The following is a 144,179-nucleotide window of genomic DNA, read 5'->3' as shown; positions in this document are numbered from 1 at the left end:
TGTCTAGTTACTCGGGATTCTCCATTGCCGGTAGTGTTGCAGGAGACCATCCAGCGTTGTCGAAGTCCACAGGGCTCTGCACTCAGATAGTAGAAGGGAGTTCGAAGAACCTAGATACAGTCCTGACCTTTTCATCAGAACACGGTCTTTCGTTGCCACACCCACTCCAGTGGAGCCTGTGTGACATGAAACTCTTGTGCTTCGTTTCTATCCAGACAGAGCCGTGTGCCTGGAATGGCTTGGCCTCCTGGAGGTCCCTGGCCGTCTCCCTACAAAAAGAGATGACCAGGGTCTATGCTTGCGGTGGAGGTGCCTTCTGTGTTCTAGCCTTGGTGGTCTTAGCAACTTTAAGCCTGTCAACAATATCTGATTTTAAGAATATAGCAGTGTGGGAAGATGGTCATGTACCTTTAGATGTCTCAGGAACTGAAAGTTCAGAGACGGAAACTTCTCACACCATCATGATCCTGATAAACTAAATGGCTGCGATGAATTCAACTGCTGCACCCATTAGTTCCCAGCAAATAGGAGAGAAATTAATTGCAGCTATTAAGAACATGACTGTTCCGGAAAAGTCTTTTCCCCCTTTTGGGAAAGTTTTGTTTAGCTTGATTCAGAATAGTAGTGACTCTTAGAAAGATCATGGATAAGTTCCAACAAGTTGAGCAAACTTATCAAGAGTTAACTAGAAGGAAAAGAGAAACTAACATTGAGCAAGAAATGAAAGAAATTAGAGAATGGTTACAAAAGTTTCCATATTATTCTGAGGGGCCATAAACATAGAGTTTAAACTTTATTAAAATAAAGGTAAATCTTGAATGCATATCTGGTGCCCACAAGTCTGGCAGTATAACTGCAGTTTTTTAAACTATTGTTTGAGGCTGAGAACGGTTTCCTAGACTGTACGCTCAGCTTTCCTCCTTGCAAGGGACATTGGTGGGGTAATGATAAGAGCTGGATGACTGCCAGTTATGATGGACCTGTTCTAACTGCTTAAGTCTATGCCAAGAAGTAAAGCTTTCCGCAGCAGCGCACACCTGGAGTTTGTGTCTGTCTGTCGCGCCGAATCCGTTCTCTACCTGAAATCCAAGCCTTGGTCCCTCTGCTGACACACTCCCCTGGGTGGTCTGCGGCATTTCATAATTTCTTTCTGTTAATGTGGTGAATGAGATAGTCTTTGTAGACAAATTATTTGATAAATGAGGCAGTGTTCGTGCTATGCTGTGGCCACTGCCTGAGATGCACAGCCAACCTTGCAAATCAGTCCGTATTCATGCCCACGGGCCCTTCGGCAGCAATAAAGGAAATAGGCTCATCTCTTAGGAGTCACAAAGACATTGTTTTTGTGACAGAGCTCACTGTGTAGCCCTGGCTGATCTGGAATCTATTGTAAAGACCTGGCTGATCTTTAACTCAGAGATCTGCTTGCCTCTGCCTCTTGAGCTCTGGCACTAAGAGATGTGTTCCACCAGGCCTGGCCACAACCAACTAAAAAGAAACCTAATATAGTATTTGATATACAGAAACTATTGTTTCTCTTTGGAGAGCCCACTTTGAACTCACTTTGCCTCCTGGGCTTCTGTCTTTGGTTTTACAAGACGTTGATTATAAAGAGAGTACCCAAATCCGATGTGCCCAAATCATGTCCGCCTCCCTGTCCGCCTCTCATGTTCATAAGGAGTCATAGTGAGGCAGAAGGACTACTGAAGGCTCTGAGGACTCCGCAGAGCCAAGTAACTCTCAAACAGAATAAACCAGAGTAAATTCATGTCAAAGACAAACAAAAACAATGAAAGGGCTCATGACACATTAGCTGTAGGAGGGAAATAATTTAAATGTGTTCTGTGCACAAAAACACAGAAGGGCACATTGAGACTCTCGACGATGTCAGAATTTATTCAGTGACGATTCATTCACAAGCTGCGTTGGTTTTGCTGGCTGCAGTTTACCCAGGTGTCCTAATTTCCCTGACAGCATGCTGTCGGCAAACACATTGCTTTATGCTGATCTCAATCACTGACATTAACTCTCAGATCTCACACGTCAGACTCACAAGCGTGCACGCATGTGTGCGTCTGTCTGCGTGTAGATTACAGGATGGCTACTGAAGGGTTAATGTGGTGCTATGGTTCAAAGAGGGCTTTACAAAGAACTGATAGAGATGTGGGTGGTGCAGAGTTTTAAAATCCAGTTGGAGAGGCACTGGTGGAGCAGAGCTGAGCCATGGGACCGCAAGGTAAAGCAGAAATACAGGACTACCATGGTGAAGACCTAGTCCATAGGTATAGACAGACAGACCAACAGATGACAACTCATAAGGGAGCGAGGACCCTCCTGAGCTGAAGCCCTGGGGACACTCAAGATCTCTCTGCCTGCATACCAGATAAATGGATGCCAGTTGCCCGGACTGTCATCATCATGGTATTAAGTGTCTTTTAATGGGGTCTAGGTAAGGAGACCCTTCCTTGGCCTTTGTATTTGAGAGGTTCTTGGGTCTGGATTTTCTGGAATGGTTTTGAAGAGCCATTGGTTTTTCTGGTGTGGTTTTGATGAACCCATGTATTCATGTGTTTCTAATCTACTTTGATGAGTTTATAATCGGTACCTTTTTGGATTTAAGACTAAGTTTCCTAGCAGCCTGTGCTTTGCGTGGTGATGGTCAGTTGGTGGTGTCCACGGGTACAAACAAAATTCAGAGTCATACTGCCTCTGAATTTGTGCCCAGAATGGAGTCACTTGCTCCTTTGTAAAATGGAGTCAGACACAAAGGGCACAGCTTTTACACAACCGAGGAGAGCACAGCCCGATCCTCAAAGGACAGCAAGGGATTTGAAGGAATCCACGTGAGTACAGTGCCATCAGAGGCCAGAAGAGGGAGTCATAGTCCCAGGAGCTGGGTAGAATTACAGGTATCAGACATGAATGCTAGAAACTGAACTCGAGTTTTCTGGAAGAACAGGAAGGTTCTCGTAACTCCTGAGCCATCTCTGCAGCCCTTGCTTTCCCGCTTTCATTGATGGACTTAAGTTAGGCAAGACTTTGTTCACTATGTGTGTCTTTCCCTGTGATGCATCTGCTGTTAATCGTGTGCATGCCCCATCATGTATAGGCATATGATGGTAAGAAGTAGTTCTTCCTACAAGTGCACTCACAGGGCACATTGCCTCACTGTGAATCATCTGAGACCAGCAGGTTCAATCCCCTGTTCCCGGATGTGCCTACTGTCTTTTGAGCCCTTGCCTTTCTCTCTACCCTTATGCTTACATTTATACTGAGATACACTCGATCACCAACTCTACTTCATAAATTGGCAAATCTTAAAGTTCTTCAGAGACTGAGTTAAGGTCCACAAAAGTCCCGAGGTTGCTAAGGGTGACAGTGTGGCCTGTGTCTTTGCTGTCTCACCGGTGATGTCATCGCTAGGACTCCTGTGAATAGCCTACACCTGTACTTCCAGCTGTGTCTTACTTTCATCAGAGCAACGCTTTCTTTCAGGCCTCTGTCTGCGTAAACCTGTATCAAAATGGTTAACGAAATCTCCATTCTGATAGTCCTGAAACTCTTGCCATTAAAACAGCAAGTCCCATTTCAGCCTTAACTGAGGTCCTTAAACATCTGGGGTAGCTGTTCAGGCTAGGACGGTAGTGCAGAGCTTTGTCTCTGACCCCTCACTGCTGGCGCCTTGGTAGGAAGAGACACAAAGAGTTTTTTTTTTTTTTTATTAACTTGAATATTTCTTATATACATTTCAGTGTTATTCCTTTTCCCGGTTTCCGGGCAAACATCCCTTCCCCCTCCCTTCCTTATGGGTGTTCCTCCCCACCCTCCCCCATTGCCGCCCTCCCCGACAGTCTAGTTCACTGGGGGTTCAGTCTTAGCAGGACCCAGGGCTTCCCTTCCACTGGTGCTCTTACTAGGATATTCATTGCTACCTATGAGGTCAGGGTCCAGGGTCAGTCCATGTATAGTCTTTAGGTAGTGGCTTAGTCCCTGGAGACACAAAGAGATTTGCTGATACCCTCCAGCCTGTCTTTGAGATGTGCTACCATGAGCTAACTGTTAGTAAAAGACCTGGGAAATGCGTTAATGGCCCTGGTCAAGGTAGGGTCCTGCAAATCACTGACCCATCGCTGTCTCCTGCAAGGTGGTCTGACAAGGTGCAAGGTGGTTTATGGAGACAAGGACCCCTCTGGTTAGCTACAGGTTTGGGCCCTTTTTTTCTGGTAGTATGAGGGGGTTCTCTGTCAGTAGTTTGATAGCCAAAGTAAGAAAAACAAGAATCTTTTAGATTTGCATTTGTCAGTCCACTTACAAGATTCCCAAAATTTGTCACTTTGGCATAAGTGTAATTTTGAGTGAAAGGTGTTTGAAAGGGAAGGAATCTTCTCCCCCTTCTCCTTGGAAACAGGCAAATTTAAAAAACCCCATACTGAAAACTAGGGGGAAAAAAGAACACTCCTCAACGGGGAGGCATCACATACGAAATCTGTACAAATGAACCCTGTTAAAATAGTCCCTATTTCCCTTTAGCCTCCTACAGAATTTATTTTTCTGTTGTTGTGTCTCTTTGTTCAATTTAATATAAAAACATTCAAATGCTACCCCTTCTCTGAATTTTCAGTTCTTAATCGAAGCTCCCAAGATTGAATACTTATGTTCTTCTGTTATTTTTATCATGTGACAAATTAGATCTTGGGCCCAGCGGGCAAGCATGATAAGATAGTAATAAAATTCTGCTTTTCCTACTCAAAAAGTTATTTTAATTAATTCCATTATGTGTTGCCTCGAAGACATACAATAAAAAACCAAATTGAAACACTGAGATTAAAGGCTGATCTATTTCATTTTAAGATTTATTTTTAATAATGCATATGTGGGTACGCCAGTGCTAGCATCAGACCTTCCTGGGGCTAGACTTACAGACGGTGTGGGTCCTGGGAACCGAATCCATACCCTCTACAACAACAGTATACGGTAGCTGAGCCCTCGATCCGGTGGCATATAGGCTGGTTTCTGATTAAGCAACTAAATGAACCACATACTTCTCTTTCCTTCTTATTTAGATCCTGCTAATACCACAAAATGAAGAAAAATGAATACCTATAAGAATGAAAAATGAGTATTTCCATCCCCCCGTGGTGAGATTCACCCAGTTTTTTGTTGCTATAACAGGAGCACTGGATCCAAACTCAGGTCCTCATATTTGTGGAGAAAGCACTGTATCCCAGGCCATCTCCCTATTATTTCTTGCATTTCCTGATTGTAATATATTTATATTTTCACTATGACTGCTTATTTATCTGCAGTATAAAAGGGGGTGGGGCGGGGGAGGTGGTCAGCCTGGATAAAAAATACAGACTTCTGATGTAAGAATGTAGGCTGATCAAGGATTGTTTCTGTGATCTGAGGAAGCAGGTGTCTGTGGAGCTGTGAGTTGTGACATTGTGACACGAATAAAAACAACTTCTTGATTTTTCTTTCCTGCTGGGAAAGATGATAGAGAATCTCATGAAAAGGAAATGGAGACCTTGATTATTTACATCTGTTTGATTAAATCTCTGTGATTGATGAACTGGAGCGTAGAGCTAGGAGCTTTCCAGTAAACAGAAGGGCCCTTGCCATTTCTCAACATTACCTAATATATTTGTATCCTTGATATGTGCTCTTGACATATGTCGCTACATGAAATTCTCCACGTTGGATTCGTAACATGCAGTTGTCTGTGAAGACATTTACTGAAGTGATCCACACAGCTATTGCATAATGGCTCCATAGATGGCGTCTCTCTGTCAGCAAGGATGACCAGAAGGCCTGAATGGCTCTCCTTCCACTGTATCGCTCCATTGTCTGGCTTCAGCAGCACCATAGGCTGGAATTATTTTTAAAAAATCCCACATTCTAGATGCTTACAATAAGTTTTTAAACAAAAATCATTTTTTCCTCCTTGACATTTGACCGTCAGAGTTAACACTTGATTAGTATACTCATGCTAATTTGTAGAAAGAGTAAAAACATCTAAGGGCAAAAAAAAATGTATGCAGGTCATTGAGATTAAAAGTTATGTTGGAATATCATTCATTGAACTTAATGTGGATTTGAAGGAATATTTTTTAAAAAAACATTTAAATTGGAAAAGCCAAAATAGAAAAGTTTAAAAAAAAAAAAATTTCGAGTTTCCAAAAAAAAAAAAAAAAAAAAAAGAATGAAAAATGAGCTGAGAAGGTGGCTTTAGATGGTAAAGTACTGGGAAAGAGAATCTAAGTCCAAGCTCCCAGAAGCCACTTGAAAAAGTCCCAGAAGGCAGCGCGCACTGTAACCCAGTTGGGGATGTAGTGACAGAAGGAATCCTGGCTTGCAGGCCAGCTAGTCTATACAAATCAAAAGGCGTCAGGTCAGTGAGGAACCCTATGTCAAAAATAAGACGGTACTGGGCATGGTCATACATACCTTGGATTAAAGGTATGTATTAAAGAATTTCATTAAAGATTTTGATTAAAGATTAAAGAATTTGAGAATTTGAGAAACTGAGGCAGGAGAATCTCTGAAGTTCAGGCCATCGTGGTCTATATAGAAAGACCCTGTCTTAAATAATAAGTTAGGTGGAAAAAAAAAAAACTGAGAAAGACAGTGAAAAGAAGGAAAAAGAAGGGGAGGAAGAGAAAGAAAAGGAAGGGGAAAAAGAATAACAGACTAGAAAGTATCAGTAGCTGCAACAAGCGGACTATCTTGTCCAAGGGAAAGGAGCTGAGGAAGGTCTCCCTGACAGAAGGAACCTAACTTGACCCGGTGAACCGATGAGAAAGTTAGAACTTGTAAGCACCGAGAGCCACGGAGGGCGGAGATGCTATCTATGAATATATTAAGGCAGTGAACTAATTGAAAAACCTGCATGGGGCGTGGACCGCTACCCAGATGTGGCTGCTCGGAACAGAAGCTCCTGTTCTGAGTTTTGTTTTCATATATGTTCATTAAAAACACCGAGCAGGTAGAGCCCGGCGGGGCATGTAGCCTCTGTAAAGTTTTGGTTCAGTCTCTAGCAGGAAACAAAGTAAACCAAACCCCAGAGGGGCTCCCTGAGGAAACTGACTCAGTATCGTCTCTCAACACTGCCAACCACATCTGCCCCAAGGAGATGAGAAAGGGGAACACGCCTCCACTCTGAAACAGCATCTTGGCTGGGGAAATACATGACCCAGTAAATTATTTCAAACATTGTGAGACTTTTTTTTTTTGTCACACAGTTGTGCAACGCTTGAGCATGGACTTTGCAGGTGACAAGGTGGTTTTGCAGAGCCAAAAGGGTGGATATGCCTGTGAATGGCACCTGTTCCTTTGCTCTTGCAGCCTCCAGAACATTCCTTACACTATCTTTCTTGGTCCCTCCTTGAAATCAGGATCGCCCTTGGCCTATGTGAGCTCTTGCCCTCCTCTGTATCGTATCTCTTTCTCTCTTCCTTTAGGAAGATGTGGATTGCATTTGGGGCTTATGGGGTTCTCCAAGATAATATTCCCATCTCACAAATTTTTTTTAACACAGTAATGTCTATGGAAACAGTTTTGAACTATGGAAGATAATATTCCCAGGTTCCAGAAATTGAATCCAAATCCTCTTGGGGCCATATGCAGCTTATTACAAATTTCACCTGCCGATTATGTGGGGTAGAAAGGGACAATGCAGGGCTTTTTTGTAACGGGACACTCTGGTCCTTGTCCTATTTCACAATACTTATTACCTACCACTGGGGACAGATCTCAATCTTGATTGTGATAAGCCGGGAGGAAGTTTGCAGATCATCCAATCCCTGTGAAGCAGGCTCTTCAGCTTTTCAAAGCTGCTCTGCCAAAAGCATCGCCTCAATTGACCCTCTTTTGGCTCTCAGAAAATCACCATTTTATGCTTATGAAGTCAGCTGTTTTAGCAGGACTCAGGACTTGGGAGCTTGAGGCTGACATCTGAAGAGCAGATACAAAAAGCTTGCATTCTCCACCTCTCAGATGAATAGAGTCATGAAAAAGAAAACTCTCCCAGGCCCAGATTAAGGGAGAACTGTATGACTCACAAACCTGATTGTTTATTTTCTCTATTAAAACAAGATATCTTTGAGACTTCATTTTCCTCTACCTACATTTAATTTTTTTAAAGTGTCTTCAAAAACACCCAGCAACATCATGGGGCTCAGACCTTCTTTGCACCTTCTAAGGACTATTAGCCTGTCTCACAGTTAAATTTGCATATGTCCTTACTGTTTTCTATAAATTGTAAGGTATCTATAGGCGTGGAAGGCAGGGATTAGCCCAAATCCCCACACCTAGCTCCACCTTAACCAAACTGTAAATCAATTTATTTTCAACTTCTCTCCTACATACAACTTCTTTCTCTATACATATAAACCGTGTGACAGATTTAACAAATCTAAATGTCCAGTGACAATAACAATTGAGGCAGCCCTGTAGGCAAAGGAGAAAGAGGCAAACAGCATATGCTTGAGATTGCCCCTACGGGAGATAGTTAGACAAGACACCAGTGACTGACAAGATACCATGTGACTGCATAGAAATTCAAAATGAAACAGTGTTAGTCAACACTAGCCATGGTTAGTTTCCTTACAACAACATGACCAGCCTTCTTAAGCAGTAAGTTCCTGTCAGGGAGCTCTTGTCATAACACCCCAAACTCACGTAAGGGGGGAATAATCCCTATTGCTAGGGGGAAATTTCCATCCATTCTCAGGATTCCATCATTCCTTAACTCAGAATGAGTCACCCTTCCATTAAAGTTTGCAAACAAACAAACAAAAAAAAAACAAACCAAACAAACAAAAAAATTATTAAAAATCCTAAGAGTCTTGAGTATATATTAAGAAGCCAGCTCTCTTGAGTGATACTTTAAGTCTGCAATAAAATTCTTTCTGTTCCCTCTCTTTGTCTCATTTTGAAGTTCTTTCACTAAGGGTTACAAGGATTTGGAAATACTGGCTAGAGGTTTCAGTCAGCTCTATTTCTGAGAACTCAACTTTCCTGGGTGTTCTAGTTAAAAAAAAACAAAAAACCATCGGCAGATACATTTGTATTCATCTGCAACATCAGAATTCATTGAATAACAAAAACTTCACAAGCCACAGCTTTTGACCTGCAGTTTCCAAGTATCTCAATTCCCTCAAGAGTGTGGCCATTGGCAATCACAGGTTATGTTTTAATCTTGATTACATGTACTCACATGTGTGTGCAGGCTACAGAGTGACTGCAAAAGATTAGAGGGGTTCCGAAGTTCAAAGAAACAGAGAGCTGACATGAATGAAAGACCCACTGCAAGTGGCTAGGTTATATGTTAAGGAACCCAGCAGGAGAGTAGCTGGAAGCAACCAAAACTAAGGCAGCAATGGTTCAAGATAAGTGAAAGGGAGACCAAATTAAAGGTTTTGGATGCACTGAGAAACAGGTCATTTGAGCATGTGGGTCCATTCCAGTAGATGGTCCATGTTAAGTGTATAAAGTCTCTTATAACTGTTAGGCATTCTCAGACTAGATCTTGTCTTGTATACATTGTGTAGCAACTTCCTCTGAGAGAAAACATTTCATCTTTGAAGGGTGCCTATTATGAAACAGGATACTGAAAAGGGAGGTGAAATAGTAGGACATTCTAAGGAGAGGTGAAACACCACATCCTGCAGGGAAGCGCCTTAAGCTCAGTAAGAAAACAACTCAGTGGCTTCAGGAAGTTCCTGAAACTGAAAGGCTAGCTGGTAAGAAAGGCTCAGACCAACTGAGAAACCTGGAAAAGACACTCTCCAATATGCACCTTGTACAGTGTACTCCAGGTTTCCGGTATCCATGAGTTCACCCATACTGGGGTGATACAGCTGTATTTGAGTCATGTCTGCTCCCATAAATCACCTCTCACCTATATTCTTAAAAGAAATCCCAATAAAGCCCTTTGGTTTATGTCTTAATTAAAGTTTCCATTGCTTAGAAGAGACACCATGACCAAGTCAACTCATAATGGATAACATTTAATTGGGGCTGGCTTACAGGTTCAGAGGTTCAGTCCATCATCATCATGGCAGGAAGCATGGCAGCATCCAAGCAGACATAGTGCTGGAAGAGCCAAGATGTCTACATCTTGATCCAAAGGCAGATAGAGAAGACTGGCATCAGCTAGGAGAAAGTGAAGAAATAAAGTTGCACAGATGTGAAAAACGAAGCTGTAAAAACAAGGCTTTGAGAAACACATCTGGTGGACAGGATGCCTATGACAAACTTGTGACCTTTCTGAGAGATACATCTGATGTCAGGATGCCCAGTGATATGATAAAGTTTTGGTGATCAAGATTCTGACTAAGCTAATTAAGCAATAACAACTGTTCTCAGAAAGACCCCCTACCCCTCCCTGTGGTAAATTCCACAAGATGTCATCCTGTCCCTGCCCAACCACCCAATTCACACACACACACACCCCAAGGGACATGCTAACTTAGCCCTTTCCCGGTGATTCTCCAAGGCCAGGTGTAGGGCTGGATGAGGAAAGTGACTAATTGAGCCAAGAACAGCCCCTTGAGCAGGCCAGCCAATACCTGACCAGATCCTTTGTCCTGTGTACCATCAATGAGAATGGGCCAGCTAACCCTGTTGCTGAAGTCTGCCCTCTGTAAGGAATAAAAGTTGTGTGCTTTTTTGGGTTCGGGGTTGCCTCTCCCTGCGTGGATGAGCAACCCCACGTACGTGGATTAAAAACCTTATACCCTCATGCTATCACGGTCACTTTGCAGCGGTCACTTTGTCAATCTGTGCTCTGTGGGTGGCGCTCCTGAGGTAAGGTCACTATGGGGTCTTACAACAAAAACTCTCTTTGCCCATCCCCACAGTGACGCACTTCCTCCAACAAGGCCACATGTACTCTAACAGGCCATACCTCCTAATAGTGCCTCTTCCTGGGCCAAGCATATTCAAACCACCACAGTTTATCAAGCTGGACTTTGGTGATTTTCCAACTTTGGTCTGCCATCAGTTCCTTCTCTGTCACATCTCTCCAGGAATAATGTCACACAGCAATATAATATGTGACAGATTTGGTTAGATGACAAGTCATTGTGGGTCATCACTACCTCATTTCTAGGTGCCTCTCCTTTTATGTAATCCAAGGAAGAGGGCTGTGTCCTTCATCAGTCTGGAATAAGCTCACGTGGCTCTGGTTGTTCTTATATACCTCTCATACACCTACGTGCCCATGTGCTCCTAATTACTTCATTATATTCGTGGTGGTACTTCTGTATCTGTGTGAAAGGTTTGTCTGTGTTGGTAATGGTATGTGTGGGCACAAACGATAGGCAGTCATTCTGTCTCTGCACATTTACTACCTTGTTAAATGGAGTCACTTAGCACAGGGCACAGCCTAAAAGCTACTATCACATATACTGTAGAATAACTTAGAACAGTGACTTAAAACCGGGTACAGCCTGGTGTCCACACCAGCATTTATCATCAACAACACACTGGTCTTCATGGAACCTGGGAAAGAAGCCACTGTTGGCAAAATAGAGCCTCCATCACTGGTGCTCTCTTACCTGTTGCCTGACTGCCAGTGTGAGCAAGCTGGTGACAGAACTCTAACAGAAAGGAGCCATACAGGGTTTCTTCCCTTGAGAGAAATCCAGGGAAGACTAGCACCAGAGATGGGCCAACATATCCATGGCTAACGTGGAGCATTAAGCCCTGTGAGCAAGAGCGTCTTTGCAGCAGTACCATCTGGCATGGTTCCCTTTCATAATCGACTACACTTTTTGTTTTTAATTGAACAAGTATGAGGGCTTTAATGACAATGGCCCCTATAAGGAATACTTGGATCCCAGTTGGTGGAACTGTTTGGGAAGGATTAGGAGATGTAGCCATGTTGGAGAAGGTGTGCCAGTAGGTGAACTTTGACATTTTAAAAGCCCATGCATTCTAAGCCCTCTTTCTCCCTACTTGCCATACTCCCAGCTACTGCCCCAGACCAGTCTCGTTCTCTGTGCCTCCTGCCTGTGAATCAGTACATAAAGCTCTCAGCTACTGATCTAGTCCCTTGCCGCCTTCCCTGCTGACACTCTCCCTGCCATGGTCATGGACTAACTCTGAACTATAAGCAAGCCCCAATTAAATGCTTTCGTCAATAGGCTGCCTTGGTCATGGTGTCTCTTTATAGTAACAGAACAGTAGCTAAAACACTATGCAACTGTCATGTATTTTTCTTGGTCATATATTACAATCTGACTACATTCTGGATAGATAAAGGGAGGTCTACAAGCAAGAGAGAGCAGGGCAGCAAAGGAAGCATCACTTGGTCAGTGAAGGGCTGTTGTTATAGCCATGTTACTTCATGGGTGTTGCAACTTTGTTACTTCATTTTGTCTTAAAACAAAGATACCATAATCATACAAAGTGAGGCTTATCCAGGTTACTCTTATTAAATCACAAATTTAATAAGAGGCAGTTTGGAGTCCTAAGCCAACATGTTCCTGCTATTAACCTCTTTACTTCAGGGCAGGTTGGAAAGCAGGTGACTCTGATCACTTTGAGGTAGTTTACATTTGAATTTTTTTAACTGTCAGATGAAGATTATTTCTTCCTTAATGTCTCATACTTCTTTTTTAAAAGATTTATTTATTATATATAAGTACACTGTAGCATCTTCAGACACACCAGAAGAAGACATCAGATCTCATTACAGATGGTTGTGAGCCACAATGTGGTTGCTGGGATTTGAACTCAGGACCTCTGGAAGAGCAGTCAGTGCTCTTAACCGCTGAGCCATCTCTCCAGCCCTCTAACTACCAAATTAACGGTCTATCACAAGTAGACATACATTTGAGAGACTGCTAAGCGTTGTGTACCAAGGTTTATTCTGCTTTGCATGGCAGATTATCCTCCGGACCAGTGGCCCCAGCACACATCTGCAATAAACATGTGGGCCCTTTTTTTTTTTTTTTTTAATAAAGTGTACGCAGGCACTGGCAATAGAAAAAAATCAAAACAAATATTTATAACATGGTATTTGAATAGAAGCCCCAATGTCTGGGTCTGGAGAGATAGCTTAGATGCTACGAGAACTTGCTACTCAAGCTTGAGGATCAGAGGTCAGATCCCAATATCCATGTAAGAAGCTGGACGTGTGCCTGCATAGCCTGTAACTCCAACATTGAGATGGACAGAGACGGAAGAGTCACTGGGACTTGCTGTCTCCCAGCCCAGCCAGAGGGGAAAAGCAAAAGAAAAGAAACAGGAGCACTGTGTTCAATAAAAGACCCTGTCTCAAAAGGAATGTGGCAGGGAGTGAGAGAGTAGGACACCAAATGCCTTTCTCTGACCTCTGTTTGCACATTCATACAAATACATATGCACCCACATACACATGCATATATCACACAGACATACATACATGCACAAAACATATTCACAAATACATATACACTCACACACATATATACATATGTAAGCATGGATACACACAAATCACATACATGCACATATACATACATGTATATGCATGCACATGTATGTATTCACACACACAAATGAATGAGGGCAGTGTTTTCTTTCTACATTTGAATGGACCAAATCGACTGGCGCTCTGCCCTGAATGAAGAGACCCCCAGGAAGATCCTTATATGTAACCAAGACTCATTTGTCAGCATCTAAGAAACCTTGGCAATGGTTACCAATGTCTGTAATGATAAATGACTACTTCCTCCATTCAAGATATCCAGCAGCCCTAGGGCACACTCCACACACTGAGGATCAGAACCCTCCCAGGTCTTTTCATAGCCGGTGTGGCTCCAGAGTGTGGGGCACACTCTTACTCTCCCTTGTCTGACTCTCAGTAATGTATTCAAAAGTGCCTCTGAACTGAAGGGCATGTTACAGAAACCCAGGCTTCTGTTTATCCTGGCCATAAAGACCTTGTCCTAAATTAAGGGTGAAAAGAAGAATGAACGCTATTTAGCCACAAAAACACAAACAAAAACAAAAAAACCCCACCCTTTCTCCACCTCTTGACATCTTGTCTCTGTTTTTGGTCAGGACTTCACCCTCCTGTGTTTATCCTCAAAGTAAATAGCACGCTACTCAGTAAGCAGCCTCAGCGTCTTTCCAAGCTGTACTTTTCTCTGTGTCTTGTCTGAGCAGAGAGACAAGGCTGTTTAAACTGTGGGCCCATTGGTAGGGTTCTCTCTGGAACAGTGAGAAGTCAGCATTAGCGGGGAGAGTTGGACATGGTAGCCCATGGGTGTGTGTGTTTCAGGGGATGAAGGGATGGTGACTGAAGTTCAGGGAAGAAAGTCAGCACCACATACTACAAATCAAAGTTCAAAGCCAGACCTGGGAATTCCAGCAAAGCCCTGAACCAGGAGCGTCACCTGGGCACAGATAAGAGGTTGCTGTCTCCCCCACCCCCACCCCTGTGCTGACTTTTATATGCTCAAAATACAGGACAGAAAAGAGACTCCAAAGTTAGATGCCTTGGGGGTCAGCTTTGGAACCTTGTTAAAAATAAGGTTCTAATTAGTAGACTTCAGAGCAAAGCTGGGGACAAAAATTATGAAACTGGATTATTTTTAACAGGTACATCAAGGGACTCTGATGAAGACATTCCATGGCCACATCTAAAAAAATAAATAATAATAAAAAAAAGAATTGTAATGCTTAAGTTACTGCGATTACCATCAGAAAAGTGCTCTCCACAATTTAAAGTGTGTGTGTGTGTGTGTGTCTGTGTGTGTGTGTGTGTGTGTGTCTGTGTGTCTGTGTGTGTGTCTGTATGTGTGTCCCCTATGTGATTTAACCCCTTAGACTGGTTAATGTGCAATTTATTATTTCCCACTACAGACTATCTGTAACAGTCATGCCCCAGCAAACTAAGTACTATCGATAAGAACCCAGCCCTGGAAGGCAAGGAGTGTGGTGAATGATAGCATGGCTTCCTAAGTACAGGGTGCAACAGCATAAAGCAGCCTTTAGGGCTATCAGGTAATAATGGTACCATAGGTCAATGGTATCACAAACTCTCGGGCAGAACTTATAAATTAGCACTGCTATGATCCTAAAGTGAGGCTTGTTCTGTTCTGAGGAGGACATGAGAGTTTGGGTTTTTTGTTTGTTGGTGTGTGTGTGTGTGTGTGTAACTTAGTGGGGGAGCACACATCTGGCATGCACAAGACCTCATGTTGACTCTCTCCCTCACATACAGTCACATGACAATCATTTTAGTGTTTTACAACTGAGGAGGAAAAAAAAAACCCTTCATTAAGCAGTCAAGGTTATTCAGATTTTATAATGACAACAGAAGGCATAAAGTCCCAAAGAAACAAAGAGATAAGAAATGAGTTCACGGTGAACACACACAACTGCTACAGAGCAAAAGACAGTGCTGAGATCAGCTCTAATTGCAGACACTCTCAGAAGGAAAGATGTCCTCAAGGGCAGTGGTGGCCAGGGACAGAGACATCTATCAGGATTCAGCAGTGATGGCCGTTTCCAAAGTTCTGAGGAGATAAATCTCTGTGGTACTCTCGTCTTCGGTGCACTGTTGTGGAAACAAGGATTCATTGTAAAGCCCGCTTCCAAGTCCTTTGGAAGAGCAGCCAGTGCTCTTAACTGCTAAGCCAATCTCTCTAGCCTCATTGTGGTCATTTTTGTTTATATATTTACTCTGTCCATACTGACTATGCAGAATTCATTTCAGTGGATTTTGTCTTTGGGGGAAGAGTACAGAAATTGAACTCGTGACTAAACACATATTTTACCACTAAACTAAACTCCCAGACACACTGGCTCAGTTTTTTCTATAACTCATTGTATTTGATAAACTGTCCATTTGTTTGCTTCAGTAGCACAACGTGTGCTGCAAATGGTAGCCAGTGAAAGGAATCGAGTGGCCCAGGAGACAATGGCAGGACCACACAAGCTCCGCCTGTCTGTGAAATCCCATCTGCTCCAAGGGGACACCCTCTGGGAATCAAGGCAGGATCAGATATTCCCATGCCTTTCGAGGTCAGCAGTGAACAGAAAGAGCTAAGACAGTAGAGTTACAGTTTGGGTGAAGGATGAGGCCCTCAGTCCTGACTCCACCCTTTTTCTTCTTTCTATAGATCCAAAAAGGAGTACTTCCAGGAACAGGAGAGGCGGAGAAAGAACAAGTTACAGGACTTTGCAGAGCAATGACTGATAAGCGGGAGGCAGAAACCTTGGGTGGGGCTGTCATCCACCAATACCGGTAGTGACTAGTTTTTCCAGGACAAAAGTCACTGCCTTAAAGGATAATTGTGGAGAGGGAGAGGCTGAAGAGCCTCAGTCAGGAGGCTAGCGCCTTCTCAAACAGGTTTCTCCAGTTCCGCTTCTGAAAAGTTGGATCCGATAGTGAGTTTTAAGGTTAGACTTCCTCCTGCCGTTTCTCTGACTCAAAACAGGTCTTTCTTCTTGTTGAGATGAATTTGTTACTCAGAGAAGTAAACCACACCTACCAAACTTGACAATTGGCTTCTCTGGGGGATCCTCCCTGAGACTAGAGTGCACTTCTCACAGCGCGTTGTGAAATTTACTGCACCCTCATTTAAGTCTGTACTTCGACTCTATGTACGTGATGCTTGTTGTACTGTATATGTCACCTGTGATGCAACTGCCTTCTGCTCTTCTTGTCATCAGTAGTCACCATATTTTCACTAAAGGTTACATGACTAAGGCATGTAGCAGACTGTATCCTTTTCTTTCTCTGTTTCTTTCTTCTTCGTTTCATTGTTTCTTTGTTTCTTTGTTCCCTCCTTCCTTCCTTCCTTCCTTCCTTCCTTCCTTCCCTCCCTCCCTCCCTCCCTACAAACATCAGTTTACAGCAATGCAGTCTCCTGTGTGACCTCATGGGGGAGAAAAGCAGTTTGGATGTCCAACAGTAATATGATTCCCAGAGTTGGGTAAATGGAGTAGATGTCCTGCCAGGCCACCACCTAACTGTGCTGAAAACATCACCAGCCCCTTGGGTCCTCTCCAGGCTCCCCACATCCGTGCCTTTTCTTTCTCATTCTCGGCCTGGCTCAGACTGAAGACCCTGCCACCCTCTCCTTCTGCGTTCTCCACCCTGCCGGTCTTGTCTGCTTCCTTATTCCACGGAACCAACACAAACCTCTCTCCTTTGTCTACCTTCTCAAACCCAGAAATAAATCAGAAGGCCTAGGCTAAGCTGTTCCATTAACATTTTACCCAGCTTCTTGTTGGTCTCCACCCACGGCTTCTTCCTCTACGTCACCTTTACCTCAAAGGGAACTGCTTCCTCTTGCAGATGGCAGGCCTGCAGAGTGCACTGGAAGACAACCACTGTCTTATGGCTGTCTTTACCCTAGTGGCCCTCCTATTGGAAAGGTTCTCTATCCTTCAATTCCAAGGGATATTTCTCATCAAATTTCTACCTGCTTCCGTTGGTCCTCACCCTTTTCCTCTCCATATCCACTTCGAGGTAAATGCCACCTACGTCTGAGTCTTCCAGCTGCTTGACTGCAGCTAACAGCTCACTAATTCACTGGCCCATTCCAATCTGATCACTTGACTGCCTGAGCCACTAAGGGTTCAGACTAGACTTCTAGCAGAGGCCCGTTTTTTTTTTTTTTTTTTTGGTTTTGTTTTGTTTTTGTTTCCTTTTGTTTTGTTTTTGTTTTTGTTAGTTTTGTTTTCTCCTTACTCTGTTGCTCTAAATGGTCCTGCAATTCTGTTGAACAACTGAGCACACACTCTTTGATTGACACTTTTACCCATTTTGGTTACACATTTACACATCAAAACTTGGATCCTGGATTCCCTACTGGGCTTTTATTCTACATTGAATTACCTCCCAGTACTTCCATTTGACTTTCCTGGTATCATCTCAAACTCTCACCCCTATAAGAATATTCACCTTCTTTAAGTTTACATATATATATATATATGCATATATTAATAGCATATATATTATTATGAAATTCATATAATAAATTGCATTATATTTTATAAGTACATATTATATGTTTTAATCATATTTACTCCCATTGCCTCCTCTTGTCCCTCTCCCAATACTTCTGCTTCTGCTCTTCTACTTCCCAACATGTGTGTGTGTGTATCTGCATGTGACCAGAGTTGCTTACATGAGCATATGTTATGGGTTATTCTCAGTAGCACAGGCATCAGTGGGTACAGCACTAGAAAGTTAGAAAGTACATCACACCCTACCCAACGAAGGTGTGGCCCCTTAAGCTCCTCCCCCAGATTCACTGTTAATTACATGGCACTTTTTCTCAATCACCAATTGTCATCACTGTCCCTATCACTCACCCAGTGACTGTTGTTTCTTCTCCCTGTTCTACCTACTAATATTCCCCCTCTTATTTAAGATCTGAGACAGAGTTTGCTTTGCTGCCCATATTGACTCCAAACTCCTGACCTCAGGGAATCCTCCTGCTTGAGCCTCCCAAGCATGAAGGATTGTCTCATATGTCACTGGTCCCCACTACCAAGATCTCTTTCTCTTTCCAACATTCTCTCTTCTTTTCCTTCCTTTCTATTTCCATGGTCAACATGGAAATAGTTTTCTGCACTCCATTTGCCATTGTATTTATCTTCATAAAACCCTGCTCACAAACATGCACTGACCGTGCTGATCAGACATTTAATTACACAGGTTCAGACGTAGATCAATGGTAGACTGTTCGCCTAGCATGTGCAAGGCCCTGGGTTCAAGTCCTAGTACTGAAAAAAATTCAAATGGAAAAGAAAAGGGAAATGAATTGATGCACACACAAGTGTCGAGGATGAGTACCTGCAGGAGGAGTGGAATCTGGACAGGCAATGGTAGTGAGAACCTGACTCCTTCCATCTTCAGACAGGTGCCTCCTAAGCCACCATCTGCACAGTGACACAGCAGAGGAGCGGCATCATTCACAGGAGCACTCTCTCAGTGTCCAGCAGAATTCCCAGTACTGACTGACTTACAAGACCCACACGATGGGAGTACTGAGGAGTCAGGGGGTGCTACTGGAGAGCACAGAGTAAAAATAGGCGAGCATGGTTGCCAGAGAACAGACGGGTGCTGTTCCAGAATAGAGCATCTATTCTGAGGAGGAAAAGCAACAGATGCCCAAAGCACTCTTCCGTGACTCAGGTGAAGTTAAATTCTCCCAGTCTGACACTCCAGCCTTCCACCCAAGGGAGCCTAAAATGGTCTTTCTTTCTCAACATAAGACCTGTTGCCTGATTCACTCTTGACTGTTTTCTGTCCTTACATTTCTCCAGGTCTCCCCATCCTCTGAGTCTTTGTTAATGTCACTGCCTACATCACTTAACTTTACCCATGCATCAAACTCAAGATTAGTCCACCTCACCATCCCGGACTGTAACGTTTCTGTGGTTCATTACTTAGGTCAGACAGACAGACAAAGTAGAGAGAAGCTGCCATCAGACTGTGCGCACAACCAAGGTTTGGAAAAGATGGAAAAAGTACTGAAATTATTATTTATAATCAGAAAATAAATGAAAACTGATGACAATTTTTGAAAGTAGAAACATCATAAACATTACAAGATCCAAAGAACAATAATGTGTTTAAGAATTAACTGCCTCTCTCATAGTGTATTGTGTGTCTGCTGCATGCTTGAATCCATTCATTTATATGCACGGTATATTCTTTAATTCACTCATTAGAAAGGCATTTCTTAGTTCTTTCTATTAATAGAAGAACTATTGGATTTCTTCCTTTTTGTAGGAGGCTCTTTTAAGATTATTGGCTCATAATCGATGCTTTGGACTGGAGGCCTAGTTTTGTAGTAGAACAGGTAGGCTTTCGTTCTAAACATAGAGCCCTAGGTGTGAGCGCTGGTGCAGAAGGAGAGAGGGCACCGAGAATGCTCACTGGGTAAAGGTGCTTGCGGACAAGCACGATCGTCTCAGTTCCATCCCTAGAACCCATGAAGAAAACCAACCCTCTCAGGTTGTCCTTTGCCCTCTGTACATGCATGTACATGCACACTCCTCTCTCTCTGTGTCTCTCTGTCTCTCTGTCTCTCTGTCTCTCTCTCTCTCTCTCTCTGTGTCTCTCTGTCTCTCTGTCTCTCTACACACACACACAGACACACACACACACACACACACACACACACACACACGGGTGGAGAGGGTGTAAAATAAATAAATAAATTAAAAGGTTGAATTCCAGGTAGTGTGGGGATGCTTGAAGAAACCTATAGCCTTGAACACTCAGTAACACTTTTATAATTGGTGGGAAATGTAGATACTTAATTGTAGATAGAATGAATTTTCTTTCTATGGCCCTAAAGTAGAAATGAAATCAGTAGGTAATATCTGCACTGGGAAGGCAAAGACAGGCAGACCCCTGGGGCTTAGTGGACAGGAAGCTGAGCCAAATCAGTGAGCCCCAAGCCAATGGAGACCCAGTCTCAAACCCCAAGGTGGCAGCTGGAGATATGGCTCGGCAGTTACGAGCATTTCCTGCTCTGGCAGAGGACCTGTGTTCAGCTCCCAGTAGCCATTTGGGTAACTCACAACACCTCTCCTCCAGCTTTAGGATATCTGACTTGTTTCTGCTGACCTCCAAGGGCAATCGCACATGTACACACAAGTGTGCGCACTCACGCGCTCACACACACACACACACACACACACACACGTACAAAATCGCACATACATGTATAAGTAACACACACATGTATACAATCACACGTGCATAGAAATAAATAATAAAAAAACAAAGTGGAACAATACTGAGTGTGAACCCAACCGTGGCTACAGAGTGAGACTTTGGCTAAAAAGACCAAACAAAGCAGCATACAAAAACAATGAAGTGGACAGAAGCGTGATTAATAAAGAGGAAAATTGGGCAGCATTTTAAAAGAAAGTCACACATGCCTAGAAATGCTGGCGAAACAGATACAGACACAGACACAGACACATCCTTTCTTTTTCCCAGACAGGATTTCTCTATGTAGCCCTGGATGTCCTGGAACTGTAGACCAGGCTGGACTCAAACTCACAGAGATCTGGTCGCCTCTGCCTCCTGAGCTCTGGGATCAAAGGCCTAACTGCCACCACCACCTGGCTACAGCCTCCTTTTAAAACCTTTATCCTGAAAGTAACTCTGAAAAGTAAGTTTTCTTTCCCATGAAGTGTGAGGTGAGATTGAGAACCGGGTGCTCTAGCTCCTAAGGAAATCCCAAAGCTGACACTGAATGTAGACATCGAGAGTCTACACAGTAACTGAATCTTACCCGGAGGAGAAGCATCTGGTAAGCTTTAGAACAAACGATGTATAAAGAAGTAGAGCTGAGCCTACTCCACAGGCTGCTCTGTTTCTGAGAGAAAGACAACCGTAAGCAGGCAGAGAGATAAGAACTTGACAGCTTGTGTGGTTGAGCCCTCTGAAGATTCAGCCAAGGAGGAAGTGGAGAAAGCAGTTTGTGGTCAGAACTGCGAAGCTCTAAACTGGGGGAGGGGAGGGGGGATTTGGGGGATTTACTTTATGTACCATTGCAGCTTCCCCCTCCCTCCACTCCTCCCAGTCCCTCCCTTTCCCCTCCCCTCCCCCACCCACCCCTCCTCCCCTTCTCCTCAGAAAAAGAGAGGCCTTCCTGGTTATCAGCCAGCTTTGGTGTATCAAGTTGCAGTAAGACTATGCACTTGTTCTGTTGAGGAGAAACAAGGCAGCCCAGTTAGGGGAAAGGGATCCAAAGGCAGGCACTGTAGTCACGGACAGCCCCTGCTCCAGCTTTAGGAGTCCTGCAGGAAGACCCAGATGCACAACTGTTACACATGTGCAGAGGACCTAGGTCCGTCCCATGCATGCTCTGGCTGGCAGTTTAGTCTCTAGAGTACCTATGGGTCCAGGTTAGTTGATTCCGAGGGTTTTTTTGTGATGTCCTTGACCCCTCTGGCTCCTTCAGTCCTTCCCCATCTTCCACAGGATTTCCCAAGCTCCGCCTAATGTTTGGCTGTGGGTCTCTGCATCAGCTTCCATCGGTTCCCGGTTGAAGCCTCTCTGATGACAGTTACGCTAGGCTCCTGTCAGCAAGCGTAGCAGAATATCATCATTCTGGGTGGTGGGCTCCCTCTCACGTCATGGGTCTCAAGCTAGGCTGGTTATAGGTTGGCCTGTTCCCCAGATTCTGCTCTTTCTTTTACCCCTGCACATCTAGTAGGCAGGGCAAATTGTGGTTTTGTGGCTCAGTTGGTGGCAAGGATGTGGAGCAAGGGGAACACTCCTCCCTTGCTGGTGGGAGTGCAAACTGGCACAACCATTTTGGAAATTATTTTGGTAGTTCCTCAGAAAATTGAGAATAGATTGACCCAGCTATACTACTCCTGGTCATATACCCAAAAGATGCCCCACCATACCACAAGGACACTCGTTCAACTATGTTCATAGCAGTTTTATTTGTAATATCCAGAAACTGGAAATAACCCAGATGTTCCTCAACCAAAGAATGTATAAAGAAAATGTGGTATATTTACATAATGGAGTATTACTCTGCCATTAAAAACAGTGATATCATGAAATTTGCAGGCAAATTGATGGAACTGGAAAAGATCATCCTGAGTGAGGTAACCCAATCACAGAAAAACACACATGGTATGCACTCACTTGTAAGTGAACGTTAGTCATAAAGATAGGATAGGTATGCTACAAAACAGACACAGAGAAGATAACTAACAAGGAGGGTCTGGGGGGGGATGCTTGACTCTCACTGAGATTAGACACAGGAGTGGATAGACAGAGCAGGAGGGGATGGGAGCAGGAGTGGTGAGGTTGGAGGATAGAGGCCATGTCTGATAATCAAGAACCAGAGACCGAGAAATGAGGCCCAATGGATGACCACTTATGAGAGAAGTTGTTAGTATGTTCTATAACCCCATGCAATGGTTCCACTGGTTTCTTGTCCAGAATTCAACCACATAGCCACAACCATCTTTAATAAAGGAAGAATAATACTACTAAAAGACCCCTGGAGCGGGGAGACCCTCACTCAAGACTCAGGATGACGGGACCCCCCAAGAACTCACGAGAGATTGATCTTGATGCAATCAACAAGAGGTTTATTGATAGGGACGACAGAAACCAGTGCACTGGGGTTGATTCGTATCCCATGCAGGGGTAGAGGAGTTCAACCTCGAATGGCTGGGAGAAGGAGTATTGAAAGGAAAAACCATACTGAATCACAAGGAAGAACCTCCTGATTCTCATGATTGTTACCAAATCACAAGGAAGAACCTCCTGTTTCTCATGATTGTTCTTTAAGATTTTAATCTAACTTTATGGTTAACCAGTTCCTGCTACTAAGGTCAGCTGCTGTTATGGTCAGCTGCTGTTATGGTCAGCTGCTGTTATGGTTAGCTAGTTTCTGGAACAAAGTGGCTGAACCAGCTGGTGCAATTACTCTTTCTGTGATCAGCTAGTTTCTGGAACAGGCAGTTCCAGGGCCCACTTTTGGCTTCAACTTTTGTCTAGGTGGCAATTTTAAGCTTTTTCCTTTCACTACTAGGTAAGAATAGAAGTTCAGGGGATGGAGAGATGGCTGCCAAGGATGGAGGGATAGAGTACTGGGAGAGACAACTAGATTGGGGGCCATCTGTGGGACAAGCTAGAAACCTAAGACAATGACAAGTCCTAGGAATATATGAGAGTGACCTGAAGTAGACACTTAAGGGTTCTTTGGAAAGTCGGTTGGATGTTGCTTTGCTGAGGCAAACACATGAAGGAACGTTTGCTGACCTGGACACAGGTGAAAGGCTAAGGCAGACATTGAAGGAATGTTTCGATGAAGCAGACACAGGAGAAAAGGATGTTCTGCTAAAGCAAACATGTGAAAGGACACAAGATGAAGGATTCTTCGCTAATGACAGGCATGTGTTGGTCCACCTTACATTGCATAGTTAAGCTCCATTTGTCAGGACTCCATAGAGAGAAACACATAAAAAAAAAAAAAAAAAACTTCTGATGGTGTGCTGCAGTTTCTTGCCACTTCTGTGGACTCAGGCTGATTGGCTGATGGATAGTGACAGAGGCTGAGCTGGGCTTGCTTATAGAGCTAGCTGTGCAATGCTTGTCGGTCTTGAATCTTCACTGAGAGTAGCACAGCCGAGAAGTTCTCCTGGCATTCCTCCAGGTCTCCCCTGCTGACTTGTGCTAAAACTGAGACCTGGCTATTTCTGCTAAGTCATGCCACCTCTGCTGCTATCCCAACACTACCAAACTGGACTGCTGGTATATCCATAGAGTGTCTCTGAGCAGATGGGGCTGCTGCTGCTGCTACTGCTGACATGTAAAATGAATTTCTGATTTGCTGAGAACACAGATTGGATTTGCTCCAAAGAAACATTTCTAAATGGGTCCACTTCTCCTGTATCCTGTCTTTTCCACTACCTGTGGAGAGTGGTAGGCTAAAAGGGTTAAAGTATTTAAGAACCATTATTAAACCATCATTAGGTTTTGAAAAAGTTAAAGTTACTGTGACCGTCACTAAGACTCTTAGCAAGGCAGGATATGGAGCCTGAACTAGCCATCTCCTGTAACCAAGCAAGACTACCAGTGGACGGATAGAGACACCAACCTAGCAGGGTTTTTAAGGCCGTGTTCTTACAAAGAATATGGTTATTTTGAGAGACAGTATTAGCTGTCCCTGAATGACATCTTCTCTCTCTTTCTTAGAATAACTTGTATTCAAAAATGTAAAAAAAAAAAATAGCGTTCAATTCAGCAGCACATATACTGAAATTGGAACAATACAGAGATGATTAGAATGGCCCCTGCAAGAAAGACATGAAAATTCATGAAGTGTTCCACATTTTTTCTAAAACATATAAAGAACTGAAAAAGAAACAAAACCCAAACCAAAACTAGACATCAAGAAAACAAATAACTCAAATTAAAAGTCGGGTATAGATCCAAACAGAGTATTCTCACTAGAGGAAGCACAAATGTCTGAGAAGCACTTAAAGACATGCTCTACATCCTCAGCCATCAGGGGAAAGCAAACATGACTCTGAGATTCCATCTTACCCTCGGCAGCCGTCTCTCCAGCCCCTGAACTTCTACTCTTATCTGGTAGTATTATGCTTCCTTTCTTGAAGATGGCTGTGGCTATGTGGTTGAATTCTGGACAACCAACCAGTGGAACCATTGCCTGGGGATATAGAGCATACTAACAACTTCTCTCATAAGTGGTCATCCATTGGGCCTCATTGCTCTGTCTCTGGTTCTCGATTGTCAGACATGGCGTTTAGTTGTGAAGAATATCACAATTGGCTGGGAGCTTTGCTCTCTTCCAGCTAGGGCTTACTTACTTCTTTGGGGGGTTCCTCTAAGCACTCTGATGAAAAGCAAGCCTGGATGCCACAGTAGTCAGCAAGGGACACTAGTCTATTGAATGTCATTGAAATCAACTGGGTCCATAGCCTACCCTGGCTACCTGATCACATTTGTGTAAGAATCTAAGTGAGATTGGAATCTCGCTGAGAACTTTAGAAGCCAATGGGCCTCATCGTCTCTTGGCTTTCTTTACAGGGTCTGAATATGATATGTTTCCCTTCACAACACAATATGGTCCCTCAAATACCCACAACTAGGAGCTGTACACTCTGTCCCTTCAAATCAGATCTCCCTTTCCTACTGACCCCCAAATAAAACAGTCTGAGTTTTGTTGAATGTCAGATTGGAGAATCCTAAAGAATCCATCAAGCTGTTATGCATTCTAAATAGCAAGATACCACATTACACCGTTGTCAGTGCAGCTCTGGCCATATCTGTCTTGGCTCAAAATGTCTGCTTTCCTAGTAATGCCACCCAGAAAGTCATTCTGAGATGGAAGAAAAAAAGAATGAGGGACGGAAAGCCTCTTAAGAAAATGAGAATTTGCCTTGGGGTCCAGTTTGAGAGCTCTACGTTCTTGTACACACTCAAGTCATTAAACTTGATTTTAATTAAGCAAATAGACACGGAGGGCCATATAATGTCAACTAATTTCATCAGCCTCAGTGAAGCACACGTTTTAAATGTGACTTCTCAGGGATGGCTCACAAGGAAAACCAATCCAGTGAAGAGGAAAGTGGGAGTTAGTTATGTTAACCAATCTCATACTCATACAAGACTGCATTTGTGCTTAGAAATCCAGGGTGGAAATGAATTACGCTTTGTCTGCACGTTTGCTACTGGAGTTAAAGACACATCAGTCACCTGGAGTTTGTAAGAGTAAAGGGTGTGTGTAACTGCATTTGGGCCACCCATGCTGTCACCTGACAACTCTTCCAGTACTGGGCAAAAGAGACAGAAGGGAAACATGAAAATGCCTAGGAACACCTAACTTTCCTGTGGGTATTAATGTAAAATCATTAATAATTCTGAAGCCATATAGAGATGAGTAAACAGCAAAGACAAGAGAAAGGGAGGACTGAAACCTTCTGTGCCTACGAATGTGCACTCTGCCTTCCATGGCGACCTCCTTTTTCCTTATGCTTCTGTAGATTTAGACAGCAATGTCTTGTGCCTTTTAAATTTGGGGCATGCCTTGAATACACCAGGCAATGATTTTAACTTGTCTGGCTCCCATCAAACTTTCGTAGAGTCAGGGTCTAGGAACAATACCTCCCAGGGGACATTCCAATGTGCTTTGAATAAACAATTAATTTTCTCTCATAAATGAGTGCAAGAGCAGTCTACGTTTCTAATGGAACAAGAAAGAAACCAGTTATGGCAATGCTAAAACCAAATGTTTCTTTTGATCTTTTCTACAAGATAAAAATATAGCAGGTCGAATCATCTGTCCATGATTTTTAGAAGCACATTATTTTAAGAATATGATTCATGGGGGAAAAAAAGACCACACTCATGTAAAATGTCTGTCAGTGTTGTAAAGTTCAGTGGTATTTTGAATATTCTTTCTCTCTGCTGGAAATCTGTTTCTTGAAATCGATTCATGGAGTCAGGATTCTCCAGAGAACAATTAAGGGGATGCACTCATCATGTCTCTATCACCTATCAATTATTGTTTATTATCGATCATCTGTGTATCTACTTATGCTCTACTATCTGTCTATCTATCATTTAGCCAAAGACATTCGTTATAAGGAACTGACTTATGTGATTGTTGAGACTAACAAGTAGATGTCTATGTGATAAACCAGTCAGGGAGAAAGCTGATTAACATAAAATCCAAAGACAGTCTACTGAAGAACTTCTTCCTACGAGATCTTTCTCCTCTCTTTTCTTTTTTTTTTTTTTTTTTTTTTTTTTTGGTTTTTTTTTTTGGTGCTGGGGGCCGAACCCCGGGCCTTGCGCTTCCTTGGCAAGCGCTCTACCACTGAGCTAAATCCCCAACCCCCTCTCTTTTCTTTTATTCAAGCCTCACACTGATTGGACGGGAGTAACAACTATTCCCAGTTGTCAACTTGACTACCTGGAATGAACTACAATCTAGAAGTGAAGAACTTACCTGTGATCCAGATCTTGAGGCTGGAAGATATAAGCTTTTGATCCGGATCTTGATGTAGACGACACATGATTTTGATCCAGATCTTGAGGCATAGTAGACATGAAAAGCTTGGACCCAGGTAAGGTGGTATACACCTTTAATTCCAGGAGACAGAGGCAAGCAGACCTCTGAGTTCAAGGCCAGCCTGGGGCAGAGCAAGTTCCAAGTAAAGAACAGGTTAGGTCCAGGTGGTACATGCCTTTAATCTGGGCCATACCTTCTGCTGGAGGCCTATACAAGGACAACGGAAGAAGGAAGGCTACCTTCTTCTTTCTTTGCCTGCTTGGGCTTACTTACTGTTGGAACCTACTTCTTCAGGATTCCGGCTCACACAGAAGGCCAGCTGAAACACCTAGCCTCGTGGAACTGAGCAACCACTAGACTCTTGGACTTCCTCCCACTCAGAGCTGCCCATTGTTGGACTGTGGTCTGTAAGTCATTCCAATAATTTCCCTTAATATAGAGAGACATTCCATAAGGTCTGTGACTCTAGAGAACCCTGACTAATACTACAGGCATCCCCTTAGTGTAAGGTGGAACCTGCTTTATTTTAACTTAAAATGTTGACCTTACCCGCTAACACCATAGAAGCAACACGTAGGTTTTTGTTTGGCAAGTTACACAAAATTAATTGTGACAGCATTCATGTAGCGATGCCTATGAAAATTGTTGTCTACGACTCTGCTTAATGACGTCTGAAGGACAACAGAGGAATGGATACAGAAAATGTGGTACATCTACACAATGGAATATTACTCAGCTATCAAAAACAACGAGTTTATGAAATTTGTAGGCAAATGGTTGGAACTGGAAAATATCATCCTGAGTGAGCTAACCCAATCACAGAAAGACATACATGGTATGCACTCATTGATAAGTGGCTTAGCCCAAATGCCTGAATTACCCTAGATGCCTAGAACAAATGAAACTCAAGACGGATGATCAAAATGTGAATGCTTCCTCCTTCTTTAAAAGGGAACAAGAATACCCTTGGCAGGGAAGAGAGAGCAAAAGATTAAAACAGAGACTGAAGGAACATCCATTCAGAGCCTGCCCCACATGTGGCCCATATATATACAGCCACCCAATTAGACAAGATGGATGAAGCAAAGAAGTGCAGAAGTGTAGATCGCTCCTGAGAGACACAGCCAGAATACAGCAAATACAGAGGCGAATGTCAGCAGCAAACCTCTGAACTGAGAATAGGACCCCCGTTGAAGGAATCAGAGAAAGAACTGGAAGAGCTTGAAGGGGCTCGAGACCCTATATGTACAACAATGCCAAGCCACCAGAGCTTCCAGGGACTAAGCCACTACCTAAAGACTATACATGGACTGACCCTGGACTCTGACCTCATAGGTAGCAATGAATATCCTAGTAAGAGCACCAGTGGAAGGGGAAGCCCTGGGTCCTGCTAAGAATGAACCCCAGTGAACTAGACTGTCGGGGGAGGGGCAGCAATGGGGGGGGGTGGGAGGAACACCATAAGGAAGGGGAGGGAAGGATGTTTGCCCGGAAACCGGGAAAGGGAATAACACTCGAAATGTATATAAGAAATATTCAAGTTAATAAAAAAAAAAAAAAAAAAAAAAAAAAAAAAAAAAACTCTGGAACGTAAATAAAAGCTTTTTAAAAAAAATAGCCTAACAAAATTCTACATGCCCTTGAATAAAGGACTGAAGGATGAAAAAAAAAAAAAAAATGACGTCTGAAGGAAATGGTCACCTTGGATGCGGCTAGTTTCGTGTATGCGCCCGGCATGGACTTCTACTGCAGAGATCTGGATTCCGAGCTCCGCTACGGCAGACTAGTTATCTCCGTGACATTGAACAAGTTATCAAAAGTGTGTGTTCTGGCTTCTTCATTTGTATTTTAGGAATTATAGAGCCTCCTTATAAAAACATTGAGGATTAAATACATACACGGTGTTTGGCACACAGGGAGATTTTACAATTTTCCTTTAATGCTAAAAATGGCAGCACAAAGGGGCTATGCTTTAGTAGCAGAAATATACACGTGTGTGTGTGTGTGTGTGTGTGTGTGTGTGTGTGTGTTATGTGTGTTTTAAGGAAAAATATGTGAGAAGTAATTCATAATTTACTGAAGAGTTGAGGAGTCGGACAGATTCCATGAAGCAGAAACTACACTCGGGGTAGAGAGAAAAAAAGGAGCTATTAAATATTTTTAAAGTTGTTTTTCAAAAGTATAATTCTCTTCCCCAACTCTGAAATTTTATTATTGAAGGAAAACTGTGTATTATTTAGTTTTCTGAGGCTGTGATAAAGCATCACTGTAGCTTAGTACCCACTCATGTTGACCTGTAAGCCTCTTGAAAGCAAGGCTAGTGGGACGGGCTGTTCACCTGGGAACCTCGAGCAGTGCCTAGCTTTTGCTAAGGGCTCCACATTTGTTTATAGAAAGATCAAAAGGTGGGAAAAGAAATGAGCCTGGAAAGAGAGGATAGAGTTTGAGTACCACAACAGACCAGAATAGAGTTTTAAAATGAGTCTCATAAACTGTCACTTTTACACTGATCATAATGACAGTTTTACATTGTATTTTACTAGTAAATGTCTAAAGATAAACCAATTAATCTCACCAGAGGCATAATATTAGGTGATTGGTAGGGCTGGTGAGATGGCCCAGCTGGTAAAAGTGATTACTGTCAATCCTGAGGCTCTCGATTCAGTCCCTAGATCCTACTGTGCAAGTGGAGAACTGACTCCCTCCAGGTGTCCTCTGACTGCCATTTCTGGACATGTGCAAGCATATGTACACACACACACACACACACACACACACACACAGACACAGAGAGAGAGAGAGAGAGAGAGAGAGAGAGAGAGAGAGAGAGTAAATAAATGTGTAATAAAATTTCAAGAACAAAGACACCTTCTAAGTCTGATTAAAGGATTATTTTACAGGAAGATGCCGCTTGTCTTATTTACTCTTCTCTAGTCAGTCCTTTTACCCTCCTTCGGGGCATGCAGTTTATCACCTCGAAGATTTCTTGACTTCTCCACTCATCACCTCAAAGTTGTTCATCAGGTCACTCACTAAGCAGCCAGGTATTTGAGTCACTGAGGAAAGTCACACAATCCCTGCTCCGTAGAGTCATTTCTCAGAGGAAGACAATGCTGAGGTCACAGTACACAGGCACATGATTACCAGTGTGCAAAGTCCAGGATGTGCACAGAGAACCATGGAGATGCTTAATGAGAGGCAGCACACAACAACCAGGTTGGAAATCTTAGTACTTGCCTGGGGCATCCTGCAAAAAGACTCAGAAAAGGAGATTCAGAAAGAAAAACTAAAGACATCTTACATTAGCAAGCTAGGGAGAACATTTGAATCAGAGGAGAATCTAGAATGAAGAGGATGTGAATAAATGTGCCTCTTGAATATTTGTTCAAGAAATAAACAGTGGTTTTGTATTCTTTTCTACTAGGTTGGGCAGGGGCAGCTCTTAAGTACAGAATCTTTTAAGTCCTCGGAGCTTATGAATGCTTTAATCCAGCATTGTAAAGAATCCCGACCTTCTCTGAAGCGGTAACTGAAGCCAGACTTAGCTGAGTAAGAAGGGAGGGGATAACAGACCAGATTTCCAGAGGTTATATGCAGCACAAGAAGCAGCTGAAGGTGCTGGAGTCAAGAGAGGAGAGCCACGGCGCCAGCTAGCTCTCTCCCTGTTCTATGAGGAGACAGCTCTAAGGGGGATCTCATCCGGTTTAAGGAAGATCTTTCCTGAAGTGAGAGTCACATCAGGACACAGGCACACAGGCTGGCGGGCAGCTGCACTAACAGAGACTGTCAGGCTGATTTCAGGCAAGTGCTTGTATCTGCCAGAGTCTCTCCTGCTCTGGGTCCTTGTCCACTGCTGTGTGTCAGTGTTCCTTATAGAGATATTTCTCTCTCTGGCTCTTTGAGCAGTGATGGCTTCTCCTCCTGGCTACATTTTTCTTGCTGCAGCATCCATCCAAACCCCTCATCTCAAACCATCTCAGCACAGTCCATAGGTCCCACCTTCTTCTCATCCTCCCTGAGCAGTGATGAATCAACCTGTTATCTGCTTGTCATCCAGGGCCACAGAGGATCCAGGCACCACACTCTTATTTTAAAGATGCCAACACACACACACACACACACACACACACACACACACACACACACACACAGACCCATATACAATACTCACAGATGCATACCCTCACAGACACACTCCACACACACACACACACAGACACACACACACACACACACACACACACACACACACACACACACACACACACACACACACACACACCACCTCACTGATTAAACTATTGCCAAAGCCAGATACTCAGCCTAAGCCCTTTAACAAATAATTGTTCTTCCTGTTTCCCAGACAAAAGTTCCTTTAAATTAGTGTTTCATAATTCAGGACATTCCACTCGTTCTTCTCACAATCATGGTGATGCAATCTTCAGCTGACCTTTCCTTCTTCCTCACATTTTCTCCCTTCACGGCCTTTCTTTCCTCCTTACAGTTTGCTCAGTATTTTGTTTTCTTTTTGTCAAGTCTTCTCAACATTGTTCCTATAGATTAACACTGAGAGTCACTGTGAAGAAGGAAAGCTTATGTCATACGGCAGAAGTAGAGGGAATCGTATGATCTTTAGACTTGATCATGGGGGGCTCCCTCTAGTCTCCAAGACCAGTCTTTATGACACGAGTGTTGTATGTTCTCCTTTATTCTGTCTATTCGGAAAGACTGAAGGTTACTTACAGAGTGTGAACAGTGCAAGGGAACATATAGGAAGTAATCAGTCAAAGGTTAACCACGAGGAGACAAAATAATTAAATGTCCTTGAAAAACTTACAAATGTACAGTCTGGTATCTGAGTGGGAGCTGTCATCACAAATCACCAAAACAGCAGTGACAGGAAGCACACACCGACTTACAAAATTCAAAATACCCACAGGATGGTGAAGCAAACCGGTTGCTTGAGGAGTGTGATAGTTACTCATGTACTTCGGGTACCTGGAATGAGGGCACAGTTGATAAGAAAGTGTTTTCATGCTCCTCCCTTAATGGACACAGTTATCAGATCCTTGGGTCACTTTTCTTCCAGTCCCTGAACTTACGACTGTGCACTGCATGTCTGTGACAGTTAAAGGAAGAGCCACGAGAGTAGCAGAGAGTGCTCTTTGATAGCGTTCCTAAAACGTAAAAGTAAAATCTAGATCTTGGAAAAATGGCACCACGTTTAGGAACTTTTCCATTAACATCTCTTCTTTCAGTTTAGTGTTTAAACTGGGCAGCTAGAGCTGTGCTGGCAACTCAAGTGCACTAGTGGACAGACTGCAGGCAGAGTAACACTTTGTAAAAGCTTAAAAAAAAACCCGGAAAATATTTGTGGATGCATTCGATACTTCTTTCCCTTAGAAAACAATTTTAGCTCAGAAAAATCTGTGCAGCAATTACTAGGAAACTCCTACCCAATGCGGTCAATTTGATTGGGAAAAAAAAAAAGAAAGAAAAGAAAAAGAAAACAAAATATACAAATCTTGAAACTATGTGACTTGAAGCGATGAAAGTGCCAGTGGTGGTTATAAAATGCAGTGTTGCAAAAGCAGCAAAAGCAATGTCTGGAAACTGTTTAGTTTGCTCCACTGTGAAGTGCTGAAAGTTGGTTCAATGTTGCAGGCAGCCTTAACAGTAGCAGCAGTGTTACAAATGTCAGTATTATTGCAATGATTGATTTCAGCCCACAGATACTGTCCTTAGAAATTCATCATAGTTCCCTTTTTAAGCAAGTATGCGTAAGTGAAGGTCATTAGGGCTGTTTTCACTCTGGGTTTTTTTGTTTGTTTTAATAAATCATAGAGTGCATCCAAAAGTAGTGTCAGGTTATGAAAGGGCAACTTAAAGTCTGGAGGAATTGAGGTGCAAATAAATTTGTGTTTTTCCTAATTTTTTTTTTTTGCCTCCCTAGAGGTATTTTTATGAATTCCAATTCTCACAGTGGTTTTGAATTTCAGTTAGGTATTTATACAAACAGCTAGAAAAGTTGAAACTGAGTTTGTATCACATAACTCACTGCAGATATCTATCTGAGGACTTTTCAGGGTGTTGTATGACAAGACTTTTCCTGGAGAGTGCAACACACACATCTACACAGCCCAGGTTGGGAGACCACTACAGACCAAAGTATGACTCCACCGAAGTCCAATCTGGTGAAACAATTAATTTTCCTAGGACTAGTTACAGAAGGAGAAATGACTCAAAGACAGCCGCATTACCAAAGCCCACTCCGGTACTGACGACAGCTTACACAGTTGAGAAGCTAAAGCACACTGCACAGCCTGCAGGCAGCTCAGCAGGCTGGAGAATGTCCTTTCTAAGTGACTCTGTTGACCTAAACCTCTTCCAAGGAGTTGTGCTAGTTTCTGCTTCTTCCAGGGGGTTTGTCTAGTGTCTGTTTCCTTTGCAGCTTGTCTGAGAGTGACTCTCAGAAGTCTTTCTTGCTAACTCCTGGAGGAAGGGGCCTAGTGAGTCCTGTTAGTTTTAGGGACTTCCTGAAGCTATTTTGACTTGTTTACCCTCTGCTTTAAGGAATTTCCTTATGAGATGCAGTGCTTCAATCTCAGGGGAACTGCTACATACACAAAGAAGGATACAACTAAGTAGCACACTGCTGTTCTGTAGCAGGTCTCCACAAGGTCCTATGTCTAACCCTATGCAGGTCTAGAAAAGCTTCCCTCATTTCTTTTTTCCCCTGTGTCTTGTCTAGTCTAGAACTCTTGGAATAGTAATTATTCAGAAGGATTTTTCCCTAGGATTACTCTTTTGTAATCTATCCTATTTGTGATTTAAATTTTATTTCTTTGTGTGCATGCATGATACAGTGTATGTACGGAGGTCAGAGGGCAGTTTGCAGCAGTCAGTTTTCTTTCTCCATTATGTGGGTGTCATCTCAGGATTGGAAGTCAGGTCATCATGTTTGGCCACAAGAACCTTTACCCTCAGAAGCATCTTATCAAACCCAGATTTGTGATTTTGAGGAAGTAAGTTGGCATTTTCAAAAATGAGATTTGAAAAGATTTTCCTAGCACGTCAGTCTGTTGCTATAAAAACAGTTGAGGCAACATACTGGGTAAGCTCAGTGTACTTCACAGAGACCGACCCTGGAAGAGTCAGGGAGGCACACTATTGAGATTCCTTTTACCCTAAAGCAGCAGTTTTCAACCTGTTGCGACCTTTTGAGGGGTTGAGCCATCCTTCACAGGAGTTGCCTATGAATATTGGAAAACACAGATATTTACAATATGATTCATAACAGTAGCAAAATTACAGTTATGAAGTAGAAATGAAATGATCTTATGGTTGGGGTCACCACAACATGAGGGTCACCATAGCATGAGTATTAAAAGATTGTAGCTTTAGGATAGTTGAGAACCACTGAACTAAAAAACGGGCACCACTGATCTCCCATAGCTTAGAATCTCCTTATGCCATTCACTATGCATTGCTCTGTATTGCTTTGACATTATGAATCTAGATATTTCATTTCTTTCCTCAGTTACTCATTCCTTGGTCTCTCTAGTCCACTAAACATTTACTGAATACTCTTTAGACACCATGAGAACCAAAAGGAATGAGCTGTGAGTTTCAACCTGGACAAGTTCAAAGCCTGCGCTTTCTCAAACATGGCCTTAGATACAAGAAAAATGTCTTTGTCTGCAATACCTAAGATAGCCTGTTATACCAAGTTAGAAAATATCTGGTATTTTCCCCTGAGAATGCACACAGCTCATAAGCATAACTGGCATAGAATTATGCTAACACGAATACAGAAGAGCCACATCTATCATTAATGTAGCAGCTGTTAAATGATGCTGATAATCCCTGTCTTGGGAATGTCTGCCACCTCATTGGAATGGCTCGAGTTTCAGGTTTCCAGAGTACCCTGGCACAGAAGCCTGTGACATGCTTTACTTCTGACCTTTTGTCAGGCCAGCACTTTCTACTCAACGCTTTCTTCTTACCAGTATGTAGTTTTCTATCAGGCCTCCCTTTCCCTCTCAGCCTACCACACAAGGTATTCGTGGATGAACACCTTAGAGAAAACTCCTACTGTTTTCTTATTTAGAAAACTCCAGGAAATCTCCACTGAGCGAATTTTGTCTTAGCCAAGCAACTACCATCTTGGGATGCTCAACTTTGCCTACTTGCAAACGATCATCTCGGCTGGGCTTGTGGACTGTTTACACCTCAAAAGAAGGGCTGAAGAGGATTGAAAGATCTTATCCTGAGTCTTCAGGTACTTCCTTCTGTTTGTTGTGTACAACTCTGCCTCAATTGGGTTTGGGCTCTGGGAGGGGCTGGAGTAAATAGACAGGGCCAGACTACAGAGGGAGCACCCTCTGTATGGCTACCTGGGAAGCTCTCCTCCCTGCTAGAGAATGGCTTTTTAGGTGTGTCTTGTGATAGGAGCACTCACAGCCCTGTAAGTCACCCTTCATTGGTGCTCTGTAAGGAAGGAAGGTCAACAAGCTCACTGTTGCCCAGAGTGAAGTCTGAGGCAATCATGGTAACTAGGTTCTGAGGAGAAGGGTTAGACATTGCTTGTTTCTCTTGGGAAGGAACTCGGACAACAACCACTTAAAAAAAAAAAAAAAAAAAAAAGCAAACACTTGTAATTAGTCAAAAATGTGGCATCCTGAGTTTCACTTTACCCACTCTGCCCCACTTCTTTCCCTGAATTAGTCGCACCATGTTACACATCTGAAGCTTTCTTCACCCAAAAACATTTGCTCTTACAGTCCATCGGGTTGCACAGTCTATCCCCTCTTCATCCTCTCATTTCAAACTCAGCTTAAATTCAGACGTGGTCCAGTGTTTGCCTATAATCAGAGATAAATCAAAATGACTTTAATAGCTTTTTCCCCTGACATCTCCAATGCTTGATGGCTTGCATCAAGTTTCTGAAATTATCGACTATCATCACTGTAATATGTTAGCGTTTAACTGTCACTCAGCTGACTCACGTCCCCTCTGTGACTGCTCTTTCCAACTAGATTATAAGGTGCACTCAAGACAGAGGAGGTCCACTAAAGTGGGCTGTGTGCCCTTTCCTAAATTTAGGTGATCTTCACACAGCCATTCAATGCTGAAACACTGAAGAAATAGTTGTGGAATAGATGAATTGCTAATAACTCCAAAAATTTTCTTTTTATACCTGGTAACCTACCTTTTTTTTTTTTTTTTTTGGAGCTGGGGACTGAACCCAGGGCCTTGCCCTTGCTAGGCAAGCGCTCTACCACTGAGCTAAATCCCCAACCCAGGTAACCTACCTTCTTAAGTGATGTGTTTTCCCTTCTCTTTCTAAGCCTTCCTCATCACATACAACAGGATATAATTCCTTTTATATTGTGTGAAGCTGGTTTTATGGAGTCCACTTAAATCCATCTGCAACAACGAGCCAGAATATCTCAGAATATTTGAGCTTGTTACTCCACAAAACTGCTGTGTCAAGTAATTGTTACATTTTTCATCAATCTGGATAGGAGTTGGTTTCCCGGGGCCTGGGTACATGAACTTAGTTTAACTCTGCCAGCAAGATGGAGAAGTTGTCCTTGAGATGTCTGGTCTCAGACAACTGTCTCTTTACAACAGAAGCTGTTTAACTACTGGGAAGTCCTCAGCTTCCCTAGGGCCTGGGACCTTGAACTTACTTTCCCCCTATGATTAAATGGAGTCTGAAAACAAAATGGCAGTATTTAGAATACGTTTCTTTTGATGTTCCCAATAACATATGTGTCTGTGCACATATACAACTGAAATCAAGATTTCAGAGAACTGATCCCTAAAACTTTCCCTCTGATCTCTACACAACCACGTGGCATGCACTCCTACCTCCAATGAATATTTAATAATAAAAAAAAAAAACCAACCCAGTGCTCATTATACATGTAGAGGATTTTCCCACCAGTCAAGAATTATAACTAAAGTTTAGAAATACTCTCCATGCTGTGGTCCCGGTAGAAAATGTTTGCAGCCAAACATTGCTAATTTTCGTTCCTGACGGTTTGAACTTTCATTATGATCTTCACGCACTTGAGTTGCTTTACGTCACATGGCCTCAAATCACCTAGAATCAACTCCTTCCTAATTCCCTACCCACTGCCCACTTCCATCTTTAGAAATTCAGAACCCCGTTCAATGACATACAAAACATCCTCTGGATTGCTGTTTCACAGGTTACCTTGACAAATTTTGGTGGCCTAAAAATACAAATTCTCCAGGTCTACTTTGTAACCGAGTCATTTAGAAATGAAATGTGAGAAAGAAGCCTGTTTAGGAATATAGTTTAAGAATCCATGTTCTACTGCCTCACAATCCATAATCCAAATTACAGTTTTGCCAAATTGTTTAACTTGAGCTTCCATTTCCCCACCCACACAATCCAGATAACATGGATCTCAAAGAACTAACCTATGGCTAAAGTAGAGTATCAGGTAGAGCTTGATGCAGTAGTTTCTGGGACACTTAGGAATGGAACTAACATTCTATCCTTTCTAAAAACATACCTGTAACTTCTTGCTGGTGTTATAAAGTAAGATTCAGTCATAAGAGCAAAAATAAGATTTTTTTCTTTTTAAACATCTGTTCTAAAGTTGGGTAACTTATTTTTTTTTTTAAAGATTTATTTATTATATTTAAGTACACTGTAGCTGTCTTCAGACACACCAGAAGAGGGCATCGGATCTCATTACAGATGGTTGTGAGCCACCATGTGGTTGCTGGGAATTGAACTCAGGACCTCTGGAAGAGCAGTCAGTGCTTTTAACCGCTGAGCCATCTCTCCAGCCCAAGTTGGGTAACTTATAATGTAAAAAAATACATTGCTGGTTTTATAGGCCATAGATATCTGAAAGAAAGATTCTAATTGCTGTGCTGGATTATATAAAAAATGCCTACTGAAACCAAAAGACTGATTTGTTTAATCATGGTAGCTTACATTTAGGTTTTTGCTCAATGTTAGTTTTCAAATCACATCTAATGGTAAAGTGTTTTAATTCAGGAAAAAGAGAGTAGGACTGTATACATATTAACAGAGGACATATAGGTGGCTGCTTTTAGATAGTACAAACTTGTTTTACTTGCTTGTATGGTCCTTCTTAACAGTTATCCACACCCTTGTTAGGGAGGTCAAACTACTTCCAGGATAGTTTTCGTTGCATGCTTAGCAATTAGATCTCCATAGAAAGCCTTTCTCCTTAACCTTTCCAGTTTAATTCAGCAGGATAGGATCTCAGCAATAACCCCAGAAACTGAGATGCAGGCTGGACTTTCACAGAGAAATCTCAAACTTTCCCCAATATTAGCCCACGTTGGTCACTCGCTGAGTTAGGTGTGAAGCAATTAAATGCCGTTGACAATTAAAAGAATATCTTCACTAATTCTATGAGAATTTCATACAATTTGTTTTGATCATAATCATCTCCCCCTTGAAAGCCTTTGATAATTTAATGGTAGCACGCGCGCGCGCGTGTGTGTGTGTGTGTGTATGTGTGTGTGTGTGTGTGTGTGTGTGTGTGTGTGTGTGTGTCTCAAAGAGGGGAGGAGATCTGCAACAGGGCAGAGTCTGAGAACTGTCCGCTCAACTCCCCCTCAAGGAGCTGGCCAGGGGACAAAAACTCGGAAAAGACCCGCAGAGCGGGCGAGCGTGACAGCGCTCACGCTTTCGTGACACACCGCCCCGGAAAGGGGCAGGCAAGCTCTCGCGGACTCATGGAAGGGCGGGCCTCGGAGAGTTAGCGTAGCGGGCTGGTCCAGAGCAGGTGAGGGAGGGGCACAGGGCTTAGGGGCGGGGCCATGGCGGACGAGGGAGGGGCGCGGGGCTTAGGGGCGGGGCCATGGCGGACGAGGGCGGGGCGGCGCCGTGGGGGCGGCGGTGCTTCGGGTGACAACGGTCAGAGATGAAGGTGGCCGCGGCGCAGCGGGGAATTGAGCTGCGCCGGGCGCGGTTGGCAGCCAGGCCGCGCCTGTAGGACCTCGGGACCGGGGTGGCGGGATGGGGACCCGACTCGGGTAGAAAGGCGGCAGCGGCAGAGAGCGGAACTTAAGTCCGAGGGGCTCGCCTGCTCTGGTCACACTCGCAGTCCTCTTCCACCTGCTGCCGCTCGGCCCCGCGTCCCGCGGGCCACGACGGCGTCGGCGACGGAGGGGGCATGTGGCGCTGGGTCCGGCAGCAGCTGGTGAGTGAGGGCTGGGTGGCGCGGCGGGGCGGCGCGGGCTAGGCCGCGGCGGGGGCGCGCGTCTCTCTCTCGGCCCCGGCTCCGCACAGCGCGGGGATGCGCTGCAGCTTGCGGCCACTGCGGGTCGCGAGCGGCGCGGGCCCCGAGGTGACGGAGGCAGCGGCGCGGGGCGAGGGTCAGGCGGCTCCCCGGACTCCGAACTAGGCTCGTGGGGGCTCCGGAGGAGGTCTGGGTCCTCCTCGGCCTCCCAGCGGAAGCTCACCCTGGGCCTAGGAGGAAGGCGCGCCGGAAAGGTCCTCACCGCAGACCGGTGCAACTTCTCTGTGAATCTGTCACCCACCCCTCAAGGCGGTTAGAACGCAGGCGTTTGGAACCAGTGGTTAACTTTCGAACATTACTGTGTTACCTGGAGAAAGAGAAAACCTCCGAGTGGCTTTAAGTGTCTAAATAGCGTCACCTTTCTCAGAAATTATTCACAGACGAAAATCTCATGTCTCTTGGCACCTGCAGCCCAGAAAATAACGCCGAGGCGACAGTGACAGTTAGGGCAGACATCACTTCAGTTCTAGGAATGCTAACCTATGTGCTGTTTAATTTCGAAATTATACCAGTTGCCGTATTTTTGTTTACGAGGTTTCAAGGCAGTAATAAATCTTACTGAAGCAGAAACGTACTGTTTTGCGACCAGATCTTCATTATTCTTTTTCCCTGCGGTAGAACAGCTTTTCAGGTAAAAATTAAAAATTATATATTTCACTCAGTCTCCTGTATTTTACAGTAAGCATCATTTTAAATAAAGAAATCTTCTAATTAAAACTAGAACTGCCTGCCACTCCCTCATACAAATGGTGGATCTTTATTTTTAGCTAACTGTTGCAAATTGAAGTATTCCAGCTTTATTGGGAATCCAAGCTAATGATGTCATTTAATCCACTCTGTTAGACTCTTGGATTTCTTGTGGCAAGCCGGTACAGTAAGGAAGTTAATTATTACATATCTGATCTGTTTTTGATTTCCCAGATATCATGTAAAGGAGGCCTGATTTAACACCTTTTATCTGATGATGTTTTGTGTGAGAAGATCATTTCTAAGTCTGTTTTTTTTTTTTCTCAAGCTTTTCCCAGTATGTTAAGACAGAGTCTCAGTATGAGGTACTTTTTTGTTAGCTCGAGTAAAATCCTACCATATGATCATTCCTATGTTCCAGAGAGAAATCTGATAATGTTGGGAAAATGGCTTTAATGCTTATAGCTGAAAGGGAAGAACCAGAATCGAAGTGGTCATGTATAAGTCAGCTGTCTTATGGGACTAACAAGTTGAACAAGTTGCCTTACATTAAAAAAAAATGCTATCTTGCTATCTAGTTGCCTGTCACTGGTTTTACTTTTAAGATAATCAAGGCTTTAAGACCTTGTGTCAAAGCAGGATTTTGTATTGCTAAGTTTGTGTAATCACTTAAATTACAAATTAAGGGCAGTGTATACAGAGTGATGAAAGTATGTTGTCCTTGCTCAGTGATACACAGCCATTCTAGTTCAAAACATTTGACGTAGATTATTCAAATTATACACATTTTATATACAAATAATGTAAATATATTCCATATGTGTCCGTTGGGTTTAGTCACCAGCATTTTGTTGAACGTAAAATTCATTAAAGGGAAAATTTGGGTAGATCAATAAATCATAAGGACAGGTTGTTTTGGAGCTAGAGAACACTTTATATGAATCCTGGCTTTCAATTAATACTCTAACCAATAAAAAGATACTTTTTGTTTTTAATTTTTTTATTAATGTGTGTGTGTGTGTGTGTGTGTGTGTGTGTGTGTGTGTGTGTGTGTGTATCTAAGGCAGGACACCCTGTGTGAGTCAGTTCTTTCCTACCCTGTAGGCTCCAGGAATCAAACTCGGGTTCTGAGACTTGGTGGCAATCTCATCTGTCTCCTGAGACATCTCACTTAATTTGCTGTCTTTTTATGACAGAGACAATTGTATCTTTTACTTATTTATTTGCAATTCTTAAAAATTAATTTCTGTAAAATATTTAACTGCCTAATGATGAGAAAACATGATTAAAAACTGACATTTTCGATTTATGAAAATAGTGAAAACGTGGAATTTTTTTTCTTTTTTCTTTTTTTGTTTTTCTTTCACATATAATGTTCAAATTATTTTATGTTAAATGATGTTATGCATTCTGGTGTATTTTTTTTTTCTTTTCTTTTTTTCGGAGCTGGGGACCGAACCCAGGGCCTTGCGCTTCCTAGGCAAGCGCTCTACCACTGAGCTAAATCCCCAACCCCCATTCTGGTGTATTTTATAGTCATAGTGTATCCCTTTTCAGTAACATGCTGTACTAACTCGTTCTAGTACATCATTAACAAGCATCCCAGTTATAGCTGCATAGGACCATTATATGCCTGGTGTAGTACTATCATTATTATTAGTTTTTTATTATTAGTTTTACCTTGCCGATGCTGGCAGTCAAACACACAGCATTATACATGCTAGTGGTAGCTGTTGACCACATGCAGCTGCTAAAATTTATGTTAAGAATATTTTCAACAGCATTTTTTTTGCATAATGCTGGTGTCTGCCTTTAAGAAAAAATTCTTGTAAATAAATATAGTTAGATGACGTATAAGGTTTCGTTACAGAACAACATAACACCATGTTTTAATAGAACTTTCTTGTATGTAGGTATATGCTAAATCCTGTTTTATGTGAATGTGATAAGGCTCATGACTGCTCTCAGTCAGCCCCCTGTACTGGGCGTAGAGTTAGTCTTGAGAATGTTTTCTGGATAGTGAATAGATTAGGAAATAATGACTATTATTTCCGTTTAGCAGTATAGTGATAGAATTTAAGACTAGCTAGCCCGGAAGAATGTGGAAAATAACTGTAGCTGCACACAAGCACCACCTAGCAGGCGTGTTTATTTAGCTGGTGGCCCAGGTCTGTACTCCCAGCATCTGGGAGTTAGAAGACGGAAGATCATGAGCCGGGGTACAGGGCGGTGCAGTTCTTAAACTGTTCATAATGTCCCTTCAGACTGGCACTGGTGGTTGTGAAAAGAGGCTGACGACTGTTTCCTGATTCACTGAGGAAATTGGCAAGTTCTTAGCCACAACTCCCTGGGTGCTGTTATCAAATGCATGAGCACACCTGTCTGTGTCTGCGCCCCCCTTCCCTGTTTGTGCTGTGACCGCAGCTCATTGTGGTCAGGATGCTGCTTTCATGATTCTCTAGCCTCTGTCAGTTAGCAGAGCCTTTGCTCTTTCTTGTTTCCTTTAGCCTCGTTATCCTAATTGCCCTGTACTGTACCTTCCTGCTAAATGATCTTTAATATAATAATAATTTTAAAAAGGTTTATCCTGCATCACAGTTCTGTGTAATATATTTGAAATGTGGCTGGCTCACGTTGAAATTTTCTTAAATATAAAACATAATGGATTTTTAAAACAAGAAAAACGTGGCATTTCAGTTATATTTCTTTCTGTAAGAGTAAGATGGCTTAGCAGGAAAAGGCGCTTGTCACCCATTACTGTAATAAGTACACAGTACATGTGCTCAGTCTGACCCCAGAGGTTCACTTGGCAGGAAGAGAGATTATCTCCTGTAAGTCATCCTCTGTCTTTTACATTTGTGTAGTGACATGTACCCACTCCCCAACAATAAATAAATATATTTAAAATTTTTAATTGTTTATTTTTAAAATGTGGCTGTTAGAAATGTAAAAATAATGTATATGGCCTTGCGTCTTTGGCCTGTGTTTTATTTTTACTAGTATGGCTATATAACATTAAAAGTAAGCTTTGGTTTCTTTGGAGCACATAAAATCTGGATATCTTTCTTTATATCCTATCTTTCTTCATATCTATATATATCTACTGAAAGGGTTTTTTAAATGTATCACAGGCTGGTTTTAACTCGTGATCTTCCTGTTCAGTCTCCTGAGTGTTGGGATTTTGGAAGTGTATTTTTAAATATGACATTTTTCTTTTGGTCAAGGTGAAATGTTAGAGGTGTCTAGGTATTCCCAAGAGCACTCAGGGACCTTGCTTCAGAGCCTGGGTGTTTGCCTTTCCCCAGAGTGAGGTCAGTATACCAGGTGTCACCATTGAAAGCAAACTTATTTTCCTCCCCTGGCAGCAATTAAATGCCAACAGCTCTTCAGCTAAGGGTGTGATTTCATGCCTGCTTCACTTCCTCCGCGCTCAGAGTTTGTTTTCTCTAGCTTGAGCTTGGGCAGGCCTTGTGTATATTGTTACAAATGCTATGAATTTGTATATCTGCCTTGTTGTGACTGGAAAAGTTGATTTGAACTCATTTACCATCTCTGCATCTTAATCTTTTCAACTCTTTGACTTAGATCCCTGAGTCTTGGCCGGAGGGGTGTTATATAGACGTCCAATCAGGGCTAAGCGCTTTGACATCTCTTATTTGTTACATGTTGACCAGGTGTGGGTCTCTGTGCTAATTGCTATATATTGCAAGAAGAAGCTTCTCTAATGAATTTGGGCAGTGCAGGGATGCATGGGTAGAGCAGTAAGTCACTAAGTCGTTTATTGGCATGCCCATTTAGCAGGTAAGTAGTAGGTTTTTCCCTAGAGCTAGTGATCTATCTAGCCACGGGTTCTTGGTGTCATGGATGGTGTCCCATATCTCAAGGAACAGGCTTTAGAGCTAATTCAGTCTATTACTCCCCACACACTCGAGCTGCTCAGTGCTATCGGTGGGCGTATCTTGCCAGCAGGTTGTGACTGTCGCTCTCAGTGCTCACAGCTGGGTGAGGCTGATGATTACTTTTCTTGTAGTGGGCAGCACTGCGAACTCTAGGCAGTAGAGATGAGGTTACCAGTCCAGAGCCACCTGGGTATCTGTATGTTCTGTAACTCAAAAGTGTGGTGCTTTCAGCATTGGGGTTTTACTGTCAGGTTCTGGAGGTAATCAATCAGTAGCATAGCCTGTACTTGTGGAGAGGGCTTATTGATGCTTTTGGCAAATAACTCAAAAAGAAGTAACCCATTCCTGGTCCTGGGAGCTTCATTTAGCAGTGGACATCTAGTTGGGATATTGCCCTCTCACTACAGAGTAACTCCATTCAAACTGGAAGCTTCCACAATAGTAGGCCTCTGCGACTTTTCAAAAGGCCTTCAGTCCTTGTCATCCTTCCTCAAATTCCCTCCTCTACCCTGTCCTTCCATTCTCAAACCAGTTAATCTTTCCTGTACCAGTTCCTCCTTGGTAGCACTCTTTTTTTCCATGAAAGACCCCTTTCCTCTCCCGTTCCCCTTTACTAGTTACCTACGCTGTCTGTGTATTCCAATGAGATGCACAGACCTAAAGCTGAAAAAGCATCAACAGACGAGAAGAAATGCAGTGCCTGTATTTCTGGGTTTTGGTTGCCTTACACAGGATGATTGTGTTTGTCATCCATATATTTACCTGAAATTCTCATAATTTTGTTGTCTAACAGCTGAATAATGCTCTATTGTATAATGCATACATTTTCATTATTCATTTATCAGTTGATGGACATCTAAGCTGTTTCCCTTTCCTGAGTCTTGTGAATAGAGCAGCAGGGAACATGGACAAGCAAGTATCTGAGGTAGAATAGACAGTCTTTTAGTTATAAGCCTAAGAATGGTGTAGCTGGATCCTGTGTAGATCTGTTTCCAGCATTGTGAGGAATGCCTTCCCAGCAGCGGTGAATACATGTTCCACTTTTCTAGCATTTGTGCCTTCCCCCCCACCCCCCGCCCGCCCCCAGACAAGTGGCTCTGACTAGAATTTGTTATGTAGACTAAGCTATTCTGGAACTCCAGAGAATTACCTGCCTTAGTCGGCCTCCTAAGTACTGAGATTAAAGGCATGTGCTATTCATATGTAATCTTTAGAGAATTATGTTCAGTTTCATGTTTCATTTTTAAGTTACGTTGTTCCTTGATATTTAGTTTTTTTAAACTGTATATATTCTAAATACCAACCCTCTGTTAGATGTATACTTGCTAAAGATCTCCCCGTTTCTTTTCTTTTTTAAAGATTTATTTATTTATTATATATAAGTACACTGTAACTGTCTTCAGACACACCAGAAGAGGGCATTGGATCTCATTACAGATGGTTGTGAGCCACCATGTGGTTGCTGGGATTTGAACTCAGGACCTCTTGAAGAGCAGTCAGTGCTCTTAACTGCTGAGCCATCTCTCCAGCCCTCCCCATTTCTTCAAGCTACCTCCTCACTCAAATCCTGATCGATATCCTTTGCTGTTCAGAAGCTTTTTAGTTTCATGAAGTCTCATTTGCCAACTATTGGTCTCAGTGCCTGTGCTATTGGGGTTCTTTCAGAATGTCCTTTCCCGTTCCTATGAGTTTAAGCAGATTTCCCACATTCTCCTCTATTAGATTTGAGATATCAAGTTCTGAGATCAATTAGTGGTTGAGTTTTGTGCAGGATGAGGGATGTGGCTCTAATCTCATCCTTCTACATTGTGTTATTCAGTTTGACCAGAACCATTTGTTGAAGGTGTTCTTTGTTCTCCAGGTGTATGTATTGACCTCTTTGTCAAAACTCAGTTCTCTAAACTACTGTACGTGAGGATTGCAGAAGGGGTATGGGAAGACTAAAGGCCAGAGAACAGAGAGTTTCAATGAAATGTCTGAAGTCACACCCAGTCAGTCTCACCAACCTGGCTGCCTAAACCTGAACTGAACAAGGAGGACACAGTAGGTGTGTTAACATGGAAGGGGGAAAGCCCACGGAGAGTCAACGCTAGAGAAAGCTATAGGCAACTAAGGAATGCTGACAGAAGAGAATAGTAGTCTTCCCAGGGGAGAACACAGAAGTTGACAGTTATGCAGTAATACATGGTCAGCCTTGAAACATGGACATACGAGTACTGTGTATTTAGGAATACACACACACACACACACACACACACACACACACACCAACGAAAACAATTTAAGACAAAGAGGCCATGAGTTTTATAGTAACTTGTCAGATTTAAAAAACTTGCTTTTTAAAGACATTGATAAATTCTTTTCTTTGTGTGATATCTTTTACCAGAACACTTCAGATGTGATATTAGATATAACTGATCTTTTAACAAATCCTATTAGGTTTGTATCAACTGGTTACATGTTCTATTCATAGTCTTTTCTGAATCGTTGCCTTTTGTTTTTAAAGATGGGCCTATTTTGAGCCTTTGTATAGGTACATTCCTGTTTTTGTAACAAAAGAAAAACTTTAAGCTGTCTCCACAGGAAAATAGTGACTAAGGGAAGTATGGTTTATTTTAGAGTGAGTACTGTTACTGTACTTGTTTGTTATAAAGGTAGACATCTAGTGTTGAATGCAGGTTTCAATAAAAAAGGAATAAAATATCAAAAATATTGAATCCCATACACAGGAAGGTTTGGATGGAGGAGATGAATATGATATGACTAAATTATAATCTCAAAAATAATTTAAAAAATCAGATATCCATAGATATAGACTTATGTTCATATCTATACTTCTATTAAGTTAATCAGTGCATCTCTCTTTATTCTGATACAATGCTGTTTTTATTACTATTGTTCTGTAGTATAAGTTACCAATTTTTTATTCTTCAGAATTACTTTAAGCAATTCTTGGTTTTTTATTTCCATAAAAGTTAAAGATTGTTTGTTCCTTTGTTTCTTTGTCTCTCTCACTCTCCTCCCCACCTCCCTCTTTCTTTCTTTGTTTTTTGAGACAGGGTTTCTCTGTGTGTGTAGCCTTGGCTGTCCTGGAACTTGCTCTTAGGTCAGGCTGGCCTCAAATTCAGAGGTCTGCCTGATTCTGCCTCCCAAGTGCTGAGATTAAAGGTGTGCACCACCAGCACACTGCAAGATTATTTTTTCAATTGCTGTGAAGAATTGTGTTGGAATTTTTACAGGAGTCGCATTGAATCTGTAGATTGCTTTTGGTAGGATGGCCATTTTCACAATATTAATCCTTCTGATGCATAAACATGGGAACTTGGAAAATTTTTCCTTCTACTGATACCTTCAGTTTCTTTTTTCAATGTAAAGATTTTTATTATATGTAAAGACTTTTCTATTTAAATTTACTCCCAAATATTTTATTGATGTATTTATTTGATGCTAGTGTGTATAATATTGTTCCCCTTACTCCTTTCTCAGTATGTTTGTTGGTTGTGTGTAGGAAGGTTACTGATGTTTCCCCACTCTACTCTGTCTTTTTATTGGATACTTTAGGTATTTACATTTCAAATGTTATCCCCTTTCCAGCCCCACTCCCACCCCGCCCCCGCCCCCACCCTACTCTACTCTTGACTCTGCCTTCTTGCAGTTCATGTGGCCAGGCATGCCTAGGACATCACAGGATCTTTGTCCTTGCTGGTTCTTTTTTTGGAATATTTTCCCCTAGGTGTCTGCTGGATCCTTTACTTCCTTGGAGTCTTTGTTTAAATGTTAACCTTATATGGTGGTTTGAATGTCTCTGGCATAGCGTCTCTTCACAGCAACAGAAAAGTAAGATCCCTGATCAAACAGTAAAGCCTTTTATACCCTTATGTAGAAAAAGTAAAACAAACAAAGCAATGCCCAGCACCCCTCCACTGTGGCTTCCGTGCCCCCTTTCCTGCTTTGTCTCAGTGTTATAACACTATTCCGCACTCTTGACTCTACCTACTTACCTCATGAAGTGAGCCTGGGATTCCACCCAGTCTTTGTTAGTTCTCCACCTAACAAAAAGTGTTTCTCAGTTTTCCATCCCTTTTAGGCATAATCGTTTCCCATTCATTAATTCCCTCTAACATTTTCTGAGTATCTATTGTGGTAACCTGCTGAGAGGATTTAGGACTGTTTAAGTGAAGCTCCCTCTCTCTGCTCAGGTAGCTTCCTCAGAGGCTCTTGTCTTAACTGAGGTTTGTTATTACTGAATAAAACAAATCAAAAGCGCGCTGACCTTTCTGTAGGTAACTCTGTAAAGAGTGAACTGCCTAGAATGGAATGGCTAGATGACGGCTATGCACACTGTGACTGCTAAGGAGCTGCTTCAGTTACATTTCAGAGTATGAGAGTTGCTGTCTCACTACAGCTTGCTCAAGCTTCAGAAACATTAGCAGGGCTGACGATACAGCTCAGTGGGTAAAGACACACTTGTTACCAAGCCTGATGACTGATAACCTTAGTTTGATCCCCAGAACTCACATGGCAGACAGAAGAAGACAATTAACTCCAATAAGTTGTTCTCTAGTCTCCACCCGTACGTACATCATGGCATGTGCACGCGCGCGTGTGCACTTACTGAATAAATGTTTTAAAAAGAACTTTACTGGTCTTATGGGTATGAAAAAAATCTCATTTCTTTCTCCTCATTGCTAATGAGCAATGCTAGTCCCTCTGTTTTATTCATATGGATAAATGTCCCATTTTTCTCCTGAGTAGTTTATTAGTTTCTTGTTGCTGTGATAAAATCCTTAACCAAAGCAACATAAGGAAAAGTTTATTGTAACTTACTGTTCAAGGCATATCACAGAAGAGAAATCATAGTGACGGGAGCTTGAGGCAGCTAGTCTCGTGTGCCTTTAGGGAGCAGTACAATGGTGATCAACTTCCTCTTTTTTACTCAGTCTAGGATCTCAATCTAAGCCTGGTGCTGGCCCACGTTAAGGGTGGGTCTTATATCAATTAACCTAATCTAGACAGTCCACCATAGGTATTTCCAGAGGTTTATGCCCATCGTGATTCTAAATCCCATCAGATTGACAATTAAGATTAGCATTAGGGGCCTGGAGAAATAGCCATTCAGATGGCTTACTGCTCATGCAGAGAATCAGAGTGTGATTGTCAGCACACATCGGGTGGCTCACAACGACTTGAAATCCCAGCGTCGGGGGAACTGGACTCCTATCCTCTGCAGGAACATGCACTCATGTGCATATAACCCCACCCCTCCATAATTTAAAATAATAAAAATGTTTAAAATGATTAATGTTATAAGTAGTTCTTCGTTCCTTTTATAGTGTAGATGCCATTTCTTTGTTATATGTGCTATAAATATCTTTTTCTGTTCTTTGCTCTCTATATAAAATTTTGTTCATATTTTTTTTACACATTCCCCTTTAAGTTTCTTTGTATGTAGAAAAATTGATTTCTGCCTTCAATTCTACCTAACAATTTCTTTCCTTTATTAGAATCAGAATTTCTTTAGTATTGTTTTCTTCAATTGTCTTAAAAATAGAGTTTTCAGTATTCAAATTTAATATACTTACGATTGACTTTTATATATAGAATAAGGGGATTTGTGGTTTGCTGTTGGAAAGTTATTTCATCTCTCTGTTTGTTGGATGAGCCATTTTTGATGTCTGATATATGTGTTTGCCTTCTCCATTACAAATGACATTTTTAATTTCCCTCTATGTTCTCTTTTTTCTATTTTACTCATCTATTGGTATACCAATAACAAGTCATTTTTAGTGTTTTAATTATAGTCTTTGCATTATGAGTCATTTGTAAGCCACATGTCTTGGTTTCTCTTTCTCAGAATTGCATTGGACCTTTGCTCTTCCATTTATGACATAAAAGCAGGTTTTGTTTTGTTTTTTATTCTCTGGGGGGGGGAATCAAGGATTTTGATTGACTTTGCATTGAAATTTATTTGATTATTTAATTGTGTGTGTGTGTGTGTGTGTGTGTGTGTGTGTGTGTGTGTGATGGGGGAGGGCATGTGCGTGGATGTCAGAGGCTAGCGTTGTTCAGGAGTGGCTTCTCACTGTCCACCTTGTGGCTTCTTTGGCTGCACGTTGTGTTCTAGATTAGCTTTCAGCATTCTGGTATTAAAGGGTGTACACACTGCATTTGCCTTTTTTATGTGGGGTCCCAGGATGAAACTTGGGTGGTTAGGTTTGAATGACTAGCACTTTATCCATTGGGCCATCTTCACAGTTCTGAGTTCTTATATTTATATTCTTTCCTGTAGAGACCTAGCAGCTGGGCCTGCAGGATGCCTCAGCAGGTAGGGTTCTGCTGCCAAGCCTGCAGCCTGAGCTGTGTCCCTGGGACCTTCATGGTAGAAGGAGAGAACTAGTTCTTCTTCTTTGTGTATCTTAGATTTATTTATTTTTAAATTAAATTAATTAATTAATTTATTTGCTTTACATCCCAATATCAGCCCCTGCTCTCCTCCCAGTACCCCTCACATAGATGCTACCCCCATTCCACCTTTCCCTTCTCCTTTGAAGAGGAGGAGTTCCCCTCTGGGTTTCCCCTCTCCACTCTCTCTCCACCCACACACATCAAGTCACTGCAGGACTAGGTAGGTGCATCCTCTCCTACTGAGGCCAGACGAGGTTGTCCATTTAGGGGAACAGGATCCACAGGCAGGCAGGAAGGCAGCAAACTCAGTGACAGCCCCAGTTGCAGTTGTTGGAGGACTCGAGTGAAGACCAAACTGCACATCTGCTACATATGTGCAGGAGACCTAGGTCCAGCCTGTGCTTGCTCTTCAGTTGGCGATTCAGTCTCTGAAAGCCCCAAGGGTTGAGGTTAGTTGACTCTGTTGGTCTTCCTAGGGAAGCCCTGTCCTCTTTGGGTCCCTCAATCCTTACCCCAACCCTTCTTTAAGACTCCTTGAGCTCCACCTAAGTGTGTGAGTTTCTGCATCTTTCCATTGGCTGCTGGGTGGAACCTCTCAGAGGACACTTCTGCTAGGGTCCTGTCTGCAAGCCTAATGGAGTATCATTAATAGTGTCAAAGATTGGTTTTTTGCCCATGAGATGGGTCTCAATTTGGGGCAGTCATTGGTTGGCCATTCCCTGAGTCTCTGCTCTGTCTTTGTCCCCAACACATCTTGTAGGTAGGACACATTTTGGGTCTAAGGCTGTGTGGTGGATGGGTTGCTGTCCTTATCCTTCCCTTGGGGAGTCCTTCCTGGCTACAGGAAGTGGGGGCCCATATCCCCCACTGCTAAGACTCTCAGCTAGAGTCACCTCCATAGACTCCCTGGGTCCTCACCCCATCTCAGGTCTCTGGCACATCCTCTGATTTCCCTTCTCTTTCCCATTCTCTCTACATTTAATCCCCACCTCCCCTCCTACTCGTCTCCACCTGTTCCCCATCCCCTCTCCCACCCAGATCCTCCACCCATAGACCTCTGCTATCTACTTTGTTTCCCTTTCTGAGAACCAGTTCTTAAAAGTTGTCCTCTGACCTCTACATGCATACCATGACATGCTGACACTCTCTCCCATGGGAATACACAAAATAAAAAGAAAATTAATTTAAAAAACTTAAGATTGATAGCTATAACTGTACGTTCATTTTTTCTAGCTATGTCTATAGTTATTTAGCTGTGTCCTAAATCATAGCCTAACAGAGTTTTTCTGTGGGGTTATATCTTCATAACCCCACAGAAACCTAAAGAGTAAATTACTGTAGCCTTAATTTTATAAGATATTATCAACCTTTTCCCAAACTTCTATACAATTTCCCAGTTAGATTTTACATTCCTGTGCCTTTATATATTTTTCCAACACTTTTTAAAAAAATTATAGTTATCCCAGTACGTTGAAATATAATTTTGATATACATTTCTATAATGGCAAAGGCTGTCCGACATCTTTATGTATCTATTGGTTTTTTTTTTTTTTTTGGAGAAATGATCAGTCTAATCCTCTTGTTCATTCTAATTGACATATTTATCAGAGCCTTTTTTAAAGATTTATTTATTTTGTTTATATGTGAGTACACTGTAGCTGTCTTCAGACACATCAGAAGAGAGCATCCTATTAATGATGACTGTGAGCCACCATGTGGTTGCTGGGAATTGAACTCAGGACCTCTGGAAGAGCAGTCAGTGCTCCTAACCACTATCACAGAGTGATGATATCACAGAACTCATTATATAGTCTGCATTCAGTACCCTTATTAGATATTACATTAGTTTTAATTTCATCTTTGATGCTTTATGTTTTTAGTCTGATTGTCATATCATTTTTTTAAAAGATTTATTTATTTATGTATTTGAGTACACTGTAACTGTCTTCAGACACACCAGAAGACAGTATTGGATCCCATCACAGATGGTTGTGAGCCACCATGTGGGTGCTGGGAATCGAACTCAGGACCTCTGGAAGAGCAGTCAGTGCTCTTAACCGCTGAGTCATCTCTCCAACCCTGTCATATCATTTTTATACTGTTTTTCTTCCTCTGCATTTTTCTTTCAATCTGAAGATTGACATTACTATAGTTAGGAACACTTTCAACCTCCTTTTTAAAAAATGCTGCTCCATGGCCCTTAATTCTCGCATTCTAGAGTTAACTGGTGAGCATAATGTTGACTCCTTTCCTGTCTGCTATAATATTCAGTGTTCTTGTCATTTTGCTGCTTTCATTACTCCTAGTTTTATTTTAAAAAATCATTTTACTGTAATGACTTAACCCCTCCCATGTACACACATATGCACACACCAAAAGTAACAGCATGTGCCTCCCCAAATCCCACTCACACAACTAGATTAAGGTGGCCACTCAATCCTAGCCTCAAATGGCATCTACACCATCTACTGGAGGTCTAGGAGGTTCGAGTGAAACAGTGTCTTCTGGCTATGACATGACCACTATTATATCTGAAATAAACTAGACTACACTTTTAATGCTTTATTCAGAAGAATGTGCTTGATGATGCACCCAACAACGTAATGCTACTTCAGTAAGAATTTTTCTCAATTTGAAATTTATTTTACTATTTTATGATGAAAGAATGTATGTCTAGAATTAGGCAGCTGAACTTGGTTTAGATGATCTAGATGGTTTAGAGATGGATTTGATGCAGTGTGTTGTTTTGTAACGTTCCCTGGCTGCCTCAGGACTCAGGCTGGTTTGTTTCTCCTGGGACTGCTCATCAAAGGGAGCTTCAGTGTCAGGCCCAGATGGTTGGCAACATGCACATTTTCTCCTGTTCTTCCTGTGTTTTGGCTTTTGAGATGACGTCTCCTTGTATAGCCAGGGATGACCTACCTTGAACTTACAGTTCAGACAGACCCTCCATCCTGACCCCCAGGAAGCTGGGGTTTAGATGGGAACCATGCCCAGCTGTGGCTGTGGGTGCCTTTCAGCACTGCTCCATGGCTTGGCTTTCAAAGCCTTGCTGTTGTTTGTTTTTGTTGTTTTGTTTGTTATGAGGAGAGTCAGGAATTTATTTCTTTCCTTTCAGTGCCATCTTTGGATCTTTTTCTGTGCTTGAGAGGGAATCCAGGACCTTGGTAGATAAGAAGCTGTATCTTCTATCATAAAGGCCTCATTTTTAAAAAATGAAATTTCATTTAGAGTAAAAATATTGTCTTCTCATTTTGGTATTTCAGTAGTTCCAAGTGTTTCCTGACACACAGTCCGTGCCCATTGTATTTATAAAATGGAGATTGCAGGTAAAATGATAGGATGGTTTAACACATAACATAACATAACATAACATAACATAACATAACATAACATAACATAACAAATCTAAGTGATTTGTTATTTCAGAATGGTCAAATAATTAAAAAAAATCATCACAGTGCTCAGCACAGTACTGAACACGTTTTCTCAGCATACATTGCCTGTTGATGTCCTAAGGCTTGACTTGAAGAATTTTTATAATGTGTGTGGTAGACAGTAGGCGGTCCTGTTGATCAGCACATCACTGAAGACTTTATTTCTTGACCTCTGTTCCTCCCAGGCTTGCTTCCCTTGGCACTCTACTAAGGCTTTTAAATTAAACAGTGTGCTCAGAAAGTTCCAGTAGTGGGAATGACTTGATTCTTTAATAGTGAGCGACAGGAACGTCCATAATCTTATCTTTTTTATTTAAAGTTGAACTTTAAATGTGGAAAAGGGTTTCTGTCCCAAATAAGAAAGATACCACCCCACTTTGAGGGTCAATATCTCTTTATTTTTCTTTTTTATTATATTTTTATTATTTCAAACAATTTTTTTTTAGATTATACTGAATGCAGGTTTATTGGAAGCTGCTCTTGGCTGGGCAAGTTCAGTGGCCCCAAGGAAGGAGGCCAGGAAAGTCTCCATGGGATGGGAGAGAGGAGAGACAGGGAAGAGAAAGAAAGAGTGCACACACAGAGAAGAGAAAGAGAAGCTTAAAGTAATTTTAAAATATATTTTGATCATATTCCTCCCCTCCCCCGTCCTTCTAGATTAGTTGTTCTCAAACTTCTTGATGTTGTGACCCTTTATATAGTTTCTCATGTGATGACCCCAACCATAAAATTATTTTTGTTGCTTCCTCATAACTATAATTTTGCTACTGTTATGAATTATACTGTAAATATCAAATGTTTTTCAATGGTCTTCCACAACTCCTGTGAAAAGGTTGCGTGACCTCCCCACCAACTCCCCCAAGGGTGTATGACCCACCTGTTGAGAACCACTGTTCTAGATCCTCTTCTTCCTGCACACCCAACTTTAAGTTCCCTAATGCAGATTTAAAGAGAGTATAGATGCACTAGTTACTTGCCATGCTAATCTCTTGTTTCCTGGTTGGTGGAACTGTTTGGATAAGATTTAGGAGGTGTGGTCCTAGAAGAGGAGGTGTGTCATTTGGGACTGGCTTTGAGGTTTCAGAAGCTCACTTTGTTCCCAGTTAGTACCTTCTCTACCTTCAACTTGCAGAACAAGATGTAAGCTCTCAGCTTTTCCTGCCACTACACTTTTTTTGCTTTGCCATCAGGGACTCTAAGCCTCTAGAACTGTAAGCTCAAATTAAACACTTCTTTTATAAGTTGTCTTCCTTGATCAAGTTGTCTTATCACAAGTATTGAAAAGAAATTATCTATGAAGGGATGTCATGGCAGGAAACTGGAGGCAGGAACTGAGTCAGAGGCCATGGAAGAACATTATGTTCTTACTCCCTGTGGTTTGCCCTCTAGCCTTTCACCCCTAGTTTATCAATCAAGAAAATGACCCATACAGGCCAGTCTGATGGAGGCATTTTTCTTAGTTGAGTTTCTCTGCTCTCAGCTATCTCTAGCTGTGCCAAGTCAACAAAACACTAGCCACACAGATGGTCTTTCGAATTTAAAGGCAGAGTATGTGTCCTGCCAGGAATATTACAAAAATATTTCTGGCTACAATTCAGGAAGTCTTACCTGTTTACTGCTACAAAGAAATGATTCAGTGATATAAATCTGTGAAATGAATCTTAGTCTTTTGAGAACAAAACTCTTTAAAACTAAATTGATCTTGGTATAAGAGAGGTTAAAGATGAACATAAAACTTTGCTATTAGGCAAGGTAACCACATATTAGTTAGACATATTTCTGTTTCAGTAATAATCTCTTACTTCAGGAGAAAGCAAGGCACTCATGGGAGTAAAAAGTAAGGAATGCAATCAAGAATGCTTCTAAAGCTCTCATATCTTTTTTTTTTTTTTAAAGACTTATTTATTTACTTAATTTATTTAAGCACACTTTAGCTTTCTTCAAAACAACCCAACCCCATTACAGATGGTTGTAAGCCACCATTTGGTTGCTGGGATTTGAACTCAGGACCTCGGGAAGGGCAGTCGGTGCTCTTAACCACTGAGCCATCTCTCCAGCCCATATCTTTTTTTCCTTGTAGCATATTTTAGAGTGCACTTTAAGGCCAATACTATGTATAATTTGACCAGTTATATAAAATGAATAGTAAAATATTATAAGAACTAGCCTGCTGATTAGTATTCTTTTTCTGTTGTTTGTTCTTAGGGTTTTGACCCACCACATCAAAGTGACACAAGAACTATTTACATAGCCAACAGATTTCCTCAGAATGGCCTTTACACACCTCAGAAATTTATAGATAACCGGATCATTTCATCTAAGGTAAGAATAAATAATTTTATTATTAAACTGTTGTTAAGAGCTTGGGATATATTTGTAAAATAGCTCATTTGGTAGAATCACCTGCCATGTACAAAGCTGAGTTCAGTCTTCAGCACCACAGAGCATCTTGAGCATTATGGTACGTGCCTCTAATCTCAGCACGCACTCTGAAGGTGAAGGCCACCTTTAGTACATAACAAGGTTGAGGCCAGCCTGGTATACACGATACAGTGGTTAGTCCTGGTATATATGATGATACAGTGGTTAGTCCTGGTATACATGATGATACAGTGGTTAGTCCTGGTATATATGATGATACAGTGGTTAGTCCTGGTATACATGATGACAGTGGTTAGTCCTGGTATATATAATACAGTGGTTAGTCCTGGTATATATGATGATACAGTAGTTTGTCCTGGTATATATAATACAGTGATTAGTCCTGGTATATATGATGATACAGTAGTTTGTCCTGGTATACACGATACAGTGGTTAGTCCTGGTATATATGATGATACAGTAGTTTGTCCTGGTATACACGATACAGTGGTTAGTCCTGGTATATATGATGATACAATAGTTTGTCCTGGTATACACGATACAGTGATTAGTCCTGGTATATATGATGATACAGTAGTTTGTCCTGGTATATATGATACAGTGGTTAGTCCTGGTATATATGATGATACAGTAGTTAGTCCTGGTATACATGATACAGTGGTTAGTCCTGGTATATATGATGATACAGTGGTTAGTCCTGGTATATATAATACAGTGGTTAGTCCTGGTATATATGATGATACAGTAGTTTGTCCTGGTATATATAATACAGTGATTAGTCCTGGTATATATGATGATACAGTAGTTTGTCCTGGTATACATGATACAGTGGTTTGTCCTTGTATATATGATGATACAGTAGTTTGTCCTGGTATATATGATACAGTGGTTAGTCCTGGTATATATGATGATACAGTAGTTTGTCCTGGTATACACGATACAGTGGTTTGTCCTGGTATATATGATGATACAGTAGTTTGTCCTGGTATATATGATACAGTGGTTAGTCCTGGTATATATGATGATACAGTAGTTTGTCCTGGTATATATGATACAGTGATTAGTCCTGGTATATATGATGATACAGTAGTTTGTCCTGGTATACATGATACAGTGATTAGTCCTGGTATATATGATGATACAGTAGTTTCTCCTGGTATATATGATGATACAGTAGTTTGTCCTGGTATACATGATACAGTGGTTAGTCCTGGTATATATGATACAGTGGTTAGTCCTGGTATATATGATGATACAGTAGTTTGTCCTGGTATATATGATACAGTGGTTAGTCCTGGTATACATGATGATACAGTGGTTAGTCCTGGTATATATGCTGATACAGTAGTTTGTCCTGGTATATATGATACAGTGGTTAGTCCTGGTATATATGATGATACAGTAGTTTGTCCTGGTATACATGATGATACAGTGGTTAGTCCCAAATAAACAAACAAAATGGGCGATTTGTAACATTTTAAAAATGATTGACTGAATGTGTGCACGTATATATGTGTACTTTTAAAAAGCCAAGAAACGGAAGGTTGACAGATAAATCTTACCCAACATGATGTGTGAAAGAAAGAGGCTGTTAATTGCTCCCAGGTAACGATTTTCTCCAGTTGTGACTGAGCTGTGGCGGCTGTCTGCTGAGCCTGTTTCTTCTCATTTTATGTCATTTCATCTTTGCAACAACCTATGTGCAATAACTATTAAATCTTGTTTACAAAATGCTATATTTATATTATCATGGTTTTTGATTTCAGTGCTTGGAAATTGAATAATTTTCTCAAAATTGTAAGTGGCTTGGTTAGAGTTGAACTCTTTTCTTTTTTTCTTTTTTTTTTTTTTTTTTTTGGTTTGGGGACCGAACCCAGGGCCTTGCGCTTCTTAGGCAAGCACTCTACCACTGAGCTAAATCCCCAACCCCCCACTCTTTTCTATGTGATTTTAAAGCCTCCTTGTCCCATTATCTAGACTTTAAAATTAGTGTAAGGTACTACTTCATTCTTACTTATTTTTCCCTTTGGCTCTGGAAGAAGTCATGTGTGTTAAAGCAGAGGTTATAGAGCAGTGCTGTGCAGTTCATTTCTCTTTCATGATCGAAGTGAGTTGCATGTTCAGTAAGATAGCTTGTAGCATGTAGGACTGTTGCAGCCTTGGAAATATGGCTGGTACAACTGAAGAACTGAACATTGAAAATTATTTTAATTCAAATGTCAGAACTCTATGTGACTAGTGACTCCCGTACTAAATAGTGCTTTTATTGAGGATGTGAATCAGAAAGACTGAGGGTAAAGTTCTTACTCAGACCTGGCACTCATGTGTAGGGTACCCCAGGAAACCTGTGTATGCGCTTGCCCTGCCTTCCAGAGACACTGATACTTTCCCTGGGATACTGATCTCATCTTTCCTAAGATGCCACCTTAGCTTACCAGTCCCTCCGCCCTGCTCTCTCCCCTTTCTTCTGTCACATTATTTCTCCATGTAACTGATCCACTGATGGCGGGCGCTAAAGGAACTTGCTCCAGCTCTCATATATTTTGGATGCCGTATAGGTTTAAACAAGTTTAAAGTCTAATTCTTTTATTTAAGATATAATTTTATCATTTCCCCCTTTCTGTTTCTCTCTCCAACTCCTCTAATGTCCCACCCCCAACCTTCATTCCCTCTCAGATCTGCAAGCTCTTATTCTCTGTTATTTTTACGTAGGTAAATGACAGCTTGCTGAGCTCTTTAGTGTCTCTTGCATGTTTATGGTGTCAGGGTTGACCCCTGGGGAAGACTAGCTCTATCGCTCCCTGCTTAGTTACTGGCCGCTGTCTAGGTGTAGGGCACACTGGGAGTCCTCCTTTCCTGTAAGCCTGGGTTTTGTTTTTTCCTTGCTGTGGTCTTGTTTAGGCATTGCTGAGGTCATACTTGCCTGTCACAATCTCACAGCTCATTTTCTCGTTCTGTGGCTCTTACATCCTCTCTAATCCCTTTTCTTTGACACTTGTCTTGCCCTAGGTGTAGGAAATGTGTTGTAGCTAAGTTCATAGGGAGTGGGAACCCCACAGTCTGTTTTGCATTTGGAGCAGCTGCGGCCTTCTGCAGCAATCTCTGTCTATTGCAGAGAGACGCTTTCTTGATGATGCATAAGAGCTGCACTCACTCATGAATACAAAGAAATAATTGAGGATACAGTTAGGAGTTGTGCTGGTTTATTAACGTGATGTATTGGGCTGGACTATAAGATCCGTGACCTCTCTAGCCCTGGGTAGCTGGCTACAGTTTCAGTACCAAGCATGGTTTCCTACCTGTTGAGTGGGCCTTAATATTCAATAAGAGAGGTGTTGGTTACTACCAGAATGTGAGTGCCACTGATGCAGATACAGATTTCTCACTGATGAAGATGCTTTAGGAATATCTTACCATGCTGATCATTGTTGTAGCTCACAGGCATCGCAGTGGAGTGGGATGGCTGGTTGTCCCTCCGTTGGCAGCTTGCTTAGCACCTTCCAGTACTGTGAAAGCTAATCTTCCAGGAGGAGGCTTTCAGATCAGAGCTAACACTAAGATTTAAGGTTCTTATCTGTAGAACTTCACATAAAACATCAGTCAGATTCACGTTTTGGCGGGTGTTGGAGATCGAGAGTCCTGGAAAGTGTTGCCATTAAATAAGTCCCTTTATATGGCTGTGTTCTTATGCAGTTTAACGTTTTTGTCCAGAGTTTCAGAAATGTAGGTGTTTAAATAAGCACCCTCCTAAGCCATTTTAGCATAAGTAAGTTTCCTTCTATGGCTTTCCTACTTTATTGTGTCTGCTGTTTCCAGACCCTGTAACTGACTGTGTTGCCGCACTCATACAGGGAACTCTTTCCCACTGACCCTTTGCTGGATTGCATGCTTCCTCCATGGTGCTTCCTCCATGGTGCTTACATGTGAGAATTTGAAGATGTTTAGGTCATGTCAAGGGCATAGATGGTTGCTGACTCTCTTCTCTCATGCTGCAGTGAGGCTGGCACCATGGTGGGCTTTTTTAAACTTCTGTATTATTGTTCTCTGACACATTTTCTACAAAACTACAAGGAGCTTTGCCTTTTGTTTTACATGTTTGTTTATATATTTTATCTTTAACTACAACTATTGATCTCTTTGCTTTGCCTCTAAGCTTCTTAGTGTATCTGACATGTTGTAAATCTTTCTTGTTTGCTTTTTTTTTCTTTTTTTTCCCCCGACAGTGACTCATTAGGTAGCCCTGGCTGTCCTGGATCTCACTGTTTAGACCATGCAGGGCTCTATCTCACAGAAATCTGCCTGCCTCTGATGCTGGGCCTAAAGCAGTAGTTCTCAACCTTCCCAAGCTGAGACCTTTTAATACAGTTCCTCATGTGACTCCCAACCATAAAATTATTTTTGTTGCTACTTCATAACTGTAGTTCTGCTACTGTTAGGAATCATAATGTAAATGTCCGATATTCAACCCTTATGAAAAGGTCATGTGACCCCCAAAGGGGTCATGACTCACAGGTTGAACACCACTTACTTACCTGAAGGTATGTGCCACTATGCCCAGTTTAGATAATCTTATATCTTAATTCAATGGCCATACTCACCTTATATTAAATTTAAACTTCCTTGAAAAGGTCAGTTATAAAGTAATACATGACCATAGAGAGGTTTTACTGATTCTGTTCTCTTACCCACTATTATATAATAGTTAAGATAACTTTAAAGCTCAATGAATTATTTTTTAAAGTATTTTCACACTGAATAGTATGTCCCTCCCCTCTCTATGGTAGGATATGTACAGATTGATTTATTCAATATGTTAATGTCTGTATATTAGAAAACATGAAAATAATATTTTGTTAGTAGTAAGTTGCTTTGCATGTGAAATCTTTATCCTCAGCTTCCCTTGTTTTTATGAGCTTTATGAGGTAGCCGAAGGAAATCTGTTTTTTTTTTCTTTCTTTCTTTTTTTTTTTCCCGGAGCTGGGGACCGAACCCAGGGCCTTGCGGTTGCTAGGCAAGCGCTCTACCACTGAGCTAAATCCCCAACTTGGAAATCTGTTTTTTAAAACCAATTTTTATGGGACTGGGGAGATGGCTCAGAGGTAAAGAGCATTTAATGCTCATACAAAGGACCTGGTTTCAGTATCCAGCATCCACATGGCAGCTTTCAACCGTCTGCAACTCCAGTTGTGTGGTATATAATATGTTCTGTACTCCACAGGTAACACACACACACACACACACATTTTTACACACACATTTTCAAAGGGTTTATTATTATTTGTGTGTGTCTGTGTGAGTAGTGAATATAGGTCAGTGAGTGTGGGTGTCTGGGGAAGTCTGAGGATTCAGAGCGTCCTAGAGCTGGAGTTACAGGCAGTTTCAAGCCACCATCTTGGGTGCTGAGAATTGAATTTGAGTCCTTTGTCAGAGCAGTCTGTACACTTAACTATGGAACCATTTTCCCATTTCTCTTGAAAGCAAATATCTTGAGACCATTTACCTTACTGCCAATTTATAGAATTGTTTTCTTTAAAATTACAGAGAGAAAAATATTGTTGGTATCATGAACTAAATAGGTGTTTGTTGATTCTTCTTTTCTCTTTTTTCCTAGTATACTGTATGGAATTTTGTCCCAAAAAATTTATTTGAACAATTCAGAAGAGTGGCAAACTTTTATTTTCTTATTATATTTTTGGTTCAGGTAAGTTTTATCTCTCCTTGAATATTTATGAACTTGCTGTCTAAACATATATTTTACAATATGGGAAAATTACATTGTATTCCTTGTTGAGTATGGGGTTGTTGTTCTTCTGCAGCTTCCCCATTGTATTCATGAATAAATTATCTAAATCAAATCTAGATTTCTAAAACATAGGTTATAAATGTTAGGATCAATTGCATTTTGTTTCTTTACTAGTGTGTCTTAGTACTGATAAGTGTAAGCTAAGCTAAGAACAGTGCTTGTGATTTTTCCGATGCCTGTCTCAGAGCTGTTAATAGGCAGTGCATCATTGCCATATGTCTGCCTAAGGAGTCAGTACAAGGTTGTGTGTAATCACAGATACTCAAGAGGCCGAGGCAGATGAGGATTGCTCATACCCAGGAGTTTGATGTTAACTAGGCAGCATAGTAAAATCCCAGCCCAATAACTTTTATTTAAATTTATAATTTTTGAACATTTTGCTTCTGCCCTTTCTTACTTTGTCCTCTTCTTTTCTTCCACGTCCTCTTCTTTCCTTTCTTCTCCTCCTCCTCTTCTTCCTCCTCCTTTTCAATGTGTGTGTGTTTCTTAGAGTCTCATTATATAGCCTAGACTGGTTATGAACTTACTTTCTGTTTGCGTGTGCCCCTCTGGAATTACAGGTGTTTGCCACCACATTCAACATATTACTTTAATTTTTAAGTATTTACAAGAGTACTTTTCTGGGTTTAAATCTGAGGTCATCATAAACTATTAAGTAGCTTCTTAATCTAAATTCTTTTGGCTGTGTGTGCGTATCAAAATATAAGTTGAAATAAATATGAATCAATTTGTAAACAAAGTATCATTTTCTCATAGTTATTATTTCTGATAAAACCTTAGAATTTTTCTTCAATGTTAAATTAAAACTTTGTTTAAACTCTAAACTGGTCTCTCAGTAGAACCTAGGATTTCAAAAGAAAAGTTAAAATTACTTAAATCACTTTAAAGCTTTAGAAAACATTTAGTTTTAAAATGCTTTTCTTCATGAATGGAAAGGAACTTCTAATTTTATCTATAGAGCATCTAGTGATTTTCCTGGAAAATGAAATTATGCTAACTATATTCACTTGGCATGTATGCAGTTGTGAAATTGCTAGCTAAGATCAGCATTATATTGAATAGCACAAATTTAATTACCTATCCAGAATGAAGGGAAATTAATAAATCATAAAATATGTATTCTTTCTAACCTATGCACGTACTTCAGCAACTTATAGAAACTTCAGTTACATGATTTATATCATAATTGAAACACCATTTTCCTGGCTGTCTTCCTCTGATTATTTTCCATTTTCAGTTCTTTTTCTTCAAGATTGAGTTTGTCTTGAATCCTAGGTTAAAGTTCCTGACAGACTCTTCAGTATTTTGTAGGATGTACAAAAGAATATGAAATAGGACCCATTGTGGTTCTACTCATGGGTAACATTGCGGAAGAACTGTGAAAACAAAGTAGCCATCTTGATGGTACATGCCTAAAATCCCAGCAGTTGAGCTGCAAAGACAAGGGGATAGGGAGTGGTTCAGTTTGGTGTGGGCATATGTAGCAAAGTCCTGTCTCAAAAGGCAAAACAGCAGTAAACAGGTAGAGCAGCTGAGTTCAGTCTAGCAGCATATGAGAGTCTGCAATAGAGACTCAACCAAGCCTATGAAGTTGCCAAGAAAGGGAAATAGCAAATTACACTGTATGCATTGTACAACGATGTGAGATTTGGGGTATTAATAAGACAACAATACAATATGAATATGTAATACTCTATGTTCTTTCTTTAAATCTAGCTCATGATTGATACACCTACCAGTCCAATCACCAGTGGGCTTCCATTGTTCTTCGTGATAACAGTAACTGCCATAAAACAGGTGCGTAGTACTTCCTGCGTTGTTCTTCTAAACTCTTTCCAGATTAACATTATTGTGAGAACAGTTTCCTAACAAAGCAGCAGATTTATTTGATACACAACCAATTATATTCCAGGTGCCTTGTGGCTCTTGAATGATGGCAATCATTAGAATATACTATTTTCTTGATATAGGAACCAATCTAAAGACAAATATATGTACAGACTAATTATGAAACAAGTTTGTATACTCATTTTTGTAAAGTATGAAAGTAAAAGGTGAAGTACGATTCAAAGGAAGTAAGTGATGAGAGTAAAGCATTTGCATTTGGCACGAACATTTGAACTTTCCTAAATTTTATAGTTTTCTTCAACAAAGTTAGTTTTGTGTGTGTTAGTACCCTGATGGAAATAATTTCAGCCAGATTATAAGTTGACATTAAGATTTAGGAAAATAGAAGTAGAATATTGGATAAGCATACTTTTTTTCTTTCTTTTTTTTTTAATTGGGTATTTTTTTATTTACATTTCAATTTCAAATGTTATTCCCTTTCCCGGTTTCCTGGACATAAGCCCCCTATCCCATTCCTCTTCCCTTCTTTTTTTTTTTTTTTTCCCTTCTTTATTAAATTGAGTATTTACATTTCTTTTTTTTTTTAATTTTTTTCCATCTTTTTTAAATTGGGTATTTCTTATTTACATTTCAAATGTTATTCCCTTTCCCAGTTTCCAGGCTAACATCCCCCTAGCCCCCTCCCCCTCCCCTTCTCTATGAGTGTTCCCCTCCCCACCCTCCCCTCCCTCCATTACCGCCCTCCCCCAACAATCCTGTTCACTGGGGGCTCAGTCGTGGCAGGACCCAGGGCTTCCCCTTCCACTGGTGCTCTTACTAGGATATTCATTGCTACCTATGAGGTTGGAGCCCTGGGTCAGTCCATGTATAGTCTTTGGATAATGGCTTAGTCCTGGAAGCTCTAGTTGGTTGGCATTGCTGTTCATATGGGGTCTCAAGCCCCTTCAGCTCTTTCAGTCCTTTCTCTAATTCCACCAAAGGGGGTCCCGTTCTCAGGTCAGTGGTTTGCTGCTGGCATTCGCCTATGTATTTGCTGTATTCTGGCTGTGTCTCTCAGGAGAGATCTACATCCTGTTCCTGTCGGCCTGCACTTCTTTGCTTCATCCATCTTATCTAGTTTGGTGGCTGTATATGTATGGGCCACATGTGGGGCAGGCTCTGAATGGGTGTTCTTTCTGCCTCTGTTCTAAACTTTGCCTCCCTATCTCCTCCTAAGGGTATTCTTGTTCCCTTTTTAAAGAAAGAGTGAAGCATCCGCATTTTGGTCATCCTTCTTGAGTTTCATGTGTTCTGTGTATCTAGGGTAATTCGAGCATTTGGGCTAATAGCCACTTATCAATGAGTGCATACCCTGTGTGTTTTTCTGTGATTGGGTTACCTCATTCAGGATGATATTTTCCATTTCCATCCATTTGCCTATGAATTTCATAAAAGTCATTTGTTTTGATAGCTGAGTAATATTCCATTGTGTAGATGTACCACATTTTCTGTATCCATTCCTCTGTTGAAGGGCATCTCGGTTCTTTCCAGCTTCTGGCTACTATAAATAAGGCTTCTATGAACATAGTGGAGCACGTGTCTTTGTTGTGTGTTGGAGCATCTTTTGGGTATAAGCCCAAAAGAGGTATAGCTGGGTCCAATTTTCTGAGAAACCTCCAGACTGATTTCCAGAATTGTTGTACCAGTCTGCAATCCATCCCATGTGGAGGAGTGTTCCTCTTTCTCCGCATCCTTGCCAGCATCTGCTGTCGCTGGAGTTTTTGATCTTAGCCATTCTGACTGGTGTGATGTGGAATCTCCGGGTTGTTTTGATTTGCATTTCCCTGATGACTAAGATTGTTGAACATTTCTTTAGGTGCTTCTCAGCCATTTTATATTCCTCAGCTGTGAATTCTTTGCTTAGCTCTGAACCCCATTTTTTATTAGGGTTATTTGTCTTCCTGCAGTCTAACTTCGTGAGTTGTTTGTATATTTTGGATATAAGGCCTCTATCAGTTGTAGGATTGGTAAAGATCTTTTCCCAATCTGTTGGTTGCCATTTTGTCCTAACAACAGTGTCCTTTGCCTTACAAAAGCTTTGTAGCTTTATGAGATCCCATTTATCGATTCTTCATCTTAGAGCATAAGCCATTGGTGTTTTGTTCAGGAAATTTTCTCCAGTGCCCATGTGTTCGAGATTCTTCCCCACTTTTTCTTCTATTAGTTTGAGTGTATCTGGCTTGATGTGGAGGTCCTTGATCCACTTGGACTTAAGCTTTATACAGGGTGATAAGCATGGATCGATCTGCATTCTTCTACATGTTGACCTCCAGTTGAACCAGCACCATTTGCTGAAAATGCTATCTTTTTTCCATTGGATGGTTTTGGCTCCTTTGTCAAAAATCAAGTGACCATAGGTGTGTGGGTTTATCTTTAAAATGTCAAATTCATATTGCTACCACTTCTCAAAACATCTAGTCACGGTCTCAGTTATACTGAGATGAATCCTTCCACTAGACATAGTTAATTGCATTTTTTTTAACCTAAATGAGATTAAAATCCTCCATTTTGTAATTTGTAAAAATACCATGTTGGTGATGGAAAAATGAAATTAACAAATGTATTTGAAGTTCTGGGATGAAGCATATTACTTAGTTAACTTTGTTTTTTCTCTATTTATATGAAAATTAATTACTTTGTGTGCGTGCCATTATTTGCTGGTGAAAGTCAGAGGTCACCTCATGAGAATCGGTCCTTTCCTTCTCCCATGTAGACCCCAGGTATTAAACTTACCAGGTTTAATGGCAGGTACCTCTGTTACCATCTTACCACTGATACTTTATTTTAATTGAAAGATACAGGATAAGAAGGGTCTATAGATTATCAATTATGTTATATAACTAGTGTGTTAGAGTAGTAGCCTTAGTTCTTACCAAATTTGATTTCCTTCTCTCTTCTATTAGGACTAGGATTTACTTGTGTAATTCAGCAAGCATCTGGATTATTCCATACAGTCACATACTTAGTTTTCCAAGGGTTATTTATTTCATCAGAGTAACATTTATTTTTCTGTTGGATCTGTCTTCTCTATTTTCACTAAGTCATTTCATCCTGTCTGTGTTCATGTTCTCAAGTTTACATTCTGAAACTTTGAAACCATATAAATATACTATATGTATGCACATACACATATGTGCACTCATTTGCACACTCCCATTTAGACACCTCACAGGCATTGTCCATAGAGCTCAGTGCTCTCCCTGCTGAAGCCGTGCTGCCCCTGCTGTTCCCTAGCTTATTAATGGTACTGCAGTTCTTTGTCTGCTCTGTCCCTTCCTGTAAGATGTACCTCATTAGTCTAAGGAACCAGCATCCCTTGCCCAGACCACTGTGTCATTCTCCTGACAATCTTTTACTTCTATTCTTAGCCCCCCTGTTTCCATACAGCACCTGAATTGATCCTGCTCTTTTTTCTAAAAGATTTATTTATTTTATATATATGAGTACACTGTAGCTATCTTCAGACACATCAGAAGGGGGCATCAGATCTCATTACAAATGGTTGTGAGTCACCATGTGGTTGCTGGGACTTGAACTCAGAACCTCTGGAAGAGCAGTCAATGCTCTTAATCACTGAGCCATCACTCCAGCCCCCTGAATTGATCTCTTGAACATACTACCCTCCAGTTAAAAGCTATTCAAAGAATTCTTGTTAAATTCAGATCAAATGTCAGTGTTTTCAATTATCTATGGAGACATACACAGTGAAGTTCACTAGTTCCTAATTAACATCCTACAATGTTTACTTTACTCAGTGTCTTCTGATCACACTCCTCACCTCATCATCAAACACAGCAAACCTGCTTCTATTACAAAGCCTATGAATTGCTATATACTTTTCATGAAAGGTTCCTCCAGATAATTGCATTAACCCAGTCCCTGACTTTATTCACATACTTTTATCTTTTCCTGGGCTTGTGCATCTTTCATTTCCTTTTAAAATAGTCTCCGTTCATATTGTTTGCCATAAGCTGGTAATCTTTTTAGTCAAATATTTAGCACAACCAGGGCAGAGACTATCTTATGCTTCCAGTGAGTAACAAACCAAAACTATCCACAGGGGCAGGGGACCCTTTAATAAACATTTTACAACCAAATGAATGAATGAGCCTATTTAGTATTATTAAAATAATATAAAATGTAATAATTTTTGTTCTTAACTCTCAATATATATTTCACCAGATGTAGACTGCATTTAACTAGAAAATGATATCATTAACTGAATTGAAAACATTGTGGTGTTGCATTTAATGATAATAATTGACCACATTTCATCTTTGAAAATTGGTTAAAAATACATATAATCTAATGGGAAGAAGCAGGTAATCTCACACTTCTGTTCCTATGGTTGCTGAACCTGAGCACTAAATTTAAATAGAAGACAGAAGGAGTAAAGTATAGATTTTTCACAGAGAGTATTTGTTGATAGGATTTATTCACACTTGTTCTCTCTGTGAGTCTGTGTAGATTTTAGAATGCCACGTTTACTCTTTTAATTAGCATTGTGAAGTTATACTCATTTAATAAATACACAAAGTACATTCATATGTTGTTCAGGTTTATGCGTTCATCACTGTGATCAATAGAACAAAATTTGGAAAAATTATCCCAGTAAATGGTCCTTGTTCTATTCTCTTTAGTCTGGTTTATCCTTTGCTCCTGCAGTCCAGTAGGGAATGTTGTATTATCACTTGCTGAGTTTCATCATTTCCCATCAGTAGCGTATGTCATGTCTTCTCTAATCATGTATCGTGAGGTACAGCACTCTGATAAGTCATAAGATGCTTGAGGAGGTGTGTAAGAAATATTGAGTTGAGTCTTAGAATCTGGATAAAAGGACAATGGATAAAGGAGGCAAGAGGGAAACATTTAGACAGAGAGAAACTTCTGTCTACAAGAAATGTTCTGAGGAATTATAATTGTGGTTTGTGTTTCAAAAAGTGCTATTGGAAATAGTTATGTCAATTAATGTAAGTGAAAGATTCTTTGCTGTAATCATTGAAAGTCAATAAAATGGTTTTGATAAGGCTGCTGAACTAAAACAATATATTGGGATAAATCTAGGAATGATATGCAAACTGAAATAGAATTTATGGACTTACATTAAAAGGATAATGCATTTATTGTTACTGCTTTGCTATTAGCATTGTCTAATGATAGGAAGAAGTAAACTTTTTTCATAGCTTCAGAAATATTTTAACTCTTAGATTTTTCTAAAATTGACATAGCTTAAATTGGGCCAGTATAATTTAGATATCTTAAATGCTTTCCAAAAATATTTTCTCCAAAAAAATAGACTTACAATATTTTGATTTAACACCTCTAGCTCTTAGAGTCTTTCTGTCTCTTCTACAAAGCTCTTTGCTGGAAACATCCCATTACGGACTGAGTGTTCCTCAGTCTCTTACTCTCTGCACATTGTCCAGTTGTGTGTGTCTGTGCTAGTTCCCATTACTACGAGAAGAACCCTCTGCTGAGGGCTGAGCCTGTGCCTGATCTATGGCTACGTCATTATGTCATTAGAGTCCTTTTATTGCTGCGTTCTAATGGTAATCAGCTTTCCTCTAGGCTCATGGTCTGTGGAGTTTCAGATTCGTGGCTACTCTAGTGGGGTGGGGTAGAGGTGCCATTTCATGGAGTGTGCCTTAAATCCAATCAGAAAGTTGTTGGTTACCCCTATACAGTTTATGCCATTATCACGCCAGTGTATCTTGTAGGCAGATCTCTGTTGTATATCTTAGGGTTTGTATCTGGGTGATACTGGTGATTTCCCCTTAGGTAGTGTGCAGAGTACCTTCAAGTACCATAAACAATAGTCACTGGGAGTGAGGTTTCTAGTGAGGCACCAACTCGACTTCTTTGTGTTCAGTGCTGTAAATGTTATCTTCAGCATCAGGGCTTTACCATTAGTGTGTGGAGAGCAACCAGCAGCCTTAGCAATAGCCTGGGATTCTTGGAGGAGTTCCCCTATTACCCTTTATGCAGTTAGCCTGAAGATAATTTTATGGTGCAGTATTTTAAATATTTTTGTATATAAAGCAATGTTTTACATGTGAAGTCGGATGTAGATGTGGAATTATCTGCTTTCATATCATGCCAAAATTTAAATTATAATTAATTTTTTTGGTCTGTATTTTAGGAAAGGAAAGGAAATCAACCTCACTTTTAAAGCTTTTTTCTCCTTGTTGTCTGCAGTCATAGTCTGTAAATTTATACACTATGATTAAAGCATCATTCATACATAAAAGTCATGTAATGATCGGGTAGTTGTAGGAAATTGTAGAAGTTGTAAATGTCACCCTAGACTTTTGGCATGGATAGCCATGGCATTTGTCAACATGGACTTTACCAATAGCATCCTAAAATCAGCGTTGAGTATGCTTACAATATTTATGAGCCCCGACCCTCACTTAGGAACTATGAGTTAATGAGTACAGGGAGGAAGAGTGTCTTTACTCTCTCTCCTCTCTCTTTTATCCTCCATCTGTTTTTGAGATTTTATTTTAATTACATTTCTCCCTTCCTTCTGCCTCCAAACCTTTCATATAATTCCTCCCCCTCCTTCAGTTATTCCATATATACATATATTTGTATGTACATATATGTTCCTAAATGTAGCCTGTTGAGTTCATATAATGTTAGGTCTGTGTGTTCAGGGCTGTTTGGCACTGGACAGTCAGTTGCGGTGCTCTAACTGCTCCAAGGTTTAAACTGTTGCCTGACGTTCCTTGTATAGCATTGAGGCCTTTGTGAGGCTTTTCCCAGAGCAGTTTGACATGTCTGTTGGTATCCTCAGTGTTCAGCTCATGTTTGGACCATCATGTCAATGAGACTTCATGGTTGTAGCTTCTGTTGTTACCTAGCAGATACAATCTCAAGCAAATTCCCTGAATTTGCTCTTTTTGTTTCTGGCTCTTTCTGTGCATCCCCTCCTTCAACATTCCCTAAGCCTTCGATGCGTGAGCATTTTGTAGAGCTATTGCGATCGAGCTCCACAACTCTGCATTTTGTTTGGTTTTGGTTTTCTGTAGTGGTCTCTACCTAAGAGAAGTGCCCTTGATGAGGCACATATATTTGGCAACATTTATCTGTGGAATAAGGACAAATGTTTATACTGCCCCCCCTACTCATGCCCATGCCAGCGACAAAACTTATCTGAATTTGTTCACTTGCACAAAAAGACATTGCAGGAGGAGTTGGCTTGTTGAGAGAAAGGTTTCTAGGTGTAAAGGTAAAATGAACCAGAAATACATATTTTCTCAACATACATAATATATGTGAATATTTAATAAAGATATTTATAGGACCTCAAATGGAGATGTTAATAATGCAGTTATAAATTCATTTTTGGAAACCAGAAGAAATGTGAGTTTGAGAAAAAATATTTAGAATTATCAGTATACTTTATATTATTTGAACACATAGAAATAAAAGAGTAATTTTATTATGAAGAGTGAAGTATGTGGAAAGCACTGAAGGTGGCATGTGAAACCTTCACAAGAAAACAAGATGAGGATCTCAGGATCCCAGGGACATAAGTGTAATAGAAACAGTCAGTGTCTCTGATAAGATGAATGCCAGAATGTCATTTCTGCTGTAGTAAGTTCTGGTGAATGTTCCCCAGAAACTATAGGGTAATGTTTCTCCTTTATTTGTAGGGTTATGAAGACTGGTTACGCCATAACTCAGATAATGAAGTAAATGGAGCTCCTGTTTATGTTGTTAGGAGTGGTGGGCTTGTCAAAACTAGATCAAAAAACATTCGGGTATGTATATGGAGAGGGATATAAAATTGTATTTTGGTATTATCGTTTTAGCCTTAATTTTATCTATATATTTTATATTATAAAATCCTGTGCGTGTGTGTGTGTGTGTGTGTGTGTGTGTGTGTATACACACACATATATATGTGTATATATATCTATCTATGTATCTCAGTGTGTATGTATCTCAGTGGCAGAGTACTCGTTTCACATGTTCCAGTCCCCAAGTTCATCCACATTGCAAAAATATAGACAAAGTAAAATACTGTGATAAGCCATCTATCTAGAACAAAATGAAAACAAATCCTTGCCCTTTAATATATAATCACTTTTCTCCTGATTTCCTATAGGTGGGTGATATTGTTCGTATAGCCAAAGATGAAATTTTTCCTGCAGATTTGGTGCTTCTGTCCTCAGATCGACTTGATGGTTCATGTCATGTTACAACCGCTAGTTTGGATGGAGAGACAAACCTAAAGGTTTGTTTATGTATATGTTTCAATACTACTTTGGGTAAATATAATACCTCCTGTTTATAATGTGTTCCTTTTGGTGAAGTGATCAAGTTTGACCTGATAAAGTAAAGTTCTTTTTAAGTTACTGAAACTTAAAAAAAATTGACAAAGGTTGGTGGCCTGGGACGATGGCTGTGTTAGTAGAGTACTTGCTACCCAGTAGAAACATCTGAATTCCAATCCCCAGCACCTTCTCCATACGGGGACAGGCAGACGGCACTGCTTTTAATCCCAGCACTGAGGAGTTTAGCTGGGGCATCTCTGGAGCTTGACAACCAGCCAGTCTAATCAAAATGGTAAGCTGTCCGTGCACTGAGACCTCATCTCAGTAAGTACAGAGCAGAGCAGAGAGATGGAAGGCTCCCAGTCAGCCTCGGGGCTCTGCACACACATGCATATCCGACTTCTGTAGATACACAGACATGTGTACACATGTATGCAACTAAAGTTTACATTTTAAATTTATTGTTATTATGTGTTTAAGGGCATTTTCACCCTAGCTTTGTTCATATTGAAAGGTAAAATGGATAATGTTTTAGAAAAAATAAAATCTTTTAATAATTTCGATGCTTTTTTTTTTTTAAACCCAGACTGGCCTCAAGCTTCTGACAGTCCTATCCCTGCCTCTCAACTACCATGATTGTAGATGTGACTACCATGCCAGCTCGATATATTTTAGTCAAAAAGAAAAGTTAAACTTCCCCAGTTTTCAGAGTTTAATGAGGGTGAAAATTCACATTTTTCTACTAAATAAGATATATTAAATCTTTAGACAGTTGATTATTTCAAATAGACTCCAAATGAACTCTGGGATTGCTCTAGGTAGGCACAGCAATCCATTTTTTTCTTTTTTATTAACTTGAGTATTTCTTATATACATTTCGAGTGTTATTCTCCTTTCCCGGTTAGCAATCCACTTGTTATTTGCCTATTTCTAATTGTTTCTATCCTGTCATCTTAGCAGCGTGATCTACGATCTATCTAGTATGCCGTGATTTCATCTAGCAGACATTTGAGGTAGTTGTTATCTAAGGTCAGGGTTAGATAGATATCAATCCATTTCTATTTTTTTCAGACACATGTGTCCGTTCCAGAAACAGCAGTATTACAAACAGTTGCCAATTTGGACAGTCTCATAGCTGTAATAGAATGCCAACAGCCAGAAGCAGATTTATACAGGTATGGTGTGTTATTTGGTGAACTCATCTTTGTTTAACAGCTTATATTAGAAGTAAAATGCTAATACACTGTTATTAGTCACAAATAGCTTACAACATTCTTTTTAAATTTTATCTTATAAAATTTACTAATTTTATATAAAAATTCTAATAGAAGGTCAGCTTTCTACTAAGAAGACCTTGTTTTCATAACCATAAAACTTTAAAATTTTTCTTACATTTTACTTGTGTGTGTGTCTGTGTGTGTGTCTGTGCGCGCGCCTGCACGCGTGCATTGTGTGTGTGTGTTTAGGCATGTGCATGCTGTGTATGAAGGTCAGAAGACTACTCTTGGGAGTGTGTCCTTTCCTTCTATGTGGATTATGGGGGTTGAACTCAGGTTATCAGATTTGGCATCAAGTCATGAGACAGCTTGTTCTTAAATTGAAATTCTTATCTGATTTGGTAATAATATTTGTAAGGCCTTTAGTTAAAGTGAGAAGTAGAAAACATTTGATAAAATCCTAAGCAAAAGATACTAATTAAAATGTTGGTCTTAGGTTGGTATTAGTGAGGGAGCATTTTGTTATGCATGTGTCATCTTGGTGTGTGCATGCATGCCTGTAGAGGCTAACGTCACTCACTGTCCTGTGTCTTCATCCATCATTTCCCACCTTATTTACTGAGGTAAAATCTGTTACTGAAACTGGAGTTGGTAGATTGGGGGAGACTAGCTAGCCAGGGAGCTCCAGGGCTCCTCCTGTCCCTGCCTCCTCAGCACTGGCCTCACAGGTGTGCACTGCTGCACCCAGCTTTCATTCAGGTACTAAGATGGAGTCGTCATGCTGATAGCAAACCGTTCACTAAGCCATCTCCTCGGCCTTAGACCTGTAAGCTCTTCTGATAGGGCAAATTAAGTTGAGAGGAAAATGTTAGCAACAACACATGTCATGATCCTGTTTTTGATTTTAAGGGCTTAAATGTGTGTATATGAAGCCTAAAATGCATGTATACTTCCAAATATTAACAGTGTTAAAAAGTGAGATTCCTAGTGGTTGTTGCCATAGTTTGCTTCTGCATTGCTTTGATAAACATGAAGACCAAAAGCAACTTGGCGAGGAAGGGCTTATCTCATCTAGCATGAAGTCAGAGCAGGAACCCAGAGGCCAGAATTAGAGTAGAGACCATGGAGAAACAGTGTATAGTTTGTTTTTTTTCCTCATTTTTTTAAATGTTAATTGGTCATTTTATTTATTTACATTTCAAATGTCCCCCTTTGCAAACAGTCTCCCCTCTGCAAACACCCATCCCATTCCCCTTCCCCTTTGCCTATGAGAGGGTGGTCCCCCACCCACTCCTACCTCACCCCTCTAGTATCCCCCTACGCTGGGGCAACAAACCTCCACAGAACCAAGGGCCTTCCCTCTGAGGCCATCCTCTGCTACATATGTAGCTGGAGCCATGGACCCCTCCATGCGTACTCTTTGGTTGGTAGTTTAGTCGCTGGGAGCTCTGGTTGGTTGATATTTCTATGGGGTTACAATCCTCTTTAGCTCCTTCAGTCCTTCCCCTAACTCTTCCACTGGGGTCCGATGGCTGGCTATGAGTATCTGCGTTTGTCTTAGATGCTGGCAGAGCCTCTCAGAGGACAGCCACACTAGGCTACTGTCTGCGAGCATTTCTTGGCATCAGCAGTAGTGTCTGAATTTGGTGTCTGCTGATGGGATGGATCTCAAGGCGGGGCGGTTCCTGGATGACCTTTCCTTCAGCCTCTGCTTCATTTTTTGTCCCCTTGTTTCCTGTGAGCCTGGGTGTGTCAGAACTCCTTGGGGCCAAGCTGTCTCTGTCTATTGCTTTTTTAATGCAACCTAGCACTATCTGCCCACAGTGGGTGGGGCCCTCCCTTATCAACCCACAATCTAGAAAGTTCCTCACAGACTTGCCTTTAGGCCAGTCAGATGACACATTTTCTCAGCTGAGCTTCCCCCCCAACCCCCTGCCCCCATGACTCTAGCTTGTGTCAGTATGACAAAAAACTAACCAGTAAAGCTGCTGCTTCCTTTTTGCCATCATATTTTATCTAAATAGTTTATAAAATATATTTGTATATGCTAGTATAGCTCCTATTTCTGATCAGAAAATAACGGCATAGTTATTTATACTTTGGAAGGGAAAAGATGAGGTACTGCACAAAGGGTTGGTCTAGCATAGAACCGGCTCAAACACATCCTAGCATGCCGGAAGCGAGAATAACGGCCCTCTCTGTAGAAAGAAAGCAGCCCTCTCTGTAGTTCACTTGGTAAAACAAAAGACTTCCTAAAGGGGTTCAGACTCAATTGGATCTAAATATGAAATCTAGATTAACTTCTTCAGAATAAGGAGAATAATAACAGTATTCCCTTGATATAGAAACCTGATAAAAGAAAAACTAGAGAAATCAGAATGAAGTGGTGAAGTTAAATTCTTCAGAAGATAAAAGATGTGGTCCTGGAATGCGAAGGGCAGTAGAGGCGTTTGGAAAGGAATGCTAAACCTTTTTAATTTGCTCATAGGCATCAGACATGCATGCCTGTGGTACATAGACTTGTGCCCGTGAATTACCCATATGCATAACAAATTAGTAATTCAAAACCTTTTTAGACATCTCTTTACCTAAAGAGTAACTTGCAACCTAGTCCAGAAATTGCTTCTGACTGTAAGAGATGTGTGCTCTTGAATTAACTGTGCACACTGCTGTTTTTAGTCATGGAACCGAACTGAAAATCTAGACGTTGGAAGTCACTGATGGCGACAAGTCATTCAGCCTAGATTTTCACCACAAAGCCTTATAAAGTTAATGAGTCTCAGGGCCATCTCATGCCTGAGCTTGCTGCTTTAGTCAACTAATTATCTGAGACATTGTGGTTCTCACTGGGTATTCATTGAATGGACGAAGTAAATATTTGATCTGGTTCCGTTGATTTGTAGGTCACAGAGAACTGTAGTAAACTGTAATGAAATATGTAAGCATTCATTGTTGGCTAACTTCTGTATGTCTTTTTTGTGTAATAATTTATAAGTTAGGATGAAAAGTAGAGTAATAATAGTGCCGTGTGACATTTACATGAGCATTGTGAAATAATTTCATTCATTACTTTAACCATAGCTAGAATAGAGATGACAATAAAAATCAGTTTTAAAAATGTAAAACCTAACTTGGAAAAATATATATATATAATGTATTGGATCTATGGCTCAGTTAATATGTGCTTGCCTAGCATCTTTAAGACCTAGATTTTGTCCCCAGCACCAGAATAACAAAATTTCCATAAAAGATTGATTAGGGGCTGGACAGATGGCTCAGTGGTTAGCTTGCAGTCATAATAATGAGGACTTCAATTTGCATCCTAGAAAAAGCAACAGGCCTGGTGTGGCCTCTAGTGCCTATAACTCCAGCCCTGGGTGGGGGCAGGGCAGAAACAGGATGGACGCTTTCAGCAGGGTGCTGGCTGGTAGCCTGCATGAAAAACTGAAAGGCTCAGGTTCAGAGAGGGCCTGGCTTAGAGGAATAAGACAGAGTAGAGTGTCCAAGGACAGTGCTGTACTCCTGCACACAAATCTATGCACGCGCGCGCGCGCACACACACACACACACACACACACACACACACACACACACACACACATGGATTTTTCTTCACTTGGTTTATAGTGATAAATACATTCTCCCCATTGATTCTATAAGTTACCTGTTTTTGTAATATGATACATTCTTTTACAGATTTATGGGACGAATGATAATAACACAGCAAATGGAAGAAATTGTAAGGTAAGAATAAATCATATTATCTACTTACTGTAATTGGAACCTGTTAGAGAGACCAAAAGTTAAAGGGAATTAAGAAACTAATCAGCTTATCATTGGAAAGCTTAAGTGTAAAACTGTCATCGGCCGGTAGTTTTTAGGAGCAACAAGTGAAGATAAAACACTCCATGTAGTGACATAAAAGTAATTTGCAGATTTATATATTTGAATTTTTGATAGTCCTTGGCAGCAACTTTGAAATGAAACATTGCTGTTTAGTTCAGATCCTTAAACATTTACATCCTAATATTCAGAGTCAAGTGAGTTAGGGTTCAGTGTCTTAGCACAGCAAGTGCACCATATAGGAGTCCAGAGCTCACTCCTCCTACACAGAAAAGTTCTAGAAAGATGCAGGTCCTGCATAATGTTTAGCAAATGTGAATTCTGTGGTTGGCTTTATTTTAAAGTTACTGGGTGAAACTAAAGTATTTAGTGACCAATTCTGAATTGTTGTACTCGTTCTTCTGATTGGTTTTGGTGGTGGTGGTGGTAGCTTTTGTCTGTTTCAGCATCTAAGTAAGAGGCCTTGAGTCAGCCTAAAGATTTGTTAATAGGATGAGATACATTTTTATTTCTGACCTGAACGATCTTAAATCAGCCATTAAGTTTGTCAACTCTGTTCTAGGGGGACATCCACTGTATACTGGTGCATGAAATAAGTCAGTAGCAGAAAGAGTTGAACATTTTAAAATTAGATCTTCAAGATAAGCCATCATGTATCAGCACTGACTCACATTTTAATAAACATTAGCATAGAAAGTGCATTCAATAAACTTTAATAATATATGTTATATATACACATATATGATGTTATTATATATAAAACATGACATAAAATACATATGAGATCCCTGATGAATAACTATGACTAAGTTTTTTCCAAGATTTATTTATTTATTTTATGTATATGAGTACACTGTAGCTGTCTTCAGACACACCAGAAGAGGGCATCAGATCCCATTACAGATGGTTGTGAGCCACCATGCGCTTGCTGGGAATTGAACTCAGGGCCTCTGGAAGAGCAGTCAGTTCTTTTAACTGCTGAGCCATCTCTCCAGCCCTCTTAAGTTTTATTTTTATTTCTGTACAGTGAAAATTGTGTGGATGCATGCATCATCTGAGTTATGCTCTAAGTTACTGTGTCTGGTAAAGGAACACTGTGGTAGAGTACACTCACTCCTGCGTGGCTGCAGAATGAGCTGTGTCCTTTCTGAAACAACTTCCGTTAACTATTGAATTGCCTTTTATTTGGAAGCTGTTATGGTATCCCATGTCTGTATGCATTTCTGTCAATCATTAGAAGCAATGTCTTATTATTGAATAGAAAACAATAGGGAATGAATGTTTAATGGGCACATGGTTTCTCTTAGTGATGAAAGTATTTTCAGTGAAACAGGTATTTTGTAGCTGCTGAATAGTTAGTCACCACACTGGTTCTGGCATATCAGACGTGAGTACCCATCAAACAGAACTCTAGTAAATCCATACTTGGTAAACGTGCCTGCTCTCTTGGTTCAGTGTATTTTGTTTACACAGTGTTTGGGTTTGCTGATATTTTTATAAATGATTCTGGTCTTGTTTGATTTGAATAAGCATATTTTTGTATGTTTCAGAAAGGCTTAAGGACTATCAACAAGATAAAGACCTTTAAAGTTATCCAAGACAGACTCTTAATCATCTTATAGTCATTAATAAAATACAAGTTCCTCTGTAGTTATTCCTTTTCATTTTTTACCTTTATAATGGAGAAAAATTCAAACAGCAAATTGGCCTGCACACTGTGTCGTATAGTCAGCTTGTGTTTTGTGATCTTGCCTATAAAACACTAACATATTTTGTATAGTATATTATATACTCTAATATAATTTTAATTATGTAGAACTTGTGCATTTATATTTTGTAGGTCTCATGATAATTTTATGTTTGCACTGCATTTCCATTCTGTATTTTCCTTTCTAAAACTGTTAATTTTGCTAACAATTTAAGTTTTGTCTTCTAAGTTTTCTTAAATCACTGCTTAATTTTTCATTTTATTTTATGTTTAGAATTTTTGACATTATTGGCTTTGTGGGTTTATTTAAATGTATAATTTTCTATCTAAGCCACTAACCTTCCTTTTTAAAAGTTTACGTGTATGGGTCTTTCGCAAGCCTGTATCTGCACCACTTAAGGGTCGAGTGCCTACAGTGGTTGGAGTGGATATCAGTTCTCCTGGAACTGCAGTTAGAGGTGGTTGTGAGCTGCCGTATCAGTGCTGGGAACCAAACTGAGGTCCTTTGCAAACAGCCAGTTTTCGTAACTGTGGAGTGATCTCTTTAGCCCTGCCATTAATCTTAAAATGACTGAAATGCTGAAGCAGATGTTGCTTGTTATAGTAACAAATATTATTAGCCCAGGAAGTATTATAGTAGCCAAGATTCTGATTTTATATGAAAACATGTTGTAACTACAGGTTAAGTACCTCTGACTGAAGATGCCTTTTAATTGAATTGAAATTTTAATAAATTCAGTGCCTTTTGGATTTCTTTTTTCTTTAGACCTCTGGGACCAGAGAGTCTCTTGCTTCGTGGAGCCAGATTAAAAAATACAAAAGAAATTTTTGGTTTGTACATACTTAAGTTTTTTTAATTGTTTGTATGTTTTGTATTGGTGCTTTTATATGAAGCTTTGCTTTTACAAACTTCGAGGTGCTGGGTACTGAACTCAGGTCTAGCATACAGCAGGCACACACTTTGTATAGGTCTAGACAGTATCCCCAGCCTCTGTAAAGGAGCTGTAAAAGCACAGCATTTTATGCTCCTTTGATTGCATATTACTTTATTAAGTGTAATCCGATAATTTTCTTTTAAGGTTTGTTTTAATATTATATTTTGTCATTGTTGTTAATCTCTCCTTGTGGGTAGCACTAGAGTCTTCCTCATAGCGTGTTTGTGGATAATGATCAAGATGATACTAAGACAATGATTCTGGTGTACTTGAAGTAATAAAGATACAGTCAGTGCTTTTCAATGTCACCGTAGTAGTCCACTCTTCTTCAATTTGGTTATGCTTGGCATTCAGCTGAATTGATAGCTGCAGACATACTCCTGTATCAAGTAATTTCTTGCTGAATGTGGAAAGGGTACTTTTTGGAACATACACCCTATTACTCAAAAGAAAGAGTAATAGTGCCTTGCCTTATAGAAGCCAGGCCTAAAGATCCACAAATGATATGTTCCCTTGCGTTTGAAATGCCTTCCATGGGTATATCCAGAATGATGAAGGGCTAAATCATCTCCAGGGGTTAAAGAATAGAAAGAAAGAGGAATAGATATTTAAGCATTTTTAAAAATGATTAAAGTATTCTCTAGTTAGGTAGAAAAGATGACTCCACAAAATTGAGAATGTGTTACCACCACTCTGAACTAGACATGTTAAATGGTTAGGTGGTACATTGATGTTGCACGTATTTTGTTACCATTTTTAAAAAATTATAACAATGTTCTAATATCTGAAACCAGACTGAATCTCCAGGATTTTTAGATTTTTCTCATGAGACACTGAATCTTTGATGACTTCCTGGGAGTAATACTTTTTGTTCTCGTTATTTTAAATTAGGCATCCAAATTATGCTTAGCATTAGAAGCAAATGTGTATTTGAACGCTTGTAGGTGGGTCTGTTGTCTGCCTTAGAACCCTTTTCATTGCTGTTTCTTTCTGAGGGTTTTTTTTTTCTGTGAAATTAAATGGTTTCAGTGCTATTTTTCATTTTAATTATGATCCCCAAAATTAAAGAATAATCATTTTTAAAATTCCACGTCAGATACTTACTAAAAGGGCAAATTGATTCGTGTTGTTTCTTTCATATTATTTAGTAATGTGAATGAACACTTAAAGTTTGGTCTTGCCTAATTAGTTCCATTCTGCAGTGTGAATCCCACTATTATGACTGTTCTCTCTCATCTCAGGGTCTCCCATGGCATTTACTATGAATGCTGACTTCATTGCTCTGAAATACATTAATATTATTCTTCAGTACTTAAGGAGTGGAATGTGCACCCCAGATTCTGACATGCTTGGTCTCTAGCCTAATGCTAGCTCCAGTTTAACGGAAATGTTTGTGTTGTTAACTCTTAGCACTGTTAGCACCAAATGCAGAGGCTGTCTGTTATTCCATCCTCTTCCCCCCAGTCTCAACTCAGAACATCTTTCACCCAAATATCTGTTATAACTGAGAAACAAAACTCCATGCAGGTTGAATGTCTAGATCATTAAAATTTTAGGCTTAGCAGGCTTTAAAAGCTGTGAAAAGACTCAAGGAACTGTCAAATTATAGAAACTCTCTTACAGTGCTTTTTCTCCAATGTTTTCATGTTAGTGAGTACTTTAAATGGCAGCTTTATTTTATAGGTGTGGCTGTATACACTGGGATGGAAACAAAGATGGCATTGAATTACAAGAGCAAGTCCCAGAAAAGATCTGCTGTAGAGAAGTAAGAGAGCTCTTCACGTAATTACATGTGTATCCTATATATTTATAACGTATGTGGAAATAGACATTTCAGGAGCTAGAGACATGACAAAGTTAACCTCTGTTGCTCTCGCAGACAATATGGTTTGGTTCCCAGCATCCACATGGCAGCTCACAATCATTTTAAACTCTGGTTCTAAAAGTTCTGATCATACATAGAGTGTAATTACACACATCCAGGCAAACTACTTATATACATAAAAATATGTCCTTTAAAAGTATTTCATATTACATATAAAATGGTATTTATACTGGATAAAGATGATATCTTATGTTTTTGTATATATTTAGTATTTTGCATGTTGTTGATTTGACTATAAGTGTAAAAATATAGCTAAATATAGTGAAGGTTATGAGGCAGTAGCTCTGAATAAACTACATGATGTGCAAGCACGAGAACCTGAATGCAGATACCCATTACTCATATAAAAAGCTGCCTGTGGTGGCATGTACCTGTAACCTTGTCAGCCAGCCAGTCTAGCAGAAAAGGTGAACTCTGGGCTTAGTAAATAGGGTACAGACCAAGGGAGGGACATATAAACCTTAAGCACACGTACACCATAACACTTACCTGTACACTGTGTATCCCTGTAGGCATGCAAACCCACATGCAGGTACTCACATGTGCACACACACACACAAGCATACAAGTAATGTTGGAGCATACATGGTGAGGGTATTCTAACAATCCTAGTACTTAGAAGGCAGAGACAGGAAGATCATGAGTGTGAGACTACCCTGGGCTACTAGCAATAGAAAGTGACCAAAAGCAGGTCAAAAACTATCAATGAGACCAGTCCTAAAGATGACTGGTGGGAAGTAGAAGTTAAAAAAGGAAAAGTCTAAGCTGCATTTCTTTACTTGGTTGAGTTGTCAGAGGGCAAGGTTTAACACTGGAAGAGCACCTAGGAAGTTAGGAGAAAACAGGTAAGAGCACAGGAAATAACAGGCCTGAAAACTTATACATAAAGCCTGCCTAAACTCTTGCGTGGCTGATAAAACTGTGGGATGCAAGTTGGCAGTACACAAACGACAGAACCTAAACGAATGCTGGGGTGTGGGGAGGAGCTAAACAGCTGTACTTTCACCAATTCCCGTGAATTTAGGTGCTTAAAGTTAACTGTCCACTAGAACACAAATCAACACTCTTCTGAGGAACATGAGAAGCTATAGACTCTGCAACCTGCTATTTACAGTACCCAGGGGTGAAATTTTTAATAACAGTGAGAGAGCAGAATGCTTTTGCCAATGAGAGGGTATACATCAGGGCCTCGGGTTCAGTCTCCAGCATTCAAAAATAATGATTATTGAATAAATATGGGTGAAACAGAATTGTAAAGGCAGAAGTCATAAAAACGTTTAGGATCTGGACATAAGCAGATTTTTAAAAAAACATAACTCCTGAATGAAAAAGTTAATAAATTAAACTTCGTGTAAATTAAAAATGTTTTCAACCCATCTTGAAAGGATAGAAAGACAAGCTGTAGTAACAAAGACTCAGTTAGATGTGATCACAAGTCATCAAAGGAGTGGCAAATGAAGAGATAACAATGTCGAGTCAAAGAGGTGCACGCTGACAGGAGCCAGGTACAGATGTCTCCTGAGAGACATGGCCAGAGCATGTCAAATAGAGAGGCGAATGCTAGCAGCAAACCATTGAACTGAGAGTGGGACACCCGTTGGAGGAATTAGAGAAAGGATAGAAAGAGCTGAAGGGGCTTGCAACCCCATAAGAACAACAATGCCAACCAACCAGAGCTTCCAGGGACTAAACCACTATCCAAAGACTATATATGGACTGACCCTGGGCTCCAACTCCATATGTCGCAGAGGATGGCCTTGCTGGGCACCAATGGGAGGAGAAGACCTTGGTCCTGCTGAGGTTGGATCCCCCAGTGTAGGGGAATGTCGGGGTGGGGGGAGGGAATAGGGGGCAGAAAAAAAAAACAATGTTGAGTCAACGTCATTGTCTATTAGACAATATCATCACAACCACCGTGAGGCTAACTCACCGTTTAAGAAACAAGACTAAAAGAATACTCCTTTAATAATAATAAGTGTTGGAAGGAAGCAGAGTTGGTAGTTGATGTAAGATGATAATATTCCCATTTGGAAGATAACTTGGCAGTTTCTTTCCAAAGCAGCTTTATTTATAACAGAAAAGCAAAACTGGAAAATAGCCATTGTTCCTATATAGGTAACAGTTGGATGTAAAGTCTGGTACAGCTATGTCATAGAATACTATTCAGCAAGAAAAGGGAGTAACATTTCATGCATAAGGACAGACTACAAAATTGTTATACTTGGTACAAAAGTCAAGTTCAAAGATTACATACTGTATATTTCTAGTTGTGTGACTTTTTTGAAATTAAAAAGCTGTATCGGTTGGGAACATATTGCTACCAGGGGACAGAGATTCACAGTGTTGAGTGAAGGGATCCTGAGACATGGTTAAGAGCACTTGTTGATCTTGTAAACGACCTGGATTTGGTTTCTAGCACCCCATGATGGCTCACAACCATTTGTAACTCCATTCTAAAGTATCTCACACCTTCTGACATCCACAGCCACCACATAACTATCTGCTGTACATATATAATATGCATGCAAAACACTCATACACATAAGATTAAATAAAAAATGGTTACATTTTGTTTTTTTGGTTTTTTTTTTTGGTTTTTTGGTTTTTGGTTTTTGGTTTGTTTGTTTGTTTTTGTTTGTTTGTTTTGTTGTTTTTTGGTTTTGTTTTGTTTTTTTTGAGGCAGAGCCTTTCTATATAATCCTGGATATCTTGGAACTCACCATGTAGAGTAGGCCTACCTTGAACTCACAGAAATCTACTTGCCTCTGCCTTCAAAGTGCTGGGGTTAAAGTTGTATGCTATTGTGCTGGGCCCTAGATAAATATATTTTTATATATTTACATATTTATCTATATTTATGTAGAGATACATATTTATATAGCTATATATATGTAAAGTGATTATGGGACAATTCCTGGTAATGGCAAGTCATCTGTTTGTGGAATTAATAGAATGCAAATGAGTTCAGTTTTTATAAGTGTGAAGTTAATCAAATCTAATTCCCTGTACCATCCCAGTGATGCTTTCCTGGTTGTGATACTGTACCACAACTACACATGATGGCACCATTGCGTTGGGGCTGTAGTTCAGAGGGAGAGAGCTGCATAGTGTCATCCTCTGGGTTTGATCCCTACCCTCACTTCAGAAGGGGAAGGGATAGGGACTAAGAGTTGATGGAACTCATACTGATTTCACATGTGAGCCTGCTATTATAAATATTGCAAATCAAGAAGTTCTTTAAAAAGCTATTCATGAAATGGCAAGACAAAAAAAATCATTAAAAAAACAAACTAAATGGGCAGTTGGAAAAAAGTGTAAATGGAATAATACAGTCTGAAGCTGTGTGGTGCACATGAAGATTAACTACTGTACTCTTTATTTGTATTTAAAAAGAGAGCATTGAATATAAACAAAAGCAGTTAAGATAAGAAGGGTACGATTTTTTCAGTTGAACATTTGAAAATAACAATAAAGGATTAGGAATTTAGCTCAGTGGTGAAGTGCTCACCTAGAAAGTGCTGTGTCCTGGTTTGATTTCATGCACACCACACACTGTAATAGCAATAGTAATAGAATTGGCAAGAGGGTGAATGGGATCCAGTGTTTTAAGGAGAGTGTCTCCTGAGGAGGTAAGCAAAGACAGTGTGAAGGTGAACCCGGTGAGTGCTCCAACACCAGGCTAAGGAAGAGAGCTCAGGCTCAAGTTAGGTTTAGCTCCAGTTCTCCTGATCATTGTGTAGTGTTTATTCTTTAGAACCATATACTGTGATATTTTAAAATGTGAGCAATCCTACAATTGAAGTACCAAATAATACTATGCCCAACAACGATCATCAAGTAGAAAATGAGCCCCTTCTTCTTAGGCCCAAATTATTACTCAATGAACATTGTATATATTGGTTTATTTATTCCTGATAAAGTTTTTTTAATGTTTTCTAGAATTTCATACTTGAGTACTATGCTTATGTCATTTTCACCACATCCTCTTCTCTCCAGCTCCTTTCCCACAACACCCCAATCCCTCACAAATTTAAGAAATGTTCTTTAGTTATTTTTGTTAAGTATACAAACACGTAATTTTTTAAAAAAAGATTTATTTATTGTATGAGTACACTGTCGCTGTTTCATACACACCAGAAGAGGGCATTAGATGGTTGTGAGCCACCATGTGCTTGTTGGGAATTGAATTCAGGATCTCTGGAAGAGCAGTCAGTGCACTTAACCACTGAGCCATCTCTCCAGCCCCAACACGTGAATTTTAATACAACTTTCTAAGATAACACTGTGTGTGTGTGTGTGTGTGTGTGTGTGTGTGTGTGTGTGTGTGTGTGCGCGCATTCATGCATGCATTTAGGGCGACTACTTCAAATTGGACAACTTGGAGGATATTTGTAGAGAAGACTGATTCTCCATCTCTTAGTAGCCAGTAATTCCTGTAGCATTTTATCTAGGAGTGGGACCTTGAGAAATTTCCCTATCCACATTGGGATATCAACTGATATCCCACAATGTTGTCATTGTTTAGGTCACCGCATGATTAAGATTTCATAGATGTAGCTCCCTGTCATATATAGAAGACACTGTCTGTTGTGTGACAAAACGTCTCCTGGAAAGACACAATACACATGTATACTCCAGATACAACACCCCAAAGTAGAGATACCACCAAAATCCAACTTGGTGAACCAATGAATTTTGTTGGGCTTACTTATAGAAATGTGGGTGAGAGGTTACTTTCAGAAGCAGCAATGACTTAAAGACACCTGCATGCATAACCAAAGTCCACCCCAGCATGGGCATCAGCTCACAAAACTGGGAACCTGAAGCACACTGCATACTCTGCTGGCAACTCAACAGTTTCTAAAGTGTTCTTTCCAAGTGACCCAACTGCTCTTAACTCCTTCCAGGCAGCTCAGCCGGCTTCTGCTTTCTCCAGGCAGTCGGTATAAGAGTCTTTGCAGTTCAGCTCTGTTTGGCTGAGGGGTACTCAGCTTTATTCTTACTCGGTCAGGGAGGGGCCCAGTGAGTCTGGTTGTTTCAGGGATTTCCTGAAACTCTTTTGAGTTGTTTACTTTCTGGCTTAAGGAGTTTCCCTGCAGGATGGAATGTTTCAATCTGGGAGGAAACTGTTACATAACACCATTTCACAGATGTCCTGGTCCTCTGGCTCTTAAAACTTTCCTGTCCCCTCCCTCCTCTGCAATGTTCCTTGAGCTTTAGAGATAGAGGTTACATTATAGATGTACCAGTTGGATCTGGGCACCTAATGGTCAGTTCTAATCTGTATTTTGACCAATTGTGGATTTCTGTTGTCATCTCCAGCTGCTGTGAAAAGAAGCTTCTTTGATGAGAGGTGAGAACTACACTATCTGGGCAAACAGCATAGATACTTAGAATGAAGCTGGAAATCATATTGGGTTAGGAAAATGGTATAGGAGGTTCTCTTCTAGGGTTTATGACCTCAACAGCCACAGATGGCAATATTTACAGTACCTGACATGAATTCCCTCCTGTAGAGTAGGCTTTAAGTCCAATTAGACGGTCCATGATAACCCCCAAAATATAGGTGTCAAAATATTGTACTTTGGGATATATTTTGCTATGCTGTTGTGATTTTTCTGTTTATAACTGGGTTGATGGTAATTATTTTTTAAATGTTCATTTTTTAAAAAATGACTGTTCTTTTAAATGGCTATAATAAAATCTTAAATATTTTGATATGTTTAAGTATTAATTTGTAAGCAAATAAACATAAAACATTGATATATTTATATTCTTTTTCTTGCTTTAGATCAATGAACACATTTTTAATAATTTATCTAATAATCCTTATTTCTGAGGCCATCATCAGTACTATCTTGAAATATACCTGGCAAGCTGAAGAAAAATGGGATGAACCTTGGTATAACCAAAAAACAGAACATCAGAGAAATAGTAGTAAGGTATTATGTCATTCATAACCCAGCTGGAAAGGAAGCTCTTTGGTGATGTCGGTGCTGTGGTAGTGACATCTGATGGGAGGCCCGGTGTGATCTCATCAGGCATCGTATCGGCAGGCATCTCTTCTAAGGAACAAGCAGCATGTTAGCATTGGTGTACTCTCCCTAGCTTAAAGCCTAAGCAGAACACAGAAGTTTATATGTCAAAACGTGTGCGTTCTACTTCAGTATTATACATTCAGGACTTTAAAAAAATCACCTATTGTACCTTATAAATGAATTAAAGAATACATTAATTTAATTCATGTCTGAATAATATAAGAAGTCTAAAGAATCTTGACATATGGACAGAATTTAACCTGTAATTTTAGTAAATAGTTGTTCTCTAAATTTCCATTTAAATTAAAATCGCCATACTAGAAAACATGTTGACCTCCCAAGACATGAAGCAGATCGGTATAGGGTCCCTTGCCAGTGCCATCTAACATCCCACAGAGTGCACTGCAAGGCGCTGGCTCTGCTCTGCTCTGCTCTGCTCTGCTCTGCTCTGCTCTGCTCTGCTCTGCTCTGCTCTGCTCTGCTCTGCTCTGCTCTGCTCTGCTCTGCTCTGCTGCAATTCAACTGTAGTCACTGTCTTCAGATTCTGTGTAACAGTTCTTCCTAGAAAGTGTATTCCAATATGTTTACGTGCTGCGCATATCTTAGTCACCGTGATCTTTAAAGAGTCGTAGTAGGCTGGCAGGCACACTGCACACGGTGTGCTTGTGATTGGGGGTGTTCAAATGCCGGTGACGTTAACTTCTGAAAAGTAATGAATTGAGTCCTGAGAATTTAACCTTTACCTTACCTAAGTAAACAGAGGAAATGCAATATTAAAACAGTTTAGTCTAGGACTTTTGGATCATGGTACTAGTTTACCTCAGAATATAGTTGATGGTTTATGTAGACAGGAACTTTCATAATCCTCATGGATTTTATCATCAAAGAATCATTTCTTTCTCTTTTTTTTTTCTAGATTCTGAGATTTATTTCTGACTTCCTTGCTTTTTTGGTACTCTACAATTTCATCATCCCAATTTCTCTATATGTGACAGTTGAGATGCAGAAGTTTCTTGGATCATTTTTTATTGGCTGGGATCTTGATCTGTACCATGAAGAGTCAGATCAGAAAGCTCAAGTCAATACTTCTGATCTGAATGAAGAGCTTGGGCAGGTGAGGGTGACCCTGGTTCTATTTCCTTTTATCAATTCAAAACGCCTCTGGAGACTCACCATCTTTCTGTATATATTCAAATAGGTCAGTTAATCCAGAATTTGCCCACCCTGCCCCATGTATAATTTAGGTTTGGCGTTTGTTTTGTTTTCTTTTTCTTTTTGATATGGGGGCCACAAATTTTTGCTGTTCAAGCTATGCGTAAACTTCTGAGCTCATCCTGAAATAGTGACACAAGCCTTTAATCCCAGCACTCAGGAGGCAGTGGCTGGCGGGTCTCTGTGAGTTCGAGGCCAGCCTGCTCTACAGAGTGAGTTCTAGGACAGACAGAGCTACATAGTGAAATCCTGTCTTGACAAAACAAAAGAGGAAACTCTGAGCTCAAATGGTTTTTCTGTCCCAGCCTTCTGGTTCCTAAGATTGCATATGTGGACTGTAGTCTTGTATAATAAATTATTATTGTATAGAGTGGACTTCCTGTGTCTCAGGTATTGTAGTTACCTTTATGATAACTCCCAAGAGTATGAATTTTAAAGTACAGTTTCATATCCATCTTTATTTGTTGGTAAAAACAGTTTTTCCACTTTAATTCTTTGATTTTGCACATTGATCTTTTATCCTGGAATCTCACTGAACTTGTTTATTACTGCTAATAGATTTTTTTAAAAAGAGAATTCCCTTGAATGATGTATATGCAAGGTTATTAGATGTGCAAATGGAGATAACTTTATCTCTTTTATCCCTAATCAAGATAACTTGCTGCTTCTTTTTCCTAACTAGAAATTTCAATCAATGTTGACTAAAACATGTGAGGACAACCTTATCTTAATATCTCTGCTCATAAGAGGAAGTCACTCAGTGTGATATTACCAAGTTTTGAAGAACCTTTTATCATAGTATGTTGTGTTTTTATCATAAAGAGTGTTGGGTTTTTATTAAATGATTTTGATGTATCTGTTGAAATGGCCATTTTATTAATAAAATAAAGGACAAGTATCATTAATCCAATTAATTGTACACACCAGCTTAATAATGGATTCCTGAGATGTCTTAAATACGTATGATATATAAGTCTCTTTGTAAATTTCTAGGCTTAATATACATGAATGTGCATATATACTCATGAGAGATATTGGTCTGTATTTTGTTTTGGTTTGTTTTCCTGTAGTGGCTCCTCCTTACTTTTCTCGTTATATGCATGTATGTGTGTGAGAGAGATAACAGATCAACATGAGAGAGGGGAAGAGGTGGAGTATGTGCTTACATTGAGAGAGATGCTTTCCCTATTTCTATACCATCTATCCTGGCCCCCACTCATTTTCCCCATTTTCCAGGTTGTTTAGCATCAGTCCTACCCTCCCTTCGGTGGTAAGTATCCAATCATACCATCCTGACCAAGAGATAGATATGGAATTCCTACTCCTCATTCTCAGTCACCTACAAATGAATGTGTATCTAAGATGTGTGTGTGTGAATTTTAAGTATGCCTATTACCTTGTTCAACACTGACTCCTAGCCACAAAGGTTTCTTTTCTTTTCTTTCTCTAGGTGGAATATGTGTTTACAGATAAAACTGGAACATTGACAGAAAATGAGATGCAGTTTCGAGAATGTTCAATTAATGGCCTGAAATACCAAGAAATCAATGGTAAACTTGTACCTGAAGGACCAAGCCCAGACTCCGCAGAAGGAAACGTCCCTTACCTTGGTAGTTTATCCAATCTCAGCAGCTCAGCCCATCTTACAGCCACTTCTCTTAGAACCAGTCCTGAGAGTGAAACGGAGCTAGTAAGCAATTTCCAAATTAATCCTTATGGGTTTCCTATAAATAGTTCTCTTTAGTCGATAGGCTAAGGAGAAATTCCTGTCAGTGAAGCAACAAGTATATATTTGAATAGATCTTTGACTTAGCACCACAAAATACTAATGAGAGTCTGTAGTTACAGCCCAGTTTATCTTGTCATTACTAACTATATTAGACACCTTAGCTTGCCAGTCATCCAAGTGCAACAGTTAGGAAATGCTGTTACTGTCTTGAAGGGAACAAGAGAAGCAGTATGTAGTTTGGACATTCAGAGATCTTACTTCTTCACAAGGACATAGCTTGCTTTGTTTATGCTTTCTAGAAAGGTGCACTTACACCAAAGGCTAGTAAAAAAGTATAAGATTGAAATCCTCAGCTTGCTGCTCTTAAGAAATTCAGGTGGTAGGGCTGTTGTTTCAGCTCTGGGGTCTTATGTCTGTTTTCCTGTATGGTACTGGGAATGTGCTTTGATCATGAGTGCTGTGTTTTTACAGATCAAAGAACACGATCTCTTCTTTAAAGCAGTCAGTCTTTGCCATACTGTACAGATCAGCAATGTTCAAACTGATGGCATTGGTGATGGCCCCTGGCAGCCCAACCTGGCACCTACACAGCTGGAGTACTATGCATCGTCACCAGATGAAAAGGCTCTGGTAGAAGCTGCAGCAAGGTGACTGATCCTGATCTTTCTGATCCTCAGAGAATACTCTTGAAGCAAATGTTAGAATATTGGAGAACTGCCATAGAACGTTCTCAAATATAAATTTAAGGTTTTAAAGTAGTCTTTTAAGAATTGTTTATTACAAATTTTGTATAATAAGCTTGTGAGAATATTTGTGTTGTTTTGGATGTAGTCTCACCTGTCATGAGTGTCCTATTATTTAAAGACAGTGTTATAACTTAAACTTTCAGTTATTGTACCATCATTCAAACCAAGTTATAAAGTTATACTGTGAAACATGAAATATCTTCCCCTAAATCTTATTGCTTCCTTTTATTCCTAGAGCTGGTATTATATTTATAGGCATTTCTGAAGAAACTATGGAGGTTAAAGTACTTGGAAGAGTGGAAAGGTAAATTCTTTGAAATATGTAATACTCTATTATAAGTACAGAATAGGGATCAGCAAATTATGACCTATAGATCAATTCTGTCCTCTAGTCTGTTCTTGTATAGCCAGTGAGCTATGTTAGATTGCATTAGAGCTGTTTACAAAAGAAAAAGAGAGTAGGGGAGAGGAGAGAGACAAAAATAGCTATGGTAGAATGGAGGCTATAGCTGATGATCACAAGTTCAAGACCTACCCAGGCCATAAGTGAGCCAGCCCAGGAAACTTAGTAAGAACCTATCTCAAAATGTAAAAAGCAAAAGAAGGACTGATGACGTAGTTTAGTGTTAGAGTACTTGTCTTGTAAGAATAAGCCCTGATACACAGTGTAAAAGTTCTATAAAGTCTAAAATACTTTCTGACTCTGTGAAACACTTGCTAACCTCTGCTGTAGAGTGATGTCAGCATTACATTGTGTCATATCACGATCACAACAATATGCTGTCTACTAATTTACATATTTATAATAAACACTCTCATGGTTGAGATTCCTTAGGTCATTAGAAAAGGAAATGCGTTTATCTTTTGTTGGATGGAACTGGGATCAAAACCAGTGTCTCAGGCCTGTGAGGCAAATGCTGTGCCGTGAAGCTGCACCCAGCCTAAGTTCCTTGTGTCGTCTGGTTTTATATCCAGGCATAGAGGACCAGCAGTCTCCTTATCCTCTCTCTACAGGAATAAGCTGGTGCTGTTGCCTGCTTGTGTACCTCAACACTTGCTTTGCTTTTCCTTGCTAAAGAAGTAAAGCCCATTCAGAAACTGCTTTCATGAGGGAACCTGTTGTCAATGAAGAGCATTCATTGCTCACACATCATTATAGAATTATCTCCTGGAAGATTTTCAAGCCCCATTACAGTTATCCTCATAAATTTTCTCTCAGTTCTTTACAGAGACATTTGCTTCCTTGACCCTCCACCTCCACACCCACCCCAGGTCCAGAATCATTGCTGACAAACCTTTAAGGCTGCATAAAGGTTGACTTGGGCAGATGTGTTAGAACAGAAGATGACAGAGAGTCAGATGGGTAGAGCTGGGCTCCAGTCCTTCTCTACTCCTTACCAGTTAGTAACCTTTGTCGTGGTCCTCATCTTGGCTTCTGTGGGAACCAAATGACCTGAGGTCTGTACCGTCTATTAGTTGTTTGGGACAGAATGTCACCTCCTTTGGGCAGTACTGTATTGTAATTGAGAGCCTGTCATCATGCAAAGGACAAACGCAGCTCTCCTTTCCTACCTTATGCTTGTCTTTTTTATTTTTTCCAAATATTCAGATGTTAATACTATAAAGATTAAGGGTTATCATTCTTAATTTCTAGGTACAAACTGCTTCACATTCTGGAATTTGACTCAGACCGTAGGAGGATGAGTGTGATTGTTCAGGCGCCTTCAGGTAACCAAGCCAAGCTTTTGTGAGTATTTATTTGCCTAATATAGAGCTTGGTAACTAGGTTTTTTTTTTTTTTTATTTAGGTGAGAAGCTTTTATTTGCTAAAGGAGCAGAATCTTCAATTCTCCCTAAATGTATAGGTGGAGAAATAGCAAAAACCAGAATTCATGTTGATGAATTTGCTTTGGTAAGTACAGATAGCTATGCTTTAAAAAAATTTAAGAACAAACTTGAAAAATATATTTATAAAAAGGTTGAGATTTCATCTTTCTAGTAGATAATTCAAGTTTTAGAAACTCTGTTGTTCTTTGTCCTTTTGCATTAAATGTTGGCTCCTTATACTTGTTATAAAAACTGACTTTTAACCTGGTAACTTGAAATTTCCTTCCAGCCTGTTCTAGTTCTGGTTGTATATACCGCCCAAACAATTCTCTTGACAAAAATGAGTATTTGGGGCTTAGAGGGAAGCACAGATCCATGGGTTTCATCTCCTGAATGGCTAGGTGTCTTTGTTCTTTTCCTCTTCCTTCCCTTCTCTTTTCCTTTCCCCCTCCCCCAGTTTTTCCTGGGCCTATGGTAGAAAGGCAGAAACAAGACAAAAGCTTGAGCACAGAAATGCAAGAACAAGTGGGGTGACATAATTAAACCCACGCTTTTAAAGAAAAAAAAAGTATGTGGTTCAGAGGTAAAGGACACAGTAACAAGACAGAAACAGGCTTACTGGAGGAATATGGAGGAACTCCATGCAGTGGAGAAATTAGAGATTGTACACTTTGTATAAATCATGTAGCCTTTGAACAGTTTGTCAGTCTTTAAAAGGTAAAAATGAAGTTATAACCTGTATAACTATATACCCATATATAGTATAGCTATATACCTAGGTGTACACCAAAGAGAAAGAAAAAGGTTTATCTAATGGATGGGTGCTCATAGCCCCAAATTGAAAAGGCCTTGAAGCCCAGTTTGATGAATGGATAAAATATGATTATAGCAATGTAATGAGATATTACTTAGTCATTAAGAGAAATGAGGTACTGGTATCTTATAGATGCTACAACATGGTTGAACATTGGAAACTTTGCTGAAAGAAGCCAGTCACAAGAGACCACACAGTCTATGTTTATATGAAAGATCCAGGGTAAGGCAGGTTCATAGAGATAAAACAAGTGAGCAGTTTCCCAAGGCTTCTGGATGAAGGGAAAGAAGGGAGTGACTCCTGCTGGATAGGGAATCCATTGCGGGTGAAATATTCCGGTAGCGGTAACAATTTTGTAAATATTCTAAAAAGCACAACATGGAACTCTTTAAAAGAGTTAATTTTATGTAGTGCGATTCTAATTTAAAAGGAAAAATAAAAGAAACTCTTCCAAAAGCAGAAAACCTAGTTGAGGCTCTCTCTTGCTCGTGTTTCTATGTGGGCTTCGTATGTGGGCCTCTCTTTCCTTACTTGGTTTACCTGCAGTCTGACCCATCTACCTGCTATAGTGTCTCGCTGCATAGACATGCCATTGTCTGGAGCAGTATCCATGCATAGTTATTACAGAGTGATTAATTAGTATGTCTATTAATATCTAATGACCTCTCAGGAAATGGCTCTATTTACAAACTTGCAAAACATGGTCATGTGGTGTTTTAAAATCTGCTCTCTTCAAACTCTATTGCTCGAACAATTATTTTGGGTTTTTCTAAGGAAAATATATAGTAAGAAATCTTTAGATTTGGATGCTAATTTTCAGAGATTAAGAAAATTTGAGGTTTGTATAATCAAAGTAGTCAAATACAGATTGCTAAGTTGGTGTAGTTCCAAGTCACAGGTGAAGACAAAATGACCATATTTAAAGTCAGGTTATGAACCTGGCTCTTACAGAGGTATGTGCCTGTCTTTTCTTCTTTTAGAAAGGACTGCGGACACTGTGTATAGCTTATAGACAGTTTACAGCCGAAGAGTATGAAGATGTAAACAGGCGCCTGTTTGAGGCCAGGACTGCCTTGCAGCGTCGGGAAGAGAAGCTGGCTGGCGTCTTCCAGTACATTGAGAAAGATCTGGTGTTGCTAGGAGCTACAGCAGTGGAAGACAGGCAAGTATCAGACGTAGGCAGTATCTTTTCAAAGAACGTTTTAGTCAAGTGCTTTTAATATATGAAAATAAGTACCATTAACATCCTGTAACAAAATAGAAAACTAAAACTTTAATTTTTCTATTCTGAATAATGCTGTTTTATTCCAGCATTAGATATTTAAGATTTCTAGATACTTGAACTAGATAAAAAGAAACAGTTATCTGTATTGTATTTCCAGTTTAGTATTCCCCAGTGTGTCATACTGTCACCAAACACTCTGATAGCTCTCCATCTTCACCTTTCCAATCTCCTTCATGCTTCAATAATGCCACACTGACTGCCGTGCTGTATACCAGTGGTAGTTGAAACTTGTGATCCTACCTTTGTTCCTTGGTAAGGCTGTGTCTTTTGCATGGATCAATGCATTTGTGAGCAAAATGTATTCAAAACTAACTCCTATCCAGGAAGATCCCTTCTGACAACTGACATGACTGAAAATGCTCTTCTTTGTCAACAGTCTGTTGCTGGGTGTTTTTTGTTTTGCTTTGTTTTGATGCTGTATTAAATTATTTGTTTAAAGATTTTTCTCCTCTGTTAGCGTATAAATTCCCTGCAACTTGTTCACTTTTTTAAACTGAGCATCTCTGTCAGTGTTAGTTTGAATTAAGTTGAATTTTATGAGTAAAATTGATTTTTATAAGTTAAGCCTATTCTCTTGTATTCCCTGTATCTACAAAGGTGTCCATGTTTAAATGTGGGTTTTCATTTCCCTTTCAGTTGTTTTCATGAGCTGTTTTAAACTGACATGAAGTTCTGTAGTCCTGAATTTCCTATACTCTGATGGTTAGCTCTCAGAGCGGTTTTCTTCAGGGATGGGGTAGAGGGAGATCTTTGGTCTGAACTTTCAGAATTTGTAGTGGCACTTTTTTTTCCAAGCATGCACCAGGCCTCTGTTTAGTCCCCCTCTCCTGATACCACTTCCCAGGGAGATGAGTTTATGAAGGCTACCTACTTGGTTGGGTTCATAAAACAACTCTATTGATAATAGCCTTGAAAATATACAGTTATAAATTTTAATTGGTTGGTTTTGTTTGCACTATTAGTTTATTCTGGTTTTTTACATAATGAGAGAAAGTGGCATTCTGTTGATACACTGTAACATTCCTGCAGATCTGTGCTTTATGTGTACTGTGTAGCTCATACTTAACATAGACACAGAAGTAGTTTTCACTACAAATTTTGTTCCTTTTATTTTTAGACTACAAGATAAAGTTCGAGAAACCATTGAAGCACTGAGAATGGCTGGGATTAAAGTATGGGTACTTACTGGAGATAAACATGAAACAGCTGTTAGTGTTAGTTTGTCCTGTGGACATTTTCATAGAACTATGAATATCCTGGAACTTATCAACCAGAAGTCAGACAGTGGATGTGCTGAACAGTTGAGACAGCTTGCCAGGAGGTAAGCAGCAATGTGTGGGCCAGCTAGCCTCCTCCTGTTTTCATCAGCCTAGAGATAAAAGGTTGTCCTAAATTTAATTTTTTAACTAAAAAACTGTTCTTAATGTTTGATTTTGATTTTATGCATATGGCTGTTCTCGTACACATATGTCTGTGTTACCATGTGCATGCCCCGTACCCACTGTGGGCGGAAGAGAGCATTGCATCCATGTACTAGAGTTGAAATGATGGAGTCTTTTTTTCTGATGTGTGCTTTTAGCATCTTTGTCATAAGTGAAGTGTGTGTGAGTGTGTGGACGTTCGTCGGGGTCCTCAGTTGTATCCCCTTGAAGTGTGTCTGTGTTTATGCTCATGCCATGGTGTGCTCACCACTATGGCTGCAGTTTACCTTGAAATCAAGGTGGTGAGTCTTGCAGCAGTGCTTTCATTGTTCCTGATTGCTTTAGCTACTTTTATGCTTCTTTATGAATTTTAATATTGTTTTTCAATTTCTGTGAAAAATTACATTGGATTTTTTGTGGAAACTGCATTAAGTCTATAATTGGCTTTAGTGGGATGGACATTTTCACAGTATTAATCATTCCAATCTGTGTAATGGGGTCTCTTCTTCATCTGCTGTCTTCTTTCATTTCTTTAGGTTTTTTTTTTTTTGATTAGTTCTTCATCTTTTGGGTTTTTTGGTATTTTGTTTGAGGCTATTGTGGATGGTGAGACAATTACCCTGACTTTTTTTCTCAGTCTGTTTGTCCTTGTTATAAGGAAGGCTACTGATTTGGGGGTGTTAATGTTGCAGCCTGCCATTTTGCTGAAATAAGAACTTTTAAACTCAATAATGTGTATGGTCCAGAGATTGATATACAAGAACCATGCTTTGGGCTTTGACAGAGTAAGTTTATTAAGTATACTGTGAGCAAAAATAAAAGCACAAATAGTAAGTAGTAGCTCACAGAAGAGCAGAACCACAGGGAGACATGGCCCAATCAGGCCCTCAGGACATCTGTCAAAGATGACGTTAGCAGTCCAGTTGAATGAATAGGCAGAAAGTTGCCTCATCAAATCGGAGCCTTAGAAACATCCAGAAGAAATCCAGTAGAGAGGCTTGCTTCATTGGGGCAGCCAGCTAGAGTTCACAGTGTGGATCTGCATTGGAATAAGTATTCCACTGGGTGGGCGTCCTAGAAAATGAACATATAGCCGCCATTAGATAATACACATATCAGGCATTACAGTCATTCAGCAGCATCCATCAGAGAAGCTAGACAGTCAAACGGAGTTCTTGCTTGAGAGTCCCAGGCACAGTCCTCTCTCTCCTCTCCATGGATAGGACAAACGACAATAACTTTTTGGAAATAGTCTACCTTCTGTTCTTATTTCTAAAATTATTGTATTTGATTATTATTCCAGCTGTTTCCCCCTCCCCCAAGACCCCCTCCCGCAGTTTGTTATGCCATTCCTCCTCCTCCTTGCTTCCTTCCTCTCCCCAACAGGCATCCCCCTTCCCTGGGGCTCAAGTCTCTACAGGATTAGGAACCTCTTCTCCCACTGAGGCAGGACAAGGCAGTCCTCTGCTATATATGCCCTGGGGGACTTGGACCATCTCTTATGTGCTGGCTAGTTGGTGGCTCAGTCTCTGGGAGTTCCAGGCATCCAGGTTACTTGATACTGCTGGTCTTCCTATGGGGTCACACTCCCCTTCAGCTTCTTCAATCTTCCTAATTCAACCATAGGGGTCCCCAATTTCAGCTCAATGGTTAGCTCTAAGTATCTGCATCTGTCTCAGTCAGCTGCTTATAGGGCCTCTCAGAGGACAACCATGCTGGGCTCCTCTCTGTAAGCACAACATAGCATCAGTAATAGTGTCAGGCCTTGGTGCCTACCCCCATGAGATGGATCGCAAGTTGGGCTGGTTACTGGACTGCTCTTCCTTCAGTCTCTTCTGCAGTTCTTTTAGACAGGAACAATTCTGAGGCAGAAGTTTTGGCTGTGGTTTGGTAACCCAGTCCCTCCACTTGAGGCCCTGTCTGTCTACTGGAGGTGAATTCTACAAGTTCCCTCTTCCCAGCGTTGGACATTTCATCTAAGGTCCATCCCCAATGAGTCCTGAGAGTCTCTCACCTCCCAGGTCTCTGGTACATTCTAGAGGGTCCTTCCACTGCCCACACCCAGAGGCTGCATATGCCCATTTATTCTTCTGGCCCTCTGGGCCTCTCTCTTATTCCCCTACCTCCATACCTGATCATGTTCCCCTTTTCCCCTCCTCTACCCCTCTCCCACCCAGATACCTCCCTCTCTTTGCCTCCTGGGATTTTTGTTCTCCCTTCTAAGTGGGATTGAAGCATCTTGACTTGGGCCTTCCTATTGTTTAACCTCTTACAGTCTGTGGGTTGTATTTTCGGTATTCTGTGCTTTTTGGGTAATAACGATTTATAAATGAGCACATACCATGCATGTCCTTTTGGGTCTGGGTTGCCTCACTCAGGATGACATTTTCTGGTTCCATCCATTTGCCTAAGAATTTCATGAAGTCATTGTTTTTAATAGCTGAGTAGTACTCCATTGTGTAAATGTACCATATTTTCTGTGTCCATTCTTCTGTTGAGGGACATTGGGTTATTTTCAGCTTCTGGCTATTACAAATAAGGCTCTTATGAACATAGTGGAACATGTGTCCTTTTGGTATGGTGGGGCATCTTTTAGGTATATGCCCACGAGTCATATAGCTAGGTCTTCAGGTATATGTCTATTCCCAATAGGTCTATTCCCAATTTTCTGAAGAACTACCAGTTTGATTTCCAGAGTGATTGTACCAGCTTGCAATCCCACGAACAATGGAGGCATGTTTCTCTTTCTCCACATTCTCGCCAGCATCTGTTGTCACCTGAGTTTTTGATCTTAGCTATTCTGACTGGTGTGAGGTTGAATCTCAGGGTTGTTTTGATTTGCATTTTTCTGATGTTGAACATTTCTTTAAGTGCTTCTCAGCTATTTGAGATTCTTCTGTTGTGAATTCTTTATTTAGCTTTGTACCCTATTTTGTATTTTTTATTAATCATTTTATTCATTTACATTTCAAATGTTATCCCCCTTCTTGCTTTCCCCTCCACAACTTCCCAATCTCATCCCTCCCTGCTTCTATGAGGGTACTCCCCCACCCAACAACCCACTCCCACCTCACCCACCTAGCATTCCTCTATGCTGGGGCATCAAGCTACCATAGGACCAAGGGTCTCCCCTCCCATTGATGTCAGATAAGGCTATCCTCTGCTGTATATGTATCTGGAGCCATGGATCCTTCCATGCATACTCTTTGGTTGGTGGTTTAGTTTCCAGGTAGGAGCTCCAGGTGGTCTGGTTAGGTGATATTGTTCTTCCTATGGAGTTGTAATCCCCTTCAGCTCCTTCAGTCCTTCCCCTAGCTCTTCTGTTGGGATTGCTGGGCTCAGTCCAATGGTTGGCTGGAATATCTGTGTCTGTTTTGGTCAGGTGTTGGTAGAACCTCTCAGGGAGCAGCTATACCAGACTCCTGTCAGCATGTACTTCTTGGTATCAGCGTTGGTGTTGGGATGTTGTGTCAGCAGATGGGATGGATCCCTAGATTGGGTGGTCTCTGGATGGCCTTTCCTTCAGTTTCTTCTCCATTTTTGTCCCTGTCTTTCCTTTGAACAGGAACATTTTTGGGTTAAAATTTTTGAGATGGGTGGGTGGCCCCATTCCTCAACTAGGGGCCATGCCTATCTACTGGGGGTGGTTTCTACAGGTTCTATCTGCCTTTGTTGGGTATTTCGGCTAAAGTCATAGTCATTGGCTCCTGGGAACCTCTTGCTTCTCTGGAGTCTGGGACTTTCTAGTGGCTACCCCCAATTCCCCATCCCCCACTGCTACATGTTTTTATTCAATTTAACAAATTCATACATGTAAACGATGAATCTTGATCATGTATATCCCACACTCTCCATTCTTATTCGCCCCCAGGCTACACCCGCATGTCTTCTTTATTTTTCTTTGTATTTTTGTTTTGTTATCTACTAATTAGTGTTATCTGCTGGAATCTTGATTCATCTTGTGTCTTTTTCAAGTGACCATAGCTGCTGTGAGTTCATGAGTGAAATGGTCATGTGATGTCCAGAAAATACTTCATAGCTCTCCTCTTATATTCTCTTTTTTTTTTTTCTTTTCTTTTTTTTTTTCAGAGCTGGGGACCGAACCCAGGGCCTTGTGCTTGCTAGGCAAGTGCTCTACCACTGAGCTAAATCCCCAACCCCTTATATTCTCTTGATCTCATGTTTCACAGGGTTCTCTGACCATGAGTGGGAAAGGGAGGGTGATATGGATATCTTAGGGCTGAGCAGTCAGTGGTCACTTACTCTCCACACTCTGACCATTAACTGCTGGCTGACACTGAGCGGAGGTTTTCTCTTCGAGGCTGAGTGCAGCATTAATCTGAAGGTGTAAGCATAGATCTTAGACAGCAGTTTGACCTCGACAGCTGTGGGCTCTTGACCTGGCTTAAAGTAGCAGGCATGAATTCCCTCTTGTGGAGCAGATCTCAGCTTTCTTCCAGAAGTGATTAGCTACCCTGTAACTGTCATGCCACTGTTTTACCAGTGGGCACATCTTGCCTGGTATGTCAGTCAGTATTACAACATTGCTGGGCAGTACCAGCAGAGGCTTTTCACCCCTAGTAGCCTGCAGGCTACCTTTTGGCACTGAGAGCTAGCCAGCAGGGAGGACATTTTTAGTTCATTTACAGGATGGTTTCTCAAAAAGATATCCTTTGTAGTGTAGTTTGGCTTATAGGTTCAGAGGGTGAATCCATAATGGTAGAGACAGCATGATAGCCAAAGTAGGAAGCTAAGTGTCCTTTATGGTAAGCATGAAGGAGAAACTGAAAGTGCAAGTCCTTGAGCTCTTAAACTTGTCTCCAGCGGCATACTTCCTGCAGCATCTCCTGCAGCGTCTCCAGCGGCATACTTCCTGCAGCGTTGCCTGTTCCGACTAAAACTTCCCAAGCAGTGCCACCATCTGAAGACCAAGTTTACAGATCTCGCGCCTATGGGGGACATTCGTCATTTAAACTACCACATTCTACTCCCTGTCCCCCAAATCCCAATACAAAAATGCATTTATTCCTACTTCATGTGTCCCCACAGTCTTTCATAGTCTCAGTACTGTGTACAAGTCCAGTCTCCTGTAAAATTAAAAAGTAAACTACATACCTAACATGTGTCACAGAACATACATTTCCATTCTAAAAAGGAGGAATGGAGCATGTTGAGGAAATACTATACCAAAGACTGAAACCCAGCAAGGGGGGACTCCAAATCTTATAAGATCTATATCTGATGGCAGCAGCCCTCCAGCTTGGCTCCATACACTGCACACTTTCCGGGCCTGCTTCTGCTGGTTTTACACAGCTCTAAGATATCCATGTCGCTGGCACCTCCAGTGTCTTTAGGTCTCCTGCACAAACCTGGTTTCACTCGCAGCTTCACACCCTCCCAGGACCTTCTCACACGGAGGGAAGGCTCTGAAACCATGGTGAAAGAGTCTAGCTGGTTTCTTCACTCTTGCATCATTATGCCTCTAAAGCTAGCACTACGTCAACTGTGCTGCCATCCTGGACATCCAAAGCCATCTTAGAATGGACCCTGACTATATTAAATCACATTATAGCAGCTCTTTTACTCAGTTCCTTATTAGAACTAGAAAGTGGCTCAGGCCATTTCTCAGGTTGGAAGCTTCTCTGGATAGGATCTTATTGTGAAGGTACCCTTCTCTTTATATCAGTGTAGAGCAGACCTCTCCGTGTGTGTGTGTGTGTGTGTGTGTGTGTGTGTGTGTGTGTGTGTGTGTGTGCGCGGTGCGCTCGTGTGCGCGCTTACATTTCAAATGCTAGCCCCTGGGGCCTTCCTCCCCCAACCCTCCCATTTCCCTACCTTTCTCTGAAAGGGTGTGCCCCCCCGGGGGGGATTCCTCCCTCCCTTGTGCATCAGGTCTTGGCACATCCTCTCCCACTGAGGCCAGACAAAGCAGCCCTGTTGGAGAACTGATACCACAGTTAGGCTACAACTTTAGGGAGAGCCTCTGCTCCAGTTGTTAGGGGATCCATGTGGAAACTGAGCTGCACATCTGCTACATAGGTGCTGGGAGCCTTGTTCTAGCCTGTGTATGTTCTTTGATTGGTGGTTCAGTCTCTTGAGAGCTCCCAGGGGTCCAGGTTAATTGACTCTGTTGGTCCTCTTATGGAGTTTCTATTCTCTTCAGGGCCTTCAATCCTTCCCCCAACTCTTCCATAAGAGTCCAATGTTTGGCTGTGGGTATCTGTATCTGTTTTAGTCCTCTGTGGATGAGCCTCTCACAGCAAAGTTATGTTAGATTCCTGTCTACAAGCATAACAGTATCTTAATAATGTCAGGGATTCGTACTTGCCCATTGAATGGGTTTCAAGTTGGACTGGTTATTGGTGGGCAATTCTTTCAGTCTCTGCTCCATTATTGTCCCTACATTTCTTTTAGACAGGACAAATTTTGTATAGAAAGTTTTGTGGTGTCTTTATCTCTCCAATGGAATTGGGGGCTGCCTGGCTATAGGAGGTGGCCTCTTCAGGTTCCATGTGACCACTGTTAAACATGTTGGCTAAGATCACCCACATTGACTCCTGGGAGCCTTCCCCATCTCAGGTCTCTGGGCTTCCTAGAGATTAGCCCCACCCACCCCTGGAAGCTTCATATTTCCATTCATTATCTGGCCCTCATGTTCTTTCTTCTGTCTTAACTGTCTCTCCACACCTGATCCTGCTCCACCCTACCCCTTTCTCCCCTCCCCCTCTCTCACCTAATTTCCTCCCTCCCACAGCCTCCTATGACTGTTTTGTTCCCAGTCATGTGATTTAAGCATCCTTACTTGGCCCTTCCTTCTTGTTTAACTTCTTTGGGTCCGTGGGGTTTATCACAGGTATCCTGTACTTTTTGGCTGATATCCACGTTTACCAGTGCGTACACATCACGCATGTTCTGTTGGGTCTGGGTTGTCTCACTCAGGAGGATATTTTTTAGTTCTAACCATCTGCCTGTCAAATTCATGATGCCCTCGTTTTTAATAGCTGGATAGTACTCCATTGTGTTGAGTCTTTGGTAACTATGGCCTCAGAGGATGAATTAGGTAATGTTCTCCCTAACAATTACAGCTTTTCTTACTTGGCTGTAACAGTGAGCTTCCTAGTGCATTTTTCTTCACACTCAACATTTAGGTTTTCTTTCTGCTCTGCATGGCTCTTCTTCACTGTAGATCTGATAAGCATTATCATTAATAACCACACGCAGTCCGGATGCTTCTCCCACTTAATGCCATTTTCTCCATCTAATTTTGCCCCAGATAAGTTCTTAGGACTCTGACAGAAGGCAGCCAGTTTCTTTGCCAAAATAGCACAGGAATCTACTCTAACCCCGTTACTGTTAGAGTCTTTGCCTCCCTCTGAAACCTCTTAAGCCATGTCTCCAGTCTGCTTTGCTTTTAGCACTACCATCCAGGCTGCTGCTGGGATGGCCTTATGAGTGCTGATTACAGCACTGAATTGCTTTCTAGTCCAGAATTCCATAGTCTTCCACATTCCTACAAACAAAACCAAACAAACCAGAAAGTCAACATGGTCATGTTCTTCATAGCAACAAACCACTTTCTTATACCAACTTTGGTAGTCTTTAGTTTTACTATTGTGTGATGAAGCATCATGGCCAAGGTCTTTATAGAAGAATAAGGTTCTTTGGTGTATAGTTCCAGGGCATTGGAGCCTGTAATGTCAAAGACTGATGGCAGCAGCAGTGGGAAGCAGAGAGCTCACACCCTTTACTGACACTATGAAGCACAGAGTCAAAGACAGATTTTTAAGAGTGTTACTTCTAGACAAGTCTTTGCACTTTGTCTTGGAAGTGTGCTATTTTGAGAGCACGTGAATACCATTGTGGTGAGTTAATGTTTAAGAATAACGACAAGAACAAATTAACTGCTTAAAAGAATCTGAGGTATATGTGTATATTCTAAAATTACTGATTGGTTATTGAAAGTTATGTTGCACCAGTGAGATGGCTCAGTGGGTAAATGTGCCTGTTACCAAGCCTGACTACTTGAGTTCAGTCCCGGAGACCCACATGAAAAGAATGAACCATTTGTTTCCAGTTGTCCTTTGACTTCTACATGTGGTCATACACATATACACACAATAAATAATAAAATGTAAAGATTTTAAAAAGTAATATCACTTAAAAATACTGAAAATTCTAAGGAAGATACAACATTGATAATACTATACACTTTGTAAAGTTTGCTGATTGTATTTTTGCATGTTTGCTTTTGGTCTTCTGTATGTGTTCTTTTGGTAAATTAGTTATAGTCATTAGTAGTATTCATTTCTCTTTTTGTACAGAAGCTGTATTTTATCTCAACTTTCAAGTAATACAACTGAGTTTGTTCACTTATACATAAGTCATCCAATAGTAGTCTGGTTGAACTGTTCATCTTTCAATAAGTAAAGAATCTGGCTTCAGAGTATGACATAGATGGTATAATTATTTTCTTTTCTAGAATTACAGAGGACCATGTGATCCAGCATGGGCTGGTAGTAGACGGGACCAGCTTATCTCTGGCACTCAGGGAGCATGAAAAGCTATTTATGGAAGTTTGCAGAAACTGTTCGGCTGTATTATGCTGTCGCATGGCACCTTTACAGAAAGCAAAAGTAAGTATAGATCATAAAAAAGTTACATTAAAATATTTAGAGGTAAAAATACTCTTTAAGGAAGAAAGAGGAGAGAAGGAAGAAGGAAAGACAGACAAACAATATAATTCTTTATTAAAAGTTATCAACTTCAACATTGGGCCACATACCTGTAAATCCTACCATCCAAGAGGCTGAGGCAAGAGAACTGCAAGTTTGAGGCCAGCCTCAACCAACAAGAAGGGAGGAGGAGGGATGGAGAGAAGGAGGGAAGAGGGGGCAGCAGCTATTAAGTGATAAATAAGGAAGGTTGAAACTCAATCCATTTTTATCATCTTATTATTATAAACTGTAGATGAGAAATACTTCAATTTTAAGTTTCTCGGATTCAACTGAAAGCCTACTCAAACAGTTTTTATAAATGTTTGGAATTTATAAAATTTTGGAATTAATAAATTTTGGGGATATTTTGAGGTTTTAGACTCTCTCCTTCAAGACCCATTCTTAGTAAGCCACCAAGATGGCTTGCTCATCAGGGAAAGGCACATGCTGCTGAGCGTGACGACCTGATGGAAGAACAGACCATATGTGTACCCGTATACATAGACACACATGCATATACAAAACGCACAGCTTATAAATAATATAATATTCTTAGCAATACAAATCAAGTACTGGTTGTTTTGCATACAGACATCCATTTAGAGTCATGAAATTTTGCATGGAGATTATAATTAGAGCACAGACATATCTCTGTTCCTGTAAGAACACATCCAAGAATTCTACAGCAAGGGTCAATGGGTAAAAGCACTGTCAAGTCAGTCTGGGGACCTTGATTCCATACTTGAGACTCACATAAAGGAGTAAGGAGTGAACCAGCTCCCCAGAGTTGGCATCCCAGATATATACCCTCCTCCCCCAAACACACAGGTTTAAAAAGTATTTTTAAAAGAATTCCAGATAAACTTGTTTTGATTTCACTGATTATAACATTTTTCTTAAATCTTTAGCTAGTAAAAATGACTAAATATATGTATTTTTATCAGAGTATTTTCTTTCTTGAGAATTTTGTCTGACAGCTCAATGAGTATATTTATGTAAATAAGTTGTTAGTCTTATAAAAATTTTAGAATATGTTTAAAAAAAATCTTCTCTTCCTAAAATCCAAACAGAAAGCTGCTTTGTTCTGTTATTTCTGAAGGACATTCTTAAACCCTTAATCTCCATACCCCTCCAAAAAGTGAACCTTATTGCATGTTACTGCTAGCAAGAAATTAAATATCCCCTTCACCACCATACAAAAGATTTCAGAGAGGGGACATTACGCAAATACCAGAAAATTGAAATTTAATCACGAATGAATTCAATGTATGTTTTCAGGTGATAAGACTGATAAAAATCTCCCCTGAGAAACCGATAACTCTGGCTGTTGGTGATGGTGCTAATGACGTAAGCATGATACAAGAAGCACATGTTGGCATAGGTGATTGACTTTTCTTGACTTTTAAAATTGGTATATAATTACTTGGTAGTTTTGAATTTTCCTTTTTGTAAAGTACAATGTCCAGAATATGAAATGGAAATAAATACTGTGTGACATTACATAAGAGTATATCCCCATAGAAACCATTTATTATTTAGTCTACTATTTATAATATTTTAGTTTAAAATATTAATTAAAAGAAGTGTATATAAGTGAAGTTTGTCTTTACATAGTTAATAATAAAAGTAATTTTATTTTTACATCCTATTTTGTACATCACAATGAACTTTCTTACATCATTTTATCCTTTTTAACTTATATAGTTGCTCTTGAGGTTTTAAATTCATCATTTGTAATTATGATTAATTATTTTATTATTACTAAAAATTATGGTTTACATTTTGAGGACAATTTTAGGAAAAAAAAAAAGAATTCCCCCAAATGGATAGAAAATAAAAAGAATTCTAAAACTTTTCTGATTTTAATTACATATTATTTTCTATACTCATGAGATCAGATATGTCTACTCCCATTCCTTGTTCCTATTGTTTAGTCATTTTAGTGGATTGTTACTATACTGTGCTGGCAGGGGCTCAGTGATGATTCACTGTCATCTACTCTGATCTGTCAGTGTTATGTTACAGTCAAGACAAGAGGGAAGGTGAGGACCATGGAGCTCCTCTGAGGGATAAAATTCCAGCTTAGATGAGTCAGCCTTGTCCAGGAAGAGTCTTCATGATGTGTATGATGGCTATGTTGAGGCAGAATACTTTTATGTCTTAAAATCAACCCTTCCTTATGATAATAAATATTCATTTTGAAACTTCGTCCTTCTTTGTGGTTTCTAAACTATTTTTAGTAAATCACAATTGTAATTTTAAATAACTTTTTTAATAGTTGAATTTATTATATATGAGTACACTGTAGCTGTCTTCAGACACACCAGAAGAGGGCATCAGATCTTATTACACATGTTTATGAGCTACCATGTGGTTGCTGGGAATTGAACTCAGGACCTCTGGAAGAGCAGTCAGTGCTCTTAACCGCTGAGCCACCTCTGCAGCCCAATGTTACTAACTTTATACTATAAACTAAGCACATAAAGCTGATTAGGGCTGTGGAGATGTCCTGCTGAGTGCGCTGATTGCTTGCTAGGCAGGCTGAGCAGCCCAGTTCAGCTCTCTAGTACCCACATAAAAGCCAGCCATAGTGCAGGTCTGTAACCTAAGCAGCAGCACTTGACTAGACAGGACTGACTCCAGGAGTTTTCTACACAGCTCCGTGTAGCTGAAGCAACAAGCCCCAGGTTCAGTGAGAGACCCTTTGCCAAACTGCAGTGTCAGGTGACACTGGTGCTTTGTATTCTTTCTGTCCACTACATGCATACATCAGCAAGTGTGTATACACGGGCACACATATACAAGGAAGGAAGCATTGCTAATACATAGCAAAGAAATACTTAAAGCTGCTAAGTAAGCAACAGCAAGTTACTGAAGACGGTTGTATGTCTTCTTTACTACTTTTATAAAAAAGTCCAGATGGAGTAAGGATTTAAGTCATTCTTTTTTTTTTTTTTTTTTTTGGTTCTTTTTTTTTCAGAGCTGGGGATCAACCCAGGGGCCTTGCGCTTCCTAGGCAAGCGCTACCACTGAGCTAAATCCCCAACGATTTAAGGGCATTTTTAAGGGCATAAAAGTAACTGAAGAAATTTTTATGAGTAATTTTGTTATTTGAGTTATGAAAAGACATTTGAAGCACAATACCACATGAGAAATTTAGTTGACTATGAGGAAGAGATCGCTATATGTGAAGGGGAACAAAGTTCCTGAAAACAAGTTTTTTTGATGTTGTTTTTGTTTTTTTTAATTATCTTTAATCTTTTTTACAGTCCACTTGTTACCCCCTCCCAGTCTGCCCTCCAACAGTTCCTCATCCCATTCCTCCTCTCCATGACCACCACCACCACTACCACCACCACCACCATACCCCAACCCCCACACTCCCATCTCCAAGAGGATGTCCCCACCCCTCCCACCCAACCAAGCCTCCCCACTCCCTGGGGCCTCAAGTCTCTCTCGGGTTAGGTGCTGCTTCTCTCACTGAGGCAGACCAGGCAGTTCTCTGCTGTATATGTGTTGGGGACCTCAGACCAGCTACAGTATGCTGCCTGGTTGGTGACTCAGTGTCTGAGAGATCTCAGGGGTCCAGGGTAGCTGAGACTGCAGGTTTTCCTATGGGGTCGCCCTCCTCTTCAGCTTCTTCCAGCCTTTCCCTAGTTCAACCACAGTGATAAGTATAAGTATCTGCATCTGACTCTTTCAGCTGCTTGTTGGGCCTCTCAGAGGACCGCCATGCTAGGATCTTGTCTGTAAGCACACCGTAACATCAGTAATAGTGTCAGGTCTTGGAGCCTCCTCTTGAGCTGGATCCCAATTTGGGCTGATCACTGGACCTCCTTTCCCTCGGTCTCTTCTCCATTTTGTCCCTGCAGTTCTTTTAGACAGAAACAATTCTGAGAGTTTTTGACTGTGGATGACAACCCCATCCCTCCACTTGATGCCCTCTTTCTACTGGAGTCTCCCCACTGTTGGGCATTTTATCCAAGGTCTCTCCCTTTGAGTCCTGAGAGTCTCTCACCTCCCAGGTGTCTCGTACATTCTAGAGGATCCCCCCACCTACTACCTCCCAGGGTTGCCTGTTTCCATTCTCTCTGCTGGCTGTCAGGGCTTCACTCCTTCACTTCCCCTACCCAATACCTGATCATGTTCCCCTTTTCCCTTCCCTGTCCCCTCTCCCATCCAGGTACCTCCCTCCCTCCCTCTGTGCCCCCACCATGATTGTTTTCTCCTCCATCCCATGTGGGATTGAGGCATCCTCACTTAGGCCCTTCAGCTTGTTAATCTTCTTGAGCTCTGAGATCGTATCCTGGGTATTCTGTACTTTTTTGGGGGCTGATATCCACCTATTAGTGAGTACATACCTTGCATGTCCGTTTGGGTCCGAGTTACCTGATTCAGGATGACATTTTCTAGTTCCATCCATTTGCCTGCAAAGACAAACTAGTTAAGAATAATTGTTCTTCATATCAAAGCCTCACTCTTCATAACATAAGAATCATCACACTAGTACGAGGAAGTTCTTCAAGTAGACACGATGAGGAGGGGAGCCATCTGCTGCCATAAAATGACATAACTAAAATGAATACAAAGTGCAGGAAAACAGTCCGTCAAACAAATATGCAAATTAGAAGTCAATGGCAATGATGATAAAAGTTGATTAATTTGGCAACATTTTTGAGACTATAAATCGATACGCACTTTTTATTTAGAACAAAACTTTTCACCTGTGTGCCTGTTGACCTTCTAATGGTGAATGTAGAATTTTATTATAAGAAAATAAGCATTTAGAAGTCATTTTCTTTTAAGTTTTTATAATGGGTAGCCCTGTCTGGCTATGTGAATTTACTATGTGAACCAACCTGGATTCAAACTCAAGAGATTGACCTGCCTCTGCCTCTGTCCCTTTCTCCTGAGGGCTAGGATTAAAATGTGCATTGCCACAGTCCCACTGTAAGTTTTAAGTGGTGCTCTTACTGTTGAACGAAAAAAACAGTCTTGCTTTTTTATGTAAGTCCTGTTGTGTTTTTTTTTAAAGAAATAAGCCGAGCATTGTACATACATGTGTGTGTGTACAAACACACACACACACACACACACACACACATACACACATATACACACATACATACACACACAGTGTTTATTATGGTCACTTATAATTTAAAATATAAATGAAATGTTATGAAAATACATGTTTTTTTAAAGATGACTTTTATTTTCCAGATAAAATGGTTCGGTGCTTTCAGGGTATATATGTGTTGCCTATTTTTTATCCACTGAAAATTCATAGAAATCTATTTCTTACTTTAAAAACACAGTCACTTACATATCACAGCTTAAAATCATTTAAAAATGTGCTTATTTTTTGATGGGTTCAAATTCCTGAATTTTAGTCTTTTTAGAACCTTTGAAACTGGTGAGTTTGAAGGCATCCTGGAGCCATGAGCTCATTAAGGTTCAGCACTCTGCTTGTCAGTGCGTGGTTGACGCCTCGGCTAGGTCTGAGCATTTCAGTGTTAGCTTTATATGTATTTCCTTCTCCGTCCTTGAGTATTGATGTCACGTGTCTAGTGTGTTGTCTTCAGCTTTTATATTAAATATATTAAGCCATTTTGGATGGCTACTGACTGCTGTATTAGGATTTAAATTTAGTGCCTAAGTGCAGCTACAGCAGCCACAATAATCCAGGTGATATATGCTATAAAATTACACTTCGATCATCAGTAAACATTCCTTCTCATCTTTATTGCAGGAATCATGGGTAAAGAAGGAAGGCAAGCTGCAAGAAACAGTGACTATGCAGTAGCTAGATTTAAATTTCTCTCCAAATTACTTTTTGTTCATGGTCATTTTTATTATATTAGAATAGCTACCCTTGTACAGTATTTTTTTTATAAGGTAAGTTTTGTTGGATTATAAGAATCAATTATTGATACTTTAACTTGAAATTCCAATTGAAGAATGTTACAGATATTCTAATCATTCTTAAAATAGTTTCTTTAAACAAAAACAACTATTTTATAAATAAATTTATTGCTGGCAGACTGCAAATCAGTGGTTGCCACTGGACACAAGTGGTAGGATTGCTTAAAAAGGCTATAAACATTTCTGGGTCAGCGAGAGGGTTCAGTGCCAACAAGCCTGACACCGTGAGTTCAAACCTAGGACCCCCATGATAGAGAACTCCATAGTACAGGAGAGAATGGCTGTAAGTTGTCCTCTGACTTTGCATGTGTGCCGTGATGTAGACTCAGTTTCCCCGCTGTACTCCTGTCTCTAAGTGAATATCAAAACGAAAGCACACGAACACCTGCTTTTTGGCAGAGTTCTCTAATCTTATGGTATGTAAATTTATCAGGCATTAAAATTTATACTTAAAATTTATTGCTCTGTGAAAATTTAGCTACAATAATTTTAATTTCTTAGAGCTATTTTATGTTTGTTTAGTAATAAATTTAATTAAATCTAATTTCATGAATTCATAGCAGAGTCCTTAATCTTTTTTTGTCTTTAAGGGTGGCCCTGTGGTAGTAAATGCATAAGCCTCTCAGTTATGGAGGGTTTATTTGTATAATAAAACAGAATATAATGTTAAAATACTGTTCTCTCATTGGAACCCTTTTAAGGAATTTGGGAACCCATGTTTTGAGTCCCTGCTAATAAACATTTACCATATCAGAGTATCTCATGTTGTGTGTGTTCCTGTAATTAATACCTGCAAGATGAGAGAGCACAGCTATGTGTGTTGCCGTAAGCTGATTGACAGTTTTCTTCTAGCCTATCGTTTTGGCTTTTGCTTGTGATAGAGTAGATTGACGGTTCCTGTAGAGTGGTCTGGGCAGTGCTCTTCTGCCTTGTTTTCGCTTCAGTTGTAATAGGAGAAATACTGATAGTAAGATGCTGTGCCAGCTCTAGTTCCACTTGCATGTTCTAAATAGTTTGGCAGTATAAACATTTTATAGCTCTGAAATTTAAGCAACTGTTATATGCAATAATAGCTATGCTATTATGGACTAAGAGTTGAAAGCCTAACTTTCACTGCTTAGAAGTGATGGGAACTAAGAACATTCATTAAAATATCTGTATGATTCTCTAAGCAGTAAAATAAGAGAATCCGCCGTTCACACCTTACATGGGTGCTCCTTAGAGGAGATGCGCCGTACAGTAGGGATCGGCTGAGATGCTCTTTCTAGGCATTTGTAACTGTTTGCAGATTTCTGTCCCTTAGTTGTCACTGTTTGAATCACTTGCCATCTTGTTTTCCAGAATGTGTGCTTTATCACACCCCAGTTTTTATACCAGTTCTACTGTTTGTTTTCTCAACAAGTAAGTAAAGCAGAAGTCTGTGCTTGTCTATTCAGAAAGTTAGTATATTCAAGTCTTGACACGTATTTAAACATTTTCCTTTGTCCTGCAAGGAACTGGGTATAGTTACTTAATCCACCTACTATCATAATACTTATTCTGGCTTTAATTTGTGGTTACTGTTAATACCAATATATATGTTAATTGTGGACTCTTTTCAAATTGATATTAAATCCTTAACTATTCATTTGTTTGTTCTTGGGAGGTTCTATGGAGTCTGTGCCTCCCTCTTGCTGTATAGTCAGGGGCCATTCTGAACTGGTCCTCTTACCTCCTCTTCCCAAGTGGTAGGATTACAGAGTTAAGTTCCCACCACCATCACCCACCACCACCCCGGTTCATATATTGTTAAGTGTAAACCCCAGTCAAGTACACTTAACAACTGACTCGCCTCCCCAGGCTTGATAATCGTTTTCATTTATTTGTGGTATTTCTGTATAGTCAGTACCAAGTCAGAGGAAATACATTTTAAAGGTTCACTTACTTCGTGATGCATAAGTCTTAAAAATTTGCTAAGAACCTTAGTGACTTAGTTCCCAAATGACATAAATCTCACCTCAAAACTAGCTTTCCATAATTACACTCTCACATAGCTCCTTATGCATCTTAAAATGCAGGCTACAGTGGTTCTGATCTTCAGTTATAAGTTAAATCACTAATTCTTCTTTGTAATAGTCTTTTCCCCATTTACAATACCAAGCTTTAATTTTGAAATCAGGTCATGGACAGAGTACTAGCAATGGCTTACCTGAATGAAATACTTTCAGACCATGTGACAGTAGGAACCTGATCCATTGTGACAAGGTTTTTAAAGAGATAGTATTAATGAGTATCTTCCTTGGGGTTTCTATTTCTGTGATAAAACACCCTGACCAAAAGCACCTTGGAAGGAAAGGTTTGTTTCATTTTAGAACTCTCAGTGAAGTCAGGGCAGGAACTCAGGCAAGAAAGTGAAGCACAGGCCATGGAGAAACATTGCTTATTGGCCTGGTCACTCATGGTTCCTCTGCCTGCTTTCTTATAAAACCCTGAAACACCTGGCCAGGGATAGACTGACTACGGCCAATAATATGGAGTCATTTTCTATATTAATAAAATCCCTTCTCTGGGGGGTGAAATGGCTCAGCAGTTAAAAACACTAATTGTTCTTCAGAGATCAATTCCCATAACTGCATGGTAGCTCATGACCATGTATAAAGGAATCTGATGCCCGTTTCTGGCATGTAGGTGTCCATGCAGACAGAGAATTTCTACATTTAAAAAAATTACACAAATTTTTTTTCCTTTTCTCACATTTCTCTGATTTGTGTCAGGTGGACAAAGACCGATCAGCACAATGATGATAGGACCATAGGCAAAAGATGTAAATCATTGGTACCAGCAGTAGCAACCGTGATACTTGGGAGGACGATGATGTCACCAGGGACTTAGCCATTTAAAAAAATAGCTTCTGTGGAAATAGAGGTTTCAGTACTGTAGGCACCACAGAAGATGGGAGGGGGGGAGAGGGGTGTAGCCATTAGAGAACTACGGAGGAGCCAAGGATGCGTGCGGGAGAACTGTTAAACTGTATCACATTGACCAACTTAGGAGTCTTGAGATGGAAATCCAGTTTACTCCATTATGAAAAAAAGTTCAGTCCCCAGACAACATAGCTCTAGGAACAGTATAGATTCTATTCTAAAACAAAGCACATTTATTTATTAATTGAGAGTCTTTTAAAGGGACTGTGGTATAAATTGAAAAATTAAGGTACTTATTTTTAATTTTTTTATGACTATATATGCAATAAAAATATATAATTTAGAATCTCAAAATTTCTCTAATTTATTTCTCTTTTTTAGACACTGTATGACAGCGTGTACCTGACTTTATACAATATCTGTTTTACTTCCCTACCTGTTCTCATATATAGTCTTTTGGAACAGCATATAGACCCACATGTATTACAGAGCAAGCCTACCCTCTATCGGTACGTATTGTCCATTATTGGATGTGTATAGGGAGTGTAAAGCATGACTTTTGGATGGTTTAAAGTTTTTCAATATTAAAGAAAATTTTTCAATAAATTTCCAGTGTTTTTAGGAATAAACACTTCCATCCAAGGACTATTGTATACAAGAGTAGTTATTTAGTTGTTAATAACTTCTAGAAAAATTAGTTTATATTTTACTATTACTAAATTTATGAGTTCTAGTCAAAGTTAAGTGCAAGTGAAGGTTAGTAGTTCCTGCTTTTTCCAGAACTCCCCAAACCAGGTGATCCTAGAGATGTCGAGCCTGCCAGGACCAGCCCATGGTCTTGATAAACTGTCACAGACCACAGTTGCAGGGGTGTCAGTTACAGACATAGCAGTTATGTGAGGAGTCCCTTGCTCTAGTTTACCAGAATACAGAATACAGGAGAGTCTGTTATCCTTCTAACAATTCACTGAGTGAAGCCAGCACGTATCCTACCAAAGACATCACCATGGAGCATGGCGGAATGAGAGCAGATAATCAGGTTTTTCCGTCACTCTGAAAGTACCATGCCTGTATTGTGTTTATTATCAAATGAAAAGATGTTTGAATGTATTATATGAATTCTGAGCTGTTATCAAGACACATGCTATTAGAAATGGTTTGTAAATTTAGTTTATTCTTTTTGATGTTATTTTTTAGCCATCTTAAAATTCTATCATTATAAATTATTAGTTAAATTGTTTAAAAGATAAAAATGAATCCTAATGTATTGCTTTTTCTTTTCAAAAATAATTGCAGGGACATTAGTAAGAACCGTCTCTTGAGCATGAAAGCATTCCTTTACTGGACCGTCCTGGGTTTCAGCCATGCCTTCATTTTCTTCTTTGGATCCTACTTTCTAATGGGGAAGGATACATCTCTGCTTGGAAATGGCCAGGTAAAAAATGTCTTACAAATGCTTTAAAATGTTAATAATGTTGAAAATAATGTAAGCTTAAATCACTTTCTCTTAGCCCAACCCCTAAATACCCCCTGCCTCAGCTGAGTTCAGGAGGATGACAGAGTGGGAAGGGCCCCGTCTTCATGAGCTCACCCCTCACCCCAAAGAAGGGACCCAGTGTGACTTAAGCAAGGAAGTAGAACACGGCATTCTTTAAGGAAAAGCAGATCCTCGGGATTAGGCACATAGTTTTAGCAGTTTCGGATTGAAGCTGCCTGCTTATATCAAAGGACTTGCCACCATAGCCCTGAGACACTGGCACTTGGGACCCATTGATTTTTGTAATTTCTAGGTCTACCTAAAAAAGTGAGAAATAGGCATAGGTTCACATTCTGATTTTTACATTCTGTGTCTTCTTGGAAGACTGCAAGGTACCGCTAAGGAATGTAGATTGATGTTCCATTATTAATAAGCAACGTGTATTTACCATTCACTTTTTATATACCAGAAACCTTGTCCATTCTGCATACTTTGAATGTTATTTACCCTCATTTTACAAATGATGTGAAAGTCAGGGAGCTTCAGTAATTTATCAAATAATTGCTGGTAGATATGGAGACATTAAAAGCAAATCAGCCTTAAGATAAAGTGATAAATGAGTGTCAAAAAATTGCATACTTAATATGGAAATAAAATCTTGATATTCCTTTGGGATTCTGCATGTGTGGTGGACTTTGTAAGTGTGTACTCTAAAGACCAAAAGAATGCTTCTGCTGATACTCCATGCAGTATTTACATGGGGTCCTTTGCAGAACAGTTCCATTGGCCATTTTAAGTTTATTTTTTATTTTATTGGGTTTTTTTTTTTTTTTTTGTTTACTCAGATTCTTCTATCCAAATGCACTGTAGCAAATGTTTTGTTGTAACTTCTAGTTGGAAATATTTCAAAAAATAACTGTGGACAAGCAAGACAAGAATACAGCACACACTGTATCATCCTAAATAAAGACAGTCTTGATACGCAGCAAAGTCTGCATTCTGAACCGGCTTTACACTTCTGATTTTATGTATTACCCAAAGGGTCATTGTTCAGAATAGTTACCGCAAGAAGGCTTCAGTTGGTTTTGTCCTTGTCACAGAGTTCATGTGTATATCTGTCTTAAATAACTCAGATACTTTTTGTAAAGAATAAAGGTACTTTTGTCTTACAGTGGAGTTAACATTGTGTTGGTAAATGACACACAGTCTGTTCCTTGTGTTTAGATGTTTGGAAACTGGACATTCGGTACATTGGTCTTCACAGTCATGGTTATCACAGTCACGGTGAAGGTATGCTACGATATTAGAAACCTGTGTGCACGTGCTCTGTAGATCTCACTTACCTCCTCTTTTACCAACACATATGTAGTTTCCCTTTTGGCTTTTCAGCAATAGTGGTCTCACTAAATTTTAATCATTTATTTAAATTTTGCTGTAAATTTTCCTTCTTGTCCATTGTTTTGAGAAGCTTCATATGATTTTGGTTACAGACTACTGAAATTTGGATTCACTGTTTATCTTCTAAAATAACAGGGTTATTTGGTTTTATGTGCCATAGAGTTGGGGTAACGTCTGTCATCACATAATAGCTCAATACTGCTTCCCCTCAGAAGGAAAATATTCCAATATTTCCTACTAAGATTCTTTCATTGGTACTGTGTTATCTAAGGAACCGATCCACAGGGCTTTTAGACAGGGTCTAATTGACAAGTTACAGTAAACTATTATTTTATATTGCTAAGGCACTTGTTTTGTTTTTGTTTTTTTAAGATGGCACTGGAAACTCATTTCTGGACTTGGATCAACCATCTTGTTACCTGGGGATCTATTATATTTTACTTTATATTCTCTTTGTTTTATGGTGGGATTCTCTGGTAAGTGACTACACTGTCTCAATTATGTTGATTTAACAATAGTGGACATTTATGGTGATTGGTTTCTTGATGACCAAAATTCTGCTCATAATAATTTTTATACATTATGCTGATTAGTCCATTTCTTTGAGTTGATATTCACAACTCAATCCTATTGTCCTCAATTTTCTACATGAAAACTGAGTGTCTCGGTCACAAAGGTAAAACCAGAAGAAAGATACTCTAAAGCGTTGTTCTGACCTCATAGAATGGCTGTTATATTAACCGTATTAATTTTAAATCACTTACTCATGCAATGTCATAAACTTCTCTGTGAAAAGTTAGCAGTGTGCTCTGCCCTCATTAAATGTAGATCATTAGTAAACTCTCTGAAAGATTAATGATTCATGCTTCCCTAAGTTCTTTTAGTAAATGTGGTCGACTGATACCTTATTTTTTGGAGAGCATATGTATTACATGTGTCTATTGTACCTTAGGTCACTTCCCAGGGCAAAACTTTTAAAGGTAAGAACAAAGAACTTGAATCTATTGATCATCAACCATAAAAGGATCATTAAAGAACCCACTTATACATAGTATTTTGTGTAAACCTTTCTCTGTTTCTATTTTTTCCTATAGTCTCATACAATTGAGATATACAAAAACCGAAAAAAGGATGCCTTCATAATACTGTGGTCTGAGTTTCTGAGTGCATTTATAAAGAAAAGTCTGAGATTTGGATAATCAGGAAGTTGTTCTGGTGTTGTTGCTGGTGGTGGGTGTCAGGGGCTCAGTGCCTCAGCACATATGTGGATGTCAGAGGGCACCAATTCTCTCATCCCACCTTTACTGGGCTCCAGGAAGAGAACTCAAGCTGTAAGGCTTGGGCAGTGGGTGCTTTACCCAGCAAAGCCATCTCATTGGCCCAGATGGTTTGTTTGTTTTGTAAGCTATAGAAAATATGTTTTTACACACTTATTTCTTGGTTTTTTTATTTCTACAGCATACATTAGTCTAGTCATCATTATTCTTTTTATAATTTGCCAGGAACTAGGGTTATCTGGTTATCTATTTCCTATTTTCATATTAGGAAAAAGGAATAATTAGTACAATACTTTAGGTGGAGTTTACATTCTAACACAGCCTATTGTATTAGTTCATTTAAGTTCTTCCAGATTCGATTAGAAAAATGCTCTGGCACTCCTGAACCTGTTATTTTAAGTTGTTTAAGTTTTGGTGATATCGTGATTTAACTCTTGAGTTTTTATTTCACTCGTTTCTAAAACAGTGTCTCCCTATATAGGCCTCAAGGTTGTTCTGCATAGTCTTGCAAATATTTATATTACTGGCATGTGATACTATGCACAGCCAATGATCACTTTTAATAAGTCTACTGTCTTTCTTTGCAGGCCATTTTTGGGCTCCCAGAATATGTACTCTGTATTCATTCAGCTCCTGTCAAGTGGGTCAGCTTGGTTTGCCATACTCCTTATGGTTGTTTCTTGTCTCTTCGTTGATGTTGTGAAGAAAGTGTTTGATCGACAGCTTCATCCTACAAGTACACAAAAGGCACAGGTAGGCATCTTTCACACTCAGTAGCTCTTCAGTTAGAACAGTTAGTAATGAGTAACTATAATTACACATTTTTTATATTACAAAATGCCTATTCCTATATTAAAGAGTTTTTCAAAAATTTTAAGTGTGGTTCTTTTAATTTTTTCATATTTTTTCTATTAATTTTTATGGCTGCTAGTAATTATAATAATTATAATTTTAATTATACTAATTTAAAATTTTAAATATCAAACTACCAAGTTATTTCTAATGTAGCCATGTCTCTAAACTATAGCAGACATTAGCAGTACGCCAATGCTTAAGGATATGACATTTTGGGACCAGTTTTATTTTACTTGCTAGCTATGCCATAATTTCCTCATTGGTAAAATTATTATTGAAGTGTCTTTCATTCCCTCTGCAGTGAGGAGTAAGTAGAGAATGTTTAAGCATAGTAGATGGTAAACTGTTCCACTGCTGCGTCAGCTTTATTTATCATTCCTTAGTTGATACTGTAGTTTTACTGAATGTATGATTACAGTCAGTACAGTATAAGATGGTGGAAATGAGGGTCTCTCTCTGTCATAATGCTTTCTAAATGGTGCTGAAGGAGTGACAGGATTTCTGCGTCTGCCTGTGTATACTTACACTAGCAGGGACAGACTTCCATTGGATAACATTATTCAAATCTACATCAGAAAGCTCTGTCTTATTTTTAATATTCAGAAGAAAATACTTAGAGTCAAACAAAGCATTACTTTCAATATGCTTATTATACTTGCTTAGGCTTTTCAAATAAAATATTTTGTTTTTAATTTTCAATTATTTGTATATGTATATGTGCACAAGGTTGCGGGTGTCCTTGGAGACCAGAAGACGGTACTGTATCTCCTGGAGTTGGAGCTGCAGGTGGCTGTGAACCACCCAGAGTGGGTGCTGGGAGCTGAACTCGGTTCCTCAGCACAAGTGTGTGTGCCCAGTGATTGTTCTAGCTCCACAGTGTAGACCTTTGTGGAGATAGTTTGTCTTACCTTGTGGTCTATATTATATTTCCCCTCAAAACTTATGAGTACCATCATGTTAACCTTTATTTATATTTGTCCTTGACTGTTCTGTGGTTTGAAAGCTTCACATGTATTTTCATAGAGATTGCTTACTGATCCAAAAGGTATGATATTACTTATTGTTACCTTTTCTGTATCCTTGTTTTAAAGTATCACAGAGGAAATATTTGATGTTTTATGCTTTTAAACAAAAAGGCTGAAAAATACTCCATATACTTGTTTTAACATAAGTTAAAATTTATTAAAAGGGAAATTTATACTAAATCATTTTACCATTCATGAAATCAGAATAATTTTCCCTTTTTCTATGTAAATTAATATCCAAATGATTAATGAGATGTTCTGATTGCTCTCATTTGGGAAGGGAAAGGAAAGTTTTACTTCCATTCATGGGTCTTCCAACCTGTTACTGTCGTTTGTGGTTTTTCTTCTCTTTTCTTTTAAAACTGGGGCAGTATATGGCATTTATATCCCAAGGGCAATGCTATCCCTTTGCTGTAGGGGTGGCCATTTCAGCTTCCACTATTCCTTCTGATTTCAAATGATGGAGATAGGGCTCGTTATCAAAAGTCACATCAAAAGGAGAGCTGCCAGCAGTTATCTCAGTACTTTTATTTCCTCCAGAATAAGAGCATGTTTTTAAAAGTGAACAGTCAAATTTTTTAATGGCAAGACCGACATCCTACAAATATCACTTGTGTGTGTACCATGTGTATTTTCTGCTCTTGTGGGAACAGGTGTTTGGTATTTAAAAGCTTGTCCTGTGTCTGTCTCCTAGGTGATGAATACAGCTCACTGACTTGTGTGTGTCCCATCCCTTTTCTGTCCACTTATAGATGTACTCCAACACAGTGGCTTTAAGTGACGAGTTCATCGCACTGCAGCCTTTGTCGAGGGCAAGGAATCAGCTGGGCAAACTTAGGTAGAGTAGGAGTAGAACTCGTTAACGCTTATGCATGCCAAGGTCAATAAGTGATATCCAAAAGATGGGCAGATGCATCAATCAATCAGAATCACGCATGCACAGCTCTGTCTCTAATTTAACCTTAATTAATATGTATATTAAACTTGAAAATGATATCCATTCTTCAAGAAGAAAATTTAGATGGAAATTGAACATAAGAGGAGAGAGCTGTACCTTATTACCTATTTTATACCTATCTTTTCTAGCATAATCTTATGCTTCTGCTTGTCATAGTCATGTGTACGTCTGCTCCTGCATGTTCAGTAGTTAAAGAGCTATCCTAAACTTTAAACCTACGCTAAGCAGTTACCTGGAAGTGAGAAGTGCTCGTTTTTTGTCTTGCCTTAATCTATAGTATAAATCCATGTGCTTGTGTGTCTTTGTATACTACAATGGCTGATATGTATTTCATATCTTTGCTGTTCTTTACTGCTTCTATAAATTGAAATGTATATTTTTTACATGTTATATTTAACTATATTTCCACAGTCATGCTAATTTGGAAGTTTATAAAAAACAGCTACTAGTCTCAAAATGTCTTGATAGAAGAAAATGAAAGCTGAAATCCTAGAACTTTTGATAATATAGCAACATGTCAATATGTATGTATGCACACACACACATACACACACACACACACACACTTACTGGTTGGGTTTTTTGTTTTGAGACAGGCTGTCTGGCTCTGCTTTGTGAATGCTGGGATTAAAGGCCTGTGCATCCAGCCTGACAATTATGTATATGTTTAATGATTTTTATTCTCCAAATTTCTAATTTATGTACATTTACATAATCAAATGAGTAGCTATGGCATAACACACTATTTAACCTTTTAGGTGATATAGTATAAATTTATAATTTAAAAGATGTTTTGAACTTTTACTAACTTTTTTATGTTTTTATTATTGGCTTTAAATTTTTTCAGATGTTTAACATTGAGTGACAACTACAGTAATTATATATTGTAAATGAGTAGTAACTGTTTTTCATATTTCCAAGAACTAAACTCAAATGTAAAAATTCGTTTTGACTTTTGGTTGAGCAAAAAGTGTATATCCCATTTTATCAATAGCTGATTTTCTACAATCAGTGGCTATCATATATTTGAAGGTCCACTTTTTAACTCTGCCAGTAGGAGAGTTTGTTATATAAAAGAACACTGGACAACATTTGATAAGGGAAGATAACTTGCATTGTGATTAATTATATTGTTATGAATGTGTAATTTTACATGTGTTGGTGAAAATCAAGCCCCTTTTAAAAACTAATACTAGACATAAAAGAAAGGGGAAAGAAAACTATAGAAATCCCAGGTATTATATATTATAATAAACTAGTAAGATTACCATTCTCATTCTACAAGTTTACCATGAAAGCAGGATCTTGGATCAGGTGTAAGAAAGGAGGAACTACTGGTCTCCCAACCGCTGGCCACACTCACTGCTCCCTCTAGTGTTTGCACCATACACAGCCCAACACATGTACTTTTCTAGGATTCTAGGTTTGTATATAGCACATGGAGGTTTTTATGCTGTTAACTTAAAATCAGCAACAAAGAAGATAACCGTCCTCAAACCAAAGGTCAAAGTAAGTTGGCCTTCCCTGGGCTATAGAGATGGTGCAGTGGTTAAGAGCACTGCAGCTGTTCTTCAGAGGACTTAGGTTCAGTTCCCAGCACCCACATGGCGTTTCAAGGGATCCAAAACAATCCTCTGGCCTCCACAGGCACCAGGCAAAAACACCCATACACTTAAAACATAGTATTCCCTAGAGAAATATTTCTATTTATTCCATTAACAAGTAATAATAAGTAAATCACACCCCTTTCTCACATGTACTGTTTATGGTCCCGTGACCCTTCTGCTCTACAGTCTGGGTAAAGTAGAGCAGTGTCCAAGGTGAGAGTGTGGGGGTAAGAAAATAAATGCTAAGTCCTGATGGCTCTGAATTTTCAGAAGAACTAGAACTTAACTGAAGGAAAGTTGATTTATTTTTACCAGCCCATGTGCTTCCGAGAGCTTTGCACTTGTGGCTTCACATGCTTTGCTTTGCTGCACTCTCCAAGAAACTCCTTGGCTCCTTCTGTCCTGTGACAGTAGCTGTGCTGTTTGTGAGCTTTTGTCTATGCCTCACAGATCATAGACCCAACTTACTGCTCTGGTTTTAAATGATACAGTGGGAGTGTTATTCTGAATGTGAGACTTACGCTTTTCTGTCCTTCTAGATGGAAGAAGATAAGGGTTCAGTCGGCTCAGCATATGAATTTGCTGAAAGCCAGCACAGAGGGGAGGACAGTAGGCACCTGCTAGCTGAGGCTTGCAGCCAGCAGGACAGTTGTTGCGTGCACTAGGTAGTACTTTGCGGGGCCTTCTTGGGGACTTGTGCACTGCATTCTCATGCTTGGGGCATCCATGGAGAGTCAACGTCACATTTCATTTCACTGTACTAATTCTGCACTGTGCCTTGGCTGTTGTTTTCATTTAGTTCTTTTCCTTGTTTGTATCCCTTCATTTTATTTATGTTTACTCCTGAATTTCTCATTTCACATCTGTTTGTCTGTACAGTGATAAATCATGTTTCACCTCAGATTCTATCGTAGTAAGAGATTTTCACAGCCTGCTGTCTGACGTTCAAGAAATTACTCCTCTCCACTGTTTTTGAAAGTATGGCTTGCCTTGCCCATTTTGAAATTGTTATCCCCTTTGAAGTTGTAATTGTCTATATTTTTATACAATTTAATGTAGACGCTGAGTTACTGAAGTTCTCCGGTCTTTTGAGTTGAATTATCAAATGAGCAAGTGTGTTTAGATTTAGTGAATAGTTTTTCATTAACTGTAATTTAACAGACTTATTTTTCTCATAAATTTTCATAGTTTTATCTATTAAAAAAAAGATTGTTGGGGCTGGAGAGACAGCTCACTTCCTGTTCTTACAAAGAACCTGGGTTTCATTCCCAGCACTCACATAATGACTCATAACCATCCTCAGGCCTAGACATCATGCACATACATACATACATACATACATACATACATACATACATACATACATACACACACACATGCATACATACAGGCAAAACACATACATAGACTAAGTAAATATAAAAGTTATAGTTATGGGGATAGTTTACTCTCCCTTTGAAGAATAAATCCAAGCTACTTCTAGATGTAGTTTGGATATGAACAATATTTTGATTTGTAGCAATTATAAATCCTATCACCAATAATTCTGTTTTTCCTTAGGCTACAATTGTCATTTTAGTGTGATTTTTATTAAGGAACATGTTGTTGTCTCATCTGGAATAAGCAAATAGAGAAATTTGAGGACAAAGCCACTTAAAGACTATAAATGTTTAAGCTTTTCTATAATCAGATTATAGAACATGTCTAATAATTCAACATACTTTAAAGTTAGATTTCTTTAGCAAGTTGCCCTCAGCGATGGCAGCTAATTATTTCTCGGTTATTATTAGTAGAAACAGTAGTAGTAGTTCAGAAGAAAGTCAAGTGAGTTCTGAATTTTCATTTTGATTTGGTATGTTGCAAAAGACTATAGTTAGGTGGCTGGGGATGTAGTCGTTGGTAGAGTGCTTGCCTAGCCTGCACAAAGCCATGGGTTCAATCCTGCCTCTACATAAACTGGACATGTCCACATGTATTTTCAACCTTGGCCCTCAGGATATGGAGTCAGAAAGATCAGGAAGGAGTTCAAGGTCATCCTTAACTACATAGCAAGTTCAAGGTCAGCCTGGGCTACATGAGACTCTGTTGTTGTAAAAATATAAAAAATAAAAAACTATAGCTGTCTTTGACCTCGCTAGGTTCAGCACCGCAGTGCCCCAAGATGTCTGCTGGATATGTTAATTCTCAGTCAGCAAAGCGTCTCACCCGCTCTGCTCCATCTCCTATCACACTGCCAAAGGCCTCTCTCTGAGCCTGGCAGCAATCTCTCTACCCATCCAGTTCCCAAGGCAGGTTTCCATGCCAGAAACACACATCCCAACTCTGTGGCGGCCCAGGCCAGCCACCCCACACTCCATTACACTTAAATCTACACATGAAAGAACACACAACACAATAAGCTTTGGCCCAGTTGATAAGATATAATTGCCCACCTAAACATACAAAGCTCAATACACATCCATCCCTTATAAACATTCCTGACAACCTGTAAAGGTACAGCGTGGAATCTTAACGTCACCCGCCATATTCTCCTGCCATGGCTTCTTTCTCTCTCCCTCTCCCTCTCCCTCTCCCTCCTGTCTCTTCCTCCTTTCTGTTCCAGTCTCCTCCTCTTCCTTCAAACTTTTCTCCCACCCATCCTTCCTGCTCGTCCAATGACAGGCCTCCTTCTGTCTTGTACCTGCCTCACCTGTGACATCATCCCACAAGACCCTGGAATTTATAAGTAGATTTTTCAACTATGACTGTCCCTTTTCCATTATAATGAGGAATTTTAATGTTTCACAAATACTGATGCTCTTCCTTACCCAAACTATAAATTTCCATTCATATATTGTTAAAGAACCAATTTAATATATACATCATTTAAATAAAATGGCTCCAGTCTCCTTTGAAAATAGGAATGTCAGTTATAAAAATGTTTATATAATCAATATAAATTTTCATTTAGTTTTATCTTTGCATGGTCTGTGTGCATATGAGGAGTGTGTGTGCATGTGTGTGGGAGTGCTTAAGCATGTTCACGTGTGAAGTTCCCAGGCCAATCCTAGGAGGCACTTTATCCACTGAAGCGGGGCCAGCCTCCTCCCCTCACCCCACCTCTCTCAATTTACTCTAGTGTTCCCTGTCTCAGTTGGTTTAGCCAGCCAGCTTACTCTAGAAACAGGAGTCTCTGTCTCCACTTACCCAGTACTGGAATTACAGACAGGCTGCCACACCCACTGGGCTTCTGTATGGACTCTGGGACTCCACTGCAGTCCTCATGCCTACACAGCAAGCTTTGCCTGCCGAGCCCTCGCCCCAGCTCCCACTCAATATAGATTTTATTATTTTATGTTTGTGTTAAAATGAGACATCTATAGAAATACCTCGCTAGGAACCTCCCGAACCAACATGGGGGTATTTCATTCACATTTGTAAATGTCTTTCAACGTTTTATCATTTTGGAATTGTTTGCTTCTTGTGGTGGGAAGGAGAACAGAAAGGTGAAGGAGCAAACTATAAGCTGTAAACAGGTCCTCGTTTCAGGAGCTTTGGAATAGAGGGCCAGCCATCCTGAGCCATCCCTAACTGCTGTATGAGCAGAGAAAAATCCCGATTTCTCTTGAGAACTTGGAATTCTTAGCAAAAAATTTGACAGTCAGCAATAATTTGATTGTTGATTTCACATTTTAAAAGACATTTCTCTAAAAGCAAACCTTAAATCTAGATAAGGTTTCATACATACACACATATATGTATGTATGTAATTTATGGGCAAAAGCCCTAACGCAGTTAATAATTTGACAATTCTTACTTACAATTAAAAAAAAACCTTTAGTTGATAAAATTAGAGTAAAAATATTTAAAATGTTAAGATACAGCTTTCTAACTTTTTAAGGAAGTTGTTTGGTAACTAACAAAAATTCAGCATTCATCCCTTGATATGGCAATGAGCAGTAAGTCACAATTTATTTCAGAATTTAGGTCTATAAAGGTGGTTCTTTTTCACTAGGCTGTCATGGCCATGCTGTGCTCCCATGGGATGGGGTTGGGGATGTTGCCTAGGAACTTGGGAACCCGGTGTGCTGGAGCGTGAGGCCGACTACTTAATGATCAAAATGCCTGTATAGTCAAAGCTGGTTACGGTGCAACCAAATGGCATCTCACACCATTACTTTTTGTGGCTTCCACATTTCCTAAACATTAAAAGCCTCCCTTCTTGTTACTTTGAATGAAAGGAGACTCTGTTCCCACTCTCATTCCACCGACTGCTGTGGCCCTAGGTTCTCTGTCTGTCTGATCCTGAGTGTTGGGGTAGGTGATGTGCCGGGAAAGCTCTACTGGAGCTTCGCTGGCTCAGAGCCGGGTTTCAGGGGACATCTTTGCAGAGTTCACCATTTACAACGCCCCGGAATTGTTGTCGTTACTATTTCTTTTGTTGTTGTTTTTTTCTTTTTTTGCAAGGGGGGGTTACTTTTATTTCACTCATTAGATGATCTGAAAGAGGGCATTATATAATAGTTTTGACATGTTGCTCTCTTGGGTGTCTAGGATTTAACATTTAGCCATAGGTTTAAGTGATGTGGGACAGCTACCTGAAACCAGATACAGATTCAAGCATTCTTCAGCACATAGATGGACCAAACCTGTGACCTGTGGATGTGACTTTCAAACGATCTTCCTCAGCTGGCTGAGCAGCAGCTATAAGCAAAGTGTAGGACTTAAAAGTTGCAGACAAAGCACTTCCTCTCTAGTTGTTAGGATAGCTCAGTACTTCCTGAAGGAATGTGTTAAACATCAGTCCCATGGCTTCTGAAATACCCTGTCCTTCAAGTCCCCATACTGCCATGCTGACGGTAAGACTGAGTTATTTACTAGAACATGTAGAAAGTAATCCCTGGTTTAACAATAACTTACTAAATTTACCTGCTGCAGAGTTAGTGTGTCAGATGTTTTCAAGCTTTTCTTAACTCTGCCTCTACCAGCCCAGAAGCACTTCCTTCCTGCCCAGTGGCAGTCTGTGGAGGTTACCATTGAGCCCGCAGTGTCACTGTGCCTCACACTGCTTCTCTGGCTTCTCACTTTACCCTCACCTCACTGGATGAGTCTAGAGCTGCCCCGTCTGATAACTGCCACTGCCTCCTTCAGTTGGCTTTCAGGGCTTTCACCATTCAAGAGATACTTCAGAAGCCATAAAGAGAATTTAGAGAGTCCTTCCAGTCAGAGGTAATAGTATTTAACCTGAACCACACCCACAAGCATGAACTACACCACCCACAATGGTTGGTGTGGAGCACATAGGGGAGCATCCTCCCTTCAGGAAAGAAACTTGAGCTTATGGGAGCACAGGAATCAGCAAAGCCCAAACTGGGAATTGATGAGAGCCCTTTGCCTAAGCCAGTATCACCCAGAGTTCTTTATCATAAATGTATGTCCCTTCGGTGGTAGTTAATGGTTCATGGTTTTGGTACATTGGGTCGGGTAAGAGAAACAGTTTTTTAAGTAGTTGATCAACACAAAATTGTGTGTGTGTGTGTGTGTGTGGTGTGTGTGTGTGTGTGTGTGTGTGTGTGTGTGTGTGTGTGTTTCTTTTGTTTTTGGTTTTTTTTTTTTTTTTTTGTCTTACTGGGTTTTTGTTTTTTTTTAAGGGAGAGAAAATGAAGTTGGGTAGGAAGATAGGGAGGATCTTTGAGGAGTTGGGGGAGGAGAAAAATATGATCCAAATACATGGTGTGAAAAAAATGACACAGCAGATTGTAAGATGGCGGTCTCCAGCCCACTAGCTGGGACATAAGCCCTCTCCTGACAGTCTGAGAGCCTGTTGAAAGCTGTGTGAGATTAGTGTTTTCCAAGGGTCTTAATTAGTCATAGAAACCCCTCCCCTTTTCAAAATGAAATGTTTATGTCAAAATCTAACAGAACATAAAGCAATGTTTCGTTAAATAGAGTTTGAAAACAAAGATGTTTAAGCTAAAGAATATGTGAGGTTTGCTTTCTCAGTGCTTAGCAGAGCCCAGGGTTTAGGTACAACCAGACACTTAAAACAAGAGACCCTGTTCTACCTCCCACTGCTTGGAATGGGCAGGGAGTCCATACGTGGATACTGTAGCACTCCACCACGTGCTTGCTTTCCAGATATCCGGTTATTTACATTCCCATCTGTCTCTGTCCATCGTGGTTGCCACAGTGTCCTCTGTTACCATCCTCACATGGCGCATGGTGATTTCCAACCTTGTAGATGTGAGCTTTACCAACATTCTCTCCCTCTCCTCTGCATCTTCTAAAATGTGTTGTACAGAACATTATATACATAAAAAAATAAATTCAGGTAAATTTTTAACCTTACACTCAGAAGGTAGCGGTAGATCATTGTGATTTCAAAGTCAGTCTGATCTAATCTACTCACTGAGTTCCAGGCCATCCAGAAAGGGAGGGGAGGGGGGGGGGGGGGGGGGAGAGAGAGAGAGAGAGAGAGAGAAGAGAAACAAGAGAAACAGAGAGAAACACACACTTTGAGGGTTGGGACTCACTGCTATGTGGTCAGACACTTGCCCTCGCTTTAATAACTAAGGTTGCTGTAGTACTGAGCTGAGTTATCTTTAATAGCTAAGGCTGCTGTAGTACTGAGCTGAGTTATCTTTAATAGCTAAGGTTGCTGTAGTACTGAGCTGAGTTATCTTTAATAGCTAAGGCTGCTGTAGTATTGAGCTGAGTTATCATCTTGCTGAGTCTATTTGTGCCTAAGTCAGACATCTTAGAAATCTGATCAATTCAATTTCAGATCCTAATCGTACCACCGGCTTGCTTGACAAGCCTTGATCCACGTGCCACCAGCTCACTGTTGAAGTAGATAAGCTGCTGATCCGCAGAGGCAGCACCTCAGAGCTGCTCAGCACTTAAGGGGAAGGAAAGTGGCGTGGCTGTGTTTTGGTTGTTTTTGAAAGGCGCATAAGAAATGTTAATCTTATTCTTACCAGACAAGCTAGGTCCTGCCAGACTGTTATTTCCCAGTCCTCAAGAGAGGTTTGCAGTCTACTGTTGTCAGGGGCTGGGCATCTGTCCTTCAGCCAGAATTGCAGGAAGTGCAGAGATGAACTAGAGTTAGTCACTGCCTTCTAAGGAGTTGGCATAGCCAACTGACCATAGCAGATCAAGTGGCAAAACCACAAACCTTTACAGACGGAAATGCCGTCTCTTCACTTTTATACCAGCAGTTATCTAGGTTCCGCGTAGAGCAGGAGGGTTTACATGTATATGTGACTGGACTCTGCAGGTGCTTGCTTCCCACATTGTACCGTGTGTATGTTCATGTCCGCTGCTTTCAGTCTCAAGGTGCCTGTTTTGATCTCTTTATGGTTTCCTGACGTCCGAATCTGTGAATAAGTAACTTGCTCTTCTCCCACAGCTTGCTGAAGCCCCTTCAGGTGTCAAGTGCTTGGACTCCATATGCTGTTTCCCTGGAGAGACCCCGTGCGCATCTGTTGGAAGAGTGCTGGACCGAGTCATAGGACGGTGTAGTCCCAACCATATCAGCAGGTGGGACATTTCACTGGGTAGCCTCTGCTGCACATGAGTGTCCTGGGTGAAACAGGGAGCCTGCTGTTGATTCACATCAGTCACTCTTTGATTTGTAGACGTCACTTTGTAGCTTTGTGGTTTGGTCTTTTCACTCAAAGGAAGAGAAGGCAGCTCTGAGGAGACTCCATCCTGGGGAGGACTTACTGGTTTTAGCCTTTCTAAGCTGCGGTGAATAGGTGTGTGTGTGTGACGCTCTTCCTCAGTGTACGGCTGATTTTATTAGTATTTCACCTCTGCCCCTGCTTTATTCTCTGCTAGGGTTTGGTTTTGTTGTTGCTTTCCTGCCACTTTTCTGATACACAAATAACTGCCCCGCCCAACGACAAGCATCTCCACTTTCCTTATTCTTTATCTGTGCTCTCCAAGGCGAGTCAGTCTTTCTTTCACAGCTACATAGAGAAGGCTTTTTATTCTGCATCATGCTCCTTCCTAAGATATCTGTAATGAATTTTAAAGTGAGTTTTCATTTTAAGATTCCTTTATTTGGCATTTATATCCAATTAAAATTTATGGTTAAACAGATTTTAACAATGCTACTGATGTGTTTATAAAAAGATAAAGAGAGGAGGGGATATGTTCTATGGAGGTGTGATGAGGTATGGGGGAAGGGGGTGCCTCAGCGGGCTCATGTTGAGACATCCCTTCCCCCTGAGGGACCAGCCACATGGACAGTATAGTATAGAATAGAGTTTATTCAGGGCATGGGGAGAGGAGTTGAGAGGGTAGCAGTGGCAGAGAAAGGTGGGAGGGGGGGGGGGAGAAGACGAATAGAGGCCAGCCATGAGCACATGGAAGGGGAAGTGAATGGGGAGAAAGTAGGGGCAGGAAGGCAAGAGAGGAGCAAGAGAGCAAGGAGGGGGCAAGCAGCCCCTTTTATAGTGAGTCAGGCGCACCTGGCTGTTGCCAGGTAACTGTGGGGCAGAGCTTAATGCTAACAGCTGCTAATATTAACTTTCATAAACTATGGGTCAGAAGAATCTGTGGGGCTTTGTCCATTCTTGTCTGTTTCTTAGATTTATCACAGCTTGTTTTTATAGATCATCACCCAGAAATCTATTTTGGTGTAAATAGCATTTAAAATTCTTTTTAAAAATCTCTTCATATTTACCCAATGTGAGTTTGATTATTAGAACTAGATAGAGAGTGAAATCGCCTCTGTGCCTGGTCTCACACCACTTCCCCAGCCAGGTCAAAACAGCAGCGCAGTTAAAGTTGTGATTCCACAGAAAGGAGCTGTGCCCATTCTCCCCAGCGTGCTGTGGGACGTTAAGGCCTTCTGCAAATCAGGTGTAAGAGAGCCTAGGGAAATGCTAGGGGAAAGGTACAAATGAAGCAGTCTGTCTGTCCTTTGGTAAAATAACTTTAACATTTGGTTAGCTTTACAGTTTGAAAAATAACAGGTGCAGTATTATTCACATAATATGAAATGTAGTTTCTTGTGACGAGTTCTCAACTTACTTTATCTTTAGCTTTGCCTGACATTGTAAATACACTGCATATGACGTTGGCCTCATTTATTCTGACTTGAAATATGACAGATGATCCAAAATATTTCTGCAGTGTAGCAGAAATTTCATCCTATATAACAGATTGTGATGAACAGGTAAATGTATTGGGATATTGGTATCTTAAACACAGACGTTTGAAAAGAAGATATATCAGAAAGGTCTTACACTATTATTTTACCTGATGACATTCTTTATTGCTTGGAACCAAGATGGAGTTTAGATTCAGATAGTATATTAGAACTTTACATAGTTTTTACTTCAGTAGAAAATTGTCTTTAGACAGAAATACCTGCCAGCGATTAAAAGACTAGAATTGATTTTTAATGCGCCTTCCCTTGTCTTCTGTGCACGCCTGCTTTCTTAGTCAGCTGCAGGCTCTGAGCCCCTGCCTGCCCCTTTACTGCTCTTTCCCCAACTGCCCTTGACCATGCACCTCGGAGTTACTGGGTTTATTTCAGCATGTCTTCTTTCTTTTAAAAAAAGATTTATTTATTTATTATCTATAAGTACACTGTAGCTGTCCTCAGACTCACCAGAAGAGGGCATTGGATCCCATTACAGATGGTTGTGAGCCACCATGTGGTTGCTCAGAACTCAGGACCTCTGGAAGAGCAGTCTGTGCTCTTAACCACTGAGCCATCTCTCCAGCCCTCAGCATGTCTTTTTAAAGGTGGTTATTACTGTCATTATTTCTGTTTACTGAGAATTATGCCATGTTCTTTTTTCTAAGGTGGTTTTCCCTAGTTAAAGGTTTGCTTTAGTAATTAATTCTTTCACTGGCAGACACCAAATGGCTTCCAGGGCTATCAGCATCTCAGACTATGCCTTTGGTTACTGTTGCCATTTTTTTCTCCTCCTAGCTAAGCAGCCCAAAACCTCTGTGCAGACAGTCACAAGGCACTGAGCGAGTTGGTGTTTTTCAGAAGGCTGTGTGAAAATTACTGTAGCCCATTGTATCATACTCTGATAGTCATAGTTCCTACATGTATATGTGAAATAGTTTTAGTATTTATGTTTCGATATGAAACTGCCTCTATTCTACATTTGTGGCTCATGTCCAGTTTGAAAGGACAGGCAAGGCTGAGCCCTCCAGTACAAGATGTGGCAACTCAGGGCTGCGTTACCATTAACAATACTGAGCATCTCTGGAGACCAAACAGCTTCCCTATGCACATGGGCCATCTGCTAAGTTCGTACTATCCAGACACAGAAGACTTCCTACATTTTTATCTTATGCTAAGGGACTATATCCTACAGTACGTTCAGTTTCCAAAGGAGCATCAAGGTGCCGTGTAAGGGTACACCACGTTCTATCCTAAGGAGCTGTATTTGAGCACTGACTGACATCTCTGAATTTTTACTTCCAGTCATAATGAATTACCTACTGTTAGTCATAGATACTTGGGAATTTGGGACAAGGGGATCTTAGTTTGAGCCTGAACCACTTAATGAGACTCTTAAAAAAAAAAAAAAGAAAGAAAGAAAGAAAAAAAACAAACAAAACAGAGACTTGGCGTTGTGATTGCCGTAGTTTCGTTTCTTGTTAATGTGATTGGACGCTCTGACAAAAGCAACTTAAGGAAGAAAATGCCTATTTTGCTTACAGTCCAAGGGCAGAGTCCATCATGGCAGGGCATTCAAGGTGTAAAGCAGCTGGCCACAGTGCCTCCATAGTTAGGAAACAGATGAATGCATGCTCTTGCTCTACTCATTTTGTTGTTGGTGCTGATATCTTTTGTTCTCCATTTTATACAATCCAGGATCCCCGGCTGAAGCTATGGTCCCACACAGTTTCCACTTTCTATCAATTAATGTAATTAAGATAATCCTACAGACATGCCCACAGGTCATCTCCTTGGTGATTCTAGATTGTCAGGCTGACAGTTAATACATTAACCATCGTCATAATAGACACTGCCAACCTCAGCACGTGGGAAGCAGAGGCAGAAGGTTTGCAAGTTCAAGGCCTGCTTAGATAACGTAGAGTGAGCCTGCCTCAAAATTCAAAAGTAATACAGAGATAGGCTATCAGTTGACTGGTAAAGCACTTTCCTAGCATGTTGAAGGCCCTGGGAGGGGAGTGTGAGGGAAGGAAGAAATCATTAGCTAGTCGGTGTTTCTGGTGTTGAATAGTTTTTCAAAGTAATATCTAACATGAACGCATGCATGTGTGTTTGAAAAGATGAAAAACAAAGGAGACATCACCTGATCAATTTTTCTATGTGTAAGCAGTGTTTGCAAAGAGGAAAAACTAAGGAAGGATTCCTGCTGATTAGAATTGAACATTTAACTCCATTAGGGTGTAGGCAGTTACAGTTACAAGAACCCTGCTTCCCCATACTCAGCAAGAGATAGTCATAGTCTTACTTTTGTTTATTTATGTTGGCTGCCTAGTACCTGCCAGATTTCAGTTCTCTGTGCTCGACAATTGTAAACAGGACCCTCCTCAGTCAAGGTGGAGGGTCCTAGGCTTCTCTGAAAACCATGATGAAACAACTCTTAAATGGATACAGACTTTCTGCAATTGTGTTACCTGGCCGCTGACTTAAGCCTAAGTTGGATACACAGAGAGTCCGTGAGAAAAGAGAGGCTGGGTACAAATGAGTCCCAGCTTTAGCCCTGCCTAAGGAAGGGGGAGACCCTCGTAGTGCTGTGTGCTATGTGTTTAAAGTTATGCACGTTTGGTGTTTACACTGTCCCTGGGCTAAGGGCATGTGTTTTAAGTGTGGCAATCTGTTTTATGGAGTTATTACTCCATCTTAAGCTAATTCAGGGTAATTCTAAACGACAGCGTAAGTAATGCTGACTTGCTTAGTTAAGGCCTTGTCTGTCAATCAGCCTTCTATACTAGTGAAGAACCGCAAGTGTCTTTGATACCCTCTGATGCTAACCACTGACGACATTCAGAGTAATAAAGCTAAAATCCTTAGAGTAGAATTTATACCCGAAAAGAAGTGACCAATGATATGAATTTCACTATTCATTCCAAAGACTTTTGGTAGCTTTATTTGTTTTTCTGTAATATCCAAATACAAGTTCATTTTTCAATAAAACTAAACATTTTTTTTTTTACTTTTGCTGTTTGTGTGTGTGTGGTGTACATGTACCTTCTTGTGTGGGAGTGCATGTGCATGTGCACGTGCGTGCTTGCGTGCCTGCGTGTTTGTGTCTGTACCAGAGGCAGGAGTGCACTTGTCCCTCAGTTGTTCCCCCCTTGTGTATGGTAATGGTCTCTCCCTGAACCCGGTATCTGCCAGTCTGGTACGGCTGCTCACCAGTGAGCCTGTGGACCTGCTTGTCTCCGCCTTCCAGTGCTGGCCTCCCAGGCTCACACAGTCAGGCTCGGCTTCTTAGGCAGAGGTGTGAGTCCAAACTTAGGTTCCGTGTTTGCATGGCAGACGCTCTGTCAGCTCCCGAGTTTGCATCCTCTGGCACCTAGCACCTGGATGTGTGCAATTCTTAACAGTTTGCTTCTTCTCTGGTTATTAAGATTTCAAAAGCACATTATAGCTATTACCTAGAAACTGGCACTGGTAATGAATTTATCATAGATTGGAGTTCATTTCTGTATGGCTATCATATAATTTTTCTCAAGTTTTTATACAATCTAGAATAGGATTCAGTGCTACACTGAAAAACTCTTTAGCATTAAGAAATGAATCAGTGTTTATTTTAAAATTTAAATTGTATTTTAGTCCTACATTTTACTTTAGGTCCTGGTTTCGTTTCATTTTGTTTTTCCACTGAATAGTGATTATGGTGAACCCAACTAACTCTTCCTGTTCCTTTCAGGCTGTGGAGTGCGTCGGATCCGTTCTATACCAATGACAGGAGCATCTTGACTCTCTCGCCAATGGACTCATCAACTTGTTAGAGGGACAGTAGGACTTTGTGGGATCAAGTTCACTTGTCCTCAGGTCTCGGGTCACCACCCTGTTGTTAAAGGACAGTTACTTTCTGGAATCTCTGAGGAGTTGAGACTTTCTCAGAGTCCCTGGGAAACAGGCAGTCACATGAACCCTTCCCCTTCCCCTTAGTTAGAATATGAATATATTACAATTTGGAAATAAAGAGATCCTAACAATCTCTTTGTCTGGTTTGTCCCTTCTGCTCTTGGGACTCCTGGTGGCATTGCAGCCTTTGCTGAGGCCACTGTACTTTAATATCAAGGTAGAGAAAGGGGTCACTCTTGGTTATGTGTAGTTTAGGATGAGTGTGGTTTGGGACTCTTCTATTTAAATCTGCTTCTGTAAATTATGCTAAAGATTTGTCTTGAGAACTCTATTTTTTTTATTAGATTATATTTGAAGCTTTTCGTGGGGAAAGTTAATGTGAATATTAAGGAATTTTGGTCCTTCAGTGACCTGTGTTGTTAATCCATTAGTGCTTTTTAAGTCACAGAGCATGTTTCCAACCGTTGTCTTTTGCAGTGTGGGAAGTAAGCTTATACGACACCAAACTCATGCTGTAACACCACCACTGAAGCTGATCCTACAAGTGCAAAGGGAGTTTTGCATCTCATGTCCAAGTCAGAGTTAGGGCCATTCACTAGACCTCAAATTGGTGTTTGCTAATATTTTTGTGGCCAACTGTGTAAACTTGTAGTGGGTAAATTCAATACCATTGTCATATTAATTTACTGCATCTGTCTTATCTTTTGCATGCTTTAACCTGGCTAATATATTTAAATCCCACCACACCCCCTCCTCTCTTCCCCCCATTATTACCTTCCTCCCTCTCCAGAGACTCTGTTCATAGTTTTATGACAATATTGTAAAGTTCAATTGTATCAATAAAAAACAAGTTTGGACAGTATTTAAATATTGCAAATATATTTAATTATATAAATTGAAATATAAGCCATAAAGTCTTCCTTTGGCCCACTTACAATTGCTCTTGACTTGCTGTAAACCAACCTTGAGAATAAAGGCCTTTTGTTAAGGATCCTGTTACTGCATGTTATCTGATTGAGGGCAGACTGACACAATACAGTGCATTATGCTATGTCCCATTGGAAGGGACATTGTCAGGCATGGTCATTGAAGGGAAATGAAACAGCCTAAACAGCAATAAGTTATCAGCAATAAGTTAAAGCCATGAGTGAGTCATCAGGTCCACACTGGCCTCAGTTTAGTTCCCTGAGTCTCAAGTTCTAGTTTGCAGCTCGTCTGTCACTGAGACTCGGTGTTTATGTTTATGTACAAACACTGTTTTGGGAGCTGTGAGTGACTACTAAAGAACTATGGCCACCTGCCTCTCGGCCTGTGATTCTGTGCACACCCAAGATCACGGGGAAGGTCCTCTTGAGAAGGTGGTAATTGCTCGAAGGTTGTCCTGCAGCTCTCCCCTCCCCATCCTGCGTGAGTGGGACTTGTGGCCTTTGCTGCCGGTAACACAGGGAGGATGACAACTGACTGTACGTACAGATTAGCTGTTGGTTTATCTGTTTCACTGATGCAAGAATATTAGGTTATCCATGTTCGCTGAACATTAATCTTCATAAACAGCTCCTCTTTTACACTTAGACATCACAGGGTTATATTTCGGATGACCTGGAAGTGTGTTAAAGGGATAATACTTACCATCCATGTTGTAGACTTGGAATATTACATACAGACTCGGCAGACTATAGGAAGATGGTACTGTTACCGCTAGAATGTCGTAGAGAGCATGCATGCAATGACATGACATTGAGTAGGCATGCTTTATATCTCTTATGGCATTGATGCACTGTCCACCATGCTGATTAAATATGAGGGACTACAAAATCGCCAAGAGCAGAGCAGAACTCCACTGGCCGCCATCTGGCCTAGCATTGCTTGGTGGAAATTCTGAGCATTCACTATTTTTATTTAGTTAAGAAGACTTGCATAAACACGCAGCCTATATTCTACATAATGAAGAATAGGGCTGGGGCATAGCTCAGTAGCAAACTGTTTGGAAACCTAGACTCCATTGCCAGCAGCATAGTAAGAAGTCAGACATCCACTGGTCTGCTCATTCTGCCTTGTGGCTCAGAACGGTGTTTTAAAAGGAAGAGTGTTTCATACTTCTTAAGAACATGAGTTTCTTGCATTCACTTAAGACAGTAATCAGAGGAAGCCTTTTGTTTTTGTTTTTGTAGTATTCTGGTACCAATTCCATATGATAAAACTTTACTTCAAGATGCCAGAAGAGCCCCCCTTGCACATTCCTTCAAATTCTTTGCCAGTTCAGTGTTGATAATGAACAACTTTATCTGTCAAAAGAGAGTTTGATGCTGAACCTGTTACTGTTTGTTGGCCAATGGCCTCAAACCTGTTTGCCCATCTGAAGGCTGCAGACTGAAATAATGACAAGCGCCATGTTTGTTAGCACCGTTGCCAGTCAGCACCCTCTTGGCTTCAACAGTGCAGACTCACCCAAGACACTCAGATGTGGGCCAAAGAGAACTGCAGCTGCCATGTTTGCTCTCCGGTAAGGACAGGTTTTGTATGTATTTTCTACCTTTTTGGGGGGGCTGACGCTCTGGAGGGTAGAAAAGCTCCTAGAGTTAAGCTAAACGCCAGCATCCTCTTGAGTCTGTAACTGAGACAAATCAGACTGGAAAAGCCTGTGGTTAGCCCTGGCCTGGTTAAGACTGAGCTCATTTCTATTCAGAACAGTCTGGAGCTGAACTTTTCTGAGAAGCTTGAGACTTGTTGGACAGGGGTTAAAGCTACTACAAACTTCCTAACAGAGAGTCTTCAAAATAAGTTTGGAGCCTGGGGAAATTCTATGTTTCTGTTTACCCCAAAGAAATCAATTTAAAAGATAAGCAGGTATAAATAAACCAACCAGTGAGATATGTGTTATATTAATTTTGGCTTTGCTTTATAGATGTTTTTATTCCTACCTTAAAATGAATAATTTTCATAAAATTAACACATTATTAAGGTTTGAGAATGACATTCTACAAAAGCAAATCATCACTGATTATATGTTCGTGGTGGTGACTGCTAGATTCCTGTGAGAGTGAGGAGCAAGAGACATGGCAGCGGAGTTAGGTGTAGCTGTCTGGTGTCCTCTCTCACTTCCCGGCACCATCAGTAGCCATACTGTGCTCACTGCACGGCTTTAACTTTGTGTGGTTTATGAAATTCATCAGGTAAAAATGTTCCTGTATTTGAGCGCTTCTCCTTTGTTTGAATTCATTTTTCTGCTCATCAGAACCAGCTATGCCAAGCTTGCTTCAAGTTAGTTTCCAGAATAATTCTCCATGATCATACAAGGATAGTGTGGCTTTCACTAGCTGTATGGGGGGAGGGCGTCTTTTTGAGATAGGATTTTACTCTGTAGTCCTGCTGGTCTGGAACTTCAGTAGACCAGGCTGACCTCAGAAGTCGTCTGCCACTGCCTCATGAAGCTATGGGGCGTTCACAAAAGGGACCTATCATGACTGCCCTCCAAAAGGCCCAACAAGTAGCTGAAGGAGTCAGTTGCAGATGTGTGCACCCAACCAATGGACAGAAGCTGCTGACCTTTCTGGTTGAATTAGGGAAAAGCTGGAAGAAGCTGAGGAGGAAGGTGACTCTGCAGAAAGACCAGCAGTCTCAGCTAACCTGGACCCCAGAGATCTCTTAGTCACTAGATCACCAACCAGGCACCATACTCCAGCTGAGACAAGGCCCCCAACACATGTGCAGCAGAGGACTCCCAAGTCTGGGTTCAGTCAGAGAAGATGCACCTAACCTTCAAGAGACTGGAGGCCCCAGGAAGTTTATAAGTATGTGGGGTAGGTGGAGTGGGGACATCCTTGTGGAGACACGGTGGGGGGGGGCATGGAGGAGGTGGGGGGTGGACCAGGGGAATAAAATCTGGAGTGTAAAAATAAATTAAAATTTAAAAAAGAAAAATCCTGCCCCTGCAGTCCAGACACCACCCGGACCTGAAGGGAACCGGTCAACAGTTCTCTGCACCCAAATCCCGTGGGAGGGAGACCTAAACCTTCAGGGGGGCAGACACGCCTGGGAAGCCAGAAGAGACTACACTCTGCCCACATTTCTGACTCCAGAGGAAAACACCTAACACCATCTGGGACCCCGGTGCACGGGGACTCCGGGAAAAGGCTGCACAGGCCCTCTGGTTGCCGCCCTCACGGAGAGCTCAAAAGCAGCCCACCAGGAGCAGACTTGAGCCTCGGGACCACAGGTAAGACCAACTTTTCTGCTCCAAGCGACCTGCCTGGTGGACTCAGGACACAGACCCACAGGAACAGCTGAAGACCAGTAGACAGGAAAGACTACACGCCCGAAAGCAGAACACTCTGTTCCCATAACTGGCTGAAAGAAAACAGGAAAACAGGTCTACAGCACTACTGACACACAGGCCTATAGGACGGTCAAGCCACTGTCAGAAATAGCAGAACAAAGTAACACCAGAGACAACCTGATGGTGAGAGGCAAGCACAGGAACCCAAGCAACAGAAACCAAGACTACATGGCATCATCAGAGCCCAATTCTCCCACCAAAGCAAACACTGAATATCCAAACACACCAGAAAAGCAAGATCTAGATATAAAATCACATTTGATCATGATGCTGGAGGACTTCAAGAAAGACATGAAGAACTCCCTTAGAGAAACACAGGAAAACATAAATAAACAAGTAGAAGCCAATAGAGAGGAATCACAAAAATCCCTGAAAGAATGCTAGGAAAACATAAATAAACAAGTAGAAGCCTATAGAGAGGAGTGTCAAAAATCCCTGAAAGAATTCCAGGAAAACACAATCAAACAGGTGAAGGAATTAAAAATGGAAATAGAAGAAATAAAGAAAGGACACAGGGAAACAACCCTGGATATAGAAAACCAAAGGAAGAGACAAGGAGCCGTAGATACAAGCATCACAAACAGAATACAAGAGATAGAAGAGAGAATCTCAGGAGCAGAAGATTCCATAGAAATCATCGACACAACGGTCAAAGAAAATGTAAAACGGAAAAAGCTACTGGTCCAAAACATACAGGAAACCCAGGACTCAATGAGAAAATCAAACCTAAGGATAATAGGTATAGAAGAGAGTGAAGACTCCCAGCTCAAAGGACCAATAAATATCTTCAACAAAATCATAGAAGAAAACTTCCCTAACCCAAAGAAAGAGATGCCCATAAACATACAAGAAGCCTACAGAACTCCAAATAGATTGGACCAGAAACTCCTCCCATCACATAATAGTCAAAACACCAAATGCACAAAATAAAGAATATTAAAAGCAGTAAGGGAAAAAGGTCAAGTAACATATAAAGGCAGACCTATCAGAATCACACCAGACTTCTCACCAGAAACTATGAAAGCCAGAAGATCCTGGACAGATGACATACAGACCCAAAGAGAACACAAATGCCAGCCCAGGTTACTGCAAAACTCAATTAACATAGATGGAGAAACCAAGATATTCCATGACAAAACCAAATTTACACAATATCTTTCTACAAATCCAGCCCTACAAAGGATAATAAATTGTAAAGCCCAACATAAGGAGGCAAGCTACACCCTAGAAAAAGCAAGAAACTAATCATCTTGGCAACAAAACAAAGAGAAGAAAAGCACACAAACATAACCTCACATCCAAATATGAATATAACAGGAAGCAATAATCACTATTCCTTAATATCTCTCAACATCAATGGTCTCAACTCCCCAGTAAAAAGACATAGATTAACAAGCTGGATACGCAATGAGGACCCTGCATTCTGCTGCCTACAGGAAACACACCTCAGAGACAGACACTACCTCAGAGTGAAAGGCTGGAAAACAACTTTCCAAGCAAATGGTCAGAAGAAGCAAGCTGGAGTAGCCATTCTAATATCGAATAAAATCAATTTTCAACTATAAGTCATCACACAACATAAGGAAGGACACTTCATATTCATCAAAGGAAAAATCCACCAAGATGAACTCTCAATCCTAAATATCTATGCTCCAAATACAAGGGCACATACATACATAAAAGAAACCTTACTAAAACTCAAAACACACATTGCACCTCACACAATAATAGTAGGAGATTTCAACACCCCACTCTCATCAATGGACAGATCATGGAAACAGAAATTAAACAGAGACATAGACTAAGAGAAATCATGAACCTAATGGACTTAACAGATATTTATAGAACATTCTATCCTAAAGCAAAAGGATATACCTTCTTCTCAGCTCCTCATGGTACTTTCTCCAAAATTGACCATATAATTGGTCATAAAACAGGCCTCAACAGATACAGAAAGATAGAAATAATCCCATGCTTCATATCAGACCACCACGGGCTAAAGCTGGATTTCAATAAGAATAAGGGAAGAACACCCACATATACATGGAAGTTGAACAATGCTCTACTCAATGATAACCTGGTCAAGGAAGAAATAAAGAAATTAAAGACTTCTTAGAATTTAATGAAAATGAAGGTACAACATACCCAAACTTATGGGACACAATGAAAGCTGTGCTAAGAGGAAAATTCATAGCTCTGAGTGCCTGTAGAAAGAAACAGGAGAGAACATATATCAGCAGCTTGACAGCACACCTAAAAGCTCTAGAACAAAAAGAAACAAATACACCCATGAGGAATAGAAGGCAGGAAATAAACTCAGAGCTAAAATCAGCCAAGTAGAAACAAAAAGGACCATAGAAAGAATCAACAGAACCAAAAGTGGGTTCTTTGAGAAAATCAACAAGATAGATAAACCCTTAGCCAGACTAACAAGAGGACACAGAGAGTGTATCCAAGTTAACAAAATCAGAAATGAAAAGGGAGACATAACTATAGAATCTGAGGAAATTAAAAAAATCATCAGCTCCTACTACAAAAGCCTATATTCAACAAAACTTGAAAATCTGCAGGAAATGGACAATTTCCTAGACAGATACCAGATACCAAAGTTAAATCAGGAACAAATAAATCATCTAAAGAACCCCATAACTCCTAAAGAAATAGAAGCAGAATTAAAAGTCTCCCAACCAAAAGAGCCCAGGTCCAGACGGGTTCAATGCAGAATTCTATCAGACCTTCATAGAAGACCTCATACCAATACTATCCAAACTATTCCACAAAATTAAAACAGATGGAGCACTACTGAATTCCTTCTATGAAACCACAATTACTCTTATACCTAAACCACACAAAGCCCCAACAAAGAAAGAGAACTTCAGACCAATTTCCCTTATGAATATTGATGCAAAAATGCTCAATAAAATTCTGGCAAACTGAATCTAAGAGCACATCAAAACAACCATCCACCATGATCAAGTAGGCTTCATCCCTAGCATGCAGGGATGGTTTATTATACGGAAAACCATCAACGTAATCCATTATATAAAGAAACTGAAAGAACAAAACCACATGATCATTTCATTAGATGCTGAGAAAGCATTTGACAAAATTCAACACCCCTTCATGATAAAAGTCCTGGAAAGAATAAGAATTCAAGGCCCATACCTAAACATAGTAAAAAGCCATATACAGCAAACCAGTTGCTAACATTAAACTAAATGGAGAGAAACTTGAAGCAATCCCACTAAAATCAGGGACTAGACAAGGCTGCCCACTCTCTCCCTACTTATTCAATATACTTCTTGAAGTTCTAGCAAGAGCAATCAGACAAAAAAAGGAGGTCAAGGGGATACAGATCAGAAAAAGAAGAAGTCAAAAT

General features: G+C 40.4%; 1 protein-coding gene and 1 non-coding gene across 4 annotated transcripts; both read left to right on the top strand.

Annotated features, from left to right (window-relative positions):
• The first annotated feature begins 24,736 nt into the window (after positions 1-24,736).
• Positions 24,737-24,841, top strand: LOC116897422. Its single transcript, XR_004387464.1, has one exon. It is a non-coding gene; the product is annotated as a U6 spliceosomal RNA (small nuclear RNA).
• Positions 24,842-39,457: 14,616 nt separating this feature from the next.
• Atp11b (ATPase phospholipid transporting 11B (putative)) lies at positions 39,458-137,455 on the top strand. Of its 3 annotated transcripts, XM_032898507.1 has the most exons (31): positions 39,458-39,763; positions 56,496-56,612; positions 62,284-62,373; positions 64,192-64,272; positions 72,021-72,128; positions 72,476-72,604; positions 73,716-73,819; positions 77,558-77,605; positions 80,179-80,243; positions 82,031-82,112; positions 88,024-88,174; positions 89,187-89,384; positions 90,933-91,172; positions 91,683-91,858; positions 92,193-92,261; positions 93,612-93,685; positions 93,766-93,869; positions 95,579-95,760; positions 97,001-97,204; positions 105,784-105,937; positions 107,297-107,399; positions 111,771-111,916; positions 113,285-113,344; positions 115,228-115,355; positions 116,143-116,281; positions 117,548-117,613; positions 118,094-118,197; positions 119,586-119,751; positions 121,631-121,716; positions 123,983-124,108; positions 130,831-130,938. In XM_032898507.1, exons 1-30 carry the CDS (start codon positions 39,737-39,739, stop codon positions 124,065-124,067), a joined length of 3,486 nt encoding a protein of 1,161 aa, XP_032754398.1. In that variant the 5' UTR covers positions 39,458-39,736; the 3' UTR covers positions 124,068-124,108; positions 130,831-130,938. The 3 variants fall into 3 exon arrangements, with proteins under 3 accessions (XP_032754398.1, XP_032754399.1, XP_032754397.1); XM_032898508.1 differs by lacking the exon at positions 121,631-121,716; XM_032898506.1 differs by lacking the exons at positions 121,631-121,716; positions 123,983-124,108 and adding an exon at positions 136,304-137,455 and having other exon boundaries at positions 39,459-39,763; positions 130,831-130,961.
• The last annotated feature ends 6,724 nt before the right edge of the window (positions 137,456-144,179 follow it).

This window comes from Rattus rattus, chromosome 3 (assembly GCF_011064425.1).
Source record: "Rattus rattus isolate New Zealand chromosome 3, Rrattus_CSIRO_v1, whole genome shotgun sequence".
NCBI lineage: Eukaryota > Metazoa > Chordata > Mammalia > Rodentia > Muridae > Rattus > Rattus rattus.
The sequence above is the reverse complement of the archived record's forward strand: the minus strand, read 5'-3'. Positions and strand labels throughout refer to the sequence as shown.

Bases quoted from the DNA above. Each gene is read 5' to 3' on its own strand.
- Atp11b (XM_032898506.1), top strand. From the start codon at position 39,737: ATGTGGCGCTGGGTCCGGCAGCAGCTG. The intron at 64,273-72,020 runs GTGCGTAGTACT...CTTTATTTGTAG, and splicing joins CAGTAACTGCCATAAAACAG to GGTTATGAAGACTGGTTACG. The intron at 91,859-92,192 runs GTGACTGATCCT...TTTTATTCCTAG, and splicing joins CTGGTAGAAGCTGCAGCAAG to AGCTGGTATTATATTTATAG.